The sequence below is a fragment of the Xenopus tropicalis genome, chromosome 8 (genome assembly GCF_000004195.4).
Source record: "Xenopus tropicalis strain Nigerian chromosome 8, UCB_Xtro_10.0, whole genome shotgun sequence".
Lineage (NCBI taxonomy): Eukaryota > Metazoa > Chordata > Amphibia > Anura > Pipidae > Xenopus > Xenopus tropicalis.
In genome coordinates, this window is record NC_030684.2 from 16,758,365 (window position 1) to 16,901,354 (window position 142,990).

The following is a 142,990-nucleotide window of genomic DNA, read 5'->3' on the forward strand; positions in this document are numbered from 1 at the left end:
CTGTAAGGTGCCACAGACAGTCACTATTTATTGGGCTGGGGGGGTGCTGTTTGTTCCTCTGGGTACTGGGAATGCCAGGGGAGCTGTAAGGTGCCACAGACAGTCACTATTTATTGGGCTGGGGGGGTGCTGTTTGTTCCTCTGGGTACTGGGAATGCCAGGGGGGCTGTAAGGTGCCACAGACAGTCACTATTTATTGGGCTGGGGGGGGCTTTTTGTTCCTCTGGGTACTGGGAATGGCAGGGGGGCTTTAAGGTGCCACAGACAGTCACTATTTATTGGGCTGGGGGGGGCGCTGTTTGTTCCTCTGGGTACTGGGAATGCCAGGGGGGCTGTAAGGTGCCACAGACAGTCACTAGTTATTGGGCTGGGGGGGCTGTTTGTGCCTCTGGGTACTGGGAATGCCAGGGGGGCTGTAAGGTGCCACAGACAGTCACTAGTTATTGGGCTGGGGGGGCTGTTTGTGCCTCTGGGTACTGGGAATGCCAGGGGGGCTGTAAGGAGAAGAGAAAAAGACAGACAAACATAGTGACAGTTACACATAACTATAAACCCAGTGAGAATGAGGAATGAATGGATATTCGGGAGTTTTATCAGGAGTCAGAACCAGCAGTGCAGATAGAAAAAATGAATATTTTGTGCCTATTCTCATACACCTTATAGTAGTGCTTGTAGAACTATTTTTATCTGTATTAAAAAAAGATAAAGATGAGAACGGAAGACAAAGAGTTCAGGATGAGAGATGAGATGGATGTGCTTTTTTCCTCTACCTAAGAGGCTTTTTTGGGTACAGGGACCCCCTTATCTCATAATAATGAACCCCCTACTGTTAACGATAAGGATATTAGCAGTCACTGAGGGGTTCTGTGCCCATATAAAGGCACAAGGCTGCAGGCTGAGTTATACAGGGAACTCTGAGTATCACTCATGTATTATAAGGGATAATGTACCCCCTACTGTAAATGATAAGGATATTAGAAGTTACTGAGGGGTTCTATGACCATATAAAGGCACAAGGCTGCAGTCTGAGTTATACAGGGAACACTGAGTATCACTCATGTATTATAAGGGATAATGTACCCCCTACTGTAAATGATAAGGATATTAGCAGTCACTGAGGTATTCTGTGTCCATATAAAGGCACAAGGCTGCAGGCTGAGTTATACAGGGAACTCTGAGTATCACTCATGTATTATAAAGGATATTGTACCCCCTACTGTAAATGATAAGGATATTAGCAGTCACTGAGGGGTTCTGTGCCCATATAAAGGCACAAGGCTGCAGGCTGAGTTATACAGGGAACTCTGAGTATCACTCATGTATTATAAGGGATAATGTACCCCCTACTGTAAATGATAAGGATATTAGAAGTTACTGAGGGGTTCTGTGCCCATATAAAGGCACAAGGCTGCAGGCTGATTAATACAGGGAACTCTGAGTATCACTCATGTATTATAAGGGATAATGTACCCCCTACTGTAAATGATAAGGATATTAGCAGTCACTGAGGGGTTCTGTGCCCATATAAAGGCACAAGGCTGCAGGCTGAGTTATACAGGGAACTCTGAGTATCACTCATGTATTATAAGGGATAATGTACCCCCTACTGTAAATGATAAGGATATTAGAAGTTACTGAGGGGTTCTGTGCCCATATAAAGGCACAAGGCTGCAGGCTGAGTTATACAGGGAACTCTGAGTATCACTCATGTATTATAAGGGATAATGTACCCCCTACTGTAAATGATAAGGATATTAGCAGTCACTGAGGGGTTCTGTGCCCATATAAAGGCACAAGGCTGCAGGCTGAGTTATACAGGGAACTCTGAGTATCACTCATGTATTATAAGGGATAATGTACCCCCTACTGTAAATGATAAGGATATTAGCAGTCACTGAGGGGTTCTGTGCCCATATAAAGGCACAAGGCTGCAGGCTGAGTTATACAGGGAACTCTGAGTATCACTCATGTATTATAAGGGATAATGTACCCCCTACTGTAAATGATAAGGATATTAGCAGTCACTGAGGGGTTCTGTGCCCATATAAAGGCACAAGGCTGCAGGCTGAGTTATACAGGGTGTGGTTTTAAAAGGGGGAATGGTCAAAACTGGCTTCCATTATCGGCCCTCCACCATGTATGTATATCTTTATTTATAAAGCGCTACTTATGTACGCAGCGCTGTACAGTAGAATACATTAATACAAACAGGTTGTTTATAAGATAATAGATAAATACAAAGTATAATAATACATACAGATAAATACAGCAGAAATAAGTTAAGAGTCGAGGACACAAGAGGAAGGAGGTCCCTGACCCGTAGAGCTTACAATCTATATAGGCCAGAAAAATTCCAGTCCTCGGTACCACAGAAGTTGGACAGCACTGAGTTACTGAGAGCTGTGCAGGTAATACAAAATAAGAATACACAGGAAGTGCAACCCCATCCCTCCCATCTTTGCTTCACCACTAACAGCAGTGAGGATTGGATACACTGGGAGCTGAAGTCTGAACTTCCTCCCGGTCCATCCAATCCCCACACGGCTTGTCCGGGACTTAAACTTTGATGAAAAACCCAGCAGGACAGAGAGCTGTGCAGGGGAAAGAAGATGCAGGGATTCCTGTCAGAGGGAACATGTATGTAAGGGGGGAAGGGAGGGGGGAGTGAGGGGCACAGAGAAGGGAAAACAGGAGAGACTGGCACCTTTAGTGGGTACATGGAGGGGCATATGCCATATGTCCCCCCCCCCCACCAAGTAAAAACACCTGCTCCTGCCTTTGTGGCTCCCCAAGTCACCCTGGGGGCAATAGACTGACACAAGCCTGTGAGGGGCAATGCAGCCGCCACGCTGCCAGGCTCTTACTAACGGGGAGGCCATGTTGGGGCTAGTTGCTGGGGGGCAGATAAAGCCCCTCTCCTACTGCTGTTACTGCCAGGGCTCTTACGGAACTCACTGATGCACCAACGCAGGGAACCTATGTGCCCCCCTAACCCTGCCTGTGATCTGCATCCTGTGCCCTCACTACTACTCAGTATGGGGGGGCTTAATGTTATCTCCCCCCCCAACCCCCATCTGCCATTTTACCCATACCCGCACATACTCATACCCCACATACCCCCCAAGGCATGGAGTTACATTGGCTTTAAATTTGGAATGAGATTAAAAAAATAGCAAATAATTCCCCTTTGCCATTTAACATTTTATTCTTGAACCAACAAAAAAGCACCAATAAGGCCTAATAGGAGCTAAGCAGGGTTTCTCCTACTTGGGTGCTATTCTCCTGCCTACCACAAGGTGGGGCTACTGAGAACATTGGGCAGCACGAAAGATTTCTGAGCCCTTTCTGAACTCTATCATGCTGAGATCTTCAGGCAAACCTTAAGGCAGCCTTCAGGAGACCTGATTTTTTGAAGGGTAATAGGATCTGGGGTTTCAAAGATCATTTTCTTTCATTGTATTTAATTAATTTGGCGATAAGGTTCTCGCTGCTTCTCACCGTGTGTATTTAATGTATTTTGTGAGAAGTTAATGAAGTTCTTATTGCCCATTTTCCAGGGATCGTACCGGCAAGTGTGGAGTTAATGGAGCAGTACATCAGGGTAGGGGCCCATTTCTGGCCAGACTATAGGGGTGCGGGCACATACCATGAGCAGGAGAGGAGGAGGATCAGAGAGGAGCTGCAGCAGGTGAGTATGGAGAGGAATTCATCTATATTAACCCTTAGCAGTGTGTTTGCTCCCTGCTGTGTCTCATAAGCCCCCTCTGCCTCTGTCCCCTACCAACTCCCTGGTAAGGGTTATGGCACACTAGGCATTATACATGGTGTTGGCACTGCGTATATACTGGCTGTGTTACCTGTGGGCATTATACATGGTGTTGGCACTGCGTATATACTGGCTGTGTGCCCTGTGGGCATTATACATGGTGTTGGTACTGCGTATATACTGGCTGTGTGCCCTGTGGGCATTATACATGGTTTTTACACTGCGTATATACTGGCTGTGTGCCCTGTGGGCATTATACATGGTGTTGGCACTGCGTATATACTGGCTGTGTGCCCTGTGGGCATTATACATGGTGTTGGCACTGCGTATATACTGGCTATGTACCCTGTGGGCATTATACATGGTGTTGGCATTAGAGTTCAGTAGGAATACTTATATAGCAGGTAGGGTGCCCTCATATCTGTATCTATGGCTCCCTGTATCTTTCAGCCCCATCAGGTACATATTAACCAATTATGTCCCTCAGCAGAACCCACTCAACTCCCTGCAGAGATCTTAACCCATTTAATTTTTCAACTAAAGCTCTCTGTCAGCAACACCGCCCAGTTTTACCCCAACCTGCCATTTTTATCAGCCCCCCCAGCAGTATTAATTACCCCGTTACACAATTGGTCACCTTAAGCAGAATGAGGCATAGGAGACCCCCCAATATTCACCATAGGGATTCAAGAAAAACACAGAGACATGTTTATGGGGAAACCTGTTGGTGGGCACAGGATTTATTTAGATGTAGATAAGTGGGGGTTGGGCATTCCTAAAAGCCAGTGATCCAGAGGAAGGCAAAAAATCCCTGGCACTGGGCCAATTTGTACCGAGGGTAAAAATTCCTTCCTGACCCCTAGAAACGGCAGTCGGGTTTACTCCCTGGATCAGGGCTTTATATGTTATGGCGGGGGCTTTCGTTGAAGGGGCGGGCGGGTGGATTAAATGGAAGGGGCGGGCGGGTGGATTAAATGGAAGGGGCGGGCGGGCGGGTGGATTAAATGGAAGGGGCGGGCGGGCGGGTGGATTAAATGGAAGGGGCGGGCGGGCGGGTGGATTAAATGGAAGGGGCGGGCGGGCGGGTGGATTAAATGGAAGGGGCGGGCGGGCGGGTGGATTAAATGGAAGGGGCGGGCGGATTAAATGGAAGGGGCGGGCGGGCGGGTGGATTAAATGGAAGGGGCGGGCGGGCGGGTGGATTAAATGGAAGGGGCGGGCGGGCGGGTGGATTAAATGGAAGGGGCGGGCGGGCGGGTGGATTTAATGGAAGGGGCGGGCGGGCGGGCGGGTGGATTAAATGGAAGGGGCGGGCGGGCGGGTGGATTTAATTGAAGGGGCGGGCGGGCGGGTGGATTTAATTGAAGGGCGGGCGGGCGGGTGGATTTAATGGAAGGGGCGGGCGGGTGGATTAAATGGAAGGGGCGGGCGGGCGGGTGGATTAAATGGAAGGGGCGCCCGCCCCTTCCACTAAATCCCCCGCCCTCCGCCCCTTCCACTAAATCCCCCGCCCTCCCGCCCCTTCCACTAAATCCCCCGCCCTCCCGCCCCTTCCACTAAATCACCCGCCCTCACGCCACTTCCACTAAATCCCCCGCCCTCCCGCCCCTTCCACTAAATCCCCCGCCCTCCCGCCCCTTCCACTAAATCCCCCGCCCTCCCGCCCCTTCCACTAAATCCCCCGCCCTCCCGCCCCTTCCACTAAATCCCCCGCCCTCCCGCCCCTTCCACTAAATCCCCCGCCCTCCCGCCCCTTCCACTAAATCCCCCGCCTCCCGCCCCTTCCACTAAATCCCCCGCCCTCCGCCCCTTCCACTAAATCCCCCGCCCTCCCGCCCCTTCCACTAAATCCCCCGCCCTCCCGCCCCTTCCACTAAATCCCCCGCCCTCCCGCCCCTTCCACTAAATCCCCCGCCCTCCCGCCCCTTCCACTAAATCCCCCGCCCTCCCGCCCCTTCCACTAAATCCCCCGCCCTCCCGCCCCTTCCACTAAATCCCCCGCCCTCCCGCCCCTTCCACTAAATCCCCCGCCCTCCCGCCCCTTCCACTAAATCCCCCCCCCGCCCGCCCTTCCACTAAATCCCCGCCCTCCGCCCCTTCCACTAAATCCCCCGCCCGCCCGCCCGCCCGCCCCTTCCACTAAATCCCCCGCCCGCCCGCCCCTTCCACTAAATCCCCGCCCGCCCGCCCCTTCCACTAAATCCCCCGCCCGCCCGCCCCTTCCACTAAATCCACCCGCGGGCGGGTGGATTTAATGGAAGGGGCGGGTGGATTTAATGGAAGGGGCGGGCGGGCGGGTGGATTTAATGGAAGGGGCGGGCGGGCGGGTGGATTCAGTGGAAGGGGCGGGCGGGCGGTGGATTTAATGGAAGGGCGGGCGGGCGGGTGGATTTAGTGGAAGGGGCGGGCGGGCGGGTGGATTTAGTGGAAGGGGCGGGCGGGCGGTGGATTCAGTGGAAGGGGCGGGCGGGCGGGTGGATTCAGTGGAAGGGGCGGGCGGGCGGGTGGATTCAGTGGAAGGGGCGGGCGGGCGGGTGGATTCAGTGGAAGGGGCGGGACGGGCGGGTGGATTCAGTGGAAGGGGCGGGCGGGCGGGTGGGATTCAGTGGAAGGGGCGGGCGGGCGGGTGGATTCAGTGGAAGGGGCGGGCGGGCGGGTGGATTCAGTGGAAGGGGCGGGGGGCGGGTGGATTCAGTGGAAGGGGCGGGCGGGGGGTGGATTCAGTGGAAGGGGGCGGGCGGGCGGGTGGATTCAGTGGAAGGGGGCGGGCGGGCGGGTGGATTCAGTGGAAGGGGCGGCGGGCGGGTGGATTCAGTGGAAGGGGCGGCGGCGGGTGGATTCAGTGGAAGGGGCGGGCGGGCGGGTGATTCAGTGGAAGGGCGGCGGGGGTGATTCAGTGGAAGGGGCGGGGGCGGGGGGGTTTAGTGGAAGGGCGGGGGCGGGCGGGGGATTTAGTGGAAGGGCGGGGGGCGGGGGATTCAGTGGAAGGGGCGGGCGGGCGGGGATTTCAGTGGAAGGGGCGGGCGGGCGGGGGATTTAGTGGAAGGGGCGGGCGGGCGGGGGATTTAGTGGAAGGGGCGGGCGGGGGATTTAGCGGAAGTGGTGGTAGAGTGGGGGCCTGGAAGGAAGGGATGGTAGGGCGGGGGCTTGGAACTAAGGGGTTGGAGGGCGGGGCTTGTGTGGAAGGAAGGGGTGGGAGGGAGGGGACTGGTGTCGAGCAGGGCAACGGAAGGTAGATGTTGGCAGGATACTGCCCTGAACAGTCTTCCAGTCGAGCGCTGAAAAAAATAGAGAAACATTTTAGAAATTGTTTAAATAAGATAAAAACTACAGACAAATACTTTAGATATAAAATGCTGGGGCTACAGAATATCCGCTACCTGTAATACCTTTCATTCTTGTATTGCTTACCTGGCGCCAGTTGTTGCCCAGTGGGAAAACCCATTTGGTAAGGGGGATATGTAAGCCAGCGCTACAGCAGCCGTTTGTGCCTCACCCCCCATTGGCCACCAGGGAATCAGCAGTGATATCTGTAGGGCAGATCGTTACTAACAGGAATGTGAAATGGCCACAGAGGCCAGCACATGATACAGTTGGGCTCATTTATCAACACTGGGCAAAACTGCACCTGAGCAGTAACCCATAGCAACCATATAGCTATTACCTTTGTTCAGTCAGATACAGGTAGAACTATGAAAACAAACATCTGATTGGCCACAGTTTATTACCTACCCAGTGCAGAGTGTTGGTAGTTACAACCAAATCTCCTCCTCTTCCACCTCCTCCATGAGGGTGGGGCTTAATTGGAAGAAAGGGGTGGGAGGGAGGGGGCTTGGAACAAAGCGGGGGGCGGGTGGGGGCTTGTGTGGAACGAAGGGGTGGGAGAGTGGGGGCCTGGAACTAAGGGGTGGGAGGGTGGGGCTTGATTGGAAGGAAGGGGTGGGAGGGAGGGGGCTTGGAACAAAGCGGGGGGCGGGTGGGGGCTTGTGTGGAACGAAGGGGTGGGAGAGTGGGGGCCTGGAACTAAGGGGTTGGAGGGTGGGGCTTGATTGGAAGGAAGGGGTGGGAGGGAGGGGGCTTGGAACAAAGCGGGGGGCGGGTGGGGGCTTGTGTGGAACGAAGGGGTGGGAGAGTGGGGGCCTGGAACTAAGGGGTTGGAGGGTGGGACTTGATTGGAAGGAAGGGGTGGGAGGGAGGGGGCTTGGAACAAAGCGGGGGGCGGGTGGGGTCTTGTGTGGAACGAAGGGGTGGGAGAGTGGGGGCCTGGAACTAAGGGGTGGGAGGGTGGGGCTTGAGTCGAATGAAGGGGTGGGAGGGAGGGGACTGGTGTCGAGGAGGGCAAGGGAAGTTAGATCTAGGCAGGATACTGCCCTGATCAATCTTCCGGTCGAGCGCTGAAAAAATAGAGAAACATTTTAGAAATTGTTTAAATAAGATAAAAACTACAGACAAATACTTGTTCTTTAGATATAAAATGCTGGGGCTACAGAATATCCGCAACCTGTGATGGTACCTTTCATTCTTGTATTGGTTACCTGGCGCCAGTGGGAAAACCCATTTGGTAAGGGGGATATGTAAGCCAGCGCTACAGCAGCCGTTTGTGCCTCACCCCCAATTGGCCACCAGGGAATCAGCAGTGATATCTGTAGGGCAGATCGTTACTCACAGGAATGTGAAATGGCCACAGAGGCCAGCACATGATACAGTTGGGCTCATTTATCAACACTGGGCAAAACTGCACCTGGGCAGTAACCCATAGCAACCATATAGCTATTACCTTTGTTCAGTCAGCTACAGGTAGAACCATGAAAGCAAACATCTTATTGGCCACCGTGGATTACTGCCCCAGTGCAGAGTATTGGTAGTTGCCCTTCCCCCCCATAGGAAACATTTAATCAGTGCAGAGAGGTAAATAAACAGCCCCAAACCCAAAATGAAATGAGTCAGGGGCACAAGGAATGTGACACGGGGGCAGTCGTTGGTCTGAGCGCCCACTCGCTCTCTGTTGGAGATTTCAGGCTGGCAGGTGTTAGTGCCAGATTCCTGTCATATCTCCTATTTGTTGTTATATGAACCCAACCCTCGACCTTAAAGTAGAACTGCAACACCCAAATGTATATGTTTGTGCCCATAAATAAGGGGAGACAGCAGAGCTTGGGGGCAGGGTTGATGCTTGTTATGTTTTGCAGTGTCCTTTCTTTTATACCCCTCATTGCTCTGATTGCAGGACTATGTATAGTGAAGCCTTCCTGCATCTTGGCTTTAGTCTGCATGTTCTAGAAGGGCAATGAGAGATGTGGAAGGTCTGAGAGGCTTTAACGGAGGCACAAAGTGGTGACCAACTGCCCCACTGAGCACTTGTGACATTCAGGTAAGGGTGGAATGGGGCCTACATAAGAGTTTCCATGATGTGGTGGGATTGGGGGCTGCTCGGAGGTTTAAAATGGTCTAATGATATATTGAGAGAAAAAATATTAAATTCAGCTCAAACCTCCTCAAGGTCCTCCTCCTCGCTCAGTTGCTCGTCTGAGCTCTCTTCCTGGCCGGTGTCGTGGCCAGTTTGGAATGGTGACTCCTGGGAAATATAAATACAGTTTTGCAACATTAGTAAGTACAGAGCCCCAGTGGCTCCCTGCTCCCTTATTTGCACATTTGATTGGTGGATTCTAGGCCTGTGCATAAACTCAGGCTGAATATCTTCCCCCCTGTACCCCAAAAAGCTTATTGCCGTGCCTGCACCTGGAGCCATTGTGTTGGCTGGAGCTATACTCAGGAGTTTCCCACCAAAATCCACTCTGTTTGCCTGAACCCAAGGCAGCGCAATGGCTCGGGGCGCCGGCACATCAAGAAGCATTTAGGGACATGGGGTCGGATTCCCAGCCCGTGTTTATCCGCAGGCCGAGAATCTACACATGTGGCGGCAGCCTATGAGTTAAATTGTGTGAGTGGATGTAATCATAGCAACCAATCATTTTTTCATTTTCTAATTTATACGAGATAGAAGACCGCTAAGTAACAGATACTGACTGTTAGGTAAATATAATTATTATCCTTTACAGATATTATTCATGAACCCTGTAGCGCCAATAAAAACACATTGGGACCCCTGCAAACTTTTTGCCCCCGTACCTCACAGGTGTTGATGGGAGGATCTCCATGTTCTTCCAAGGGTTCCTGGTTATGAAAGAAAACCTCAGATCAGCAGAGAAGATGATAAAAATAAATATTTTTCATTCATGTGTTATTTTCTGCTTACCTGTGAGTGGCAGGGGCCGGTGTCGGGGCTCTCCTGCCCAATCACTTCTTCATCCTGTTTAAAAAAATTCTCATGGCTCAAAGTAAAGCAAAGTTTGGGAAAGTCTTATTTGATATAAATATATGAGAAATAGAAGGTGTATGTTGCTGTGTAACACAGGGCATAATAAGGAGGTGGGACAGACTCACCAACGCTGAAGTCGTCGGTGCCTAACAAATTGCCTCCCCCAAAGTGAATGTAAAATATCTTTCTTTATTGTGACCCTATTATTTTTCCTTACCTGACAGATCTTCATGTCCAGGATTTCTGGAGTCTCCTGATTAAAGAAAAGGTAAGTGAAAAATGTGCTCGTTGTAATAAAGAAGCTAATATACAGTCTTGTATAAAATATAGGGTGATTTTCATTTGCCCCAACTCTCCTCCCCTCTCTTACGCTTACCCGGCAGTTCTCTATCGCCGGCTTCAAGTCTGGCTCTTTTTTCTCCTCCTAAGAGAAATAAAGTTACCTGATCAGTTTACTATAACTCTGTAGTTTAGTATCTAAAAAAGACCCGGTACAATACAAATTCACTAAACTTCCAAAAACCAAACCATTTCATGTATATTTTTTGCTACTTACTTGGCAGGTGTTTTTGCCAGGGATTTCTGGTGGTTCCTGGTAAAGAGATAAAAGTCAAGTTATCAAATTAACTGAGCTTTTTAAAAAGAAGTTAAAATCAGTTATATTTAATATTCAGGGACTGGTGTTTTATTATTGAATTATTTATTACTCACGTGGCAAACGGCATTGCCAGGTCCAAATGATGGTACCAGCTTAAACCTGGCGCACTTTTTGCCAGTCAAAAAAAGTCATATAAAGTTTTATACGTTTATGGTTTTTAAAAAGAAAATCTCGAATTTTCAGAGAAAGTACTCTAAATTATCTTAAATTTTTCGAGACAAAATAAAAACAAAACGTAAATAATTGCAAGCTTTTCTCAGGAAACCTTAGTACAGGTATTCAACCCCTTATCCGGAAACTCATTATCCAGACATTTCCGAATTACGGAAAGGCCATCTCCCATAGACACCATTTTAATTGAATAATTCACATTTTTAAAAATCATTTCCTTTTTCTCTGTAATAATAAAACAGAACCTTGTACTTGATCCCAACTAAGATATAATTACCCCTTATTGGGGGCAGAACAGCCCTATTGGGTTTATTTAATGGTTAAATGATTCCCTTTTCTCTGTAATAATAAAACAGTACCTCTACTTGATCCCAACTAAGATATAATTACCCCTTATTGGGGCAGAACAGCCCTATTGGGTTTATTTAATGGTTAAATAATTCCCTTTTCTCTGTAATAATAAAAACAGTACCTGTACTTGATCCCAACTAAGATATAATTACCCCTTATTGGGGCAGAACAGCCCTATTGGGTTATTTAATGGTTAAATAATTCCCTTTTCTCTGTAATAATAAAACAGTACCTGTACTTGATCCCAACTAAGATATAATTACCCCTTATTGGGGCAGAACAGCCCTATTGGGTTTATTTAATGGTTAAATAATTCCCTTTCTCTGTAATAATAAAACAGTACCTGTACTTGATCCCAACTAAGATATAATTACCCCTTATTGGGGCAGAACAGCCCTATTGGGTTTATTTAATGGTTAAATGATTCCCTTTTCTCTGTAATAATAAAACAGTACCTGTACTTGATCCCAACTAAGATTATAATTACCCCTTATTGGGGCAGAACAGCCCTATTGGGTTTATTTAAAGCGTTAAATAATTCCCTTTCTCTGTAATAATAAAACAGTACCTGTACTTGGATCCCAACTTAAGATATAATTACCCTTTATTGGAGGCAAAACAATTCTATTGGGTTTAATTACTGTTTAAATAATGTTTTAGCCGACTTTAGGTATGAGATCCGAATTACGGAAAGACCCCTTATCTGGAAAACCCTAGGTCCTGAGCATTCTGGATAATGGGTCCCTAACCTGTAAATGGGTCCCTGTGTACATAGTGTAGCCTCATCAAGGTTATTGTGCATAGACATCTATAGGCAAGGAAATAACACGGCTTTGATAACACAAGTAGGTAGGAAAATGGTGTTTAGGAAATGATGTTGCCCAGTTCTTACCATGGCAGATTCTGGGGTTGGATCATCTGCCCTCTTTCGTTTCCTCTGTAATGAAGAAAAAAAGTTTTATCAGAGAAAATAAAAGCACAAATAGGAAAGCTATAATGCAATAAATGGAGGAGTGAGTATTGAGTGACACATGAAGTTTCCCACAGAATGAAATATGTCCTGTTACAGCAGAAAGAAATGAAGCCCTTACCTTGCCGAAGCAAGAGAAACAGCACTTCAGCCGCTTGAACATGTTGTTTCTATGAAGACAAAATGAAAAACATCACTTTAGCATTTCCCAATACAGGTATGATTTCCTTTTTATCTGTACAGGTATCGGACCCCATATCCGGAATCCCATTATCCATAAAGTTCTGAATTACGGAAAGCTCTTCTCCCATAGACTCTATTTTAGTCAAATAATTCAGAATTTTAAAACTGATTTCCCTTTTCTCTGTAATAATAAAACAGTACCTTTACTTGGTCCCAACTAAGATATAATTACCCCTTATTGGGGCAGAACAGCCCTATTGGGTTTATTTAATGGTTAAATGATTCCCTTTTCTCTGTAATAATAAAACAGTACCTGTACTTGATCCCAACTAAGATATAATTACCCCTTATTGGGGGCAGAACAGCCCTATTGGGTTTATTCAATATTTAAATGATTTTTAGCAGACTTATGGTATGGAGTTCCAAATTACAGAAGGATCCCTTATCCGGACTACCCCATGTCCCGAGCTTTCTGGATAACAGGTCCTATACCTGTACTGTGTTCTATTTACAGTTCATTTTTGATGGGGGGGAGACTTGCTGTAGGAGAAATCATAAACTGGATTTGCTACATTACCTCTCATATGATGCTCCAGAGATGGTAAAAAACAGATGGACCGGGGGGGGCCGGCCGGCCGGCCCAGGGCCGGGGAACCCTAAGGGGCCCCCTCAATAGGTTCTGGCTCTCCTCTAGGCTCGTTCACTAAGGGTGGAAAATGTGAATTGAGGAGAAGCCAGAAAAAAAAAACTATCCAAAAAAACTGGATAAGCACCGAAGCGCAAAGTCGCCAAAGAGTCGCTCACTGCAGCAATCTGTATAGAGACGGGAATAAAAAGGGCAAGTCAGCTTCACGGATAATGCATTTACCCTTTTAAGGTGCAACATTGGGTCAGGGGCCCCATTCAAAGTGTTCCCCCCAAATCTCACGCTTACTGACACTCAGTATTCTGTAATAGGGAAACGTATTGGTATTTATTGCCTTACATTCAGTTACACATTAAGGCTGGTACATAAGGGCAGGGCAGATACCCGGGGGCAGAGGGGCAAAACTCTTAGCAGCCTGTCAGTACTGCCCAACCCTGGGTCTGTGTCTCCCAACCAGCGCTGGGAGTAAAGGCGCCTGCAAAGCCCATTTTAGCGGAAAATTCTCCAAATTCACTAAAATCGTTGACAGGAGCAACATCCCCTAGTCTGGGGGGGGAGTCACCCAACTATTGCCCCTCTTTTTAGCTAAAATAAGGGTTTTTAGGCAAAAAATCTATCAGAGGAGATGCACGCTTACCTCTCACCGCAATGGCAACCAACGGACTGTACCAACTGTCACTTTCCTAGAGTGAAGGCAGCTCCCATCACATTGACATCACATTGACATCACATTGACATCACAATTTCTTTGCTCCACTGTGTAAATAGTGGAGCAAAGGTGATGCACGCTTACCTCTCACTACCATGGCAACCATGGACTGTACCAACTGTCACTTTCATTACAGTAATGATGCATCTTTGTTATTTGATTATGACAAGAAGCTTGAAATTTGATACTTGAACCTTTCCTAGTGGGAAGGCAGCTCTCATCCCAGTGACATCACATGACAGGCGCTGCTGTTAAAGGGGAAGTGTACCCTTTTGACGAGTGAGGTTTATATGGGCTTTGTTTGCCCTTAGATGGGCAGTACATACATAGCTTATTGTGTACCCAGAGCATTGCCTTGTACGTGTGGCCCCTGCCATGTACCCTATTGCCCCCCACAGCCTAGCCTAACTGACTTGCAGGTGTATTGGGTGCATGTGCATGTCTCTTTACATGTGACTGTGGCTCACGAGTAAGAAAGGTTGGGGCTCCTTTCTGATAGTTGTACACCGCTGCTATTTCCTGAACATGTGCGATTCTTTCAGAGATAAATGAATGATCCTTTCCAGTTTTACTCCGCTTCTCCTGTGTGTATTCCCTGATCCCCTCCCTGGTCTCAGTGGGCAGTAGTATTAGGACTGGATCACTGAGGACCTGGAATTAGAGAAATATATATTTTCTGGATGGTTTTATGGCAGCGATGGATTGGACAATGTTTAATGAGTTTTAATTTGTTTTCATTTAAAATCAAATAAAGACTATGGAAGCACCTTCCCAGTATACTAGGGGCACATTATAATGAAATCTGGCCCTGGCTATACAAATCTGCCTTTGGTTTACATACTAACAAATGTACATGTATCTGGCTGTACCAGGCAGAACACCTGCACCTCTGACCTTGTGTCTTATATAAGGTATGGGGTGCGTATCTGCATTTTACATTAGTGTAATATAGCCAATGGCACCCCAGCACATACATTTTAGAGGGTGCAGTGGGAGTCAAATTGCTAGTTTGGAGCACCCAATGTTTTCACCTTATCCCATGGCAGAAGTGCCCCTGTATAAGGAACAGAACCAGTGGCTAAATCAGGGGTGGGCAAACTGCGGCCCGCGGGCCACATCCGTCCCGTTGGTCTTTTTAATGTGGCCCGTTGGTCTTTTTAATCTTGCCTGCCGACTCTCGCGCGAGACTTGGACTAACGCTGGCCCAGCCCGTCTGTCAACCCCCCGGCCCATCTTTTGGCCCCTTAGCCAAAAGTTTGCCCACCCCTGGTCTAAATGTTCTAGGGAGTAGAAATGCTGTGTATTTAGCAGCCAAAGCTAGCCATGTATGGGCTGACATAGGCTGTCAAATTGGCCCCTACATATAAGGTCAAGATCTACTTGGCCTCTTTATGGGGCCAAAGCAAAGGCCTGCCCAGTCAGGAATATATATTGTGGGAATCAGCAAGATATACATCCATGATGGGAAAGGTGCAAATCACTTGGTGCAAAAAAATTAAATAAAAACAAATTCAACAGTAAAGTTATTGCCATCATTCAAACATTAGCTTTGATGATTAGATAAAAAGGAAGATGAAGGAACCTGATTGGTTGCTCATTTTTTTAGTATGGAGTGATTCGGATCCTGTTGGGCTGACCCAGAAATAAAAAATATCAATTCCTGAGACCAGTCATTGCCAGAGTAGCCATTTACAGACTGTATGTAGAGGGAAAGTCTGGTAAATCTTACATCAATAATGATAATAAACAATTATAATACATATATTGCGTGAAGATAAAGTCATTATGACACAATTCGTTTTTGAATCTAACGCAACCTGAGAGAATTGTAGTTTAAACACATGTGGGTAGCGCCGTCAAGCTGTAATAGAAAAAACTACAATTCCCAGAAGACACCTGGCGGGAGGGCCGGCTGACTCAAGTATTGCCCTAGCTGATTGGATGCTTCAATGGTTCTGTATTGACCTGGGTGCGTGATTGGTTAAGCTTGCGGAGGCGGGTTGTTTGGATGGTGCAGTTGAGAGGAAGGCATCTGGCGGTAGGGGACCCGCGTAGTACCTTGTAACAGAGCTCGTAAGGTGGGGTACAGGTACGTACAGTGTGACATCTGGGGGGCAGGGGTTATATACATTTATGCACAGCTATAGCGCCATTGGATAGGTCTGTATGCTAAATAATATGCCATACCCCGCACTTGACCCCCTAACCAATCGTAGCTCTTATTTGGCACCCCCAGAGCTTTTATTGTGCTTTTTTTGTTCCCCACTTTATGTGGCTCATGGATTTAAAGGTTGGGGACCCCTGATATAGAGAGTAATATTCTGAAACAATTTTCAATTGGTCTTCAATTTTTATTAATTATTTAAGTTTCTGTTCAGCAGCTTTCCAGCTTGGAGTTTCAGAAGTTACTTGGTTGCTAGGATCCAAATTACCTTAGCAACCAGGGTGTGGTTTGAATGAAAGACTGATATATGAATAGGAGAGGGGCTGAATGGAAAGATACGTAATATAAAGTATAAATAACAAATAAACTGTAGCCTCACAGAGCAATAGTAGCAGCTGTTGAGAGGCCATTACAAATTATCAAGCAGAAAATGAGGCTGGCCTGTCCTATAAACTGATGCTACAGGTCTGATTATTACATTCTGTTTCTAATTGCACTGGTTTCAGAACTGCAATGTTATGTGAATCCGAATGAATTACTAATCAGCTTTATACTGTTGCATTTATATTCTATATATACAGTATATTGTCCGTTGGTCCCTAAGCTCCGTAACTGAGAGCGGCACAGAGCAAGTGCAGGGAATCGGCAGAAAAGAAAATGGGGGGCAGCTGGGGGCATCTTTGAAGGCACAGATCATACCTGCTAAAGGGCTGTGGTTGCCTTGGGCCGGTACAGAAGCCCAAAACATAACCCTAAAACATTGCTAGCCTATTGCTTTAGTTAAGCTTTAGTTCTCCTTGAGCATCCCATAAGCCATGATAGGTCCCTTATATGTATCCATGGCAAAAAATTTCTATATAGACAATTGTGCCCCACCCCCTGAAGCTGCTGCCCTCAGCACTGGCCCCCAGGGGGTTATACAGAAAATAACCGCTGTATTCACTGATTATCTAGAAAGCTCCGAATTATAGGAAGGCCGTCTCGCATAAATAAGTAAATTAAATTTTCCAAAAAAATAATTACTCTGTATTAATAAAACAGTACCTTGTAATTGGTTCTTTCTAAGATATAATAAATCCTATATAAACAATCCTTTTACGTTTATTTAATGTTTAAATGATTTTTAAATATTATGGAGAACCAGATTACAGAAAGACCCCTAATCTGGAAAACCCCAGGTCCCGAGCATTCTGGATAACAGGTCCCATACCTGTAATAGGCTGCTCTCAATGCAAAATTGTGATCCTAAAGTTGGAGCTGCTTGTATGATTTTATCTATATGGTTTTGTTATTTACAGGTCTCCTTCCCTTCAAGATACCACCATGAGCTCCAGCCACACCCAGAAGAACCGAGGGGACTCCACTCCGCTGCCTCCAATCAACGAGCGCCTGGCTTTCCTGCGGCCGTCCAGAGAGCTGTTAGAGTATTACCGCAAGAAGATCGCTGAGTTTGATGAGGAACACGAGGATCTGGTAAAGCAACTGGAGCAATACAAAGCTACCTTTGAGGAGCAGGTCAGTATGCGCCCTTGCTAAGAGCAATACTGCTGATAACTATTATTATCCTTTATATAGCGCTGGTGTATTCGACTACACTGTACAGAGATCACTAAGTACATTGTTTCATCAGTCCCGGTGGAGCTTACAATTCACATTCACTGTGGTCACTTTTACCAGGAGTTTACAGAACCCTGTATGGTTTTGCAGTGTGGGAGGAACCTGGGGTTCCTAGAGGATACCCACGCAAGCATATAGTGCCCTGGCTGGAATTGAACCTAGGAGCTCAGTTCTGCAAGGCAGCATTGTATGTTTTCCTGCAAATGGTTTGTGTGGTTCTCCAGTTTCTCTTTGCCATATGCCACACATCACCCTAGCTCCGCTAACTGCTCTTCCTGAATCCCCTTGATAGACTTTGTCTATATAGTGTGTATGTGTGTATGTATATATATATATATATATATATATATATATATATATATATATATATATATATATACACACACACACACACACACACACACACACACACACACACACACACATATGACTTTTTTCAATAACACTTATTGCACTAAGCCCCTGTGTGTGTGATACTCCTTCTATACATTTTTACATTTAACCTGCACCCAGGGCATTTGAACTGGTGTAGGGTTTGCTCTTCTCTACTATGTATATATAGAATACAGAGTATTAGTCCACTGGCTGAATTGCCTCTGCTAAAGCACACGTAGCGACAATTATCAAAAAAAAAAAATCTGCATTGTCTATTTTAGTAGCCGTGACTAGTAGCTGCTACTAGTAGCTCAGTGTGTCTTCCCCCTTATTACTGGTCAAGCCAGTGGACTAATACTCTGTATACAATACATACATACATACGTAATATATATATATGTATACATATATAGTTGTGCCTTGATTAATCTCTGTTGTCGCAGGTGCTATCCCACTGGCTAGAATGTAAAGAGCCGGTGGGATGGCATACGCAGCGCCGCAATTTGCCGAAGTCTCCTAAAGTTTCCTCTCAAGGCAACATTGGCGACTTTGACATATCGCTGCACCCCGTATGCCATCCCCCCGGCGATTTACATTCTAGCCAGTGGGATGGCATTGCGGGGAGATTAGTCGCCTGTGACAACGAAGATTAAAAATCTCCCCGTGTGTCACTGCCTTAAAAGTCAGTGGAAGGCAACGGACAGTTTTGGGTGGAAGAAGAAATAAGTGTTATTGAAAAAAGTCATGTATGTGTGTATATATATATATGTGTATGTGTATATATATATATATATATACATACACACATACACACTATATAGACAAAGTCTATCAAGGGGATTCAGGAAGAGCAGTTAGCGGAGCTAGGGTGATGTGTGGCATGTGGCCATCAGCCTTCAAGAGATGGAACATGAAAGCTCAGAGATAAGGTTGTTGAACAGCGACAGACAAACACCCCTTCCTACCTGTATCTTATACTGGGGAATGGCAAGTGCCATACTGAGTGCACATGGAGAGGTGACAGGGGGACAGTGGCATCGACTCAACTTGAAGTCCCTCTACTTCTCAGAAGCTGTGCCCCCCCACTATGGAAAGCAGAGGAACCTCAAGCTGCAGAATCCATCACTTCACAGTGGAACAAGGAAAGGGAGGGGTTGGGCCATATTGTGAGCCTAAGGGGGGGGTAAAGTCCCTGTGAGCAGAAACAGAATATCATGGTTTCCTTTCAGTCTGTGGAATCAGGTATGGCAGTTTAGATGTTTTAATGCAACTTTTTCACATAAGCCCAACTGAATGAACATTAAACATGTAGGATATTTTCCCTTTAAATGAGCCCTCCAGTGTCACAGGCAGTTTGTCACTTTAATGGATTGGGTTACCTGTAAGGAGATAATTCCCGAGTTCTTTGCCATGCATTGGCATTTAGCTCAGTTCATATGTTCTATAGAGCTGTGACTGGGGCACTACTGGCCATACCTTGAAGCTTTTGTTTGGGATTTACTTCTCAGTGGGAGCTGCAGTTGCTTTTAGAACAGAGGTTTTTTTGTTCAGACCACCCTCTTCTCTCTACTCACAGCTTATTGGCCCGTGTAGGGACAGGAACGAGGGGCCTGCCCGACCGATATCTGGCCTGAAATTGGCCAGATATTGATCGGGCAGGTTAAAAGATTTAGTCGGATTGGGGACTGCATCGGCAAGTTGATGTGGTCCCTGAACCAACTGCGCCCATTGCTCCTGTTATAATTCGATCGTTTGGCCCTGGGGGGGAATTAGCCTACATATTCCCAATATCGCCCACCCGATATAAGCAAGACTATAAATAAGCCTTCCCACCTCAAATTGCCTTTTTGTTTGGCTCCAAGGCTGCGGCCCCTCAGTCCCAAGAAAGATAAGGCTAATGTCCCACGGGGAGATGTCTATGCAGTGCTTACTGCTTGTGGGCTGAGCCCCACCCACGGAATTGCCATGCGTAATATAAGTCATTCACATAGGATTCACAATGAGCTGTTAGTCCTGTATCTGCTCCAGTCAGCAAGAGTTTTGTGATGGGAAGGAGTTTTAGGCTAATGTCCCACAGTGACATTTAGGGCTCTGGCACACGGGGAGATTAGTCGCCCGCGACAAAACTCCTTGTTCGCGGGCGACTAATCTCCCCGAGTTGCCTTCCCCTGCCATCCCACCGGCGACACTGCAAGTCGCCGGTGGGATGGAACACGCGGCGGCGCGGTCGCCGAAAAAGACTCGCAAGGCTTTTTCGGCGATTTGCGCAAAATCACACGACTTGCAGTGTTGCCGGTGGGATGGCAGGGGAAGGCAACTCGGGGAGATTAGTCGCCCGCGAACAAGGAGTTTTGTCGCGGGCGACTAATCTCCCCGTGTGCCAGAGCCCATAGTCTCTGCGATGTTTAATAAGAAAGTTCCAGCAACAAGTCACTTGCCTTTTCCTAACAAGCGATTACTAGAGGTTTCAACAACGGAGCGATTTCTATTTCCCACAAATCCAGGTGTCCTATTCCCCGCCCACAATTAGATATTACATTCAGTGCAATGGGGAAATCGCAGCGACTTCCCGCTCAGTGGGTTTTACTGTGTGTAGTAAGGCACGATGGTATGAGGGGTAGGAGCAGTAACTGGCAATACTGTGTGTAGTAAGGCAAGATGGTATGAGGGGTAGGAGCAGTAACTGCAATACTGTGTGTAGTAAGGCACGATGGTATGAGGGGTAGGAGCAGTAACTGGCAATACTGTGTGTAGTAAGGCACGATGGTATGAGGGGTAGGAGCAGTAACTGGCAATACTGTGTGTAGTAAGGCAAGATGGTATGAGGGGTAGGAGCAGTAACTGCAATACTGTGTGTAGTAAGGCAAGATGGTATGAGGGGTAGGAGCAGTAACTGGCAATACTGTGTGTAGTAAGGCACGATGGTATGAGGGGTAGGAGCAGTAACTGGCAATACTGTGTGTAGTAAGGCAAGATGGTATGAGGGGTAGGAGCAGTAACTGGCAATACTGTGTGTAGTAAGGCAAGATGGTATGAGTGGTAGGAGCAGTAACTGGCAATACTGTGTGTAGTAAGGCAAGATGGTATGAGGGGTAGGAGCAGTAATGGCAATACTGTGTTAGAAATCAAGTGTATGAGGGTTAGGACATAACTGGCAATACTGTGTGTGTAAGGAGATGGGTATGAGGGTAGGAGCAGTAACTGGCAATACTGTGTGTAGTAAGGTAAGATGGTATGAGGGGTAGGAGCTGTAACTGGCAATACTGTGTGTAGTAAGGCACAATGGTATGAGGGGTAGGAGCAGTAACTGGCAATACTGTGTGTAGTAAGGCAAGATGGTATGAGGGGTAGGAGCAGTAACTGGCAATACTGTGTGTAGTAAGGCCAAGATGGTATGAGGGGTAGGAGCAGTAACTGGCAATACTGTGTGTAGTAAGGTCAAGATGGTATGAGGGGTAGGAGCAGTAACTGGCAATACTGTGTGTAGTAAGGCAAGATGGTATGAGGGTAGGAGCAGTAACTGGCAATACTGTGTGTAGTAAGGCAAGATGGTATGAGGGGTAGGAGCAGTAACTGGCAATACTGTGTGTAGTAAGGCAAGATGGTATGAGGGGTAGGAGCAGTAACTGCAATACTGTGTGTAGTAAGGCAAGATGGTATGAGGGGTAGGAGCAGTAACTGGCAATACTGTGTGTAGTAAGGCAAGATGGTATGAGGGGTAGGAGCAGTAACTGGCAATACTGTGTGTAGTAAGGCAAGATGGTATGAGGGGTAGGAGCAGTAACTGGCAATACTGTGTGTAGTAAGGCAAGATGGTATGAGGGGTAGGAGCAGTAACTGGCAATACTGTGTGTAGTAAGGCAAGATGGTATGAGGGGTAGGAGCAGTAACTGGCAATACTGTGTGTAGTAAGGCAAGATGGTATGAGGGGTAGGAGCAGTAACTGGCAATACTGTGTGTAGTAAGGCAAGATGGTATGAGGGGTAGGAGCAGTAACTGGCAATACTGTGTGTAGTAAGGCACGATGGTATGAGGGGTAGGAGCAGTAACTGGCAATACTGTGTGTAGTAAGGCAAGATGGTATGAGGGGTAGGAGCAGTAACTGGCAATACTGTGTGTAGTAAGGCAAGATGGTATGAGGGGTAGGAGCAGTAACTGGCAATACTGTGTGTAGTAAGGCAAGATGGTATGAGGGGTAGGAGCAGTAACTGCAATACTGTGTGTAGTAAGGCAAGATGGTATGAGGGGTAGGAGCAGTAACTGGCAATACTGTGTGTAGTAAGGCAAGATGGTATGAGGGGTAGGAGCAGTAACTGGCAATACTGTGTGTAGTAAGGCAAGATGGTATGAGGGGTAGGAGCAGTAACTGGCAATACTGTGTGTAGTAAGGCAAGATGGTATGAGGGGTAGGAGCAGTAACTGGCAATACTGTGTGTAGTAAGGCAAGATGGTATGAGGGGTAGGAGCAGTAACTGGCAATACTGTGTGTAGTAAGGCAAGATGGTATGAGGGGTAGGAGCAGTAACTGGCAATACTGTGTGTAGTAAGGCAAGATGGTATGAGGGGTAGGAGCAGTAACTGGCAATACTGTGTGTAGTAAGGCAGGATGGTATGAGGGGTAGGAGCAGTAACTGCAATACTGTGTGTAGTAAGGCAAGATGGTATGAGGGGTAGGAGCAGTAACTGGCAATACTGTGTGTAGTAAGGCACGATGGTATGAGGGGTAGGAGCAGTAACTGCAATACTGTGTGTAGTAAGGCAAGATGGTATGAGGGGTAGGAGCAGTAACTGGCAATACTGTGTGTAGTAAGGCACAATGGTATGAGGGGTAGGAGCAGTAACTGGCAATACTGTGTGTAGTAAGGCAAGATGGTATGAGGGGTAGGAGCAGTAACTGGCAATACTGTGTGTAGTAAGGCAAGATGGTATGAGGGGTAGGAGCAGTAACTGGCAATACTGTGTGTAGTAAGGCAAGATGGTATGAGGGGTAGGAGCAGTAACTGGCAATACTGTGTGTAGTAAGGCAAGATGGTATGAGGGGTAGGAACAGTAACTGGCAATACTGTGTGTAGTAAGGCAAGATGGTATGAGGGGTAGGAGCAGTAACTGGCAATACTGTGTGTAGTAAGGCAAGATGGTATGAGGGGTAGGAGCAGTAACTGGCAATACTGTGTGTAGTAAGGCAAGATGGTATGAGGGGTAGGAGCAGTAACTGGCAATACTGTGTGTAGTAAGGCAAGATGGTATGAGGGGTAGGAGCAGTAACTGGCAATACTGTGTGTAGTAAGGCAACGATGGTATGAGGGGTAGGAGCAGTAACTGGCAATACTGTGTGTAGTAAGGCACGATGGTATGAGGGGTAGGAGCAGTAACTGGCAATACTGTGTGTAGTAAGGCACGATGGTATGAGGGGTAGGAGCAGTAACTGGCAATACTGTGTGTAGTAAGGCAACGATGGTATGAGGGGTAGGAGCAGTAACTGGCAATACTGTGTGTAGTAAGGCAAGATGGTATGAGGGGTAGGAGCAGTAACTGGCAATACTGTGTGTAGTAAGGCAAGATGGTATGAGGGGTAGGAGCAGTAACTGGCAATACTGTGTGTAGTAAGGCAAGATGGTATGAGGGGTAGGGCAGTAACTGCAATTGTGTAGTAAGAAGATGGTGGGGTAGGAGCAGGTAACTGGCAATACTGTGTGTAGTAAGGCACAGATGGTATGAGGGGTAGGAGCAGTAACTGGCAATACTGTGTGTAGTAAGGCAAGATGGTATGAGGGGTAGGAGAGTAACTGGCAATACTGTGTGTAGTAAGGCACGATGGTATGAGGGTAGGAGCAGTAACTGGCAATACTGTGTGTAGTAAGGCACGATGGTATGAGGGTAGGAGCAGTAACTGGCAATACTGTGTGTAGTAAGGCAAGATGGTATGAGGGGTAGGAAGCAGTAACTGGCAATACTGTGTGTAGTAAGGCAAGATGGTATGAGGGGTAGGAGCAGTAACTGGCAATACTGTGTATAGTAGGCAAGATGGTATGAGGGGTAGGAGCAGTAACTGGCAATACTGTGTGTAGTAAGGCAGATGGTATGAGGGTAGGAGCAGTAACTGGCAATACTGTGTGTAGTAAGGCACGATGGTATGAGGGGTAGGAGCAGTAACTGGCAATACTGTGTGTAGTAAGGCAAGATGGTATGAGGGGTAGGAGCAGTAACTGGCAATACTGTGTGTAGTAAGGCACGATGGTATGAGGGGTAGGAGCAGTAACTGGCAATACTGTGTGTAGTAAGGCAAGATGGTATGAGGGGTAGGAGCAGTAACTGGCAATACTGTGTGTAGTAAGGCAAGATGGTATGAGGGGTAGGAGCAGTAACTGGCAATACTGTGTGTAGTAAGGCAAGATGGTATGAGGGGTAGGAGCAGTAACTGGCAATACTGTGTGTAGTAAGGCAAGATGGTATGAGGGGTAGGAGCAGTAACTGGCCAATACTGTGTGTAGTAAGGCAGATGGTATGAGGGGTAGGAGCAGTAACTGGCAATACTGTGTGTAGTAAGGCAGATGGTATGAGGGGTAGGAGCAGTAACTGGCAATACTGTGTGTAGTAAGGCACGATGGTATGAGGGGTAGGAGCAGTAACTGGCAATACTGTGTGTAGTAAGGCACTATTGGTATGAGGGGTAGGAAGCAGTAAACTGGCAATACTGTGTGTAGTAAGGAAGATGGTATGAGGGGTAGGAAGCAGTAACTGGCAATACTGTGTGTAAGTAAGGCACGATGGTATGAGGGGTAGGAGCAGTAACTGGGCAATACTGTGGTGTTAGTAAGGGCAAGATGGTATGAGGGGTAGGAGCAGTAACTGGCAAATACTGTGTGTAGTAAGGCCGATGGTATGAGGGGTAGGAGCAGTAACTGGCAATATCTGTGTGTAGTAAGGCACGTGGTATGAGGGGTAGGAGCAGTAACGGCAATACTGTGTGTAGTAAGGCACCGATGGTATGAGGGGTAGGGCAGTAAAACTGGCAATACTGTGTGTTAGTAAGGCACGTGGTATGAGGGTAGGAGCAGTAACTGGGCAATCACTATGTGTAGTAAGGCAAGATGGTATGAGGGGTAGGAGCAGTAACTGGCAATACTGTGTTGTAGTAAGGCAAGATGGTATGAGGGGTAGGAGCAGTAACTGGCAATACAGTGTGTAGTAAGGCAAGATGGTATGAGGGGTAGGAGCAGTAACTGGCAATACTGTGTGTAGTAAGGCAAGATGGTATGAGGGGTAGGAGCAGTAACTGGCAATACTGTGTGTAGTAAGGTAGATGGTATGAGGGGTAGGAGCAGTTAACTGGCAATACTGTGGTGTAGTAAGCAAGATGGTATGAGGGGTAGGAGCAGTAACTGTCAATTCTGTGTATAGTAAGGTAAGATGGTATGAGGGGTAGGAGCAGTAACTGGCAATACTGTGTGTAGTAAGGCAAGATGGTATGAGGGGTAGGAGCAGTAACTGGCAATACTGTGTATAGTAAGGCAAGATGGTATGAGGGGTAGGAGCAGTAACTGGTAATACTGTGTGTAGTAAGGCAAGATGGTATGAGGGGCAGGAGCAGTAACTGGCAATACTGTGTATAGTAAGGCACGATGGTATGAGGGGTAGGAGCAGTAACTGGCAATACTGTGTATAGTAAGGCACAATGGTATGAGGGGTAGGAGCAGTAACTGGCAATACTGTGTATAGTAAGGCACGATGGTATGAGGGGTAGGAGCAGTAACTGGCAATACTGTGTATAGTAAGGCACGATCGTGTGAGAAAAGAATGACTACCTCAACTTTCCCATTAGTGCCAAAGGGCAACCATGAAATGTTCCTGCCGAGTATGAGGAAATACCTGTGTTGGAAAAGTTTTACGTTATGTCTGCAAACTCATGCAAACAAGTGCAGTCCAATGTATTCATTGCAGGCTGATTAGTTCTCATATACAGGTATGGGATCCGTTATCTGGAAACCCGATATCCAGAAAGCTCCGAATTACAGAAAGCCCATCTTCCATAGACTCCATTTTAATCAAATAATTCAGATTTTTAAAATTGATTTCCTTTATTCTCTGTAATAATAAAACAGTACCTGTACTTGATCCCAACTAAGATATAATTACCCCTTATTGGGGCAGAACAGCCCTATTGGGTTTATTTAATGGTTAAATGATTCCCTTTTCTCTGTAATAATAAAACAGTACCTGTACTTGATCCCAACTAAGATATAATTAATCCTTACCGGATGCAAAACAGTCTTATTGGGTTTAATTCATGTTTTATTGATTATTTAATAAACCTAAGGTACAAAGACCCAAATTACGGAAAGACCCCTTATCTGGAATACCCTTGGTCCCAAGCATTCTAGATAATGGCTCCTATACCTGTAGTATATTCGAGGATCAGGTTAAAATAAAATGATGTCTTCATACAATGAAGTCCATGGAGCCTTTGAGCAGACTAGGGGCCCTAAAATTCTGGGGGACCACATCTGGCCCACAGGCCTCCAATTGGACAACCGTGATCTAGACTGTTAGATGGTGCTTTGTTTCCATGGGGCAACTGGGAATGGGAAGGTCGATTTCCATGGATCAATAAGAATATAATAAAAGGTTCCAAAGCAACAGTTGATGCCAGTTTGGGAATGGCACACTTTTCCATATCCCCAGGCTGAACCTGGTGCAGCTACAGAAATATATATAAACCTTGTACAAACATAGCCACAGGCAGTCACAGAAACCCTATGAATATACACAATTGATGCATTACTGAGAATATACTCATCCCACAAGTTGCCTGACTCTTAGGTCAGTAGGTAGAAATGCAGGAATCGGGTACACCGGGGCATCTAAAGCTGAGCTTCATACGTATGGGCCGTAGCAAAGAGCTTTCTGAGCGGCTGTCTGGGTCAAAACCAGACCCTAGTTGCACCCACCAGTGATGTAGGCAGAAGTGGTCCATGTACAGGCCCAAAGTGGGCAACAAGGGGCTCAGGCCTTGGGTCTATGTGTACATGACCAGCATGGTGTTTAATCAGTGCTTAAGAAACTGCCAATAAATCACCATAAACCACTGCTTATTGCCTCCCAATACTCCCTGATAGCTGCACCCATTGCCAAAGGCATTGTAGTCCCTAAAATCATGTTGAGTAAAGGACTTTGCCCCAACCTGCTGGGTGGATTACCCAATCTAAAGGGCTTGTAAACCCTGCTGCACTGCATTGCTCAACCCAACTGTATTTAGTTGGTGCCGGACTACAAATCCCAGAATAATGCAATATATAATGAAGGCTGAGGCATGCTGGGAGCTGTAGCCTAGAAACATCGGAGTTGTATTCTTAAAGCAATATTGCTCAATGAAATGTATTGAAAACTTTTCCCCAAATCTCCAGCGACCCCTTCAAAATTAAGAAAAATCCCCCAATGAGAATCCCAGCTGATGTGAGTAAATCCGGCTCCCTGTTCTCTGTTTCCGCAATTGGAGTTGGGAGCAGGGCCGCCATCAGGGGGGCACAGGGGGTACGACCGTCCCAGGCCCGGGCATTTTTAGCTGTAAAGGGGGCCCGGCCGCGCCAGAGTTTCCGGGCCCCCTTTCATCAAGCCCGGCCCGGGCCCAATCTTCAGTTGCGTCTTCCTCTACGTGCCGCGGCTCTCTGCTGCATCCTCGCTTTTATAAGGTTGCGCCCGTGCGTACTGACGTCACACGCACGGAGCACAACCTTATAAAAGCACAGAAGCAGCTGGGAGCCGCGGCACAGAGAGGAGGACATCATGGGAGCAGGACGCTGCTGGGAGGAAATTGAAGGTGCTTGGGGCCCTGGGGGAAGCTGAAGGATGCCCTGGGGGAAGCTGAAGGATGCCCTGGGGGAAGCTGAAGGATGCCCTGGGGGAAGCTGAAGGATGCCCTGGTGGAAGATGAAGGATGCTTGGGGGGGCCGGAGGATGCTGGGGGTGCCCTGCGGTATGAGTAATTTGGGGGAGGACCACTGATGTTTTAGGGGGCCCTGTGCTGGCTAGCAATGATTTAGGGGGTACCTGCCCTGGCACCAATGCAAAACGTAATCCCTGGCTAGCAATGTCTGTATGTCTTTTGTATTGATGGGGGGGGTCACTGGGGGAGGGGCCATTGGGGGTGTGGGAGGAGGGGGGGGCCAGAATTTTTTTTTGTGAGGGGCCCCGTGATTTCTGATGGCGGCCCTGGTTGGGAGCAATAAGCACAGTTTTCCAGCACTGAACAAGTCTGTCCCTTTATCCCCATGTCTGATTCCTGTGCCATATAATGACGGGGAAAATGCCATCATTATCTCTATATGTAAGGTACCAGCAAGATGGCCGACACAGTGCTGGGAATCGGGATTCTTAGTGGTGAATTCTATTGCATTTTGGTCAGTAGAATTCTCATTAGTGAGTTTTATTGCATCTATAATTATGTTTTTGGGCAACTTTTATAGCATAACTAGGTTTATAACCCCCTTAGGGTCCGCAGTGAGGTGTGGAGTCCTTTGTCATTGTTACTTTTTATTACCTATCTTTCTATTCAGACCCACTCCTATACATATCCCAGTTTCTCATTCCAACCACTGCCTGGTTGCTAGGCTAGTTTGGACCCTAGCAACCTTATTGCTCCTAAAAGGCCAAGATGGAGAGTTGCTGAATATAAAGCTAAATAATTCAAAAAACACAAATGTATGTATGTAAGTATATCTTTATTTATAAAGTGCTACTTATGTACACAGCGCTGTACAGTAGAATACATTAATACAAACAGGGGGTTATTAAGATAATAGATAAATACTCAGTATAACAATAAATACAAATAAATACAAGATACAGTTGCAATAAGTTAAGAGTCAAAGACACAAGAGGATGGAGGTCCCTGCCCCGAAGAGCTTACAATCTAGATGGGAGGGTAACTTACGGACACAGTAGGTCACAGTGTCACAAATAATAAAAAAATGAAGACCAATTGCAAATTGTTCAGAATAGCACTCTACAGGGTTGGACTGGGCCGCCGGGACACCGGGAAAAATCCTGGTGGGCCCTGGCCCTAGTGGCCCAGTCCGACCTTTGCCAGCGCTCCCCCTTCTGACTGTTCCACCCCGACGCGTTCAACTCTGTAATAATAAAACAGTACCTGTACTTGATCCCAACTAAGATATAATTACCCCTTATTGGGGCAGAACAGCCCTATTGGGTTTATTTAATGGTTAAATGATTCCCTTTTCTCTGTAATAATAAAACAGTACCTGTACTTGATCCCAACTAAGATATAATTACCCCTTATTGGGGGCAGAACAGCCCTATTGGGTTTATTTAATGGTTAAATGATTCCCTTTTCCCTGTAATAATAAAACAGTACCTGTACTTGATCCCAACTAAAATATGATTAATCCTTATTGGATGCAAAACAATCCTGTGAGGTTTAAATGATCCAAATTACGGAAAGACCCCTTATCCGGAAAGCCCCAGGTCCCGAGCATTCTGGATAACAGGTCCTATACCGGTACCTTTACTAAAAACTGAAACAGAAGGTTTCTCTCTAGAATATTCTAGGTGCATTTCTTTCCATCAGGCTGACGCCAGACTGGAACAGCTCGTAGGGGTAGAGGATTCGGTCATAGTGCAACTTCAGAAGAGAGCCTGTGCCTTTGCCTGGCTGGTATCCCATCCGATTGCCCACCTGAGACCATTTCTTCTCTTTAGTGACAACCTCAAAGCCCCCCTCACTGGAAACCACCTGGAGCTAAAAAGGAAAGAAGGTAACAGTCTACGGATGGCTCTGGGCAATAAGGCCCTTTCTGTTCTTTTAGAAAGGTGTAATTATATAAACTTCCTGCAGTTATTTAATTACAGTAAACCATTTAATCCTGGCGCAGAAGACACTGCAAGATGCTAATGCGTATGTTGTTTATCTGCAGAACCACCTGTCCCTGCACGCCCACCTTGCTCAGTGCATACACATCCAACAGCTTGCCATCCACCACTGGAATTCTGAGCGCGGACCCTTGCAGCTCCCAAAATTTTCCCAGCTGATCCAAGAAGTCGAGTTTGACACGGGTCATTGCCTGGATGAAAGAAAATTCCGACAGTCAGGGTGCAAGCCTGCAGATAACATACTATACTAAAGCAAAGAGTAATTAACTTATAGCCTTACGACTGCTGTGAACTACAACTCCCAGCATTCTTTAGGGCTCTGGCACACGGGGAGATTAGTTGCCCGCGACAAATCTCCCTGTTCGCGGGCGACTAATCTCCCTGAATTGCCATCCCACCGGTGAAAATGTAAGTCGCCGGTGGGATGGCACACGCTACGCAGGAGATTTCGGCAAATCGCCGAAGTTGCCGCAATCGCGCCGCAGTGTGTGCCATCCCACCGGCGACACATTTTTGCCGGTAGAATGGCAATTCGGGGAGATTAGTTGCCCGCGAACAGGGAGATTTGTCGCGGGCGACTAATCTCCCTGTGTGCCAGAGCCCTTATAGGTGGAAAGCTGCTGTAAATTGTCTACCCTAATTCTAACATCAAACCTGAACACTTATTTCTATATTTAAGTTCTACAATACAATCAGTATTACGGCCAAACATATACATAGCCACTTGCAGTTGTCCAGCGATGTAAAGTAACCAACAATATGGTCTATAACACACTGGACTTTTTAACTTCCTTTTCTCTTTTTGGAATTGTAGTTAAAATTCACAGTGTTTTCAATAAAGTCTAAGGGTTACAACCTTAAGGGTGAAGAACACACAAAGCTACTAGTAGCAGCTACTTTTTCATGGCTACTAAATGCCAGAAAATCCCCTGCCATAGACAATACTGAGAATTGCCTCTGCTAAAACACATGTAGAGACAATTATCAGTAAATGATCAGCATTGTCTATTTTAGTAGCCACGACAAGTAGCTGCTACTAGTAGCTCTGTGTGTCTTCCCCCTTAATCTTGCAGAAAATGAAGAATATTCTAGTCTCCTGGGCATCAAGGGGGAAAAGTGTGTATTGGACTATAGCTTAATCCTTTCCTGTTGCAGCCTAGTGGCTTTTAATAAGGTGGCCTACTCACCTCCCAGGGGACATACACATAATTGCTGGAGAGGGAACATAGCATGGGAGGAGGCGCTGCATCACTGTGCAACATAAGCAAGCGGAACTGGCACAACAGGTGTGCAATTGGCTCCATACACTCCCTTCATGGCAGGTAATTAAGAGGAATAAACAAAACATGCAAATGCACAGGATATCTCCAGCCTATATCATAACAAGGGAAACGTCATGTACCTAATCTGTACTGCTGTGTCTTTTTCTGTCTTTTTGTCCTTGCCACATATCCAAGCTCTAATTAATTTAAGAATGGGATACCCAACAGGTGGCCCTCCTGCTATACTTCTTCCCTATTCCCCTGCTGAATCGGAAGCCATGCTAGAACTGCTTTTGTTTAAGCTGCCAGGGAGTTATGATGTTATGCAGTGTGATTCCAGTCTCTATAAATGACTTCTGCCCACATCCGCATTTTAACATGCAAGATCATAAAGCCAATTAAACATACACGTTTGTTTATATAGCAAAGGTTCTATTTAGCTATGACTGGTCTAGAGCAGTTAGAATAATGAAAGTAAATATCGGCTACTGTTCTGGAACAAATACGATACTGCCTAAAGGTCCCCATACATGGGCCGATTGTAGCTGCCGATATGGGTCCCTTAGACGATTCAGCAACTAATCGGCCCGTGTAGGGGCACTAACGACGGGCCTGCCCGACCCATATCTGGCCTGAAATCGGGCAGATATCGACCGGCAGGTTAAAAAATCTAGTCGGATGGGGGACCGTATCGGCTCGTTGATTCGGTCCCCAAACCGACTTTGCCTATACCCGTCGTTATAATTCGATCGTTTGGCCACACGATCAAATTAGCCTGGATTCTCCTGATATCGGGAGAAGATCCGCTCGCTTGGCGACATCGCCAAGCGAGCGGATCTGAAGGTGTATGGCCACCTTAAATCCAAATATCTGTATATAACTAATAGGGATATGGAAAACCAACCCAAGTTGGTCAAGCTTCTAACTAACAATTTTGTTAATGTCCATATCCTCAAGTTCCAACATGTTAATGTAGCTACAAAAACAGCAGTTTGTAATAACCATGATCTGGGTTTATTCCCAGCACAATAATCACAGAAACCTTACCTCTAGTTCGTTGAGGCGCTGTACCCGAGGGGTGAAGCAGAAGCTTTTGACATCGCAGGCAAAGGGCGGCTGCCAGTCCTGAGATAAAGGAACATAAAAGCAATAAAGCTAAGCTGTAACTGTGCCAATAACCAAAACTGGCTCTCTAGGGGGCTAAGAATAAATCTATAAAGCGCACAGGCAAACTAAAGGGAAATTCTAGGTTTTCTTTTCTATAGTACAAATAATATAAACCCTGCCTGTGCTACTAAATCAGCAGGGGAGACACACTAGGGGGTTACTGCTAGCATTAAGCATTTTCATGGTTAAAGTAATAGCTCTGCTAAACGTTTAAACAGTTTAAATACCTACAGGTGTCAGGAAGGTACCTATATAATATAAACCCACACAAATAATATGTATAGGATTTATTTTTAATTAAATAAATAGAATACAAACTTCATAGGAAAAAACTCCCAGTGGGCCCCCTTGCTCACCCAACCATTTGCCTTGTATGCCTACACCATGGCCATTACTCAATTCTATGAGAAGAAACAAAAGAAATAAAGGAAAGGATAGATAATAGTATGTAAAAATAAGTAATTAAGAAATTAAAGAAAGTGAGTGAACTGGGAAGGAATGGTGGTCTGGACAGTGGGCCTAAGGTTTTCTGGTGGGCCCTTGGCACCCCAGTCCGACACTGGTGGCTGTTATCTAGAAGCAGCAAACTGCAGCTTAAAACTAGGGATGCAACAAATCCAGGATTCGGTTCGGAATCCAGGAATCTCGCCCAAACCCCAAAATAGTGGATTCGGTGCATCCCTACTTAAAACCCAGGTATAACCCTAATGTGTACAATAAAGCTGCAGTGTTGGGATTTTAGGAAAAATAGACTACAAAGTAATGGCAGAGAAGATTCATTTCAGTAATTGGACTTCCCTTCCATTTGTAATCATTGGAGCAAAAACCCTGGTCAGTACAGACAGCTTCAGTTCCATGTTGCCCCCGCCTCCCCCATAAGGGGGCATAAAGTAGTAAATAGGTTAAGAGGTGAGAAAAACAGCCAGTTGTAAGATTGGGGTAGAACCTGGAGAATTAACCCCCTGCATTGCAAACGTGGATATCGGCTGTTATAACGCTGATCTCACTACATAAAGGGGCGTATATACATTTTTTTTGTAAGCCAGACCAACACCTTATTGGTGTAAACAGCAGTTTTGTTCAATGACAATTATTTGCGTATGTAAGGCTCTTAAGTTGGAAATACACAGCCAGCTCCACTGTTTTGTCAAGGTCACCCAATGAGTGGATCTGGGCTCGATTTGGACACCCTCCTCCTGGGCCAAATTGGGCCGATACGAATGTGGCCCAGGGGCCCAAGACAGGATTATACAGAAAGGCCCACAGACCAATTGGATGAAGGCAACATCAACGCACCTATTCAGTCCATGTTCAATCTGTCCGAATATCTGACAAACGTACAATACCCTGCTGACTAGGTCCTCCACCTCTTTCAGCAAAAAATAATACAAAAGTTCTTCTTTAACTACTTAAACTTTAATGGTTTGATTATAGTGACCTTTCAGCTTGGACACAACCACCCCACTACTGGCTGACTATTGCCTTCTTTGATTGTTAGAACAATAATATAATATCAAATAATAGAATAAATATTATCCATTGAAACTGCACCATATGTGATAGCCCAAAACAGTAAATGCAGTCGGCCATTAGCCACTCTAAACATGCATAAAGCAAATTTAGATAGAGGACACTTTCCCGATGATGTTTGGCCATATGGCCTGTATACATAAGTAATCCTTACAAATGCAAACAAACACACTTTGGGCATGATAGAATTTTGGGGTACATACCCTCAAGTTATGCCTCACGTGTCATGGGGTACATTTTTTCGCACAACAGGGCATGTAGTCATTATCCTCTGCCTATATAGCACCTACATATTCTGCAGCTCTCTTAGGGCTCTGGCACACGGGGAGATTAGTCACCCGCGGCAAAACTCCCTGTTCGCGGGCGCCTAATCTCCCAGAGTTGCCTTCCCCCTGCCATCCCACCGGCGACGCCATCATGTAAGTCGCCCCGCCGCGTCTGCCATCCCACCGGCGACTTACATGTTCGCCGGTGGGATGGCAGGGGAAGGCTACTCGGGGAGATTAGTCGCCCGCGAACAGGGAGTTTTGCCGCGGGCGACTAATCTCCCCGTGTGCCAGAGCCCTTAGGGTGAAGACACACAGAGCTACTAGTAGCAGCTACTTGTCGTGGCTACTAAAATAGACAATGCTAATCATTTACTGATAATTGTCTCTACGTGTATTGTCTATGGAAGGGATTTTCAGTAGCTTGAAAAAGTAGCTGCTACTAGTAGCCCGGTGTCTTTAGGGCAGTGGTACACAGGGAGATTAGTGATGGGCGACTAATCTCCCCGCAATGCCATCCCACCGGCTAGAGTGTAAATTGCCGGTGGGATGGCATTCGCGTCGCTACGATGTCCCACGGTCGCTCAAAGTTTCCTCCAAAGACAACTTTGTGCGACATCGCAGTGAAGCATCCCACTGGCGATTTAAATGCTAGCCGGTGGGATGGCATTGCGGGGAGATTTGTTGCCCACGACAAAGAAGATTTGTGTACCAAAAGTGCAAGAAAATCCACCTGGGGGGGGGGGGGGGGACATAAAAATTCCCTGAAGATAGTGCCCTGGCTGGAATCAAACTGACCGTAAAGCAGCAATGCCAACCAATGGGTCATTGGTTTCTAAAAAATGTGACCAAGAGCAAAGACTAATCAAACATCTGACATTTGTCATCAGCCTGTGTGAACTTATTATAATCATATATATATATATAATAATAATAAAACTTATATAATGTGACTTGCACACAGTATGTATCAGCTCCCTGTTACAACTGCATCATTTATCCATAAGGAATTATTTCAGGCTCTCAGTGTACTGATAACATCCATCTATCAGACTTACCTTGGGAGGTTGGATTTGCATATCCCTGTCTTTTCAGCAATCGGTCGGATGCGTCCGATGAAACTCAGGGGATCAGAGAATTCCTCCCAGCTGGGCTCGAACACCGGGCATTCCGGAGGGGGCACAAATTCGATGTAGGCGGCCATTCCAAACAAGTGTTTATCCTCAGGTGGGTATAGAACTAGACAAGCGGTATAGTGCGGATAAGCATCCCAGATCTTGCTTGGATAAAGCCAGAGGCTCCTTTCTCTGTCATGAAGTAACGTCCCTCATCGAGTTTTCTCTGTGATCCTTCACTACAGCCACGGATTTACTCCCCGTCTCTCCTGTTCCCTCAGTAACCAGTGCCTGATGTTACCAACACCGGAGGAAGCAAATACAGTCTAACACTTAGGGATTCCCTGAGACTGTTGACAAAAAGATCACTTTATTCCCCTCGCTGGTGGTTGTGACACTGGGCTAACGTTGAGTTTGCACCCCAATATCTACAGGTACTCCCTGTGGCTTCTATTACTGTATCTCCCACAGCCCCCGGGACAGCAGGAACCCCCCTGTGAAGCCCACAGAGTCCCCTAATTCTGCCACAGAGTCAGGCAGATACTTTTGCTGGGACAATCAAGACTCCCAAATATCCAACCCCCAGTTCCATATAATATAACGAGCTCTTTATTTCAGTTATTGGGGTACTCAGGGTGCCAAAGTTCCACTTTTTACTACTAGTTACTTTTGCTGAGACAATCAAGACTCCCAAATATCTGACCCCCAGTTCCATATAATATAACGAGCTCTTTATTTAAGTTATTGGGGTACTCAGGGTGCCAAAGTTCCACTACTTACCTGACTATGACACCCCAAGTCCCAGAGTCACCTTGTAGCAATTCCCTAAGTTAGAATTAATTTCTAATTTCAACAGACACCTCCTACCAGAAAGCCCCCAGTCTGTGCCACTAGGGTCTCTGCAGCCTCGTTTTGAAAGGCCCAATGATGTGCCCCCTCTCAGGCAACTTCCTGTTGCAATTGCCCCCCCTGGGGCTTCCTAGTACCCAGTCCCCTTCCTGAAGCCCAGCAGCTCCTTCAGCACATCCAGTACTTACAGTAAATTCCAGGCTCCAGTCCGTATCATTCCTAGGTCCATAAAGTCCTGATGCAACTTTGTAATGTGAAATTGGGGCCCTAAAGGATTAAAGAGGCTGGTTGTATAATCTCCAGGTATCCCTCCGCGCTAGTTAAAGCTATGTGGATTAATAACAGCCTGTAATGTGAAAAATAGCCGATAGATGGCGCTACATGAACATTCCTTTAGATAAAGGAGATCTTCACCTGGTTTTGCAAACGGTTGTTTCATCCGTGTGTAAAAAGTTTTTACAATTCCAGAACTGGAGTATAATCTATAGAATGGCTGCGAATGGGGGTGGAGTTGGGATAAAAATGGAATTAAGTGTCACAAATGTTCACACGCCTATTTCCTATGTAGAGGAAAAGTTAAATCAAAATCTTTCATTAGCAATGATAATTATAATGCATTAATGAAATTATAATACATATACTGTTATGAAGATAAAGACATGTTGTCATAATTCTCCTTTGCATATCGGGTATTCGTTTTGGAATCTAAACCTGAGGGAATTGTAGTTTAAACACATGTGGATAGCGATAGAATAAACTACAATTCCCAGAAGACACCTGGTGAGCAGGCGGGCCGACTCAAGTATCGCCCTAGCGGATTGGATGCTTCAATGATTCTGGATTGAACTGGGTGCGTGATTGGTTAAGCTTGCGGAGGCGGGCTGTTTGGATCGTAGAGTTAGGGGTGGGGTAACTGGTGGTAGGAGACCTGTGTAGTGGCTTGTACCAGAGCTCGTAAGGTGGGGTACAGGTACAGGTACGTACAGTGTGACATCTGGGGGCAGGGGTTATATACATTTATGCACAGCTATAGCGCCATTGGATAGGCCTGTATGTGCCATACCCCGCACTTGACCCCCTAACCAATCATAGCTCTTATTTGGCACCCCCAGAGCTTTTATTGTGCTTTTTTTGTTCCCTCTATTAGAATAGGCATAAGGGTGGGTAACTAGACATAGGGGAACCTCCAGTAAGTGAATGTAGAAGCGCCTAATACATAGTGGGGCTGCAAGAGTAAAACTTATGGGAAATACTGTAGGGAACTCAATCTAGCGCTGGTAAAGCGATATGTACAATGGAAACAACGCGCGTTGCCATAGCAACCCCTCTCTCTTTAGCGCAAAAGGCCATGGTGTTATGGCATTGTGTCAGATGGAAGAATTTATATTACCCATATATAACCCATCATCCCTCTCCCCAAAGATTGGGAGAGTTGTATGTTTGTTTATTTATTATTTATTTATATACTACTTATCCGCTAATCATAAAGAAATAAAGAGATGTCTCGTTAAAACAGCCCATATCAAGCATATTCCTACTTAAAATGTAGATAAATTAGAAATAAATAAATACCAGGAATCCAATAATTGACCAAAAATAAGCTTAAAATTGAATTTAAAATGCCGCCAAGTCCAAATCTACATTGAGTCCTTCCGGATGCAATGTATTCAATTTAAAAATCCAAACGTTTTCTCGTTGTCTTAATCTAGTAAATCCGTCTCCACCTCTTAACTTGGGAGAAATATGCTCCAGTCCCATAAAGAATATCAAGGCAAACCTTATCTGCGCTTTAAAGATTACAAAACACAACAATATAGATATTAAGGTCTAGAAGGAAAGACTGTAAGAAAGAGAAAAAAAAAATATATATATATTTTTGCAGTGCTAAATTGCCATTAACCAACATTAATAATTAGATGTAGCTGCCCTCCTCCCTACTAATCCTATAGTGCATACACAAATTATCTCCAAAGGAGTTGGCGCTAAAAACACCCAAAGAAGTGTAAAAATAATTGTATATTTATTATAAATAAATCAATGTGTTACATCAAAGTAGAATCAATTTTAAATAATAAAAAAAAAAATCATATACACCACTAATTAAAAATACCAATTAGATTATATATACAAGAGAAAATCACATAGGGCAGAAGACATTAAATATAGTAACAGAAACCATGTATTACTTCCCAATGATTTATTATTGAATTCCCAGTTAATGCATATCATTCCCTCAGGAGAAATCAATTAGAGTGTTTAAAAGAGAATTCATTGCTCTGACCCATATATGAGGAAATCAAGAGGGAAAATCAATAGAAATACACTGAATTAAAAATCCCACAGTATATCCCAATTATTAGAATAAAAAAGTGAGGAGCTTAAAACACCATAAAACAATTAATTGGATCCTTAATTAACTTCTCCAGATATCAGATGCAGTATTACACCGCCTATAGCCAATATATGGCTCTTAGCCCCACTGAGGGATATTTAATAAAGAAGTTACACAAATAAAACCCTTGTTTTCCCTCTTACTCTGTGCAAATACTAAGAATGCAGGCATGCATATAGAGATAAAATTGCACACTATATGGTATTCAATTATCTCATAGCCTCCAAGTAACTACAAGCACACAATAAAACAGAGCCCTAACTGGGCATAAGAACAAATACACAACCCCCCTTGTCCCGGCCGGGAACTTACTAGGGATAAGACAGAGAGAGGCACATTGGCTGAGGGATGCGACTCACACGCTGTTCCTTTCCCTTCGGTGACGTCACCGGTAGGTGCCGAGTCTGTCAATACGGGTCCTCTCTCCAGGCAGTCCGACGCGTTTCGCGCTCTGCGCTTCCTCATGGACTATTGGGTTCCTATGGGCCAACCCCCTCTTTATACCCGCCTGCATACTATTCTATACTACATCTACTTTGATGTAACACATTGATTTATTTATAATAAATATACAATTATTTTTACACTTCCATAAAGAATATCCCTTTGGGATCACTATTATTGTGAAACAGCTTAAAATGTCTCGATACCCCATGGTTCATTCTCCCTGCTTTACTGTTACGGATGTGCTTATTAACCCTACTTCCCACTGATCTTATAGTCCGCCCCACGTAAACTTTGTTACACGGACAAGTGAGAGCATAGACTACATATGTTGTGCGACAATTAATAAAGGTCTTGGAAATTGGAATATCCCTATTGGGTTTATTTCATGGTTAAATTATTCCCTTTTCTCTGTAATAATAAAACAGTACCTGTACTTGATCCCAACTAAGATATAATTACCCCTTATTGGGGCAGAACAGCCCTATTGGGTTTATTTAATGGTTAAATGATTCCCTTTTCTCTGTAATAATAAAACAGTACCTGTACTTGATCCCAACTAAGATATAATTACCCCTTATTGGGGCAGAACAGCCCTATTGGGTTTATTTAATGGTTAAATGATTCCCTTTTCTCTGTAATAATAAAACAGTACCTGTACTTGATCCCAACTAAAATATAATTAATCCTTATTGAAAGAAAAACAATCCTATTGGATTTAATTAATGCTTTATTGATTTTTTTTTAGTAGACTTTAGATGTGGAGATCCAAATTACGGAAAGACCCCTTATCCTGCGCACTCTTGGTCCTGCACATTCTGGATAACAGGTTCTATACCTGTAGTTGCTTCTTTTTGCTCCTCCTATAGACAACTCTGGGACTGGTCCAGCTGGAGGGGGGTTAAAGGGGTTGTTCACCTTTTAATTAAAGTTTAGTATAATGTAGACTGCTGTTCTGAGACAATTTGCAATTGGTCTTCATTTTTTTTATGAATTTACCTTTTGTTCAGCAGCTCTCTAGTTTAAAATTTCAGCAGTCATGTGGTTGCTAGGGTTCAAATTACCTTAACAACCAGGGACTGGTTTGAATAAGAGACTGATATATTTATAGGAGAGGGGGATGGATAGAAAAATGAGTAATAAAAAGGAGCAAATAATGGAAAAACTATTGAAAATAAATAATGAAGCCCAATTGAAACATTACTTAGAATTGGCCATTCTACAACATACTAAAAGTTTAATGTAAAGGGGGAGCCTATGTGAAAAAAACACAAACAATTTGTTTTGTATTGTATAATTCTCCTAAAGTTGTGGCCCCCACCCCACCCTGGTTGCTCTTACCCCAGCCTTTCCGTGCAGCTCCGGGAGATGAGGTTCTGTTGATGTTCCGTGCATAGCTTGGCCCTTGCATCGTGGCCACAAACCTGTGTGCAGAAAGGACACCCCCATTCTTATATATATATATACATTATATACATATATATATATATATATCCCAACCTTATTACCCCTGCCTTTTCAATAGGGACATAAAATCAATCATCCACCCCCCCGACCCATATTGATGCTGGAACCCAGTGGTTTAAAGGGGCAGTTCACCATTAAGTTCAACTTTTAGTATGTTATAGAATGCCCAATTCTAAACAACTTTTCAATTGGTCTTCATTATTTGTTTTTCAGAGTTTTTAAATGATTTGCCTTTTTCTTCTAACTCTGTGCAGCTTTCAAATGGGCCCGGGGCCGGAACTAGGGGTAGGCAGAAGAGGCACCTAGGGGCAACAGTGGGTGGGCGCCAGGCAGGCACCTCTTCTTTCACTTACCCCTATTTCCATGCCCTTTACCCCCACCGTTCACCCACCTCCAGTGACCCCCGCAGCCCCACACATGGGAGGGGGGGATGGGCCAAGCCGGCTGGCTTGCCTTGGGTGCCCGGCTGGCTTGCCTTGGGTGCCCGGCTGGCTTGCCTTGGGTGCCCGGCTGGCTTGCCTAGGGTGCCCGGCTGGCTTGCCTTGGGTGCCCGGCTGGCTTGCCTAGGGTGCCCGGCTGGCTTGCCTTGGGTGCCCGGCTGGCTTGCCTTGGGTGCCCGGCTGACTTGCCTTGAGTGCCCGGGTGGCTTGCCTAGGGTGCCTGGATATCTTGGTCCGGCACTGCCTGAGGAAAAAAACTATTGCTCTGTGAATATAAAGTATTGTTACTTTATATTACTTATTTATATAGTCAGGCCCTCTCCTATTCATTTATCAGTCTTTCATTCAAACCACAACCCTGGTTGCTTAGGTAATTTGGATCCTAGCAACCAAACAGCTGCTGAAACGCCAAGCTGGAGAGCTGCTGGGCAAAGCTGAAATAATTTTAAAAAAACTACAAATAAAAAAAAAATGAAGACCAATTGCAAATTGTCTCAAAGGTAAACAACCCTCAGTTAAAAGGAGCTGTTGGTGGGAGCAGATTCTGCTCATTGGGGTAACACATTTACTCCCATTAGTCTAACTGGCCAATCAGGGCTCATCTCAGTATAAGCAGGTATACAAGTAGTTGCTAGGGGTTGTACCTTGCAGGGTATGAGTAGAGCTTGTTCCTTCCAGCCACCGGGGGTCTCCTCACCCAACTTAGTTGGCTGTATCGTCTCATCACCCTGGGGGGGTGCGTCTCTCCCCCTGTTGCACGGGGAAGTTGGAAATACAGGGTTATCGCTTTCAATGCTCAGGCTGCCCCCCATGAGCCGTCTCTGGATCACACTGTGTGGCTGCTGCAATCAGATTGGACCTTGATTATAATAATAGTAATGTACTGTTACCCTGCACTAGTAACCTAGGTCTATATGTTTCAGAAACCCTACTATAGTTTATATAAATACCCCGCTATGTAGCCCGGGGGCAGCCATTCCTGCACTGGTACAGCTGGGGTGTTTGCTACAGAAACCCTACTATAGTTTATATAAATACAACGCTGTGTAGCCCCGGGGGCAGCCATTCCTGCACTGGTACAGCTGGGGTGTTTGCTACAGAAACCCTACTATAGTTTATATAAATACCCCGCTGTGTAGTCCCGGGGGCAGCCATTCCTGCACTGGTACAGCTGGGGTGTTTGCTACAGAAACCCTACTATAGTTTATATAAATACCCCGCTGTGTAGCCCCGGGGGCAGCCATTCCTGCACCGGTACAGCTGGGGTGTTTGCTACAGAAACCCTACTATAGTTTATATATAAATACCCCGCTGTGTAGCCCCGGGGGCAGCCAAACTATAGTAGGGTTTCTGTAGCAAACACTCCAGCTGTACCAGTGCAGGAATGGCTGCCCCCGGGGCTACACAGCGGGGTATTTATATAAACTATAGTAGGAATTCTTAAGCAAACATGCAACTTTTATCAGAGCAGGGCAACAGGACATTATATTTAAATGCCCCAGCCAGTAGCTCCGGGGCAACATGTTGCTCCCCAACCCCTTGGATGTTGCTCTCAGTGCCCCCAAACCAGGGAGTTATTTTTGAATTCCTGACTTGGGGGCAAGTTTTGAATAAAAACAAGATTCCCTACCAAATAAAGCCCCTGTAAGCTGATAGGGTGCATAGAGGATGCCTAATAGCCAATCACAGCCCTTATTTGGCTCCTCCATGAACTTTTATGGTGCTTGTGTTGCTCCCCAAGTCTTTTTACATTTGACTGTGGCTCCCGAGTAAGAAAGGCTGAGGACCCCTGATGTATATAGTCAACCAAACCGGGATCAGTGCTTTGCAAATGGTGGGGATTGAGGCTTAGGGGCCCCCCTAGGGCACAGCCCAAAGGCCAGTTAGGTTAACATTTAAACCAAGAGTAGCAGCGTTATAGGACAGCCAACCAACATGGCTGCGTAGAAATCATTGCAGTCTGCAGCATGCACCTATAGAAATCCGGGTAGGAAGCAGATCCCTATATGAGGTTCCGGGTAGGAAGCAGATCCCTATATGAGGTTCAGGGTAAGAAGCAGATCCCTATATGAGGTTCCGGGTAGGAAGCAGATCTCTATATGAGGTTCAGGGCAATAAGCAGATCCCTATATGAGGTTCAGGGCAATAAGCAGATCCCTATATGAGGTTCCGGGTAAGAAGCAGATCTCTATATGAGGTTCCGGGTAAGAAGCAGATCTCTATATGAGGTTCAGAGTAAGAAGCTGATCTCTATATGAGGTTCAGGGTAGGAAGCAGATCTCTATATGAGGTTCAGGGCAATAAGCAGATCCCTATATGAGGTTCAGGGCAATAAGCAGATCCCTATATGAGGTTCCGGGTAAGAAGCAGATCTCTATATGAGGTTCCAGGTAAGAAGCAGATCTCTATATGAGGTTCAGAGTAAGAAGCTGATCTCTATATGAGGTTCAGGGTAGGAAGTAGATCTCTATATGAGGTTCAGGGTAAGAAGCAGATCCCTATATGAGGTTCAGAGTAAGAAGCAGATCTCTATATGAGGTTCAGGGTAAGAAGCAGATCTCTATATGAGGTTCAGAGTAAGAAGCAGATCTCTATATGAGGTTCAGGGTAGGAAGCAGATCCCTAAATGAGGTTCAGGGCTGTTTGTGCCTCTGGGTACTGGGAATGCCAGGGGGGCTGTAAGGTGCCACAGACAGTCACTATTTATTGGGCTGGGGGGGGGCTGTTTATTCCTCTGGGTACTGGGAATGCCAGGGGGGCTGTAAGGTGCCACAGACAGTCACTATTTATTGGGCTGGGGGGGGGGGTCTGTTTGTGCCTCTGGGTACTGGGAATGCCAGGGGGGCTGTAAGGTGCCACAGACAGTCACTATTTATTGGGCTGAGGGGGGCTGTTTGTGCCTCTGGGTACTGGGAATGCCAGGGGGCTGTAAGGTGCCACAGACAGTCACTATTTATTGGGCTGGGGGGGGGGCTGTTTGTGCTTCTGGGTACTGGGAATGCCAGGGGGCTGTAAGGTGCCACAGACAGTCACTATTTATTGGGCTGGGGGGGCTATTTGTTCCTCTGGGTACTGGGAATGCCAGGGGGGCTGTAAGGTGCCACAGACAGTCACTATTTATTGGGCTGGGGGGGCTGTTTGTGCCTCTGGGTACTTGGAATGCCAGGGGGCTGTAAGGTGCCACAGACAGTCACTATTTATTGGGCTGAGGGGGCTGTTTGTGCCTCTGGGTACTGGGAATGCCAGGGGGGCTTTAAGTTGCTACAGACAGTCACTATTTATTGGGCTGGGGGGGGGGCTGTTTGTGCCTCTGGGTACTGGGAATGCCAGGGGGGCTTTAAGTTGCTACAGACAGTCACTTTTTATTGGGCTGGGGGGGCTGTTTGTGCCTCTGGGTACTGGGAATGCCAGGGGGGCTGTAAGGTGCCACAGACAGTCACTATTTATTGGGCTGGGGGGGTGCTGTTTATTCCTCTGGGTACTGGGAATGCCAGGGGGGCTGTAAGGTGCCACAGACAGTCACTTTTTATTGGGCTGGGGGGGGCTGTTTGTGCCTCTGGGTACTGGGAATGCCAGGGGGGCTGTAAGGTGCCACAGACAGTCACTATTTATTGGGCTGGGGGGGTGCTGTTTGTGCCTCTGGGTACTGGGAATGCCAGGGGGGCTTTAAGTTGCTACAGACAGTCACTTTTTATTGGGCTGGGGGGGCTGTTTGTGCCTCTGGGTACTGGGAATGCCAGGGGGGCTGTAAGGTGCCACAGACAGTCACTATTTATTGGGCTGGGGGGGGCTGTTTGTGCCTCTTGGTACTGGTAATGCCAGGGGGGCTGTAAGGTGCCACAGACAGTCACTATTTATTGTGCTGGGGGGGGGGCTGTTTGTGCCTCTAGGTACTTGGAATGCCAGGGGGGCTGTAAGGTGCCACAGACAGTCAGTATATATTGGGCTGGGGGGGCTGTTTGTTCCTCTGGGTACTGGGAATGCCAGGGGGGCTGTAAGGTGCCACAGACAGTCACTATTTATTGGGCTGAGGGGGCTGTTTGTGCCTCTGGGTACTGGGAATGCCAGGGGGGCTGTAAGGTGCCACAGACAGTCACTATTTATTGGGCTGGGGGGGCTGTTTTTTCCTCTGGGTACTGGGAATGCCAGGGGGGCTGTAAGGTGCCATAGACAGTCACTATTTATTGGGCTGGGGGGGCTGTTTGTGCCTCTGGGTACTGGGAATGCCAGGGGGGCTGTAAGGTGCCACAGACAGTCACTATTTTTTGGGCTGGGGGGGGGGCTGTTTGTTCCTCTGGGTACTTGGAATGCCAGGGGGGCTGTAAGGTGCCACAGACAGTCACTATTTATTGGGCTGGGGGGGCTGTTTGTGCCTCTGGGTACTGGGAATGCCAGGGGGGCTGTAAGGTGCCACAGACAGTCACTATTTATTGGGCTGGGGGGGGGGCTGTTTTTGCCTCTGGGTACTTGGAATGCCAGGGAGGCTGTAAGGTGCCACAGACAGTCACTATTTATTGGGCTGAGGGGGCTGTTTGTGCCTCTGGGTACTGGGAATGCCAGGGGGACTGTAAGGTGCCACATACAGTCACTATTTATTGGGCTGGGGGGGCTGTTTGTGCCTCTGGGTACTGGGAATGCCAGGGGGCTGTAAGGTGCCACAGACAGTCACTATTTTTTGGGCTGGGGGGGCTGTTTGTTCCTCTGGGTACTTGGAATGCCAGGGGGGCTGTAAGGTGCCACAGACAGTCACTATTTATTGGGCTGGGGGGGCTGTTTGTGCCTCTGGGTACTGGGAATGCCAGGGGGGCTGTAAGGTGCCACAGACAGTCACTATTTATTGGGCTGGGGGGGGGGCTGTTTGTGCCTTTAGGTACTTGGAATGCCAGGGGGGCTGTAAGGTGCCACAGACAGTCACTATTTATTGGGCTGGGGGGGCTGTTTGTGCCTCTGGGTACTGGGAATGGCAGGGGGGCTTTAAGTTGCTACAGACAGTCACTATTTATTGGGCTGGGGGGGGCTGTTTATTCCTCTGGGTACTGGGAATGCCAGGGGGGGCTGTATGGTGCCACAGACAGTCACTATTTATTGGGCTGGGGGGGCTTTTTGTGCCTCTGGGTACTGGGAATGCCAGGGGGGCTGTAAGGTGCCACAGACAGTCACTATTTATTGGGCTGGGGGGGCTGTTTGTGCCTCTGGGTACTGGGAATGCCAGGGGCGCTTTAAGTTGCTACAGACAGTCACTTTTTATTGGGCTGGGGGGGGCTGTTTGTGCCTCTGGGTACTGGGAATGCCAGGGGGGCTTTAAGTTGCTACAGACAGTCACTATTTATTGGGCTGGGGGGGGGCTGTTTGTGCCTCTGGGTACTGGGAATGCCAGGGGGGCTTGAAGTTGCTACAGACAGTCACTTTTTATTGGGCTGGGGGGGCTGTTTGTGCCTCTGGGTACTGGGAATGCCAGGGGGGCTGTAAGGTGCCACAGACAGTCACTATTTATTGGGCTGGGGGGGGCTGTTTATTCCTCTGGGTACTGGGAATGCCAGGGGGGCTGTAAGGTGCCACAGACAGTCACTATTTATTGGGCTGGGGGGGGGCTGTTTATTCCTCTGGGTACTGGGAATGCCAGGGGGGCTGTAAGGTGCCACAGACAGTCACTATTTATTGGGCTGGGGGGGTGCTGTTTATGCCTCTGGGTACTGGGAATGCCAGGGGGGCTTTAAGTTGCTACAGACAGTCACTATTTATTGGGCTGGGGGGGGGCTGTTTGTGCCTCTGGGTACTGGGAATGCCAGGGGGGCTTTAAGTTGCTACAGACAGTCACTTTTTATTGGGCTGGGGGGGCTGTTTGTGCCTCTGGGTACTGGGAATGCCAGGGGGGCTGTAAGGTGCCACAGACAGTCACTATTTATTGGGCTGGGGGGTGCTTTTTATTCCTCTGGGTACTGGGAATGCCAGGGGGGCTGTAAGGTTCCACATACAGTCACTATTTATTGGGCTGGGGGGGCTGTTTGTGCCTCTGGGTACTGGGAATGCCAGGGGGGCTGTAAGGTGCCACAGACAGTCACTATTTATTGGGCTGGGGGGGCTGTTTATTCCTCTGGGTACTGGGAATGCCAGGGGGGCTGTAAGGTGCCACAGACAGTCACTATTTATTGGGCTGGGGGGGGGGCTTTTTGTGCCTCTTGGTAATGGTAATGCCGGGGGGGGCTGTAAGGTGCCACAGACAGTCACTTTTTATTGGGCTGGGGGGGCTGTTTGTGCCTCTGGGTACTGGGAATGCCAGGGGGGCTGTAAGGTGCCACAGACAGTCACTATTTATTGGGCTGGGGGGCTGTTTGTGCCTCTGGGTACTGGGAATGCCAGGGGGGCTTTAAGTTGCTACAGACAGTCACTTTTTATTGGGCTGGGGGGGCTGTTTGTTCCTCTGGGTACTGGGAATGCCAGGGGTGCTTTAAAGTGCCACAGACAGTCACTATTTATTGGGCTGGGGGGGCTGTTTGTGCCTCTGGGTACTGGGAGTGCCAGGGGGCTGTAAGGTGCCACAGACAGTCACTATTTATTGGGCTGGGGGGGGGGCTGTTTGTGCCTCTAGGTACTTGGAATGCCAGGGGGGCTGTAAGGTGCCACAGACAGTCAGTATTTATTGGGCTGGGGGGGCTGTTTGTTCCTCTGGGTACTGGGAATGCCAGGGGGGCTGTAAGGTGCCACAGACAGTCAGTATTTATTGGGCTGAGGGGGCTGTTTGTGCCTCTGGGTACTGGGAATGCCAGGGGGGCTGTAAGGTGCCACAGACAGTCACTATTTATTGGGCTGGGGGGGCTGTTTGTGCCTCTGGGTACTGGGAATGCCAGGGGGGCTGTAAGGTGCCACATACAGTCACTATTTATTGGGCTGGGGGGGCTGTTTGTGCCTCTGGGTACTGGGAATGCCAGGGGGGCTGTAAGGTGCCACATACAGTCACTATTTATTGGGCTGGGGGGGCTGTTTGTGCCTCTGGGTACTGGGAATGCCAGGGGGGCTGTAAGGTGCCACATACAGTCACTATTTATTGGGTTTGGGGGGGCTGTTTGTGCCTCTGGGTATTGGGAATGCCAGGGGGGCTTTAAGGTGCCACAGACAGTCACTATTTATTGGGTTTGGGGGGGCTGTTTGTGCCTCTGGGTATTGGGAATGCCAGGGGGGCTGTAAGGTGCCACAGACAGTCACTATTTATTGGGCTGGGGGGGGCTGTTTGTGCCTCTGGGTACTGGGAATGCCAGGGGGGCTGTAAGGTGCCACAGACAGTCACTTTTTATTGGGCTGGGGGGGCTGTTTGTGCCTCTGGGTACTGGGAATGCCAGGGGGGCTTTAAGTTGCTACAGACATTCACTATTTATTGGGCTGGGGGGGCTGTTTGTGCCTCTGGGTACTGGGAATGCCAGGGGTGCTTTAAAGTGCCACAGACAGTCACTTTTTATTGGGCTGGGGGGGCTGTTTGTGCCTCTGGGTACTTGGAATGCCAGGGGGGCTGTAAGGTGCCACAGACAGTCACTATTTATTGGGCTGGGGGGGCTGTTTGTGCCTCTGGGTACTGGGAATGCCAGGGGGGCTGTAAGGTTCCACATACAGTCACTATTTATTGGGCTGGGGGGGCTGTTTGTGCCTCTGGGTACTGGGAGTGCCAGGGGGCTGTAAGGTGCCACAGACAGTCACTATTTATTGGGCTGGGGGGGGGGGCTGTTTGTGCCTCTGGGTACTGGGAATGCCAGGGGGGCTTTAAGTTGCTACAGACAGTCACTATTTATTGGGCTGGGGGGGGGCTGTTTGTGCCTCTGGGTACTGGGAATGCCAGGGGGGCTTTAAGTTGCTACAGACACTCACTTTTTATTGGGCTGGGGGGGGAGGCTGTTTGTGCCTCTGGGTACTGGGAATGCCAGGGGGGCTGTAAGGTGCCAGAGACAGTCACTATTTATTGGGCTGGGGGGGGGCTGTTTATTCCTCTGGGTACTGGGAATGCCAGGGGGGCTGTAAGGTGCCACAGACAGTCACTATTTATTGGGCTGGGGGGGTGCTGTTTATGCCTCTGGGTACTGGGAATGCCAGGGGGGCTGTAAGGTGCCACAGACAGTCACTTTTTATTGGGCTGGGGGGGGCTGTTTGTGCCTCTGGGTACTGGGAATGCCAGGGGGGCTTTAAGTTGCTACAGACAGTCACTATTTATTGGGCTGGGGGGGGGCTGTTTGTGCCTCTGGGTACTGGGAATGCCAGGGGGGCTTTAAGTTGCTACAGACAGTCGCTATTTATTGGGCTGGGGGGGTGCTGTTTATTCCTCTGGGTACTGGGAATGCCAGGGGGGCTGTAAGGTGCCACAGACAGTCACTATTTATTGGGCTGGGGGGGCTGTTTGTTCCTCTGGGTACTGGGAATGCCAGGGGGGCTTTAAGGTGCCACAGACAGTCACTATTTATTGGGCTGGGGGGGGGGCTGTTTTGTGCCTCTGGGTACTGGGAATGCCAGGGGGGCTGTAAGGTGCCACAGACAGTCACTTTTATTGGGCTGGGGGGGCTGTTTGTGCCTCTGGGTACTGGAATGCCAGGGGGGCTGTAAGGTGCCACAGACAGTCACTATTTATTGGGCTGGGGGGGCTGTTTGTTCCTCTGGGTACTGGGAATGCCAGGGGGGCTGTAAGGTTCCACATACAGTCACTATTTATTGGGCTGGGGGGGCTGTTTGTGCCTCTGGGTACTGGGAGTGCCAGGGGGCTGTAAGGTGCCACAGACAGTCACTATTTATTGGGCTGGGGGGGGGCTGTTTGTGCCTCTAGGTACTTGGAATGCCAGGGGGGCTGTAAGGTGCCACAGACAGTCAGTATTTATTGGGCTGGGGGGGGCTGTTTGTTCCTCTGGGTACTGGGAATGCCAGGGGGGCTTTAAGTTGCTACAGACAGTCACTATTTATTGGGCTGGGGGGGTGCTGTTTGTTCCTCTGGGTACTGGGAATGCCAGGGGGGCTTTAAGTTGCCACAGACAGTCACTATTTATTGGGCTGGGGGGGCTGTTTGTGCCTCTGGGTACTGGGAATGCCAGGGGGGCTGTAAGGTGCCACAGACAGTCACTATTTATTGGGCTGGGGGGGCTGTTTGTGCCTCTGGGTACTGGGAATGCCAGGGGGGCTGTAAGGTGCCACAGACAGTCACTATTTATTGGGCTGGGGGGGCTGTTTGTGCCTCTGGGTACTGGGAATGCCAGGGGGCTGTAAGGTGCCACAGACAGTCACTATTTATTGGGCTGGGGGGGCTGTTTGTGCCTCTGGGTACTGGGAATGCCAGGGGGGCTGTAAGGTGCCACAGACAGTCACTATTTATTGGGCTGAGGGGGCTGTTTGTGCCTCTGGGTACTGGGAATGCCAGGGGGGCTGTAAGGTGCCACAGACAGTCACTATTTATTGGGCTGGGGGGGGCTGTTTGTGCCTCTGGGTACTGGGAATGCCAGGGGGGCTGTAAGGTGCCACAGACAGTCACTTTTTATTGGGCTGGGGGGGCTGTTTGTGCCTCTGGGTACTGGGAATGCCAGGGGGGCTGTAAGGTGCCACAGACAGTCACTATTTATTGGGCTGGGGGGGCTGTTTGTGCCTCTGGGTACTGGGAATGCCAGGGGGGCTGTAAGGTGCCACAGACAGTCACTATTTATTGGGCTGGGGGGGGGGCTGTTTGTGCCTCTGGGTACTGGGAATGCCAGGGGGGCTGTAAGGTGCCACAGACAGTCACTATTTATTGGGCTGGGGGGGCTGTTTGTGCCTCTGGGTACTGGGAATGCCAGGGGGGCTGTAAGGTGCCACAGACAGTCACTATTTATTGGGCTGGGGGGGCTGTTTGTGCCTCTGGGTACTGGGAATGCCAGGGGGGCTGTAAGGTGCCACAGACAGTCACTTTTTATTGGGCTGGGGGGGGCTGTTTGTTCCTCTGGGTACTGGGAATGCCAGGGGGGCTGTAAGGTGCCACAGACAGTCACTATTTATTGGGCTGGGGGGGGCTGTTTGTGCCTCTGGGTACTGGGAATGCCAGGGGGGCTGTAAGGTGCCACAGACAGTCACTATTTATTGGGCTGGGGGGGGGGCTGTTTGTGCCTCTGGGTACTGGGAATGCCAGGGGGCTGTAAGGTGCCACAGACAGTCACTATTTATTGGGCTGGGGGGGGCTGTTTGTGCCTCTGGGTACTGGAATGCCAGGGGGGCTGTAAGGTGCCACAGACAGTCACTATTTATTGGGCTGGGGGGGCTGTTTGTGCCTCTGGGTACTGGGAATGCCAGGGGGGCTGTAAGGTGCCACAGACAGTCACTATTTATTGGGCTGGGGGGGCTGTTTGTGCCTCTGGGTACTGGGAATGCCAGGGGGGCTGTAAGGTGCCACAGACAGTCACTATTTATTGGGCTGGGGGGGCTGTTTGTGCCTCTGGGTACTGGGAATGCCAGGGGGGCTGTAAGGTGCCACAGACAGTCACTATTTATTGGGCTGGGGGGGGCTGTTTGTGCCTCTGGGTACTGGGAATGCCAGGGGGGCTGTAAGGTGCCACAGACAGTCACTATTTATTGGGCTGGGGGGGGCTGTTTGTGCCTCTGGGTACTGGGAATGCCAGGGGGGCTGTAAGGTGCCACAGACAGTCACTATTTATTGGGCTGGGGGGGCTGTTTGTGCCTCTGGGTACTGGGAATGCCAGGGGGGCTGTAAGGTGCCACAGACAGTCACTATTTATTGGGCTGGGGGGGCTGTTTGTGCCTCTGGGTACTGGGAATGCCAGGGGGGCTGTAAGGTGCCACAGACAGTCACTATTTATTGGGCTGGGGGGGGCTGTTTGTGCCTCTGGGTACTGGGAATGCCAGGGGGGCTGTAAGGTGCCACAGACAGTCACTATTTATTGGGCTGGGGGGGGCTGTTTGTGCCTCTGGGTACTGGGAATGCCAGGGGGGCTGTAAGGTGCCACAGACAGTCACTATTTATTGGGCTGGGGGGGGCTGTTTGTGCCTCTGGGTACTGGGAATGCCAGGGGGCTGTAAGGTGCCACAGACAGTCACTATTTATTGGGCTGGGGGGGGCTGTTTGTGCCTCTGGGTACTGGGAATGCCAGGGGGGCTGTAAGGTGCCACAGACAGTCACTATTTATTGGGCTGGGGGGGCTGTTTGTGCCTCTGGGTACTGGGAATGCCAGGGGGGCTGTAAGGTGCCACAGACAGTCACTATTTATTGGGCTGGGGGGGGCTGTTTGTGCCTCTGGGTACTGGGAATGCCAGGGGGGCTGTAAGGTGCCACAGACAGTCACTATTTATTGGGCTGGGGGGGCTGTTTGTGCCTCTGGGTACTGGGAATGCCAGGGGGGCTGTAAGGTGCCACAGACAGTCACTATTTATTGGGCTGGGGGGGGCTGTTTGTGCCTCTGGGTACTGGGAATGCCAGGGGGGCTGTAAGGTGCCACAGACAGTCACTATTTATTGGGCTGGGGGGGGCTGTTTGTGCCTCTGGGTACTGGGAATGCCAGGGGGGCTGTAAGGTGCCACAGACAGTCACTATTTATTGGGCTGGGGGGGGCTGTTTGTGCCTCTGGGTACTGGGAATGCCAGGGGGGCTGTAAGGTGCCACAGACAGTCACTATTTATTGGGCTGGGGGGGGCTGTTTGTGCCTCTGGGTACTGGGAATGCCAGGGGGGCTGTAAGGTGCCACAGACAGTCACTATTTATTGGGCTGGGGGGGCTGTTTGTGCCTCTGGGTACTGGGAATGCCAGGGGGGCTGTAAGGTGCCACAGACAGTCACTATTTATTGGGCTGGGGGGGGCTGTTTGTGCCTCTGGGTACTGGGAATGCCAGGGGGGCTGTAAGGTGCCACAGACAGTCACTATTTATTGGGCTGGGGGGGCTGTTTGTGCCTCTGGGTACTGGGAATGCCAGGGGGGCTGTAAGGTGCCACAGACAGTCACTATTTATTGGGCTGGGGGGGGCTGTTTGTGCCTCTGGGTACTGGGAATGCCAGGGGGGCTGTAAGGTGCCACAGACAGTCACTATTTATTGGGCTGGGGGGGCTGTTTGTGCCTCTGGGTACTGGAATGCCAGGGGGGCTGTAAGGTGCCACAGACAGTCACTATTTATTGGGCTGGGGGGGGCTGTTTGTGCCTCTGGGTACTGGGAATGCCAGGGGGGCTGTAAGGTGCCACAGACAGTCACTATTTATTGGGCTGGGGGGGCTGTTTGTGCCTCTGGGTACTGGGAATGCCAGGGGGGCTGTAAGGTGCCACAGACAGTCACTATTTATTGGGCTGGGGGGGGCTGTTTGTGCCTCTGGGTACTGGGAATGCCAGGGGGGCTGTAAGGTGCCACAGACAGTCACTATTTATTGGGCTGGGGGGGGCTGTTTGTGCCTCTGGGTACTGGGAATGCCAGGGGGGCTGTAAGGTGCCACAGACAGTCACTATTTATTGGGCTGGGGGGGCTGTTTGTGCCTCTGGGTACTGGGAATGCCAGGGGGGCTGTAAGGTGCCACAGACAGTCACTATTTATTGGGCTGGGGGGGCTGTTTGTGCCTCTGGGTACTGGGAATGCCAGGGGGGCTGTAAGGTGCCACAGACAGTCACTATTTATTGGGCTGGGGGGGCTGTTTGTGCCTCTGGGTACTGGGAATGCCAGGGGGGCTGTAAGGTGCCACAGACAGTCACTATTTATTGGGCTGGGGGGGGCTGTTTGTGCCTCTGGGTACTGGGAATGCCAGGGGGGCTGTAAGGTGCCACAGACAGTCACTATTTATTGGGCTGGGGGGGCTGTTTGTGCCTCTGGGTACTGGGAATGCCAGGGGGGCTGTAAGGTGCCACAGACAGTCACTATTTATTGGGCTGGGGGGGCTGTTTGTGCCTCTGGGTACTGGGAATGCCAGGGGGGCTGTAAGGTGCCACAGACAGTCACTATTTATTGGGCTGGGGGGGCTGTTTGTGCCTCTGGGTACTGGAATGCCAGGGGGGCTGTAAGGTGCCACAGACAGTCACTATTTATTGGGCTGGGGGGGCTGTTTGTGCCTCTGGGTACTGGGAATGCCAGGGGGGCTGTAAGGTGCCACAGACAGTCACTATTTATTGGGCTGGGGGGGCTGTTTGTGCCTCTGGGTACTGGGAATGCCAGGGGGGCTGTAAGGTGCCACAGACAGTCACTATTTATTGGGCTGGGGGGGGCTGTTTGTGCCTCTGGGTACTGGGAATGCCAGGGGGCTGTAAGGTGCCACAGACAGTCACTATTTATTGGGCTGGGGGGGCTGTTTGTGCCTCTGGGTACTGGGAATGCCAGGGGGGCTGTAAGGTGCCACAGACAGTCACTATTTATTGGGCTGGGGGGGCTGTTTGTGCCTCTGGGTACTGGGAATGCCAGGGGGGCTGTAAGGTGCCACAGACAGTCACTATTTATTGGGCTGGGGGGGCTGTTTGTGCCTCTGGGTACTGGGAATGCCAGGGGGGCTGTAAGGTGCCACAGACAGTCACTATTTATTGGGCTGGGGGGGGCTGTTTGTGCCTCTGGGTACTGGGAATGCCAGGGGGGCTGTAAGGTGCCACAGACAGTCACTATTTATTGGGCTGGGGGGGGCTGTTTGTGCCTCTGGGTACTGGGAATGCCAGGGGGGCTGTAAGGTGCCACAGACAGTCACTATTTATTGGGCTGGGGGGGGCTGTTTGTGCCTCTGGGTACTGGGAATGCCAGGGGGGCTGTAAGGTGCCACAGACAGTCACTATTTATTGGGCTGGGGGGGCTGTTTGTGCCTCTGGGTACTGGGAATGCCAGGGGGGCTGTAAGGTGCCACAGACAGTCACTATTTATTGGGCTGGGGGGGCTGTTTGTGCCTCTGGGTACTGGGAATGCCAGGGGGGCTGTAAGGTGCCACAGACAGTCACTATTTATTGGGCTGGGGGGGGCTGTTTGTGCCTCTGGGTACTGGGAATGCCAGGGGGGCTGTAAGGTGCCACAGACAGTCACTATTTATTGGGCTGGGGGGGCTGTTTGTGCCTCTGGGTACTGGGAATGCCAGGGGGGCTGTAAGGTGCCACAGACAGTCACTATTTATTGGGCTGGGGGGGCTGTTTGTGCCTCTGGGTACTGGGAATGCCAGGGGGGCTGTAAGGTGCCACAGACAGTCACTATTTATTGGGCTGGGGGGGCTGTTTGTGCCTCTGGGTACTGGGAATGCCAGGGGGGCTGTAAGGTGCCACAGACAGTCACTATTTATTGGGCTGGGGGGGCTGTTTGTGCCTCTGGGTACTGGGAATGCCAGGGGGGCTGTAAGGTGCCACAGACAGTCACTATTTATTGGGCTGGGGGGGGCTGTTTGTGCCTCTGGGTACTGGGAATGCCAGGGGGGCTGTAAGGTGCCACAGACAGTCACTATTTATTGGGCTGGGGGGGCTGTTTGTGCCTCTGGGTACTGGGAATGCCAGGGGGGCTGTAAGGTGCCACAGACAGTCACTATTTATTGGGCTGGGGGGGCTGTTTGTGCCTCTGGGTACTGGGAATGCCAGGGGGGCTGTAAGGTGCCACAGACAGTCACTATTTATTGGGCTGGGGGGGCTGTTTGTGCCTCTGGGTACTGGGAATGCCAGGGGGGCTGTAAGGTGCCACAGACAGTCACTATTTATTGGGCTGGGGGGGCTGTTTGTGCCTCTGGGTACTGGGAATGCCAGGGGGGCTGTAAGGTGCCACAGACAGTCACTATTTATTGGGCTGGGGGGGGCTGTTTGTGCCTCTGGGTACTGGGAATGCCAGGGGGGCTGTAAGGTGCCACAGACAGTCACTATTTATTGGGCTGGGGGGGGCTGTTTGTGCCTCTGGGTACTGGGAATGCCAGGGGGGCTGTAAGGTGCCACAGACAGTCACTATTTATTGGGCTGGGGGGGGCTGTTTGTGCCTCTGGGTACTGGGAATGCCAGGGGGGCTGTAAGGTGCCACAGACAGTCACTATTTATTGGGCTGGGGGGGCTGTTTGTGCCTCTGGGTACTGGGAATGCCAGGGGGGCTGTAAGGTGCCACAGACAGTCACTATTTATTGGGCTGGGGGGGCTGTTTGTGCCTCTGGGTACTGGGAATGCCAGGGGGGCTGTAAGGTGCCACAGACAGTCACTATTTATTGGGCTGGGGGGGCTGTTTGTGCCTCTGGGTACTGGGAATGCCAGGGGGGCTGTAAGGTGCCACAGACAGTCACTATTTATTGGGCTGGGGGGGCTGTTTGTGCCTCTGGGTACTGGGAATGCCAGGGGGGCTGTAAGGTGCCACAGACAGTCACTATTTATTGGGCTGGGGGGGGCTGTTTGTGCCTCTGGGTACTGGGAATGCCAGGGGGGCTGTAAGGTGCCACAGACAGTCACTATTTATTGGGCTGGGGGGGGCTGTTTGTGCCTCTGGGTACTGGGAATGCCAGGGGGGCTGTAAGGTGCCACAGACAGTCACTATTTATTGGGCTGGGGGGGGGCTGTTTGTGCCTCTGGGTACTGGGAATGCCAGGGGGGCTGTAAGGTGCCACAGACAGTCACTATTTATTGGGCTGGGGGGGCTGTTTGTGCCTCTGGGTACTGGGAATGCCAGGGGGGCTGTAAGGTGCCACAGACAGTCACTATTTATTGGGCTGGGGGGGCTGTTTGTGCCTCTGGGTACTGGGAATGCCAGGGGGGCTGTAAGGTGCCACAGACAGTCACTATTTATTGGGCTGGGGGGGGCTGTTTGTGCCTCTGGGTACTGGGAATGCCAGGGGGGCTGTAAGGTGCCACAGACAGTCACTATTTATTGGGCTGGGGGGGGCTGTTTGTGCCTCTGGGTACTGGGAATGCCAGGGGGGCTGTAAGGTGCCACAGACAGTCACTATTTATTGGGCTGGGGGGGGCTGTTTGTGCCTCTGGGTACTGGGAATGCCAGGGGGGCTGTAAGGTGCCACAGACAGTCACTATTTATTGGGCTGGGGGGGGCTGTTTGTGCCTCTGGGTACTGGGAATGCCAGGGGGGCTGTAAGGTGCCACAGACAGTCACTATTTATTGGGCTGGGGGGGGCTGTTTGTGCCTCTGGGTACTGGGAATGCCAGGGGGGCTGTAAGGTGCCACAGACAGTCACTATTTATTGGGCTGGGGGGGGCTGTTTGTGCCTCTGGGTACTGGGAATGCCAGGGGGGCTGTAAGGTGCCACAGACAGTCACTATTTATTGGGCTGGGGGGGGCTGTTTGTGCCTCTGGGTACTGGGAATGCCAGGGGGGCTGTAAGGTGCCACAGACAGTCACTATTTATTGGGCTGGGGGGGGCTGTTTGTGCCTCTGGGTACTGGGAATGCCAGGGGGGCTGTAAGGTGCCACAGACAGTCACTATTTATTGGGCTGGGGGGGCTGTTTGTGCCTCTGGGTACTGGGAATGCCAGGGGGGCTGTAAGGTGCCACAGACAGTCACTATTTATTGGGCTGGGGGGGGCTGTTTGTGCCTCTGGGTACTGGGAATGCCAGGGGGGCTGTAAGGTGCCACAGACAGTCACTATTTATTGGGCTGGGGGGGCTGTTTGTGCCTCTGGGTACTGGGAATGCCAGGGGGGCTGTAAGGTGCCACAGACAGTCACTATTTATTGGGCTGGGGGGGGCTGTTTGTGCCTCTGGGTACTGGGAATGCCAGGGGGGCTGTAAGGTGCCACAGACAGTCACTATTTATTGGGCTGGGGGGGGCTGTTTGTGCCTCTGGGTACTGGGAATGCCAGGGGGGCTGTAAGGTGCCACAGACAGTCACTATTTATTGGGCTGGGGGGGCTGTTTGTGCCTCTGGGTACTGGGAATGCCAGGGGGGCTGTAAGGTGCCACAGACAGTCACTATTTATTGGGCTGGGGGGGGCTGTTTGTGCCTCTGGGTACTGGGAATGCCAGGGGGGCTGTAAGGTGCCACAGACAGTCACTATTTATTGGGCTGGGGGGGGCTGTTTGTGCCTCTGGGTACTGGGAATGCCAGGGGGGCTGTAAGGTGCCACAGACAGTCACTATTTATTGGGCTGGGGGGGGCTGTTTGTGCCTCTGGGTACTGGGAATGCCAGGGGGGCTGTAAGGTGCCACAGACAGTCACTATTTATTGGGCTGGGGGGGCTGTTTGTGCCTCTGGGTACTGGGAATGCCAGGGGGGCTGTAAGGTGCCACAGACAGTCACTATTTATTGGGCTGGGGGGGGCTGTTTGTGCCTCTGGGTACTGGGAATGCCAGGGGGCTGTAAGGTGCCACAGACAGTCACTATTTATTGGGCTGGGGGGGGGCTGTTTGTGCCTCTGGGTACTGGGAATGCCAGGGGGGCTGTAAGGTGCCACAGACAGTCACTATTTATTGGGCTGGGGGGGCTGTTTGTGCCTCTGGGTACTGGGAATGCCAGGGGGGCTGTAAGGTGCCACAGACAGTCACTATTTATTGGGCTGGGGGGGGCTGTTTGTGCCTCTGGGTACTGGGAATGCCAGGGGGGCTGTAAGGTGCCACAGACAGTCACTATTTATTGGGCTGGGGGGGCTGTTTGTGCCTCTGGGTACTGGGAATGCCAGGGGGGCTGTAAGGTGCCACAGACAGTCACTATTTATTGGGCTGGGGGGGCTGTTTGTGCCTCTGGGTACTGGGAATGCCAGGGGGGCTGTAAGGTGCCACAGACAGTCACTATTTATTGGGCTGGGGGGGCTGTTTGTGCCTCTGGGTACTGGGAATGCCAGGGGGGCTGTAAGGTGCCACAGACAGTCACTATTTATTGGGCTGGGGGGGGCTGTTTGTGCCTCTGGGTACTGGGAATGCCAGGGGGGCTGTAAGGTGCCACAGACAGTCACTATTTATTGGGCTGGGGGGGGCTGTTTGTGCCTCTGGGTACTGGGAATGCCAGGGGGGCTGTAAGGTGCCACAGACAGTCACTATTTATTGGGCTGGGGGGGCTGTTTGTGCCTCTGGGTACTGGGAATGCCAGGGGGGCTGTAAGGTGCCACAGACAGTCACTATTTATTGGGCTGGGGGGGGCTGTTTGTGCCTCTGGGTACTGGGAATGCCAGGGGGGCTGTAAGGTGCCACAGACAGTCACTATTTATTGGGCTGGGGGGGGCTGTTTGTGCCTCTGGGTACTGGGAATGCCAGGGGGGCTGTAAGGTGCCACAGACAGTCACTATTTATTGGGCTGGGGGGGCTGTTTGTGCCTCTGGGTACTGGGAATGCCAGGGGGGCTGTAAGGTGCCACAGACAGTCACTATTTATTGGGCTGGGGGGGGCTGTTTGTGCCTCTGGGTACTGGGAATGCCAGGGGGGCTGTAAGGTGCCACAGACAGTCACTATTTATTGGGCTGGGGGGGCTGTTTGTGCCTCTGGGTACTGGGAATGCCAGGGGGCTGTAAGGTGCCACAGACAGTCACTATTTATTGGGCTGGGGGGGCTGTTTGTGCCTCTGGGTACTGGGAATGCCAGGGGGGCTGTAAGGTGCCACAGACAGTCACTATTTATTGGGCTGGGGGGGGCTGTTTGTGCCTCTGGGTACTGGGAATGCCAGGGGGGCTGTAAGGTGCCACAGACAGTCACTATTTATTGGGCTGGGGGGGGGCTGTTTGTGCCTCTGGGTACTGGGAATGCCAGGGGGGCTGTAAGGTGCCACAGACAGTCACTATTTATTGGGCTGGGGGGGGCTGTTTGTGCCTCTGGGTACTGGGAATGCCAGGGGGGCTGTAAGGTGCCACAGACAGTCACTATTTATTGGGCTGGGGGGGCTGTTTGTGCCTCTGGGTACTGGGAATGCCAGGGGGGCTGTAAGGTGCCACAGACAGTCACTATTTATTGGGCTGGGGGGGGCTGTTTGTGCCTCTGGGTACTGGGAATGCCAGGGGGGCTGTAAGGTGCCACAGACAGTCACTATTTATTGGGCTGGGGGGGGCTGTTTGTGCCTCTGGGTACTGGGAATGCCAGGGGGGCTGTAAGGTGCCACAGACAGTCACTATTTATTGGGCTGGGGGGGCTGTTTGTGCCTCTGGGTACTGGGAATGCCAGGGGGGCTGTAAGGTGCCACAGACAGTCACTATTTATTGGGCTGGGGGGGCTGTTTGTGCCTCTGGGTACTGGGAATGCCAGGGGGGCTGTAAGGTGCCACAGACAGTCACTATTTATTGGGCTGGGGGGGCTGTTTGTGCCTCTGGGTACTGGGAATGCCAGGGGGGCTGTAAGGTGCCACAGACAGTCACTATTTATTGGGCTGGGGGGGCTGTTTGTGCCTCTGGGTACTGGGAATGCCAGGGGGGCTGTAAGGTGCCACAGACAGTCACTATTTATTGGGCTGGGGGGGGCTGTTTGTGCCTCTGGGTACTGGGAATGCCAGGGGGGCTGTAAGGTGCCACAGACAGTCACTATTTATTGGGCTGGGGGGGCTGTTTGTGCCTCTGGGTACTGGGAATGCCAGGGGGGCTGTAAGGTGCCACAGACAGTCACTATTTATTGGGCTGGGGGGGGCTGTTTGTGCCTCTGGGTACTGGGAATGCCAGGGGGGCTGTAAGGTGCCACAGACAGTCACTATTTATTGGGCTGGGGGGGGCTGTTTGTGCCTCTGGGTACTGGGAATGCCAGGGGGGCTGTAAGGTGCCACAGACAGTCACTATTTATTGGGCTGGGGGGGGCTGTTTGTGCCTCTGGGTACTGGGAATGCCAGGGGGGCTGTAAGGTGCCACAGACAGTCACTATTTATTGGGCTGGGGGGGCTGTTTGTGCCTCTGGGTACTGGGAATGCCAGGGGGGCTGTAAGGTGCCACAGACAGTCACTATTTATTGGGCTGGGGGGGGCTGTTTGTGCCTCTGGGTACTGGGAATGCCAGGGGGGCTGTAAGGTGCCACAGACAGTCACTATTTATTGGGCTGGGGGGGGCTGTTTGTGCCTCTGGGTACTGGGAATGCCAGGGGGGCTGTAAGGTGCCACAGACAGTCACTATTTATTGGGCTGGGGGGGGCTGTTTGTGCCTCTGGGTACTGGGAATGCCAGGGGGGCTGTAAGGTGCCACAGACAGTCACTATTTATTGGGCTGGGGGGGGCTGTTTGTGCCTCTGGGTACTGGGAATGCCAGGGGGGCTGTAAGGTGCCACAGACAGTCACTATTTATTGGGCTGGGGGGGCTGTTTGTGCCTCTGGGTACTGGGAATGCCAGGGGGGCTGTAAGGTGCCACAGACAGTCACTATTTATTGGGCTGGGGGGGCTGTTTGTGCCTCTGGGTACTGGGAATGCCAGGGGGGCTGTAAGGTGCCACAGACAGTCACTATTTATTGGGCTGGGGGGGGCTGTTTGTGCCTCTGGGTACTGGGAATGCCAGGGGGGCTGTAAGGTGCCACAGACAGTCACTATTTATTGGGCTGGGGGGGCTGTTTGTGCCTCTGGGTACTGGGAATGCCAGGGGGGCTGTAAGGTGCCACAGACAGTCACTATTTATTGGGCTGGGGGGGGCTGTTTGTGCCTCTGGGTACTGGGAATGCCAGGGGGGCTGTAAGGTGCCACAGACAGTCACTATTTATTGGGCTGGGGGGGGCTGTTTGTGCCTCTGGGTACTGGGAATGCCAGGGGGGCTGTAAGGTGCCACAGACAGTCACTATTTATTGGGCTGGGGGGGCTGTTTGTGCCTCTGGGTACTGGGAATGCCAGGGGGGCTGTAAGGTGCCACAGACAGTCACTATTTATTGGGCTGGGGGGGCTGTTTGTGCCTCTGGGTACTGGGAATGCCAGGGGGGCTGTAAGGTGCCACAGACAGTCACTATTTATTGGGCTGGGGGGGCTGTTTGTGCCTCTGGGTACTGGGAATGCCAGGGGGCTGTAAGGTGCCACAGACAGTCACTATTTATTGGGCTGGGGGGGGCTGTTTGTGCCTCTGGGTACTGGGAATGCCAGGGGGGCTGTAAGGTGCCACAGACAGTCACTATTTATTGGGCTGGGGGGGGCTGTTTGTGCCTCTGGGTACTGGGAATGCCAGGGGGGCTGTAAGGTGCCACAGACAGTCACTATTTATTGGGCTGGGGGGGCTGTTTGTGCCTCTGGGTACTGGGAATGCCAGGGGGGCTGTAAGGTGCCACAGACAGTCACTATTTATTGGGCTGGGGGGGGCTGTTTGTGCCTCTGGGTACTGGGAATGCCAGGGGGGCTGTAAGGTGCCACAGACAGTCACTATTTATTGGGCTGGGGGGGGCTGTTTGTGCCTCTGGGTACTGGGAATGCCAGGGGGGCTGTAAGGTGCCACAGACAGTCACTATTTATTGGGCTGGGGGGGCTGTTTGTGCCTCTGGGTACTGGGAATGCCAGGGGGGCTGTAAGGTGCCACAGACAGTCACTATTTATTGGGCTGGGGGGGGCTGTTTGTGCCTCTGGGTACTGGGAATGCCAGGGGGGCTGTAAGGTGCCACAGACAGTCACTATTTATTGGGCTGGGGGGGGCTGTTTGTGCCTCTGGGTACTGGGAATGCCAGGGGGGCTGTAAGGTGCCACAGACAGTCACTATTTATTGGGCTGGGGGGGGCTGTTTGTGCCTCTGGGTACTGGGAATGCCAGGGGGGCTGTAAGGTGCCACAGACAGTCACTATTTATTGGGCTGGGGGGGGCTGTTTGTGCCTCTGGGTACTGGGAATGCCAGGGGGGCTGTAAGGTGCCACAGACAGTCACTATTTATTGGGCTGGGGGGGCTGTTTGTGCCTCTGGGTACTGGGAATGCCAGGGGGGCTGTAAGGTGCCACAGACAGTCACTATTTATTGGGCTGGGGGGGGCTGTTTGTGCCTCTGGGTACTGGGAATGCCAGGGGGGCTGTAAGGTGCCACAGACAGTCACTATTTATTGGGCTGGGGGGGGGCTGTTTGTGCCTCTGGGTACTGGGAATGCCAGGGGGCTGTAAGGTGCCACAGACAGTCACTATTTATTGGGCTGGGGGGGCTGTTTGTGCCTCTGGGTACTGGGAATGCCAGGGGGGCTGTAAGGTGCCACAGACAGTCACTATTTATTGGGCTGGGGGGGCTGTTTGTGCCTCTGGGTACTGGGAATGCCAGGGGGGCTGTAAGGTGCCACAGACAGTCACTATTTATTGGGCTGGGGGGGGCTGTTTGTGCCTCTGGGTACTGGGAATGCCAGGGGGGCTGTAAGGTGCCACAGACAGTCACTATTTATTGGGCTGGGGGGGGCTGTTTGTGCCTCTGGGTACTGGGAATGCCAGGGGGGCTGTAAGGTGCCACAGACAGTCACTATTTATTGGGCTGGGGGGGGCTGTTTGTGCCTCTGGGTACTGGGAATGCCAGGGGGGCTGTAAGGTGCCACAGACAGTCACTATTTATTGGGCTGGGGGGGGCTGTTTGTGCCTCTGGGTACTGGGAATGCCAGGGGGGCTGTAAGGTGCCACAGACAGTCACTATTTATTGGGCTGGGGGGGGCTGTTTGTGCCTCTGGGTACTGGGAATGCCAGGGGGGCTGTAAGGTGCCACAGACAGTCACTATTTATTGGGCTGGGGGGGGGCTGTTTGTGCCTCTGGGTACTGGGAATGCCAGGGGGGCTGTAAGGTGCCACAGACAGTCACTATTTATTGGGCTGGGGGGGGGCTGTTTGTGCCTCTGGGTACTGGGAATGCCAGGGGGGCTGTAAGGTGCCACAGACAGTCACTATTTATTGGGCTGGGGGGGGGCTGTTTGTGCCTCTGGGTACTGGGAATGCCAGGGGGGCTGTAAGGTGCCACAGACAGTCACTATTTATTGGGCTGGGGGGGGCTGTTTGTGCCTCTGGGTACTGGGAATGCCAGGGGGGCTGTAAGGTGCCACAGACAGTCACTATTTATTGGGCTGGGGGGGGCTGTTTGTGCCTCTGGGTACTGGGAATGCCAGGGGGGCTGTAAGGTGCCACAGACAGTCACTATTTATTGGGCTGGGGGGGGCTGTTTGTGCCTCTGGGTACTGGGAATGCCAGGGGGGCTGTAAGGTGCCACAGACAGTCACTATTTATTGGGCTGGGGGGGGCTGTTTGTGCCTCTGGGTACTGGGAATGCCAGGGGGCTGTAAGGTGCCACAGACAGTCACTATTTATTGGGCTGGGGGGGGCTGTTTGTGCCTCTGGGTACTGGGAATGCCAGGGGGGCTGTAAGGTGCCACAGACAGTCACTATTTATTGGGCTGGGGGGGCTGTTTGTGCCTCTGGGTACTGGGAATGCCAGGGGGCTGTAAGGTGCCACAGACAGTCACTATTTATTGGGCTGGGGGGGGCTGTTTGTGCCTCTGGGTACTGGGAATGCCAGGGGGGCTGTAAGGTGCCACAGACAGTCACTATTTATTGGGCTGGGGGGGCTGTTTGTGCCTCTGGGTACTGGGAATGCCAGGGGGGCTGTAAGGTGCCACAGACAGTCACTATTTATTGGGCTGGGGGGGGCTGTGCCAGGGGGGCTGTAAGGTGCCACAGACATCTATTTTTTGGCTGGGGCTGTTGTTCCTCTGGTACTGGGAATGCCAGGGGGGACTGTAAGGTGCCACAGACAGTCACTATTTATTGGGCTGGGGGGCTGTTTGTGCCTCTGGGTACTGGGAATGCCAGGGGGGCTGTAAGGTGCCACAGACAGTCACTATTTTTTTGGGCTGGGGGGGCTGTTTGTGCCTCTGGGTACTGGGAATGCCAGGGGGGCTGTAAGGTGCCACAGACAGTCACTATTTATTGGGCTGGGGGGGGCTGTTTGTTCCTCTGGGTACTGGGAATGCCAGGGGGGCTGTAAGGTGCCACAGACAGTCACTATTTTTTGGGCTGGGGGGGCTGTTTGTGCCTCTGGGTACTGGGAATGCCAGGGGGGCTGTAAGGTGCCACAGACAGGTCACTATTTATTGGGCTGGGGGGCTGTTTGTGCCTCTGGGGTACTGGGAATGCCAGGGGGGCTGTAAGGTGCCACAGACAGTCACTATTTTTTTGGGCTGGGGGGGCTGTTTGTTCCTCTGGGTACTGGGAATGCCAGGGGGGCTGTAAGGTGCCACAGACAGTCACTATTTATTGGGCTGGGGGGGCTGTTTGTGCCTCTGGGTACTGGGAATGCCAGGGGGGCTGTAAGGTGCCACAGACAGTCACTATTTATTGGGCTGGGGGGGCTGTTTGTGCCTCTGGGTACTGGGAATGCCAGGGGGGCTGTAAGGTGCCACAGACAGTCACTATTTATTGGGCTGGGGGGGGCTGTTTGTGCCTCTGGGTACTGGGAATGCCAGGGGGGCTGTAAGGTGCCACAGACAGTCACTATTTATTGGGCTGGGGGGGGCTGTTTGTGCCTCTGGGTACTGGGAATGCCAGGGGGGCTGTAAGGTGCCACAGACAGTCACTATTTATTGGGCTGGGGGGGGCTGTTTGTGCCTCTGGGTACTGGGAATGCCAGGGGGGCTGTAAGGTGCCACAGACAGTCACTATTTATTGGGCTGGGGGGGGCTGTTTGTGCCTCTGGGTACTGGGAATGCCAGGGGGGCTGTAAGGTGCCACAGACAGTCACTATTTATTGGGCTGGGGGGGCTGTTTGTGCCTCTGGGTACTGGGAATGCCAGGGGGGCTGTAAGGTGCCACAGACAGTCACTATTTATTGGGCTGGGGGGGGCTGTTTGTGCCTCTGGGTACTGGGAATGCCAGGGGGGCTGTAAGGTGCCACAGACAGTCACTATTTATTGGGCTGGGGGGGCTGTTTGTGCCTCTGGGTACTGGGAATGCCAGGGGGGCTGTAAGGTGCCACAGACAGTCACTATTTATTGGGCTGGGGGGGCTGTTTGTGCCTCTGGGTACTGGGAATGCCAGGGGGGCTGTAAGGTGCCACAGACAGTCACTATTTATTGGGCTGGGGGGGCTGTTTGTGCCTCTGGGTACTGGGAATGCCAGGGGGGCTGTAAGGTGCCACAGACAGTCACTATTTATTGGGCTGGGGGGGCTGTTTGTGCCTCTGGGTACTGGGAATGCCAGGGGGGCTGTAAGGTGCCACAGACAGTCACTATTTATTGGGCTGGGGGGGCTGTTTGTGCCTCTGGGTACTGGGAATGCCAGGGGGGCTGTAAGGTGCCACAGACAGTCACTATTTATTGGGCTGGGGGGGCTGTTTGTGCCTCTGGGTACTGGGAATGCCAGGGGGGCTGTAAGGTGCCACAGACAGTCACTATTTATTGGGCTGGGGGGGGCTGTTTGTGCCTCTGGGTACTGGGAATGCCAGGGGGGCTGTAAGGTGCCACAGACAGTCACTATTTATTGGGCTGGGGGGGGCTGTTTGTGCCTCTGGGTACTGGGAATGCCAGGGGGGCTGTAAGGTGCCACAGACAGTCACTATTTATTGGGCTGGGGGGGCTGTTTGTGCCTCTGGGTACTGGGAATGCCAGGGGGGCTGTAAGGTGCCACAGACAGTCACTATTTATTGGGCTGGGGGGGGCTGTTTGTGCCTCTGGGTACTGGGAATGCCAGGGGGGCTGTAAGGTGCCACAGACAGTCACTATTTATTGGGCTGGGGGGGGCTGTTTGTGCCTCTGGGTACTGGGAATGCCAGGGGGGCTGTAAGGTGCCACAGACAGTCACTATTTATTGGGCTGGGGGGGCTGTTTGTGCCTCTGGGTACTGGGAATGCCAGGGGGGCTGTAAGGTGCCACAGACAGTCACTATTTATTGGGCTGGGGGGGGCTGTTTGTGCCTCTGGGTACTGGGAATGCCAGGGGGGCTGTAAGGTGCCACAGACAGTCACTATTTATTGGGCTGGGGGGGCTGTTTGTGCCTCTGGGTACTGGGAATGCCAGGGGGGCTGTAAGGTGCCACAGACAGTCACTATTTATTGGGCTGGGGGGGCTGTTTGTGCCTCTGGGTACTGGGAATGCCAGGGGGGCTGTAAGGTGCCACAGACAGTCACTATTTATTGGGCTGGGGGGGGCTGTTTGTGCCTCTGGGTACTGGGAATGCCAGGGGGGCTGTAAGGTGCCACAGACAGTCACTATTTATTGGGCTGGGGGGGGCTGTTTGTGCCTCTGGGTACTGGGAATGCCAGGGGGGCTGTAAGGTGCCACAGACAGTCACTATTTATTGGGCTGGGGGGGGCTGTTTGTGCCTCTGGGTACTGGGAATGCCAGGGGGGCTGTAAGGTGCCACAGACAGTCACTATTTATTGGGCTGGGGGGGGCTGTTTGTGCCTCTGGGTACTGGGAATGCCAGGGGGGCTGTAAGGTGCCACAGACAGTCACTATTTATTGGGCTGGGGGGGGCTGTTTGTGCCTCTGGGTACTGGGAATGCCAGGGGGGCTGTAAGGTGCCACAGACAGTCACTATTTATTGGGCTGGGGGGGCTGTTTGTGCCTCTGGGTACTGGGAATGCCAGGGGGGCTGTAAGGTGCCACAGACAGTCACTATTTATTGGGCTGGGGGGGGCTGTTTGTGCCTCTGGGTACTGGGAATGCCAGGGGGGCTGTAAGGTGCCACAGACAGTCACTATTTATTGGGCTGGGGGGGGCTGTTTGTGCCTCTGGGTACTGGGAATGCCAGGGGGGCTGTAAGGTGCCACAGACAGTCACTATTTATTGGGCTGGGGGGGGCTGTTTGTGCCTCTGGGTACTGGGAATGCCAGGGGGGCTGTAAGGTGCCACAGACAGTCACTATTTATTGGGCTGGGGGGGCTGTTTGTGCCTCTGGGTACTGGGAATGCCAGGGGGGCTGTAAGGTGCCACAGACAGTCACTATTTATTGGGCTGGGGGGGCTGTTTGTGCCTCTGGGTACTGGGAATGCCAGGGGGGCTGTAAGGTGCCACAGACAGTCACTATTTATTGGGCTGGGGGGGCTGTTTGTGCCTCTGGGTACTGGGAATGCCAGGGGGGCTGTAAGGTGCCACAGACAGTCACTATTTATTGGGCTGGGGGGGCTGTTTGTGCCTCTGGGTACTGGGAATGCCAGGGGGGCTGTAAGGTGCCACAGACAGTCACTATTTATTGGGCTGGGGGGGGCTGTTTGTGCCTCTGGGTACTGGGAATGCCAGGGGGGCTGTAAGGTGCCACAGACAGTCACTATTTATTGGGCTGGGGGGGGCTGTTTGTGCCTCTGGGTACTGGGAATGCCAGGGGGGCTGTAAGGTGCCACAGACAGTCACTATTTATTGGGCTGGGGGGGGGCTGTTTGTGCCTCTGGGTACTGGGAATGCCAGGGGGGCTGTAAGGTGCCACAGACAGTCACTATTTATTGGGCTGGGGGGGGCTGTTTGTGCCTCTGGGTACTGGGAATGCCAGGGGGGCTGTAAGGTGCCACAGACAGTCACTATTTATTGGGCTGGGGGGGGCTGTTTGTGCCTCTGGGTACTGGGAATGCCAGGGGGGCTGTAAGGTGCCACAGACAGTCACTATTTATTGGGCTGGGGGGGGCTGTTTGTGCCTCTGGGTACTGGGAATGCCAGGGGGGCTGTAAGGTGCCACAGACAGTCACTATTTATTGGGCTGGGGGGGCTGTTTGTGCCTCTGGGTACTGGGAATGCCAGGGGGGCTGTAAGGTGCCACAGACAGTCACTATTTATTGGGCTGGGGGGGGCTGTTTGTGCCTCTGGGTACTGGGAATGCCAGGGGGGCTGTAAGGTGCCACAGACAGTCACTATTTATTGGGCTGGGGGGGGCTGTTTGTGCCTCTGGGTACTGGGAATGCCAGGGGGGCTGTAAGGTGCCACAGACAGTCACTATTTATTGGGCTGGGGGGGGCTGTTTGTGCCTCTGGGTACTGGGAATGCCAGGGGGGCTGTAAGGTGCCACAGACAGTCACTATTTATTGGGCTGGGGGGGGCTGTTTGTGCCTCTGGGTACTGGGAATGCCAGGGGGGCTGTAAGGTGCCACAGACAGTCACTATTTATTGGGCTGGGGGGGGCTGTTTGTGCCTCTGGGTACTGGGAATGCCAGGGGGGCTGTAAGGTGCCACAGACAGTCACTATTTATTGGGCTGGGGGGGCTGTTTGTGCCTCTGGGTACTGGGAATGCCAGGGGGGCTGTAAGGTGCCACAGACAGTCACTATTTATTGGGCTGGGGGGGGCTGTTTGTGCCTCTGGGTACTGGGAATGCCAGGGGGGCTGTAAGGTGCCACAGACAGTCACTATTTATTGGGCTGGGGGGGGCTGTTTGTGCCTCTGGGTACTGGGAATGCCAGGGGGGCTGTAAGGTGCCACAGACAGTCACTATTTATTGGGCTGGGGGGGGCTGTTTGTGCCTCTGGGTACTGGGAATGCCAGGGGGGCTGTAAGGTGCCACAGACAGTCACTATTTATTGGGCTGGGGGGGGCTGTTTGTGCCTCTGGGTACTGGGAATGCCAGGGGGGCTGTAAGGTGCCACAGACAGTCACTATTTATTGGGCTGGGGGGGCTGTTTGTGCCTCTGGGTACTGGGAATGCCAGGGGGGCTGTAAGGTGCCACAGACAGTCACTATTTATTGGGCTGGGGGGGGCTGTTTGTGCCTCTGGGTACTGGGAATGCCAGGGGGGCTGTAAGGTGCCACAGACAGTCACTATTTATTGGGCTGGGGGGGCTGTTTGTGCCTCTGGGTACTGGGAATGCCAGGGGGGCTGTAAGGTGCCACAGACAGTCACTATTTATTGGGCTGGGGGGGGCTGTTTGTGCCTCTGGGTACTGGGAATGCCAGGGGGGCTGTAAGGTGCCACAGACAGTCACTATTTATTGGGCTGGGGGGGGCTGTTTGTGCCTCTGGGTACTGGGAATGCCAGGGGGCTGTAAGGTGCCACAGACAGTCACTATTTATTGGGCTGGGGGGGGCTGTTTGTGCCTCTGGGTACTGGGAATGCCAGGGGGGCTGTAAGGTGCCACAGACAGTCACTATTTATTGGGCTGGGGGGGGCTGTTTGTGCCTCTGGGTACTGGGAATGCCAGGGGGGCTGTAAGGTGCCACAGACAGTCACTATTTATTGGGCTGGGGGGGGCTGTTTGTGCCTCTGGGTACTGGGAATGCCAGGGGGGCTGTAAGGTGCCACAGACAGTCACTATTTATTGGGCTGGGGGGGCTGTTTGTGCCTCTGGGTACTGGGAATGCCAGGGGGGCTGTAAGGTGCCACAGACAGTCACTATTTATTGGGCTGGGGGGGCTGTTTGTGCCTCTGGGTACTGGGAATGCCAGGGGGGCTGTAAGGTGCCACAGACAGTCACTATTTATTGGGCTGGGGGGGCTGTTTGTGCCTCTGGGTACTGGGAATGCCAGGGGGGCTGTAAGGTGCCACAGACAGTCACTATTTATTGGGCTGGGGGGGCTGTTTGTGCCTCTGGGTACTGGGAATGCCAGGGGGGCTGTAAGGTGCCACAGACAGTCACTATTTATTGGGCTGGGGGGGGCTGTTTGTGCCTCTGGGTACTGGAATGCCAGGGGGGCTGTAAGGTGCCACAGACAGTCACTATTTATTTGGGCTGGGGGGGGCTGTTTGTGCCTCTGGGTACTGGGAATGCCAGGGGGGCTGTAAGGTGCCACAGACAGTCACTATTTATTGGGCTGGGGGGGGCTGTTTGTGCCTCTGGGTACTGGGAATGCCAGGGGGGCTGTAAGGTGCCACAGACAGTCACTATTTATTGGGCTGGGGGGGGCTGTTTGTGCCTCTGGGTACTGGGAATGCCAGGGGGGCTGTAAGGTGCCACAGACAGTCACTATTTATTGGGCTGGGGGGGCTGTTTGTGCCTCTGGGTACTGGGAATGCCAGGGGGGCTGTAAGGTGCCACAGACAGTCACTATTTATTGGGCTGGGGGGGGCTGTTTGTGCCTCTGGGTACTGGGAATGCCAGGGGGGCTGTAAGGTGCCACAGACAGTCACTATTTATTGGGCTGGGGGGGGCTGTTTGTGCCTCTGGGTACTGGGAATGCCAGGGGGGCTGTAAGGTGCCACAGACAGTCACTATTTATTGGGCTGGGGGGGCTGTTTGTGCCTCTGGGTACTGGGAATGCCAGGGGGGCTGTAAGGTGCCACAGACAGTCACTATTTATTGGGCTGGGGGGGCTGTTTGTGCCTCTGGGTACTGGGAATGCCAGGGGGGCTGTAAGGTGCCACAGACAGTCACTATTTATTGGGCTGGGGGGGCTGTTTGTGCCTCTGGGTACTGGGAATGCCAGGGGGGCTGTAAGGTGCCACAGACAGTCACTATTTATTGGGCTGGGGGGGGCTGTTTGTGCCTCTGGGTACTGGGAATGCCAGGGGGGCTGTAAGGTGCCACAGACAGTCACTATTTATTGGGCTGGGGGGGGCTGTTTGTGCCTCTGGGTACTGGGAATGCCAGGGGGGCTGTAAGGTGCCACAGACAGTCACTATTTATTGGGCTGGGGGGGGCTGTTTGTGCCTCTGGGTACTGGGAATGCCAGGGGGGCTGTAAGGTGCCACAGACAGTCACTATTTATTGGGCTGGGGGGGGCTGTTTGTGCCTCTGGGTACTGGGAATGCCAGGGGGGCTGTAAGGTGCCACAGACAGTCACTATTTATTGGGCTGGGGGGGGCTGTTTGTGCCTCTGGGTACTGGGAATGCCAGGGGGGCTGTAAGGTGCCACAGACAGTCACTATTTATTGGGCTGGGGGGGCTGTTTGTTCCTCTGGGTACTGGGAATGCCAGGGGGGCTGTAAGGTGCCACAGACAGTCACTATTTATTGGGCTGGGGGGGGCTGTTTGTTCCTCTGGGTACTGGGAATGCCAGGGGGGCTGTAAGGTGCCACAGACAGTCACTATTTATTGGGCTGGGGGGGCTGTTTGTTCCTCTGGGTACTGGGAATGCCAGGGGGGCTGTAAGGTGCCACAGACAGTCACTATTTATTGGGCTGGGGGGGGCTGTTTGTGCCTCTGGGTACTGGGAATGCCAGGGGGGCTGTAAGGTGCCACAGACAGTCACTATTTATTGGGCTGGGGGGGGGCTGTTTGTGCCTCTGGGTACTGGGAATGCCAGGGGGGCTGTAAGGTGCCACAGACAGTCACTATTTATTGGGCTGGGGGGGCTGTTTGTGCCTCTGGGTACTGGGAATGCCAGGGGGGCTGTAAGGTGCCACAGACAGTCACTATTTATTGGGCTGGGGGGGCTGTTTGTGCCTCTGGGTACTGGGAATGCCAGGGGGGCTGTAAGGTGCCACAGACAGTCACTATTTATTGGGCTGGGGGGGGGCTGTTTGTGCCTCTGGGTACTGGGAATGCCAGGGGGGCTGTAAGGTGCCACAGACAGTCACTATTTATTGGGCTGGGGGGGCTGTTTGTGCCTCTGGGTACTGGGAATGCCAGGGGGCTGTAAGGTGCCACAGACAGTCACTATTTATTGGGCTGGGGGGGGCTGTTTGTGCCTCTGGGTACTGGGAATGCCAGGGGGGCTGTAAGGTGCCACAGACAGTCACTATTTATTGGGCTGGGGGGGGCTGTTTGTGCCTCTGGGTACTGGGAATGCCAGGGGGGCTGTAAGGTGCCACAGACAGTCACTATTTATTGGGCTGGGGGGGGCTGTTTGTTCCTCTGGGTACTGGGAATGCCAGGGGGGCTGTAAGGTGCCACAGACAGTCACTATTTATTGGGCTGGGGGGGGCTGTTTGTGCCTCTGGGTACTGGGAATGCCAGGGGGGCTGTAAGGTGCCACAGACAGTCACTATTTATTGGGCTGGGGGGGGGCTGTTTGTTCCTCTGGGTACTGGAATGCCAGGGGGGCTGTAAGGTGCCACAGACAGTCACTATTTATTGGGCTGGGGGGGGGCTGTTTGTTCCTCTGGGTACTGGGAATGCCAGGGGGCTGTAAGGTGCCACAGACAGTCACTATTTATTGGGCTGGGGGGGGCTGTTTGTGCCTCTGGGTACTGGGAATGCCAGGGGGCTGTAAGGTGCCACAGACAGTCACTATTTATTGGGCTGGGGGGGGCTGTTTGTACCTCTGGGTACTGGGAATGCCAGGGGGGCTGTAAGGTGCCACAGACAGTCACTATTTATTGGGCTGGGGGGGCTGTTTGTACCTCTGGGTACTGGGAATGCCAGGGGGGCTGTAAGGTGCCACAGACAGTCACTATTTATTGGGCTGGGGGGGGGCTGTTTGTTCCTCTGGGTACTGGGAATGCCAGGGGGGCTGTAAGGTGCCACAGACAGTCACTATTTATTGGGCTGGGGGGGCTGTTTGTACCTCTGGGTACTGGGAATGCCAGGGGGGCTGTAAGGTGCCACAGACAGTCACTATTTATTGGGCTGGGGGGGGGGCTGTTTGTTCCTCTGGGTACTGGGAATGCCAGGGGGGCTGTAAGGTGCCACAGACAGTCACTATTTATTGGGCTGGGGGGCTGATCTGCAAACTTAGGAAAGCTTTACAGCTTTGTACTTTGGAGCAAAAAGAAATGTTTACCCATTATAGAATCGGGGGGATGTGTATTTTCCAAAAATATATGGCTTTCTGGGGTGAGTGTACTTTTTTTGTAGCATTATCCGACATAAAGGATGTAAATGTGTTGATTTTGCAGGAGCTGAAATGACAGAAATGACAGTACATATGGGGGTATGTTCCCATTGGGGCCCCTACATGCCACATACTTAGCTAAACCTATACATATTGGGCATCAAACTGTTCAGGGGACCCCTGGGGTTCATATTTAGGGTGTTTTATTTGGTTACTTTATGACCTGTAGGAGATAAGATACTATAGACTGGAAGCTTTAAAGCAATTTTTTAAAAAAAATCACAAATTTTGATAAAAACCAATAACTTTAGGAAAGCATTGCGACTTGATAGTTTGGAGTAGACAGACAGTTGTGCCTATTCTGGATTCCCCAGAATCTGTTCTTTCCAAAAATGTACAATTTTCTGGGATAAACCTTCTGTTAGTGGAAATTTTGTTCTTTAAATCTAAAGTATGCAGCTTTCTGGAGCAGTGCTTTGGGAATTTGGTAATGTACTGCTGGGAGTTTGTGACCTATACAAGTGAGAAATCTCCATAAAACTATATATATTTGGTATTGGCACGTTCAGGAGACATGGGACTTTCCAAATCAGTTGTATATTCGGGCATAAAATAATTTTTGTTTCTAGTATGTGTGTTTATATTATGGAAAATGTGATTTTTTTTATTTTTACACATTTAGAAGCCTATATCTTGTTACAGAATTGGAATTACACAAAAATTCTACCATATTTTGAAAGCTTAGGTTGTTCTGAAAAAATCGATATATTGTTTTCCTGGGTAAACTAAAAGTCCCCCCGAGGAAAGGCCCCTAAAGTGAAACAGTGCAAAATGTTCAAAAACTGTCTGGCAATACAAGTTCCGCTTTGACCAAAACAGCTGGCAGTAAAAGGGTTAATGCTATTCAGGAGAATTCAGTTCATGATCAAATGCAGACATTGATAAAATGGACCGAAAATGTCCCCACGGTCCCTGTGTCCCCCTAGACATGGGAGAAAAGGAGATTTATGTGTTACTGTTAAATCCTTTTCTCTCCAGTCGTAAGGGGGACACAGGGCTTCCCTCCCCCAACTCTTGTTCAAAATTGCCCTTAGTCTTGTTGAGAGTTGTTAGTAGGTTTATGTTCTAGAGCTTATTTCTCTTTATTACAAGCTGGCTCCCTTCCGGAATGGTGGGATAAAGGGAGAGGAGGAGGGTCCTCAACTGTCATCAGTGTCCTGTCTCCTGATGTCCTCTTTGTTTAGGAACCCATTGGTGCTTAATTAACAACACTGGGCTGATTTGCCCCTGGGCAGTAACCCATAACAGTAACCCATTTTTCAGCCGCATAACAAGAATATCCATGTGAGCTTCTCGGTTTTTTCTTAGATCTGCCTGGCCATGTAACAAGCAATAGGGAGAATCTGAGCTTCCTAACGACATAAGTATTGGGGGGGCACTGATGGGTTTCCAAATTCCAGGGGAGGTTGCTAATAAAAATAAAAAATCAGCCCAGGTTTTATCTTAAATTAACTTTCCCTTTAATTCGTCTGCAATTGCAGGTCACCATTCCCCAACGTGCTGTTCAGTCTGGGGATCCATACGCCCGGAAACTGCAACGTTCAGGCCAGGCAGGTTAGTGACTTGTGTGCTTTCAAATCTTATTTCCTAAAATGTGTTTAAACTTGGCTTTTGTTTTAATATCTTTTTCTTTTATATAAAGGAGCCATGGCTGTAAGTTTCCCTAAGTTTGACTCTTTCATATATGTCAGTCGGTGACCCGCTGCTTTCCACTTACAGGTACCAAACAAGCACCCCTGAAAGCACCGGGGAAGCAAGACAGAAGCAAAGAGGGCAAGAAAGAAGATCCCCAGATTCTTTTGCTTCAGGTGAAGCTGCGTTTGAATATTTAATTATTCCTTGGGTCATTCTGTTCATGTAATGTGTGAAACAGATATTGGGGTCATAGGTGGGCGAAGCCCTAGGCAACCCGGTCGGCCACTTGCGATGGGACATTGCACCCGGGGGCAATGACAAAGGATCGCGGACTAGGGGTAGGCAGGAAAGGCGCCTTTTGCCCCCCAATAATTGCACCCTAGGCAGCTGCCTCTTCTGCCTACCCATAGTTCCGACCCTGATTGGGGTTCCTGCTGTTGGATTACAAGACTTCCTTCTTTAAAGTCAACTGAATGCAAGTTGTTACCTTTTCCTCTGACCAGGTGGAGGCGCTGCAGGCCCAGCTGGAAGAGCAGACACGACTATCCAAAGAGCAGATAGAGACTCTAGAGGACAGGAAGGTCCGCGTGGAAGAAACCCAGGTGCAGCACCAAAGAGACCAGGACAAAATGAAATCTATGACAGATAAGTGAGTGTGTGAGAAAAGTGGAGAAATCCATAGGCCTCCTACACCTAGGGTTAGGGAAATCAGCCCCCTGTTGTACATCACTGGCTTCTGGAACCATCACCATCAATCTTTCCCAGGCTGAATAAGACCCAGAAATTGCTGTACGAGAGCACCAGGGATTTCCTGCAACTGAAATTTGAGTGCCGAGCCAATGAGAAATCTTGGATGGCCGAGAAGGATCGGCTGCTCCGAGAGCTAGACCGGTGCCGAGAGCAGTTGGCTTTAAGTAGTGACCCAGAGCAAGAGCGGGAACACGAGCGAGAGATCCTGCGTTTGTCATTGGTCGAGAAAGCAAGTCGGCACTCGCACAGTGAGGAAGTGAAGGGTAATTCCCATGAATGTGTGAATAAAGGATATTATGGTATTAGTGCTGCTTGCTGGTTCTTATGCCTCTTCTTATACAGTCTCTTACAGAGCAGCTGGCACAAGCACATCGCCTCGCTGAAATGTACCGGGAGCAGTGTGTGACACTGGAGGATGAGCTGGGAAAGATACGAGAGGAGGGAGACGTGGGCAGGGAAATCTTCAAGGTGAGTTCTTAATACCTTGTAAAGGGGGGTTCACATTTGAGTTACCATTTACTACAGGGGTCCTCAAACTTTTTAAACATGGGGCCAGTTCATGGTCCCTCAGACTGCTTGGGGGCCGGACTGTAGTCCTCAAACTAGGCCCCCGCATCCTCAAACTATGGCCCACTGTCTGTTCCCCTGCTCCCTGCTGCATCCTCTTGCTCCCTGCTTTGTCCTCCGACTCCCTGCTCCCCCGCTCCATCCTCCGGCTCCCTGCTCCCCTGCTTTGTCCTTCGACTCCCTGCTCCCCCGCTCCATCCTCCGGCTCCCTGCTCCCCTGCTTCATCCTCCGACTCCCTGCTCCCCCGCTCCCAGCTGTGTCCTCCGGCTCCCCCACTTCCTGCTGCGTCCTCCAGCTCCCTTCTCCCCCGCTCCGTCCTCCGCCTTCCTGCTCCCCTGCTTCATTCTCCGACTCCCTGCTCCCCCACTCCCTGCTGCATCCTCTACTCCCTGCTCCCCCACTCCCTGCTGCATCCTCTAGCTCCCTGCTCCCCCATTCCCTGCTGCATCCTCTAGCTCCCTGCTCCCCCATTCCCTGCTGCATCCTCTAGCTCCCCGCTCCCCCATTCCCTGCTGCATCCTCTAGCTCCCCGCTCCCCCATTCCCTGCTGCGTCTGCAGGTCTACAGGTAGTAGCCAGGGGTGAGGAGGCAGCCGGGGCCAGGTTAATTACCTTGGGGGGCTAAATCCGGCCTTTGGGCCATGGTTTGAAGATCCCTGATTTAGTATGATGTAGAAAGTAATATTCTAATACAGTTTGCAATTGGTCTTTATTTTTTTGTGTTTGTTAAATGTATTTTACTTTTTGTTCAGCCACTCCCGAGTCATCTGGTTGCTAGGGTTTACATTACCCTATTAGCAACCAGAAAGTGGTTTGAGTGAGAGACTGGTATATGAATAGGAGAGGGCCTGAATAGAGAAATAACAATAACAACTAGAAATGGAAGGTTGAGAACAAACTTTATGTTGGGTTAAAAAACGTGAAGTCACTAAAGGAAATTTGATCTGTTGGCTCCGCCCACTTTCTCTAACCTTGGACCACAGTTCTATAGTAAAAACCACTGTGCAAAGTTTGGGGACCCTGGTTTTAATACTGTCTGAATGGCAGCAATTTAAATTTCCCCACTGAAAGTCAACAAGAGACATCTGATTGGCGGTTGGTGGCTCCGCCCACTTTTTCTAACCTGGAATTGTACTTACCCAGTGACTAACTCTGCAAACTTTGCATTAACTCTGCAAAGTTTGGGGACCCCGGTGTTATTACTGTGAGAATGGCAGCAGGGTAAAATCTGATTGGCTGTTCACAGTTCCGCCCACTTTTGGGCATCCAACAATCATCATATTTTCATTCAGGCTGACCCCATGACTATGTGATTCAAGTTTGGGGACTGTAGCCTCAGAGCTGTAAGATTGGCAGCAGTTTAAATTTTCCCATTAAAGTCAATGGGTTATATTTGATTGGCTGTTGTTGGCCCCTCCCCCTTTGGGATCCAGCAATTGTCGCTGTTTCATTCTTCATTTCATTCTTCCCTGTCAAAGTCAATGGAAAATTGGGGTGTTCGGAGCAGCGCCACAAAAAGACGGGGGGAATCGCTTAGAAAAGCACAAGCAACCTGCTCCGCTATAGGGCGAAGAAGTGTGGGGAGTCTGGGTGTTGTACCCCTAAAGCTGTAGGTGGAGTAGCGTTTAGAAAATGGGGGGCGCTAAAAATAAGAAGAAAAAGCGGAAGAATAAGCTGAAGTCGAAGAACAGTATGATGGGTTTTTCAAATCAACACAATTAAAAGTAGCCTCGCGGAGCAATAGTTTCTTGGCTGCCGGGGTCAGTGACCCCCATTTGACTGTGGAAAGAGTCAGAAGAAGAAAGCAAATAATTAAAAACCGCTTTGTTCGCTTTTATAAAAATGTGACTGGTTATCTCCCCTAGTCCTCCTGTAGTGTTACAGTTACCCAACATCTGTTTGTGAGATTAATATCCAATGTTATTCTTATACCAGGAACGTTCAGATAAGGTGGCCAAGCGGCTGCAATTGATGGCGCAGAGATACGAGGCTCTGGAGAAAAGGCGCAACATGGAGGTAGAGGGCTATAAGACTGACATCAAGCTGCTGAGACAGCGGTTAAAGGATGTAGAGAAGCAACTATTCAAGGTGAGTCTGGGATAGACCGACGGCAAGATTTTCTGTTGCACGCATCTCATTGCCTTATACGAAAGCATATCTATATACAGAAACAAGATGGCAGAGAATAAATATTAAGTGTCACCTTAACCAAACAGGGGAAAACACACAGGCTGGTATTTTCTAGTACAATCTAGTAGAAGAGATGGCTATTCTGAGACAATTTGCAATTGGTCTTTTTTTTTTTATTTGTGGATTTTACTTAGCTTTTGTTCAGTAGCTTTCCAATTCGAAATTTCAGCAGCTGTCTGGTTGCTTGGGTTCAAATTAGTCTAGCAACCAGTCAGCGCTTTGAATAAGAGACTTGAACATGAGTAGGAGAGCACCTGAATAGAACGATAAGTAATAAAAAAGGACAATAAAACTGTAGCCTCACAGAGCAGTAGTTTATGGGCTGCCGGGGTCAGTGACCCCCATTTAGAGCCAGACGAAGAATGCAAATGATTAAAAAAAAAAAACTATAAAAAAATGAAGACAAATTAAAAATTGACCATTCTATAACATACTTGAAGGTAAAAACCCATTATCCAGAATGCTCGGAACCAAGGGTATTCTGGGTATGGGGTCTTTCCGTAATTTGGACCTCCATACCTTAAGTCTACTAAAAAATCATTTAACCATTAAATAAACCCAATAGGGCTGTTCTGCCCCCAATAAGGGGTAATTATATCTTAGTTGGGATCAAGTACAGGTACTGTTTTATTATTACAGAGAAAAGGGAATCATTTAACCATTAAATAAACCCAATAGGGCTGTTCTGCCCCCAATAAGGGGTAATTATATCTTAGTTGGGATCAAGTACAGGTCCTGTTTTATTATTACAGAGAAAAGGGAATCATTTAACCATTAAATAAACCCAATAGGGCTGTTCTGCCCCCAATAAGGGGTAATTATATCTTAGTTGGGATCAATTACAAGGTACTGTTTTATTATTACAGATAAAAAGAAAATCAGGTTTAAAATGGAGTCTATGGGAGACGGCATTCTGTAATTCAGAGCTTTCTGGATAACGGGTTTCCGGATAAGTGATCCCATACCTGTACTATGATATTTGGAGCAGCAGTTACATTTTCTAGCCAGTAGGGGGAGCTTAAACTTCATAACACTGCTATTGCTGTACTAGAGGATTAAACACACGCAGTGAGACGGCTCATAACCAAACTAAGAAGGAACCCCTATGGGTAAGGGCCCTGTGGGGGTGAGAGGAGATGTGAATTAATCTTGCTCTCCTCTTTTTGCTCTCCTCTCAGGTGACGCTGAACATCGGGCCAGACCAAGATCTTGCTATTCTGGATGCAGTGCGGCAGGGCAACAAAAAGACACAAAAAATTCAAGGGGAACTGCGCAACTTAAAGGCCAAAATCTGTGGCCTGGGGAATGAACTGAGAATCGGATAGAGCACAAGGGAGACTGACGGAGCTGCCACACTAAACAAGGAGCCACAGGTAAAGGTCTACCCTGGCTCTACCTCTGGGATTATATAGTGTGTTCGGCCCAGGAAGGAAGAATATTGGCGGCCATACACGTTGCCAAGCGAGCTGATCTTCTCCCGGTATCCCCACCTACGGGTGGGTTATATCGGGCGAATTCAGGCTTATTAGAACAAGGGATATTAGAACAACGAATCAAGTACAGTACCTGTACTTGATCCCAACTAAGATATAATTACCCCTTATTGGGGGCAGAACAGCCCTATTGGGTTTATTTAATGGTTGAATGATTCCCTTTTCTCTGTAATAATAAAACAGTACCTGTACTTGATCCCAACTAAGATATAATTACCCCTTATTGGGGCAGAACAGCCCTATTGGGTTTATTTAATGGTTGAATGATTCCCTTTTCTCTGTAATAATAAAACAGTACCTGTACTTGATCCCAACTAAGATATAATTACCCCTTATTGGGGCAGAACAGCCCTATTGGGTTTATTTAATGGTTAAATGATTCCCTTTTCTCTGTAATAATAAAACAGTACCTGTACTTGATCCCAACTAAGATATAAATAATCCTTATTGGATGCAAAACAATCCTATTGGGTTTAATTAATGTTTTATTGATTTTTTAGTAGACTTAAGGGATGGAGATCCAAATTACGGAAAGACCCCTTATCCGTAATACCCTTTGTACCGAGCATTCTGGATAACCGGCCCTATACCTGTATGTCCTTAGGCCTTTAATGGCACTTTGCCAGGGTGCCCCGAGGTGTCATCCAACTATGTTATTTACATAATCAGATAAATTAGGTTTAAAAGGACACACGTGGATCACGTTCAGCCATAATGCCTGTATATAACCTGCCTAACTGCTAGTTGACCCAGAGGAAGGATAAACCCCTTCTGAGGCCTCTCTATTTGCTGCAGGGGGGGGGGATTCCTTCCTGACTGGACCAACTGGTACCACGATCTCCCATAACCCTGTATTCAGCCGTCCAACCCATTCTAATCAGTCAGTACAGTACAACCAATCAGTGTTTTTACATATTTCTGGTTTGAGTTCTTGAGCCCAGTTGTATTTGGGGGTACAGTTCCCCTTATTATGGGGGGGCATTTCTTGCTGGGGGGGCAGTCCCAGTAGGGCCCTACTTTCCCCAATAGGCAGGTGTCGTGTAGATGTGCTTTTTGGCGAGGAGATCCTTATGGTTTGGGGCATTACAGAGAGGGGGGGTTGCCAGGCTATGATAGTATGGATGGTACAGGCCGAGGGCTCGGGGTACAGGGCTTGTTGCTGGTTACCAGATGGGTAACTGGTTTAGCCTTCAGTGTAATGGTGAGTACATGGCGTGAGTTGTTGCCTTATATATCAGCGCCCCCTGAGCCCCCACAGTACTGTAATCTTCTTTGCAGCTACAACTCTGTGTGTTTTGCCTTTTTATTGCCTCTGGCTATAATACCTTGAGCCTTAAGCTGCCCATACGCGCACCAATGATATCGTAGGAAACCTTGTTCGGTGCGTTTGGGGAATCCATGGGAACCGGTATCTCAGGCTGCGGATATGGGTCGTCTCATCACTCAGCCGGGATAAAAGATTTTTATCAGTAACCCACAAACACTAACCCACTGCTGTCCCGCAATACCCTAACCCACATCCCACTGTAACCCACAAACACTAACCCACTGCTGTCCCGCAATACCCTAACCCACATCCCACTGTAACCCACAAACACTAACCCACTGCTGTCCCGCAATACCCTAACCCACATCCCACTGTAACCCACAAACACTAACCCACTGCTATCCCGCAATACCCTAACCCACATCCCACTGTAACCCACAAACACTAACCCACTGCTGTCCCGCAATACCATAACCCACATCCCACTGTAACCCACAAACACTAACCCACTGCTGTCCCGCAATACCCTAACCCACATCCCACTGTAACCCACAAACACTAACCCACTCCTGTCCCGCAATACCCTAACCCACATCCCACTGTAACCCACAAACACTAACCCACTCCTGTCCCGCAATACCCTAACCCACATCCCACTGTAACCCACAAACACTAACCCACTGCTGTCCCGCAATACCCTAACCCACATCCCACTGTAACCCACAAACACTAACCCACTGCTGTCCCGCAATACCATAACCCACATCCCACTGTAACCCACAAACACTAACCCACTGCTGTCCCGCAATACCCTAACCCACATCCCACTGTAACCCACAAACACTAACCCACTGCTGTCCCGCAATACCATAACCCACATCCCACTGTAACCCACAAACACTAACCCACTGCTGTCCCGCAATACCCTAACCCACAAACACTAACCCACTGCTGTCCCGTAATACCCTAACCCACATCCCACTGTAACCCACAAACACTAACCCACTCCTGTCCCACAATACCCTAACCCACCTCCCACTGTAACCCACAAACACTAACCCACTTCTGACCCGCAATACCCTAACCCACGTCCCACTGTAACCCACAAACACTAATCCACTCCTGACCCGCAATACCATAACCCACATCCCACCCTAACCCACATGACATTAACCCACTCCTGACCCATAATACCCTAACCCACATCCCACTGTAACCCACAAACACTAACCCACTCCTGTCCCGCAATACCATAACCCACATCCCACTGTAACCCACAAACACTAACCCACTCCTGTCCCGCAATACCATATCCCACATCCCACTGTAACCCACAAACATTAACCCATTTCTTACCCACAATACCATAACCCACATCCCACTGTAACCCACAAACATTAATCCACTCCTGACCCGCAATACCATATCCCACTGTAACCCACTCCTGATCCACAATACCCTAACTCACATCCCACTGTAACCCACAAACACTAACCCACTCCTGTCCCGCAATACCCTAACCCACATCCCACTGTAACCCACAAATATTAACCCACTCCTTTCCCGCAATACCATAACCCACATCCCACTGTAACCCACAAACACTAATCCACTCCTGTCCCGCAATACCATAACCCACATCCCACCCTCACCCACAAAATATTAACCCACTCCTGACCCGCAATACTATAACCCACATCCCACCCTCACCCACAAAACATTAACCCACTCAATGGCCCTAGAGTAGCAGCATGGGAATCCATGATCAACAAAGCTATACCCCTATACAAGCTAACGTACATAAGGAGAGGGTGCCCTCAAAAATTTGATAAAATATGGTCACCATGGATAGACGCAGAACCCCCCTAAGATATGCAGGTCAGGGAGGTACCCCCCATATCCCCCCCTTGAATAACCTACACACCCAGACACAAGGTAACAGTGTAACCCCAATATCTCACTAAGGCCCTGAAGGGCAGGCTAGTAACCAGAAACACAGCTTGAATGGCAAATAGCATCGGTATCTGCAAAGAAGGCACTGCAATGTTATTATTGTTATGTTGTTATTTACTTTATTTACTTTCTGTACAACAAGTAAATGACAATGGAAACAATATACTGCAAACTATGTACATTTACACTCAATAAAAGAATTGTTATAAAAAAATATATATATATATTAACCCACTCCTGATCCCACAATACCATAACCCACATCCCACCCTAACCCACAAACACTAACCCACTCCTGACCCGCAATACCATAACCCACATCCCACCCTAACCCACATGACATTAACCCACTCCTGACCCATAATACCCTAACACACATCCCACTGTAACCCACAAACACTAACCCACTCCTGTCCCGCAATACCCTAACCCACATCCCACTGTAACCCACAAACACTAACCCACTTCTGTCCCGCAAACCCCCCCCTAACCCACATCCCACTGTAACCCACAAACACTAATCCACTCCTGACCCGCAATACCATAACCCACATCCCACCCTAACCCACATGACATTAACCCACTCCTGACCCATAATACCCTAACCCACATCCCACTGTAACCCACAAACACTAACCCACTCCTGTCCCGCAATACCATAACCCACATCCCACTGTAACCCACAAACACTAACCCACTCCTGTCCCGCAATACCATATCCCACATCCCACTGTAACCCACAAACATTAACCCATTTCTTACCCACAATACCATAACCCACATCCCACTGTAACCCACAAACATTAATCCACTCCTGACCCGCAATACCATATCCCACATCCCACTGTAACCCACTCCTGACCCGCAATACCCTGACCCACGTCCCACTGTAACCCACAAACACTAATCCACTCCTGACCCGCAATACCATAACCCACATCCCACCCTAACCCACATGACATTAACCCACTCCTGACCCATAATACCCTAACCCACATCCCACTGTAACCCACAAACACTAACCCACTCCTGTCCCGCAATACCATAACCCACATCCCACTGTAACCCACAAACACTAACCCACTCCTGTCCCGCAATACCATATCCCACATCCCACTGTAACCCACAAACATTAACCCATTTCTTACCCACAATACCATAACCCACATCCCACTGTAACCCACAAACATTAATCCACTCCTGACCCGCAATACCATATCCCACATCCCACTGTAACCCACTCCTGATCCACAATACCCTAACTCACATCCCACTGTAACCCACAAACACTAACCCACTCCTGTCCCGCAATACCCTAACCCACATCCCACTGTAACCCACAAATATCAACCCACTCCTTTCCCGCAATACCATAACCCACATCCCACCCTCACCCACAAACACTAATCCACTCCTGTCCCGCAATACTATAACCCACATCCCACCCTCACCCACAAAATATTAACCCACTCAATGGCCCTAGAGTAGCAGCATGGGAATCCATGATCAACAAAGCTATACCCCTATACAAGCTAACGTACATAAGGAGAGGGTGCCCTCAAAAATTTGATAAAATATGGTCACCATGGATAGACGCAGAACCCCCCTAAGATATGCAGGTCAGGGAGGTACCCCCCATATCCCCCCCTTGAATAACCTACACACCCAGACACAAGGTAACAGTGTAACCCCAATATCTCACTAAGGCCCTGAAGGGCAGGCTAGTAACCAGAAACACAGCTTGAATGGCAAATAGCATCGGTATCTGCAAAGAAGGCACTGCAATGTTATTATTGTTATGTTGTTATTTACTTTATTTACTTTCTGTACAACAAGTAAATGACAATGGAAACAATATACTGCAAACTATGTACATTTACACTCAATAAAAGAATTGTTATAAAAAAATATATATATATATATTAACCCACTCCTGATCCCACAATACCATAACCCACATCCCACCCTAACCCACATGACATTAACCCACTCCTGACCCATAATACCCTAACACACATCCCACTGTAACCCACAAACACTAACCCACTCCTGTCCCGCAATACCCTAACCCACATCCCACTGTAACCCACAAACACTAACCCACTCCTGTCCCGCAATACCATAACCCACATCCCACTGTAACCCACAAACACTAACCCACTCCTGTCCCGCAATACCATAACCAACATCCCACTGTAACCCACAAGACATTAACCCACTCCTGTCCCGCAATACCATAACCCACATCCCACTGTAACCCACAAACACTAACCCACTCCTGTCCCGCAATACCCTAACCCACATCCCACTGTAACCCACAAACATTAACCCACTCCTGTCCCGCAATACCATAACCCACATCCCACTGTAACCCACAAACATTAACCCACTCCTGACCCCAAATATTATAACCCACATCCCACCCTAACCCACAAGACATTAACCCACTCCTGCAGTTGTTAGAAGATTCTGATATCCATGATGAAGAGAACATGGAGGGCTGCCATCGGGACCACAATGTTTAAGATGTTTTGTGGGGGCCCAAGGATGGTAATTAGGCCCCCTATTTATGCCCCCGACCCTCCCCCGATGGCTGCCTCGTTGTTGATGTTTCAGTGCTTCGTTCCTAAGGAGAGATTGTTCAGTGTTATCCATGGAGTAGGTGAGTATATAATAATTCTGCAATTTGTTCCTTTACTGTGACCATGACCCGCAATTCCATAACCCACATCCCACTGTAACCCCCAAACACTAACCCACTCCTGTCCCACAATACCCTAACCCACATCCCACTGTAACCCACAAACACTAACCCACTCCTGTCCCGCAATACCATAACCCACATCCCACTGTAACCCACAAACACAAACCCACTCCTTACCCGCAATACCATAACCCACATCCCACCCTAACCCACAAACATTAACCCACTCCTGACCCGCAATACCATAACCCACATCCCACCCTAACCCACAAACATTAACCCACTCCTGACCCGCAATACCATAACCCACATCCCACTATAACCCACAAACACTAACCCACTGCTATCCCGCAATACCCTAACCCACATCCCACTGTAACCCACAAACACTAACCCACTGCTGTCCCGCAATACCATAACCCACATCCCACTGTAACCCACAAGACATTAACCCACTCCTGTCCCGCAATACCATAACCCACATCCCACTGTAACCCACAAACATTAACCCACTCCTGTCCCGCAATACCATAACCCACATCCCACTGTAACCCACAAACATTAACCCACTCCTGACCCCAAATATTATAACCCACATCCCACCCTAACCCACAAGACATTAACCCACTCCTGCAGTTGTTAGAAGATTCTGATATCCATGATGAAGAGAACATGGAGGGCTGCCATCGGGACCACGATGTTAAAGATGTTTGTGGGGGCCCAAGGATGGTAATTAGGCCCCCTATTTATGCCCCCGACCCTCCCCCGATGGCTGCCTCGTTGTTGATGTTTCAGTGCTTCGTTCCTAAGGAGAGATTGTTCAGTGTTATCCATGGAGTAGGTGAGTATATAATAATTCTGCAATTTGTTCCTTTACTGTGACCATGACCCGCAATTCCATAACCCACATCCCACTGTAACCCCCAAACACTAACCCACTCCTGTCCCACAATACCCTAACCCACATCCCACTGTAACCCACAAACACAAACCCACTCCTGTCCCGCAATACCATAACCCACATCCCACTGTAACCCACAAACACAAACCCACTCCTTACCCGCAATACCATAACCCACATCCCACCCTAACCCACAAACATTAACCCACTCCTGTCCCGCAATACCCTAACCCACATCCCACTGTAACCCACAAACACAAACCCACTCCTGTCCCGCAATACCATAACCCACATCCCACTGTAACCCACAAACACAAACCCACTCCTGTCCCGCAATACCCTAACCCACATCCCACTGTAACCCACAAACACAAACCCACTCCTTTCCCACAATACCCTAACCCACATCCCACTGTAACCCACAAACACTAACCCACTCCTGTCCCGCAATACCATAACCCACATCCCACTGTAACCCACAAACACAAACCCACTCCTTACCCGCAATACCATAACCCACATCCCACCCTAACCCACAAACATTAACCCACTCCTGACCCGCAATACCATAACCCACATCCCACCCTAACCCACAAACATTAACCCACTCTTGACCCGCAATACCATAACCCACATCCCACTATAACCCACAAACACTAACCCACTCCTGACCCGCAATACCATAACCCACATCCCACCCTCACCCACAAACACTAGCCCACTCCTGACCCGCAATACCATTACCCACATCCCACCCTCACCCACAAACACTAACCCACTCCTTACCCGCAATACTATAACCCACATCCCACCCTAACCCACAAACATTAACCCACTCCTTACTCGCAATACCATAACCCACATCCCACTGTAACCCACAAACACTAACCCACTGCTGTCCCGCAATACCCTAACCTACATCCCACTGTAACCCACAAACACTAACCCACTGCTGTCCCGCAATACCATAACCCACATCCCACTGTAACCCACAAACACTAACCCACTGCTGTCCCGCAATACCCTAACCCACAAACACTAACCCACTGCTGTCCCGTAATACCCTAACCCACATCCCACTGTAACCCACAAACACTAACCCACTCCTGTCCCGCAATACCCTAACCCACCTCCCACTGTAACCCACAAACACTAACCCACTTCTGACCCGCAATACCCTAACCCACGTCCCACTGTAACCCACAAACACTAATCCACTCCTGACCCGCAATACCATAACCCACATCCCACCCTAACCCACATGACATTAACCCACTCCTGACCCATAATACCCTAACCCACATCCCACTGTAACCCACAAACACTAACCCACTCCTGTCCCGCAATACCATAACCCACATCCCACTGTAACCCACAAACACTAACCCACTCCTGTCCCGCAATACCATATCCCACATCCCACTGTAACCCACAAACATTAACCCATTTCTTACCCACAATACCATAACCCACATCCCACTGTAACCCACAAACATTAATCCACTCCTGACCCGCAATACCATATCCCACATCCCACTGTAACCCACTCCTGATCCACAATACCCTAACTCACATCCCACTGTAACCCACAAACACTAACCCACTCCTGTCCCGCAATACCCTAACCCACATCCCACTGTAACCCACAAATATTAACCCACTCCTTTCCCGCAATACCATAACCCACATCCCACTGTAACCCACAAACACTAATCCACTCCTGTCCCGCAATACCATAACCCACATCCCACCCTCACCCACAAAATATTAACCCACTCCTGACCCGCAATACCCTAACCCACATCCCACTGTAACCCACAAATATTAACCCACTCCTTTCCCGCAATACCATAACCCACATCCCACTGTAACCCACAAACACTAATCCACTCCTGTCCCGCAATACCATAACCCACATCCCACCCTCACCCACAAAATATTAACCCACTCCTGACCCGCAATACTATAACCCACATCCCACCCTCACCCACAAAATATTAACCCACTCAATGGCCCTAGAGTAGCAGCATGGGAATCCATGATCAACAAAGCCATACCCCTATACAAGCTAACGTACATAAGGAGAGGGTGCCCTCAAAAATTTGATAAAATATGGTCACCATGGATAGACGCAGAACCCCCCTAAGATATGCAGGTCAGGGAGGTACCCCCCATATCCCCCCCTTGAATAACCTACACACCCAGACACAAGGTAACAGTGTAACCCCAATATCTCACTAAGGCCCTGAAGGGCAGGCTAGTAACCAGAAACACAGCTTGAATGGCAAATAGCATCGGTATCTGCAAAGAAGGCACTGCAATGTTATTATTGTTATGTTGTTATTTACTTTATTTACTTTCTGTACAACAAGTAAATGACAATGGAAACAATATACTGCAAACTATGTACATTTACACTCAATAAAAGAATTGTTATAAAAAAATATATATATATATTAACCCACTCCTGATCCCACAATACCATAACCCACATCCCACCCTAACCCACAAACACTAACCCACTCCTGACCCGCAATACCATAACCCACATCCCACCCTAACCCACATGACATTAACCCACTCCTGACCCATAATACCCTAACCCACATCCCACTGTAACCCACAAACACTAACCCACTCCTGTCCCGCAATACCCTAACCCACATCCCACTGTAACCCACAAACACTAACCCACTCCTGTCCCGCAATACCATAACCCACATCCCACTGTAACCCACAAACACTAACCCACTCCTGTCCCGCAATACCCTAACCCACATCCCACTGTAACCCACAAACATTAACCCACTCCTGTCCCGCAATACCATTACCCACATCCCACTGTAACCCACAAACATTAACCCACTCCTGACCCCAAATATTATAACCCACATCCCACCCTGACCCACAAGACATTAACCCACTCCTGCAGTTGTTAGAAGATTCTGATATCCATGATGAAGAGAACATGGAGGGCTGCCATCGGGACCACGATGTTAAAGATGTTTGTGGGGGCCCAAGGATGGTAATTAGGCCCCCTATTTATGCCCCCGACCCTCCCCCGATGGCTGCCTCGTTGTTGATGTTTCAGTGCTTCGTTCCTAAGGAGAGATTGTTCAGTGTTATCCATGGAGTAGGTGAGTATATAATAATTCTGCAATTTGTTCCTTTACTGTGACCATGACCCGCAATTCCATAACCCACATCCCACTGTAACCCACAAACACTAACCCACTCCTGTCCCGCAATACCATAACCCACATCCCACTGTAACCCACAAACACAAACCCACTCCTTACCCGCAATACCATAACCCACATCCCACCCTAACCCACAAACATTAACCCACTCCTGACCCGCAATACCATAACCCACATCCCACCCTAACCCACAAACATTAACCCACTCCTGACCCGCAATACCATAACCCACATCCCACTATAACCCACAAACACTAACCCACTCCTGACCCGCAATACCATAACCCACATCCCACCCTCACCCACAAACACTAGCCCACTCCTGACCCGCAATACCATTACCCACATCCCACCCTCACCCACAAACACTAACCCACTCCTTACCCGCAATACCATAACCCACATCCCACCCTAACCCACAAACATTAACCCACTCCTTACTCGCAATACCATAACCCACATCCCACCCTAACCCACAAGACGATAACTTACATGTGCAGTTGTTAGAAGATGCTGTCTATGAAGATTCTCATTCATCCAGGTCATGATATACAGTATCTAGTAGAATTAAGTCTAAAACAACTGGACTTTTCTGAGTTTTTCTTGAAAACGTTTCACCACTCATCCGAGTGGCTTCTTCAGTTCAAATGACTGGTAGGGAATTCCCCGGTATTTAAACTCTTGATGGTAGTAGAGTCACAGACATCCAATCACAATGGTTCCATTGAACTTGTTCAGTTAGGTGTTAGCTGAAACGGACAGGTGTAAGAAGGTATGATCCAATCACAATGGTACCAAGATTCTCATTGATGAAGGTGTTAATCCTTCAAAGTACATGACTGGAAGTGTGAACTGTTGTGAAACTGCCGGGGTAAGGATGTCAACGCGCCATTGTATGTTGGTGACAAGCGGTGTCTCAGGCCCCCTCCTCTGTTCAGGGATGGTTTTTCCAGGTTGGCATAAATGGCCTCTTTCACACCTCTTTCAAACCATCTGTCCTCTCGGTCCAAAATATGCACGTTACTGTCCTCAAAAGAGTGACCTTTTTCTTTGAGGTGTAGATAGACCGCTGAGTCTTGTCCTGAGGAGTTTGCCCGCCTATGTTGGGCCATTCTCTTACAGAGAGGTTGTTTTGTCTCCCCAATGTATAAGTCTGAGCACTCTTCACTACACTGGACAGCATAGACCACATTACTTTTCATGTGCTTGGGTGTTGGGTCTTTCGGGTGCACCAGCTTCTGTCTCAGGGTGTTGCTGGGTTTGAAAAACACAGGAATGCGATGTTTGTTGAAAATTCTCCTAAGTTTTTCTGATGTTCCAGCAACATATGGAATGACTATGTTGTTTCGCCTGCTGTGTTCCTCCCTTCTGTTTGTAGGTCTGGTCTTTCTGTTGGTCTTTGATTTGGTTTTGATGAAGGCCCAGTCTGGGTACCCACAAGTTTTCAGAGCTCCTTTTAGATGTTTATATTCTTTCTCCTTGGCCTCTGCATTGGATGCCACAGTTTCAGCCCGATGATGTAGAGTCCTAATTACACCCAGTTTATGTTCCAAAGGGTGGTGGGAATCACCACCCACACAGACCAGTACTTGCTGTTTGATTCCCACCACCCTTTGGAACATAAACTGGGTGTAATTAGGACTTTACATCATCGGGCTGAAACTGTGGCATCCAATGCAGAGGCCAAGGAGAAAGAATATAAACATCTAAAAGGAGCTCTGAAAACTTGTGGGTACCCAGACTGGGCCTTCATCAAAACCAAATCAAAGACCAACAGAAAGACCAGACCTACAAACAGAAGGGAGGAACACAGCAGGCGAAACAACATAGTCATTCCATATGTTGCTGGAACATCAGAAAAACTTAGGAGAATTTTCAACAAACATCGCATTCCTGTGTTTTTCAAACCCAGCAACACCCTGAGACAGAAGCTGGTGCACCCGAAAGACCCAACACCCAAGCACATGAAAAGTAATGTGGTCTATGCTGTCCAGTGTAGTGAAGAGTGCTCAGACTTATACATTGGGGAGACAAAACAACCTCTCTGTAAGAGAATGGCCCAACATAGGCGGGCAAACTCCTCAGGACAAGACTCAGCGGTCTATCTACACCTCAAAGAAAAAGGTCACTCTTTTGAGGACAGTAACGTGCATATTTTGGACCGAGAGGACAGATGGTTTGAAAGAGGTGTGAAAGAGGCCATTTATGCCAACCTGGAAAAACCATCCCTGAACAGAGGAGGGGGCCTGAGACACCGCTTGTCACCAACATACAATGGCGCGTTGACATCCTTACCCCGGCAGTTTCACAACAGTTCACACTTCCAGTCATGTACTTTGAAGGATTAACACCTTCATCAATGAGAATCTTGGTACCATTGTGATTGGATCATACCTTCTTACACCTGTCAGTTTCAGCTAACACCTAACTGAACAAGTTCAATGGAAGCATTGTGATTGGATGTCTGTGACTCTACTACCATCAAGAGTTTAAATACCGGGGAATTCCCTACCAGTCATTTGAACTGAAGAAGCCACTCGGATGAGTGGTGAAACGTTTTCAAGAAAAACTCAGAAAAGTCCAGTTGTTTTAGACTTAATTCTACTAGATATTAGAAGATGCTGTTTCCCTGATGAAGAGAACATGGAGGGCTGCCATCGGGACCACGATGTTAAAGATGTTTGTGGGGGCCCAAGGATGGTAATTAGGCCCCCTATTTATGCCCCCGACCCTCCCCCGATGGCTGCCTCGTTGTTTTCGTTTCAGTGCCTCGTTCCTAAGGAGAGATTGTTCAGTGTTATCCATGGAGTAGGTGAGTATATAATAATTCTGCAATTTGTTCCTTGTTACTCTTTGCATTTATATGCATGTTTTATATCACGTTCCCTTTTGCTGCTAATTTAAAGGCCAACTACAACTGTCTAATAATAACATGTTCTCCCCTCTCAGATGTTTGTCTCTCCTGTAGATTTAGCCCAGTTTAGTGAGCTCTGCCCTAATCCAATCTTAGTCTTTATTCTTGGTGGCTTTAGTTATAGAATGATATTGTATATAGGAAAGCAGGAGAATATTGTAGGAATGGGAACAGTAAATGATTACAGTCTGTGCATCACATGAACTATAATGAGAATGAGCAGTTCCCCTACCTCTGTGCAGGTGTTGGGCGATATTCCTCTGCACCCCCCTTTCACCCCGGAGCTCGGCAATGAAAGGGTGCGTGAGGAGCTGCCTTGCAGATGGTCTCCTGCCTGGGTCTCTCTGCAGGCACTCGCTGATAAAGAAGCGGAACTCGTCACTCCTGGAAAAAAAAACGGTGGTAAAATGATAATTGTTTGTGTTACATTTCCCAGAGTTCACAGTGTGACGACTCCCTGATCCTGCCGCTCTGTACCCAACCCAATCACAGCACAGGCAGCAATAGGGGGTGAGCCCCTTCCCTTCTAAGGGTTCCACTGCTCTGCCTGAAATGGGGGGCTATTGCACTTACTTATGAACCCTCAATTATAAGGGTACATTTACCTGTGACCAAATTACTGTCTCTCTGGTTTTGCCTATATCTTAGCCCGGCTTGTATTGGCTGCCAGATACCGGCCCCAAGAGCTCAAGCTCAGCACGAGAGTCTGCGTTTGCGCATAGAGCTACACATATTACGCATCACCTTCACCCTTATTTCAGCCCGGACTGGGATACAAAATAGGCCCTGGCATTTCATATCCACAGAGGCCAAAACAGCCCCCCAGCCCAATAAATAGCCACTGCCTATGGCATCTCACAGCATTTACCTGCCCTCACTTATTTCCCATTTATCCCTTCCCCATCCTTACTTTATGTCATATCCCAATGTCCCCCTCACCATAAAGTCTACCTTGCCCATTTCCCCACCTTTCCTGACTCATTCACACACCTTCTTACACGCTTTCCATTTCCCCACCCTCCCCACCTAACTGCCTATTCCATTTCCCCACCCTCCCCACCTAACTGGCTATTCCATTTCCCCACCCTCCCCACCTAACTGCCTATTCCATTTCCCCACCCTCCCCACCTAACTGCCTATTCCATTTCCCCACCCTCCCCACCTAACTGCCTATTCTACCCTCTTGCTGCCTTTTGCTATTCTAGTGAAAGGGACTCACCAATTGCCCCTTGATGATAATGATGGAATGGGACCGGTTGTTATTCTCTGGATCAGCTTCTGCTTGGGAAGTCTTCTGAATGCTGGGATGGAAAGATACAACACATAAACATGATGACTGATGAATACAACATTTGGGGGCGATTTGCTTAAATTGGCATATTTAAGCTTTTTTGAATCCTGTAAATTCTCTAACTCAATTGTGTGTGTATTTTTTTTTCTCAACCGGCATGTTTGCAAAATTGAATTGGGAATCGGGAAATAAGTTATTACCAAACCTTGCATATTTAAATAGCTTAAAAATGGGAAATATTATTTCCTCATTGACCTACAAATGTACTTGCCAGGTTTTAGTTACCAGTTCTTTAAATTTCTGTTTTAAACTCTTATTAAATGGGTACATTTTCAGGTTTGAAAAGTCAAATTCCAGTTTCTTTGCCTCAAAAAATTGTGTATTATTGAAACACAGGAAATTCAAATGTTAGTTAATCGGCCCCTTTGTTTTTAATATTTACTCTATAATAGTAATATTTATGTTACAGCGTGACACATAAATGCCCCCTGCCCATTCTACTAACAGTTCTACATGCAGTACAGTACACACACACACACACACACACTCTAGGGTTTACTTACGGAGATGTCCTTCCGCCATTTGAATGGCTGCAATCCCTAGTGACCAGATGTCAGCCTGGATATTACAATATGGGGGAAAAGACGAGTATTAGAGAAGATTATACACAGAGTACATGAAAATAATTGCAGTTGCAGATGATTTGGATACTTCTGATACCTATCCACCCACACCCTGATAGTGATTCTATTTGGCTTGCACAATAACAAATCCATTAGAAGCCTATAATCCAGTAGTGAATTGCTGTGACTTTTATGTCTAGAAAATGTCCCCAAATACCCCAAACTGAGAGTCTTGAGTGTTACATGGAGTGTGACATCCCCATAAAGCATAAGCAGTCTAATGGAGTTGGTTTCTATTATTCTTGTGTCCTGCACTTAAAATGCATTTCACTCTCTCATTTCAGATTCTCGTATCACAGAAACCACATTACGGCTCTGGATTCTCTGTTATGAGAGGGGTAAGTAAAGCGAGTGGAACATTTACATGCAGTTCACCCTGTGTAAGTGACATAGTTTAAAGCTTAATATATAAAACTCGCCCACGTTCTATTCCTTTCTATGGGATTTTTAGAAGTGTATTTATCAAATGGTGAGTTCTAACTTTCATTCATTGATAAATTGGCTTCTAAAAATCCCATAGGAATGAATAGAAAGTGAGTTTTTCTGTGTAATCTCACATTTTGCTAAATATGCCCCTAACTCTAAGCTAAAAAGAGAGAGAAGACATGACAATACCTTATGGTCATATTCGCCGCTGTTTTGGGCAAAATGAGCCAGTACTTCCGGAGCCATGTATGCCATGGTCCCCGAAGTGCTGGCGCTCCTTCCTCCGATGGTCGCAAAGCAAAACTCGCCTAAAATTGTATGACAAAAGCAGGAATGTTAATGTTTAGTTAGAAATACAAGCCAGCCCCTACCCTGCCCACCATTACAGCCTGGAAGAATTTAGTGAATGTGGTTGCCCCTCTGTATAAACTCACGTACGAAATTAGGGGCGCACCTGACAAATTTGACAAAGTCTGGGGCCCTTGGTGTGATCTAGAGGGTAACTGAACAACCCTGTTCCCAGTTACATAATAAGCCCCCCAACGTCCTCCCAACCTGTTCTCCCATACCCTGAGTACAGAAGCTCAGTAGGGGGATGGATCCAAGATGTGGGAATTACTACCAGTTACACACTCTGTAATGCTATACCTACCCACTCTGTATTGGTAACAAATCCTAAAGGTAGACCTGGAAAAGAAAGACTAATGCGTCTTCCTCATTGCATTGTTAAATGTGATATTTTGTCTTTTGTTTGTATGAAAAGTTAATAAAATACACCTTTGAAAAAAAAAGAAATACAAGCCAGCAGTAAACACCACAGAGAAAAAAATATCCTTGTGTCGCTTACCGATCTTCACCTCTCCGGATGAGGAGATGACAATGTGTTCGGGCTTGATGTCGTGATGGATTATATTTTTCTCTTCCAGATGGTTAAGGCCCTGAGAAATCAAGAAAGCAAAAGTAAGTATATAAATATTTTGTACTCTTTGATTAATTAGAAATATGAGAATAGCAGGAAGGAGTTTAACAGGTGACCTACCGTTATCACATTCTTGCAAATATAGGCGATCCATCTTTCGCCTAAGGTCCTTTTGGTGGCAATTAGCTCTTCTACAGTCGCACCGGTACAAAGCTCTGTAGCAATCTAGAAGATAAAGAAAGAATATTTGGCCAACTATTTTAGTTACCTACAATTTTATTGGGAACCCGAGGAAAAGGCTTTGTGGCTTTAAGTCTTGGGGGGACTGCAGTATCAGCTAAACCTGACTCTTTCTTACCAAACTGGATCATGTATGGATCCAAAATGCTAGCTTGTGTATTAGATCAGTTACAATTGGCATGTTTGCTGCATAAATGTGTAACCTCTCTGAATCAAAACTTCCTTACCCATAGTCCTCCATGTTTCGATGAGGCCTTATGATAAAAGGCCCCATAGAAGTCGACGATGTTCCGGTGGCCAGATACGATTTGAAGGATTCCGACTTCTTTTTCGATCTCCTGTTGCTTCTAGTTTCAAACAAAAGAAACAAGGTAAATAAAATGGATACAATAACAGTTTCAAACACCCCAACCTAACTTGTCGTTATGAAAAATGACAGCTTTGTAATATCCCTACGTGAGTATTGTATAATATGACCGAGACCCCTTGTGTTCTTTTATATCAAACTGCATTTGTTATTTTACTGTTACATAGTTATTAGGGGCCAGGGTATTTCACTGACTGTATTTGGTTAGCAAGTTCTCTTTCTACTGATAACCATAATGTAGGTATAACAAAAGACTAATTAGTATCTAATTAGAGTAATCATGAAGACACATTACCTTCTGATGTTGAATTATAATTATGGCCACTTCCGATTGTTTTCTTTGGTGCCATCCCTGTTACAAAAGTAGGGAAAGAAGCTCAGTGATCATTACTAACGGAACGCTATGGGAAAGCAAAAAGCTATACAGTAGCATGTAAATATGGAAAGAACAAAGCTGTAGAGAGCACAACCAATGGACAGAATTACCCAAAAGCATGACACAAATTGACTCATTTTAACACTGAATAAAATATCTTACAATGTAGACGACTCCGTTGGGGTCCTGCCCGATTGGCTCCCCTAGCTTCAAATACCTCCCGGGCTCCTGAAAAATAACATTGTATTTAATAATGTGATAATCAAACTAATATTATTCAGCTGGACAAATAACCTTTGTAACATGTGAGAAGCACAGAAGGTATAGGAGGAACTTGGGTGAAACAGAGGCTGGAAGGCTTTGGGCTGGAAAATGGAAGCCAAACTGTGAATGTTGTGGCAAAATACAGCTTTACAGCTACTTACTGGGTATTTCTCCGAGAGTGGGGTGATGTTATCCTCCTGAGGAAGAGAAAAAAGGGTTTAATCAGAGCAACTCATTTTGCGGAACTGCTAACATTATATTTTGTAGAACAAGGAAAGGATTCATTCATTCTTAAAATAAATCCCCAGCTAACGGAGAAAAAATCCTCTGATTGCAGGACTATGTATAGTGAAGCCTGGATCTTGGCTTTAGTCTGCATGTTCTAGAAGGGCAATGAGAGATGTGGAAGGTCTGAGAGGCTGTAACGGAGGCAAAAAGTGGTGACCAACTGCCCCACTGAGCACTTGTGCATTTGACATTCAGGTAAGAGTGGAATGGGACTTACATAAGAGTTTGTATGATGTGGTGGGATAGGGGGCCTGCACGGGGCCCGAATAGGTTTAAAATGAAAAAATATTAAATTCAGCTCAAACCTCCTCAATCTCCTTCACCTCCTCCTCGCTCAGTTTCGTTGCTGAGCTCTCTGTTTGGCCGGTGTCGGGGCCAGTTTCCATCGGTGACTCCTGGGAAATATAAATACAGTTTTACAACATTAGTAAGAACAGAGCCCCAGTGGCTCCCTGCTCCCTTACTTGTGCATTTGATTGGTGGCTGCAAACTCTGCAGAACCTAACCCCCCCAATGTTAGTGTTAGTCAGAGGGGGCTTAAATTGCCATTTAAATTGCTATTTAATTCATTGCTGCTTACCTCAGTGGTCGCTAGCTGAGGTTCCTCACAGCTTTCCAAGGGTTCCTAGTTAAAGAAGAAAACATCATTGTATAAGATCAACTCACTTCAGTAGAGAATATGATCAAATAAATCTGTTCAATTAATTTAATTATATAATGAATTATGATCAGTGTCTTTTTTCTCTCATTGGTTATTACCTTGTAGCTGCTCGCCTCAGCTTGTTCTTCACAATCCTGGTTAAAAGACAGAAAAATGCAAGAATATTTAATAAATGGTATCAGTTTGTGCATTAACTGCACCATTTTTTGCTCAACCACAACTTGAGGCTGTAAATGAGCCCGACACAGTGGTGCTTATTTACTTGTATAGGGGGAATGGCAGATGTGGTGGATTCTCGGCCTGAGCTTAAACTCAGGCTGAATATCTTCCCCCTGTACCCTAAAAAGCTTATTGCCGTGCCTGCACCTGGAGCCATTGTGTTGGCTGGAGCTATACTCAGGAGTTTCCCAACAAAATCCACTCTGTTTGCCTAAACCCAAGGCAGCGCAATGGCTCGGGGCGCCGGCACATCAAGTATTTAGGGACATGGGGTCGGATTCCCAGCCTGTGTTAACAAATTGCCCCCCCAAAGTGAATCTAAAATGTCTATCTCTATTGTGACCCTATTATTTTTTCTTACCTGGCAGATGTCCGGTTCCAGGATTTCTGGAGTCTCCTTAATAAAGAAAAGGTAAGAGAAAGATGTTCCACGTTGTAATAAAGAAGCTAATATACAGTCTTGTATAAAATATAGGGTGATTTTTATTTGCCCCTACTCTCCCCTCCCCGGCAGTAGCCTATGAGTTACATTGTAGGAGTGGATGCAATCATAGGAGCCAATCATATTCTTTTCATTTTCTAATTTATACAAGATAGAAGACCGCTAAGTAACAGATGCTGACTGGTTGGTATGGGCAACTGCATTTGGGCAAGTTAGCCTCAGTTTACACTATGTTAGTAGATAAGGTTCCCTGTTAGGTAAATATGATTATTATCCTTTACAGATTTTGTTCATGAACCCTGTAGCTCAAATTAAAACACATTGGGACCCCTGCAAACTTTTTGGCCCCCGTACCCCACAGGTGTTGATTGGAGGGTCTCCACTCTCTTCCAAGGGTTCCTGGTTAAGAAGGAAAACCTCAGATCAGCAGAGAAGATGATAAAAATGCATTTTTTTATTCATGTGTTGTTTTCTGCTTACCTGTGAGTGGCAGGGGCCGGTGTCGGGGCTCTCCTGCCCAGTCACGTCTTCCTCCTGTTTAAAACAGAAAAATATTGTAAAACAAATTTTTATGGCTAAAAGTAAAGCAAAGTGTGTAAAAGTGTTATTTGATATAAATATATGAGAAATAGAAGCTGTATGTTGCTGTGTAACACAGGGCATAATAAGGAGGTGGGACAGACTCACCAACGCTGAAGTCAACAAATTGCCTCCCCAAAGTGAATTTGCATTTGATATTCTTTTAAAATATCTTTTGCTATTGTTAATATATGTTAATAAATGAACTGTACCCACAATTAGAGAAGAAATGCAACACCCAAACATCTACATTTGCATTACCCATAAATCAGAGCTACGTAGTGGGGTGGATGGTTGTTACATTTGACTCTGGCCTTTCTGTTAAGAAACAACTAACATTTAGGCATGGGTGGAATGGGGCCTATATAGGAGTTTGGGAGATGTTGGGGCCCAAATAGGTTTAAAAAGCTATAATATTATATTGAGGGCAAAATGATCATTCAAAATACAATTCATTGCTGCTTACCTCAAACGTCTCTAGCTGAGGTTCCTCACAGCTTTCCAAGGGTTCCTAGTTAAAGAAGAAAACATCATTGTATAAGATCAACTCAATTCAGTAGAGAATATGATCAAATACATCTGTTTAATTACTTTAATTATATAATGAATTATGATCAGTGTCTTTTTTCTCTCATTGGTTATTACCTTGTAGCTGCTCGCCTCAGCTGGTTCTTCACAATCCTGGTTAAAAGACAGTAAAATGCAAGTACATTTAATAAATGGTATCAGTTTGTGCATTATAGCTTTTCCCAAGCAAAAGTTTGGGAAGTCGTCGGTGCCTAACAAATTGCCCCCCCAAAGTAAATCTAAAATGTTTTTCTCTATTGTGACCCTATTATTTTTCCTTACCTGACAGATGTCCCTGTCCAGGATTTCTGGAGTCTCCTGATTAAAAAAAGGTAAGAGAAAGATGTTGCAGATTGTAATAAAGAAGCTAAGATACAGTCTTACATAAAATATAAGGTGATTTTTATTTGCCCCTATTGTTCAAGAACCCTTTAGCTTAAATTAAAACACATTGGGACCCCAGCAAACTTTTTGGCCCCCGTACCTCGCAGGTGTTGATTGGAGGGTCCTCCTGCTCTTCCAAGGGTTCCTGGTTAAGAAAGAAAACCTCAGATCAGCAGAGAAGATGATAAAAATGCATCTTGTTCATTCATGTGTTATTTTCTGCTTACCTGTGAGTGGCAGGGGCTGGTGTCGGGGCTCTCCTGCCCAATCACTTCTTCATCCTGTTTAAGACAGAAAAAAAGTCTGTAAAACAAATTCTCATGGCTGAAAGTAAAGCAGAGTTTGGGAAAGTGTTATTTGATATAAATATATGAGAAATAGAAGGTGTATGTTGCTGTGTAACACAGGGCATAATAAGGAGGTGGGACAGACTCACCAACGCTGAAGTCGTCGGTACCTAACAAATTGCCCCCCCAAAGTGAATCTAAAATGTCTTTCTCTATTGTGACCCCTTTTTTTTTTCCTTACCTGGCAGATGTCCCTGACCAGGATTTCTGGAGTCTCCTGATTAAAAAAGGTAAGAGAAAGATGTTGCACACTGTTATTTCTGTTTTAAAGAAGCTAATATACAGTCTTGCATAAAATATAGGGTGATTTTTATTTGCCCCTACTCTCCCCTCCCTGGCAATAGCCTATGAGTTACATTGTATGAGTGGATGTAATCATAGCAGCCAATCATGTTTTTTTCATTTTCTAATTTATACAAGATAGAAGACCGCTAAGTAACAGATGCTGACTGGTTGGTATGGGCAACTGCATTTGGGCAAGTTAGCCTCAGTTACACTATGTTAGTAGATAAGGTTCCCTGTTAGGCAAATGTGATTATTATCCTTTACAGATATTATTCATGAACCCTGTAGCTCAAATAAAAACACATTGGGACCCCTGCAAATATTTAGGCCCCCGTACCTCGCAGGTGTTGATGGGAGGGTCCTCCTGCTCTTCCAAGGGTTCCTGGTTAAGAAAAAAAACCTCAGATCAGCAGAGAAGATGATAAAAATGCATCTTGTTCATTCATGTGTTATTTTCTGCTTACCTGTGAGTAGCAGGGGCCGGTGTCGGGGCTCTCCTGCCCAATCACTTCTTCATCCTGTTTAAGACAGAAAAAAAAGATTGTAAAACAAATTCTCATGGCTGAAAGTAAAGCAAAGTTTGGGAAAGTCTTATTTGATATAAATATATGAGAAATAGAAGGTGTATGTTGCTGTGTAACACAGGGCATAATAAGGAGGTGGGACAGACTCACCAACGCTGAAGTCGTCGGTGCCTAATAAATTGCCCCCCCAAAGTGAATCGAAAATGCCTTTCTCTATTGTGACCCTATTATTTATCCTTACCTGACAGATGTTCATGTTCAGGATTTCTGGAGTCTCCTGATTAAAAAAAAGGTAAGAGAAAGATGTTGCAGATTGTAATAAAGAAGCAAATATACAGTCTTACATAAAATATAAGGTGATTTTTATTTGCCCCTATTGTTCATGAACCCTTTAGCTTAAATAAAAACACATTGGGACCCCTGCAAACTTTTGGCCCCCGTACCTCGCAGGTGTTGATTGGAGGGTCTCCACATTCATTCAAGCGTTCCTGGTTATGAAAGAAAACCTCAGATCAGCAGAGAAGATGATAAAAATGCATCTTGTTCATTCATGTGTTATTTTCTGCTTACCTGTGAGTGGCAGGGGCCGGTGTCGGGGCTCTCCTGCTCAATCACTTCTTCATCCTGTTTAAGACAGAAAAAAAGATTGTAGAAATTATTCTCATGGCTGAAAGTAAAGCAAAGTTTGGGAAAGTGTTATTTGATATAAATATATAAGAAATAGAAGGAGTATGTTGCTGTGTAACACAGGGCATAATAAGGAGGTGGGACAGACTCACCAACGCTGAAGTCGTCGGTACCTAACAAATTGCCCCCCCAAAGTGAATTTAAAATGTCTTTCTCTATTGTGACCCTATTATTTTTCCTTACCTGACAGATCTTCATGTCCAGGATTTCTGGAGTCTCCTGATTAAAGAAAAGGTAAGTGAAAAATGTGCTCGTTGTAATAAAGAAGCTAATATACAGTCTTGTATAAAATATAGGGAGATTTTCATTTGCCCCTACTCTCCTCCCCTCTCTTACGCTTACCCGGCAGTTCTCTATGGCCGGCTTCAAGTCTGGCTCTTTTTTCTCCTCCTAAGAGAAATAACGTTACCTGATCAGTTTACTATAACTCTGTAGTTTAGTATCTAAAAAAGACCCGGTACAATACAAATTCACTAAACTTCCAAAAACCAAACCATTTCATGTATATTTTTTACTACTTACTTGGCAGGTGTTTTTGCCAGGGATTTCTGGTTGTTCCTGGTAAAGAGATAAAAGTCAAGTTATCAAATTAACTGAGCTTTTTAGAAAGAAGTTAAAATCAGTTATATGTAATATTCAGGGACTGGTGTTTTATTATTGAATTATTTATTACTCACGTGGCAAACGGCATTGCCAGGTCCAAATGATGGTACCAGCTTAAACCTGGCGCACTTTTTGCCAGTCAAAAAAAGTCATATAAAGTTTTATACGTTTATGGTTTTTAAAAAGAAAATCTCGAATTTTCAGAGAAAGTACTCTAAATTATCTTAAATTTTTCGAGACAAAATAAAAACAAAACGTAAATAATTGCAAGCTTTTCTCAGGAAACCTTAGTACAGGTATTCAACCCCTTATCCGGAAACTTATTATCCAGACATTTCCGAATTACGGAAAGGCCATCTCCCATAGACACCATTTTAATTGAATAATTCACATTTTTAAAAATCATTTCCTTTTTCTCTGTAATAATAAAACAGTACCTGTACTTGATCCCAACTAAGATATAATTACCCCTTATTGGGGGCAGAACAGCCCTATTGGGTTTATTTAATGGTTAAATGATTCCCTTTTCTCTGTAATAATAAAACAGTACCTCTACTTGATCCCAACTAAGATATAATTACCCCTTATTGGGGCAGAACAGCCCTATTGGGTTTATTTAATGGTTAAATAATTCCCTTTTCTCTGTAATAATAAAACAGTACCTGTACTTGATCCCAACTAAGATATAATTACCCTTTATTGGAGGCAAAACAATTCTATTGGGTTTAATTACTGTTTAAATAATGTTTTAGCCGACTTTAGGTATGAGATCCGAATTACGGAAAGACCCCTTATCTGGAAAACCCTAGGTCCTGAGCATTCTGGATAATGGGTCCCTAACCTGTAAATGGGTCCCTGTGTACATAGTGTAGCCTCATCAAGGTTATTGTGCATAGAAATCTATAGGCAAGGAAATAACACGGCTTTGATAACACAAGTAGGTAGGAAAATGGTGTTTAGGAAATGATGTTGCCCAGTTCTTACCATGGCAGATTCTGGGGTTGGATCATCTGCCCGCTTTCGTTTCCTCTGTAATGAAGAAAAAAAGTTTTATCAGAGAAAATAAAAGCACAAATAGGAAAACTATAATGCAATAAATGGAGGAGTGAGTATTCAGTGACACATGAAGTTTCCCACAGAATGAAATATGTCCTGTTACAGCAGAAAGAGATGAAGCCCTTACCTTGCCGAAGCAAGAGAAACAGCACTTCAGCCGCTTGAACATGTTGTTTCTATGAAGACAAAATGAAAAACATCACTTTAGCATTTCCCAATACAGGTATGATTTCCTTTTTATCTGTACAGGTATCGGACCCCATATCCGGAATCCCATTATCCATAAAGCTCTGAATTACGGAAAGCCCTTCTCCCATAGACTCTATTTTAGTCAAATAATTCAGAATTTTAAAACTGATTTCCCTTTTCTCTGTAATAATAAAACAGTACCTTTACTTGGTCCCAACTAAGATATAATTACCCCTTATTGGGGCAGAACAGCCCTATTGGGTTTATTTAATGGTTAAATGATTCCCTTTTCTCTGTAATAATAAAACAGTACCTGTACTTGATCCCAACTAAGATATAATTACCCCTTATTGGGGCAGAACAGCCCTATTGGGTTTATTTAATGGTTAAATGATTCCCTTTTCTCTGTAATAATAAAACAGTACCTGTACTTGATCCCAACTAAGATATAATTACCCCTTATTGGGGCAGAACAGCCCTATTGGGTTTATTCAATATTTAAATGATTTTTAGCAGACTTATGGTATGGAGATCCAAATTACAGAAGGATCCCTTATCCGGACTACCTCATGTCCCGAGCATTCTGGATAACAGGTCCTATACCTGTACTGTGTTCTATTTACAGTTCATTTTTGATGGGGGGGAGACTTGCTGTAGGAGAAATCATAAACTGGATTTGCTACATTACCTCTCATATGATGCTCCAGAGATGGTAAAAAACAGATGGAACGGGGGGGCCGGCCGGCCCAGGGCCGGGGAACCCTAAGGGGCCCCCTCAATAGGTTCTGGCTCTCCTCTAGGCTCGTTCACTAAGGGTGGAAGGGAGGAGAAGCCAGAAAAAAAAAACTATCCAAAAAAACTGGATAAGCACCGTCGCAGAGTCGCTCACTGCAGCAATCTGTATAGAGACGGGAATAAAAAGGGCAAGTCAGCTTCACGGATAATGCATTTACCCTTTTAAGGTGCAACATTGGGTCAGGGGCCCCATTCAAAGTGTTCCCCCCAAATCTCACGCTTACTGACACTCAGTATTCTGTAATAGGGAAACGTATTGGTATTTATTGCCTTACATTCAGTTACACATTAAGGCTGGTACATAAGGGCAGGGCAGATACCCGGGGGCAGAGGGGCAAAACTCTTAGCAGCCTGTCAGTACTGCCCAACCCTGGGTCTGTGTCTCCCAACCAGCGCTGGGAGTAAAGGCGCCTGCAAAGCCCATTTTAGGGGAAAATTCTCCAAATTCACTAAAATCGTTGACAGGAGCAACATCCCGTAGTCTGGGGGGGGGAGTCACCCAACTATTGCCCCTCTTTTTAGCTAAAATAAGGGTTTTTAGGCAAAAAATCTATCAGAGGAGATGCACGCTTACCTCTCACCGCAATGGCAACCAACGGACTGTACCAACTGTCACTTTCCTAGAGTGAAGGCAGCTCCCATGACATTGACATCACATTGACATCACATTGACATCACAATTTCTTTGCTCCACTGTGTAAATAGTGGAGCAAAGGTGATGCACGCTTACCTCTCACTACCATGGCAACCATGGACTGTACCAACTGTCACTTTCATTACAATAATGATGCATCTTTGTTATTTGATTATGACAAGAAGCTTGAAATTTGATACTTGAACCTTTCCTAGTGGGAAGGCAGCTCTCATCCCAGTGACATCACATGACAGGCGCTGCTGTTAAAGGGGAAGTGTACCCTTTTGACGAGTGAGGTTTATATGGGCTTTGTTTGCCCTTAGATGGGCAGTACATACATAGCTTATTGTGTACCCAGAGCATTGCCTTGTACGTGTGGCCCCTGCCATGTACCCTATTGCCCCCCACAGCCTAGCCTAACTGACTTGCAGGTGTATTGGGTGCATGTGCATGTCTCTTTACATGTGACTGTGGCTCACGAGTAAGAAAGGTTGGGGCTCCTTTCTGATAGTTGTACACCGCTGCTATTTCCTGAACATGTGCGATTCTTTCAGAGATAAATGAATGATCCTTTCCAGTTTTACTCCGCTTCTCCTGTGTGTATTCCCTGATCCCCTCCCTGGTCTCAGTGGGCAGTAGTATTAGGACTGGATCACTGAGGACCTGGAATTAGAGAAATATATATTTTCTGGATGGTTTTATGGCAGCGATGGATTGGACAATGTTTAATGAGTTTTAATTTGTTTTCATTTAAAATCAAATAAAGACTATGGAAGCACCTTCCCAGTATACTAGAGGCACATTATAATGAAATCTGGCCCTGGCTATACAAATCTGCCTTTGGTTTACATACTAACAAATGTACATGTATCTGGCTGTACCAGGCAGAACACCTGCACCTCTGACCTTGTGTCTTATATAAGGTATGGGGTGCGTATCTGCATTTTACATTAGTGTAATATAGCCAATGGCACCCCAGCACATACATTTTAGAGGGTGCAGTGGGAGTCAAATTGCTAGTTTGGAGCACCCAATGTTTTCACCTTATCCCATGGCAGAAGTGCCCCTGTATAAGGAACAGAACCAGTGGCTAAATCAGGGGTGGGCAAACTGCGGCCCGCGGGCCACATCCGTCCCCTTGGTCTTTTTAATGTGGCCCGTTGGTCTTTTTAATCTTGCCTGCCGACTCTCGCGCGAGACTTGGACTAACGCTGGCCCAGCCCGTCTGTCAACCCCCCGGCCCATCTTTTGGCCCCTTAGCCAAAAAGTTTGCCCACCCCTGGTCTAAATGTTCTAGGGAGTAGAAATGCTGTGTATTTAGCAGCCAAAGCTAGCCATGTATGGGCTGACATAGGCTGTCAAATTGGCCCCTACATATAAGGTCAAGATCTACTTGGCCTCTTTATGGGGCCAAAGCAAAGGCCTGCCCAGTCAGGAATATATATTGTGGGAATCAGCAAGATATACATCCATGATGGGAAAGGTGCAAATCACTTGGTGCAAAAAAATTAAATAAAAACAAATTCAACAGTAAAGTTATTGCCATCATTCAAACATTAGCTTTGATGATTAGATAAAAGGAAGATGAAGGAACCTGATTGGTTGCTCATTTTTTTAGTATGGAGTGATTCGGATCCTGTTGGGCTGACCCAGAAATAAAAAATATCAATTCCTGAGACCAGTCATTGCCAGAGTAGCCATTTACAGACTGTATGTAGAGGGAAAGTCTGGTAAATCTTACATCAATAATGATAATAAACAATTATAATACATATATTGCGTGAAGATAAAGTCATTATGACACAATTCGTTTTTGAATCTAACGCAACCTGAGAGAATTGTAGTTTAAACACATGTGGGTAGCGCCGTCAAGCTGTAATAGAAAAAACTACAATTCCCAGAAGACACCTGGCGGGAGGGCCGGCTGACTCAAGTATTGCCCTAGCTGATTGGATGCTTCAATGGTTCTGTATTGACCTGGGTGCGTGATTGGTTAAGCTTGCGGAGGCGGGTTGTTTGGATGGTGCAGTTGAGAGGAAGGCATCTGGCGGTAGGGGACCCGCGTAGTACCTTGTAACAGAGCTCGTAAGGTGGGGTACAGGTACGTACAGTGTGACATCTGGGGGGCAGGGGCTATATACATTTATGCACAGCTATAGCGCCATTGGATAGGTCTGTATGCTAAATAATATGCCATACCCCGCACTTGACCCCCTAACCAATCGTAGCTCTTATTTGGCACCCCCAGAGCTTTTATTGTGCTTTTTTTGTTCCCCACTTTATGTGGCTCATGGATTTAAAGGTTGGGGACCCCTGATATAGAGAGTAATATTCTGAAACAATTTTCAATTGGTCTTCAATTTTTATTAATTATTTAAGTTTCTGTTCAGCAGCTTTCCAGCTTGGAGTTTCAGAAGTTACTTGGTTGCTAGGATCCAAATTACCTTAGCAACCAGGGTGTGGTTTGAATGAAAGACTGATATATGAATAGGAGAGGGGCTGAATGGAAAGATACGTAATATAAAGTATAAATAACAAATAAACTGTAGCCTCACAGAGCAATAGTAGCAGCTGTTGAGAGGCCATTACAAATTATCAAGCAGAAAATGAGGCTGGCCTGTCCTATAAACTGATGCTACAGGTCTGATTATTACATTCTGTTTCTAATTGCACTGGTTTCAGAACTGCAATGTTATGTGAATCCGAATGAATTACTAATCAGCTTTATACTGTTGCATTTATATTCTATATATACAGTATATTGTCCGTTGGTCCCTAAGCTCCGTAACTGAGAGCGGCACAGAGCAAGTGCAGGGAATCGGCAGAAAAGAAAATGGGGGGCAGCTGGGGGCATCTTTGAAGGCACAGATCATACCTGCTAAAGGGCTGTGGTTGCCTTGGGCCGGTACAGAAGCCCAAAACATAACCCTAAAACATTGCTAGCCTATTGCTTTAGTTAAGCTTTAGTTCTCCTTGAGCATCCCATAAGCCATGATAGGTCCCTTATATGTATCCATGGCAAAAAATTTCTATATAGACAATTGTGCCCCACCCCCTGAAGCTGCTGCCCTCAGCACTGGCCCCCAGGGGGTTATACAGAAAATAACCGCTGTATTCACTGATTATCCAGAAAGCTCCGAATTATAGGAAGGCCGTCTCGCATAAATAAGTAAATTAAATTTTCCAAAAAAATAATTACTCTGTATTAATAAAACAGTACCTTGTAATTGGTTCTTACTAAGATATAATAAATCCTATATAAACAATCCTTTTACGTTTATTTAATGTTTAAATGATTTTTAAATATTATGGAGAACCAGATTACAGAAAGACCCCTAATCTGGAAAACCCCAGGTCCCGAGCATTCTGGATAACAGATTCCATCCCTGTAATAGGCTGCTCTCAATGCAAAATTGTGATCCTAAAGTTGGAGCTGCTTGTATGATTTTATCTATATGGTTTTGTTATTTACAGGTCTCCTTCCCTTCAAGATACCACCATGAGCTCCAGCCACACCCAGAAGAACCGAGGGGACTCCACTCCGCTGCCTCCAATCAACGAGCGCCTGGCTTTCCTGCGGCCGTCCAGAGAGCTGTTAGAGTATTACCGCAAGAAGATCGCTGAGTTTGATGAGGAACACGAGGATCTGGTAAAGCAACTGGAGCAATACAAAGCTACCTTTGAGGAGCAGGTCAGTATGCGCCCTTGCTAAGAGCAATACTGCTGATAACTATTATTATCCTTTATATAGCGCTGGTGTATTCGACTACACTGTACAGAGATCACTAAGTACATTGTTTCATCAGTCCCGGTGGAGCTTACAATTCACATTCACTGTGGTCACTTTTACCAGGAGTTTACAGAACCCTGTATGGTTTTGCAGTGTGGGAGGAACCTGGGGTTCCTAGAGGATACCCACGCAAGCATATAGTGCCCTGGCTGGAATTGAACCTAGGAGCTCAGTTCTGCAAGGCAGCATTGTATGTTTTCCTGCAAATGGTTTGTGTGGTTCTCCAGTTTCTCTTTGCCATATGCCACACATCACCCTAGCTCCGCTAACTGCTCTTCCTGAATCCCCTTGATAGACTTTGTCTATATAGTGTGTATGTGTGTATGTATATATATATATATATATATATATATATATATATATATATATACATATACATACACACACACACACACACACACACACACACATACACATACATGACTTTTTTCAATAACACTTATTGCACTAAGCCCCTGTGTGTGTGATACTCCTTCTATACATTTTTACATTTAACCTGCACCCAGGGCATTTGAACTGGTGTAGGGTTTGCTCCTCTCTACTATGTATATATAGAATACAGAGTATAAAGGTGGCCATACACGGGCCGACTATAGCTGCCGATATCGGTCCCTTGGACCGATTCGGCAGCTAATCGGCCCGTGTATGGGGAGAGCAGAGCGGCCTGGCCGACCGATATCTGGCCTGAAATTGGCCAGATCTCGATCGGCCAGGTTAGAAAATCTGGTCGGATCGGGGACCGCATCGGCTCGTTGATGCAGTCCCCGATCCGACTGCCCCATTGCCGCCCACATAATCCGATCGTCTGGCCCCAGGGCCAAACGATCGGATTATTATTTTTTTTACCTAAATGGTCCCCGATATCGCCCACCCGTAGGTGGGGATATCGGGGGAAGATCCGCTCGCTTGGCGACATCGCCAAGCGAGCGGATCTGCTCGTGTATGGCCACCTTTAGTCCACTGGCTGAATTGCCTCTGCTAAAGCACACGTAGAGACAATTATCAAAAAAAAAAAAATCTGCATTGTCTATTTTAGTAGCCGTGACTAGTAGCTGCTACTAGTAGCTCAGTGTGTCTTCCCCCTTATTACTGGTCAAGCCAGCGGACTAATACTCTGTATACAATACATACATACATACGTAATAAATATATATGTATACATATATAGTTTTGCCTCGATTAATCTCCGTTGTCGTAGGCGACTAATCTCCCCGCTATGCTATCCCACTGGCTAGAATGTAAAGAGCCGGTGGGATGGCATACGCAGCGCCGCAATTTGCTGAAGTCTCCTAAAGTTTCCTCTCAAGGCAACATTGGCGACTTTGACATATCGCTGCACCCCGTATGCCCCCCGGATTATTCTAGCCAGTGGGATGGCATTGCGGGGAGATTAGTCGCCTGTGACAACGAAGATTAAAAATCTCCCCGTGTGTCACTGCCTTAAAAGTCAGTGGAAGGCAACGGACAGTTTTGGGTGGAAGAAGAAATAAGTGTTATTGAAAAAAGTCATGTAGGTTTGTATATATATATATATATATATATGTATATATATATATATATATATACATACACACATACACACTATATAGACAAAGTCTATCAAGGGGATTCAGGAAGAGCAGTTAGCGGAGCTAGGGTGATGTGTGGCATGTGGCCATCAGCCTTCAAGAGATGGAACATGAAAGCTCAGAGATAAGGTTGTTGAACAGCGACAGACAAACACCCCTTCCTACCTGTATCTTATACTGGGGAATGGCAAGTGCCATACTGAGTGCACATGGAGAGGTGACAGGGGGACAGTGGCATCGACTCAACTTGAAGTCCCTCTACTTCTCAGAAGCTGTGCCCCCCCACTATGGAAAGCAGAGGAACCTCAAGCTGCAGAATCCATCACTTCACAGTGGAACAAGGAAAGGGAGGGGTTGGGCCATATTGTGAGCCTAAGGGGGGGGTAAAGTCCCTGTGAGCAGAAACAGAATATCATGGTTTCCTTTCAGTCTGTGGAATCAGGTATGGCAGTTTAGATGTTTTAATGCACCTTTTTCACATAAGCCCAACTGAATGAACATCAAACATGTAGGATATTTTCCCTTTAAATGAGCCCTCCAGTGTCACAGGCAGTTTGTCACTTTAATGGATTGGGTTACCTGTAAGGAGATAATTCCCGAGTTCTTTGCCATGCATTGGCATTTAGCTCAGTTCATATGTTCTATAGAGCTGTGACTGGGGCACTACTGGCCATACCTTGAAGCTTTTGTTTGGGATTTACTTCTCAGTGGGAGCTGCAGTTGCTTTTAGAACAGAGGTTTTTTTGTTCAGACCACCCTCTTCTCTCTACTCACAGCTTATTGGCCCGTGTAGGGACAGGAACGAGGGGCCTGCCCGACCGATATCTGGCCTGAAATTGGCCAGATATTGATCGGGCAGGTTAAAAGATTTAGTTGGATTGGGGACTGCATCGGCAAGTTGATGCGGTCCCTGAACCAACTGCGCCCATTGCTCCTGTTATAATTCGATCGTTTGGCCCTGGGGGGGAATTAGCCTACATATTCCCAATATCGCCCACCCGATATAAGCAAGACTATAAATAAGCCTTCCCACCTCAAATTGCCTTTTTGTTTGGCTCCAAGGCTGCGGCCCCTCAGTCCCAAGAAAGATAAGGCTAATGTCCCACGGGGAGATGTCTATGCAGTGCTTACTGCTTGTGGGCTGAGCCCCACCCACGGAATTGCCATGCGTAATATAAGTCATTCACATAGGATTCACAATGAGCTGTTAGTCCTGTATCTGCTCCAGTCAGCAAGAGTTTTGTGATGGGAAGGAGTTTTAGGCTAATGTCCCACAGTGACATTTAGGGCTCTGGCACACGGGGAGATTAGTTGCCCGCGACAAAACTCCTTGTTCGCGGGCGACTAATCTCCCCGAGTTGCCTTCCCCTGCCATCCCACCGGCGACACTGCAAGTCGCCGGTGGGATGGAACACGCGGCGGCGCGGTCGCCGAAAAAGACTCGCAAGGCTTTTTCGGCGATTTGAGCAAATCACGCTGCCGCATGTGCCATCCACCGGCGACTTGCAGTGTTGCCGGTGGGATGGCAGGGGAAGGCAACTCGGGGAGATTAGTCGCCCGCGAACAAGGAGTTTTGTCGCGGGCGACTAATCTCCCCGTGTGCCAGAGCCCATAGTCTCTGCGATGTTTAATAAGAGAGTTCCAGCAACAAGTCACTTGCCTTTTCCTAACAAGCGATTACTAGAGGTTTCAACAACGGAGCGATTTCTATTTCCCACAAATCCAGGTGTCCTATTCCCCGCCCACAATTAGATATTACATTCAGTGCAATGGGGAAATCACAGCGACTTCCCGCTCAGTGGGTTTTACTGTGTGTAGTAAGGCACGATGGTATGAGGGGTAGGAGCAGTAACTGGCAATACTGTGTGTAGTAAGGCAAGATGGTATGAGGGGTAGGAGCAGTAACTGGCAATACTGTGTGTAGTAAGGCACGATGGTATGAGGGGTAGGAGCAGTAACTGCAATACTGTGTGTAGTAAGGCACGATGGTATGAGGGGTAGGAGCAGTAACTGGCAATACTGTGTGTAGTAAGGCACGATGGTATGAGGGGTAGGAGCAGTAACTGGCAATACTGTGTGTAGTAAGGCAAGATGGTATGAGGGGTAGGAGCAGTAACTGGCAATACTGTGTGTAGTAAGGCAAGATGGTATGAGGGGTAGGAGCAGTAACTGGCAATACTGTGTGTAGTAAGGCAAGATGGTATGAGGGGTAGGAGCAGTAACTGGCAATACTGTGTGTAGTAAGGCAAGATGGTATGAGGGGTAGGAGCAGTAACTGGCAATACTGTGTGTAGTAAGGCAAGATGGTATGAGGGGTAGGAGCAGTAACTGGCAATACTGTGTGTAGTAAGGCACGATGGTATGAGGGGTAGGAGCAGTAACTGGCAATACTGTGTGTAGTAAGGCACGATGGTATGAGGGGTAGGAGCAGTAACTGGCAATACTGTGTGTAGTAAGGCAAGATGGTATGAGGGGTAGGAGCAGTAACTGGCAATACTGTGTGTAGTAAGGCACGATGGTATGAGGGGTAGGAGCAGTAACTGGCAATACTGTGTGTAGTAAGGCACGATGGTATGAGGGGTAGGAGCAGTAACTGGCAATACTGTGTGTAGTAAGGCACGATGGTATGAGGGGTAGGAGCAGTAACTGGCAATACTGTGTGTAGTAAGGCACGATGGTATGAGGGGTAGGAGCAGTAACTGGCAATACTGTGTGTAGTAAGGCAAGATGGTATGAGGGGTAGGAGCAGTAACTGGCAATACTGTGTGTAGTAAGGCAAGATGGTATGAGGGGTAGGAGCAGTAACTGGCAATACTGTGTGTAGTAAGGCAAGATGGTATGAGGGGTAGGAGCAGTAACTGGCAATACTGTGTGTAGTAAGGCAAGATGGTATGAGGGGTAGGAGCAGTAACTGGCAATACTGTGTGTAGTAAGGCAAGATGGTATGAGGGGTAGGAGCAGTAACTGGCAATACTGTGTGTAGTAAGGCACGATGGTATGAGGGGTAGGAGCAGTAACTGGCAATACTGTGTGTAGTAAGGCAACGATGGTATGAGGGGTAGGAGCAGTAACTGGCAATACTGTGTGTAGTAAGGCAAGATGGTATGAGGGGTAGGAGCAGTAACTGGCAATACTGTGTGTAGTAAGGCAAGATGGTATGAGGGGTAGGAGCAGTAACTGGCAATACTGTGTGTAGTAAGGCAAGATGGTATGAGGGGTAGGAGCAGTAACTGGCAATACTAAGGCACGATGGTATGAGGGGTAGGAGCAGTAACTGGCAATACTGTGTGTAGTAAGGCAAGATGGTATGAGGGGTAGGAGCAGTAACTGGCAATACTGTGTGTAGTAAGGCAAGATGGTATGAGGGGTAGGAGCAGTAACTGGCAATACTGTGTGTAGTAAGGCAAGATGGTATGAGGGGTAGGAGCAGTAACTGGCAATACTGTGTGTAGTAAGGCAAGATGGTATGAGGGGTAGGAGCAGTAACTGGCAATACTGTGTGTAGTAAGGCACGATGGTATGAGGGGTAGGAGCAGTAACTGGCAATACTGTGTGTAGTAAGGCAAGATGGTATGAGGGGTAGGAGCAGTAACTGGCAATACTGTGTGTAGTAAGGCAAGATGGTATGAGGGGTAGGAGCAGTAACTGGCAATACTGTGTGTAGTAAGGCAAGATGGTATGAGGGGTAGGAGCAGTAACTGGCAATACTGTGTGTAGTAAGGCAAGATGGTATGAGGGGTAGGAGCAGTAACTGGCAATACTGTGTGTAGTAAGGCAAGATGGTATGAGGGGTAGGAGCAGTAACTGGCAATACTGTGTGTAGTAAGGCAAGATGGTATGAGGGGTAGGAGCAGTAACTGGCAATACTGTGTGTAGTAAGGCAAGATGGTATGAGGGGTAGGAGCAGTAACTGCAATACTGTGTGTAGTAAGGCACGATGGTATGAGGGGTAGGAGCAGTAACTGGCAATACTGTGTGTAGTAAGGCAAGATGGTATGAGGGGTAGGAGCAGTACTGGCAATACTGTGTGTAGTAAGGCAGATGGTTGAGGGTAGGAGCAGTAACTGCAATCTGTGTGTAGTAAGGCAGATGGTATGAGGGTAGGAGCAGTAACTGGCATACTGTGTGTAGTAAGGCACGATGGTATGAGGGGTAGGAGCAGTAACTGGCAATACTGTGTGTAGTAAGGCAAGATGGTATGAGGGGTAGAGCAGTAACTGGCAATACTGTGTGTAGTAAGGCAAGATGGTATGAGGGGTAGGAGCAGTAACTGGCAATACTGTGTGTAGTAAGGCAAGATGGTATGAGGGGTAGGAGCAGTAACTGGCAATACTGTGTGTAGTAAGGCAAGATGGTATGAGGGGTAGGAGCAGTAACTGGCAATACTGTGTGTAGTAAGGCAGATGGTATGAGGGGTAGGAGCAGTAACTGGCAATACTGTGTGTAGTAAGGCAAGATGGTATGAGGGGTAGGAGCAGTAACTGGCAATACTGTGTGTAGTAAGGCAAGATGGTATGAGGGGTAGGAGCAGTAACTGGCAATACTGTGTGTAGTAAGGCAAGATGGTATGAGGGGTAGGAGCAGTAACTGGCAATACTGTGTGTAGTAAGGCAAGATGGTATGAGGGGTAGGAGCAGTAACTGGCAATACTGTGTGTAGTAAGGCACGATGGTATGAGGGGTAGGAGCAGTAACTGGCAATACTGTGTGTAGTAAGGCACGATGGTATGAGGGGTAGGAGCAGTAACTGGCAATACTGTGTGTAGTAAGGCAAGATGGTATGAGGGGTAGGAGCAGTAACTGGCAATACTGTGTGTAGTAAGGCAAGATGGTATGAGGGGTAGGAGCAGTAACTGGCAATACTGTGTGTAGTAAGGCAAGATGGTATGAGGGGTAGGAGCAGTAACTGGCAATACTGTGTGTAGTAAGGCAAGATGGTATGAGGGGTAGGAGCAGTAACTGGCAATACTGTGTGTAGTAAGGCAAGATGGTATGAGGGGTAGGAGCAGTAACTGGCAATACTGTGTGTAGTAAGGCAAGATGGTATGAGGGGTAGGAGCAGTAACTGGCAATACTGTGTGTAGTAAGGCAAGATGGTATGAGGGGTAGGAGCAGTAACTGGCAATACTGTGTGTAGTAAGGCACGATGGTATGAGGGGTAGGAGCAGTAACTGGCAATACTGTGTGTAGTAAGGCAAGATGGTATGAGGGGTAGGAGCAGTAACTGGCAATACTGTGTGTAGTAAGGCACGATGGTATGAGGGGTAGGAGCAGTAACTGGCAATACTGTGTGTAGTAAGGCACGATGGTATGAGGGGTAGGAGCAGTAACTGGCAATACTGTGTGTAGTAAGGCAAGATGGTATGAGGGGTAGGAGCAGTAACTGGCAATACTGTGTGTAGTAAGGCAAGATGGTATGAGGGTAGGAGCAGTAACTGGCAATACTGTGTGTAGTAAGGCACGATGGTATGAGGGGTAGGAGCAGTAACTGGCAATACTGTGTGTAGTAAGGCAAGATGGTATGAGGGGTAGGAGCAGTAACTGGCAATACTGTGTGTAGTAAGGCAAGATGGTATGAGGGGTAGGAGCAGTAACTGGCAATACTGTGTGTAGTAAGGCAAGATGGTATGAGGGGTAGGAGCAGTAACTGGCAATACTGTGTGTAGTAAGGCAAGATGGTATGAGGGGTAGGAGCAGTAACTGGCAATACTGTGTGTAGTAAGGCAAGATGGTATGAGGGGTAGGAGCAGTAACTGGCAATACTGTGTGTAGTAAGGCAAGATGGTATGAGGGGTAGGAGCAGTAACTGGCAATACTGTGTGTAGTAAGGCAAGATGGTATGAGGGGTAGGAGCAGTAACTGGCAATACTGTGTGTAGTAAGGCACGATGGTATGAGGGGTAGGAGCAGTAACTGGCAATACTGTGTGTAGTAAGGCAAGATGGTATGAGGGGTAGGAGCAGTAACTGGCAATACTGTGTGTAGTAAGGCAAGATGGTATGAGGGGTAGGAGCAGTAACTGGCAATACTGTGTGTAGTAAGGCAAGATGGTATGAGGGGTAGGAGCAGTAACTGGCAATACTGTGTGTAGTAAGGCAAGATGGTATGAGGGGTAGGAGCAGTAACTGGCAATACTGTGTGTAGTAAGGCAAGATGGTATGAGGGGTAGGAGCAGTAACTGGCAATACTGTGTGTAGTAAGGCAAGATGGTATGAGGGGTAGGAGCAGTAACTGGCAATACTGTGTGTAGTAAGGCAAGATGGTATGAGGGGTAGGAGCAGTAACTGGCAATACTGTGTGTAGTAAGGCAAGATGGTATGAGGGGTAGGAGCAGTAACTGGCAATACTGTGTGTAGTAAGGCAAGATGGTATGAGGGGTAGGAGCAGTAACTGGCAATACTGTGTGTAGTAAGGCACGATGGTATGAGGGGTAGGAGCAGTAACTGGCAATACTGTGTGTAGTAAGGCAAGATGGTATGAGGGGTAGGAGCAGTAACTGGCAATACTGTGTGTAGTAAGGCACGATGGTATGAGGGGTAGGAGCAGTAACTGGCAATACTGTGTGTAGTAAGGCAAGATGGTATGAGGGGTAGGAGCAGTAACTGGCAATACTGTGTGTAGTAAGGCAAGATGGTATGAGGGGTAGGAGCAGTAACTGGCAATACTGTGTGTAGTAAGGCAAGATGGTATGAGGGGTAGGAGCAGTAACTGGCAATACTGTGTGTAGTAAGGCAAGATGGTATGAGGGGTAGGAGCAGTAACTGGCAATACTGTGTGTAGTAAGGCAAGATGGTATGAGGGGTAGGAGCAGTAACTGGCAATACTGTGTGTAGTAAGGCAAGATGGTATGAGGGGTAGGAGCAGTAACTGGCAATACTGTGTGTAGTAAGGCACGATGGTATGAGGGGTAGGAGCAGTAACTGGCAATACTGTGTGTAGTAAGGCAAGATGGTATGAGGGGTAGGAGCAGTAACTGGCAATACTGTGTGTAGTAAGGCAAGATGGTATGAGGGGTAGGAGCAGTAACTGGCAATACTGTGTGTAGTAAGGCAAGATGGTATGAGGGGTAGGAGCAGTAACTGGCAATACTGTGTGTAGTAAGGCAAGATGGTATGAGGGGTAGGAGCAGTAACTGGCAATACTGTGTGTAGTAAGGCACGATGGTATGAGGGGTAGGAGCAGTAACTGGCAATACTGTGTGTAGTAAGGCAAGATGGTATGAGGGGTAGGAGCAGTAACTGGCAATACTGTGTGTAGTAAGGCACGATGGTATGAGGGGTAGGAGCAGTAACTGGCAATACTGTGTGTAGTAAGGCAAGATGGTATGAGGGGTAGGAGCAGTAACTGGCAATACTGTGTGTAGTAAGGCAAGATGGTATGAGGGGTAGGAGCAGTAACTGGCAATACTGTGTGTAGTAAGGCAAGATGGTATGAGGGGTAGGAGCAGTAACTGGCAATACTGTGTGTAGTAAGGCAAGATGGTATGAGGGGTAGGAGCAGTAACTGGCAATACTGTGTGTAGTAAGGCAAGATGGTATGAGGGGTAGGAGCAGTAACTGGCAATACTGTGTGTAGTAAGGCAAGATGGTATGAGGGGTAGGAGCAGTAACTGGCAATACTGTGTGTAGTAAGGCAAGATGGTATGAGGGGTAGGAGCAGTAACTGGCAATACTGTGTGTAGTAAGGCACGATGGTATGAGGGGTAGGAGCAGTAACTGGCAATACTGTGTGTAGTAAGGCAAGATGGTATGAGGGGTAGGAGCAGTAACTGGCAATACTGTGTGTAGTAAGGCAAGATGGTATGAGGGGTAGGAGCAGTAACTGGCAATACTGTGTGTAGTAAGGCACGATGGTATGAGGGGTAGGAGCAGTAACTGGCAATACTGTGTGTAGTAAGGCACGATGGTATGAGGGGTAGGAGCAGTAACTGGCAATACTGTGTGTAGTAAGGCAAGATGGTATGAGGGGTAGGAGCAGTAACTGGCAATACTGTGTGTAGTAAGGCAAGATGGTATGAGGGGTAGGAGCAGTAACTGGCAATACTGTGTGTAGTAAGGCAAGATGGTATGAGGGGTAGGAGCAGTAACTGGCAATACTGTGTGTAGTAAGGCACGATGGTATGAGGGGTAGGAGCAGTAACTGGCAATACTGTGTGTAGTAAGGCAAGATGGTATGAGGGGTAGGAGCAGTAACTGGCAATACTGTGTGTAGTAAGGCAAGATGGTATGAGGGGTAGGAGCAGTAACTGGCAATACTGTGTGTAGTAAGGCAAGATGGTATGAGGGGTAGGAGCAGTAACTGGCAATACTGTGTGTAGTAAGGCAAGATGGTATGAGGGGTAGGAGCAGTAACTGGCAATACTGTGTGTAGTAAGGCACGATGGTATGAGGGGTAGGAGCAGTAACTGGCAATACTGTGTGTAGTAAGGCAAGATGGTATGAGGGGTAGGAGCAGTAACTGGCAATACTGTGTGTAGTAAGGCAAGATGGTATGAGGGGTAGGAGCAGTAACTGGCAATACTGTGTGTAGTAAGGCAAGATGGTATGAGGGGTAGGAGCAGTAACTGGCAATACTGTGTGTAGTAAGGCACGATGGTATGAGGGGTAGGAGCAGTAACTGGCAATACTGTGTGTAGTAAGGCAAGATGGTATGAGGGGTAGGAGCAGTAACTGGCAATACTGTGTGTAGTAAGGCAAGATGGTATGAGGGGTAGGAGCAGTAACTGGCAATACTGTGTGTAGTAAGGCACGATGGTATGAGGGGTAGGAGCAGTAACTGGCAATACTGTGTGTAGTAAGGCACGATGGTATGAGGGGTAGGAGCAGTAACTGGCAATACTGTGTGTAGTAAGGCACGATGGTATGAGGGGTAGGAGCAGTAACTGGCAATACTGTGTGTAGTAAGGCAAGATGGTATGAGGGGTAGGAGCAGTAACTGGCAATACTGTGTGTAGTAAGGCAAGATGGTATGAGGGGTAGGAGCAGTAACTGGCAATACTGTGTGTAGTAAGGCACGATGGTATGAGGGGTAGGAGCAGTAACTGGCAATACTGTGTGTAGTAAGGCAAGATGGTATGAGGGGTAGGAGCAGTAACTGGCAATACTGTGTGTAGTAAGGCAAGATGGTATGAGGGGTAGGAGCAGTAACTGGCAATACTGTGTGTAGTAAGGCAAGATGGTATGAGGGGTAGGAGCAGTAACTGGCAATACTGTGTGTAGTAAGGCACGATGGTATGAGGGGTAGGAGCAGTAACTGGCAATACTGTGTGTAGTAAGGCAAGATGGTATGAGGGGTAGGAGCAGTAACTGGCAATACTGTGTGTAGTAAGGCAAGATGGTATGAGGGGTAGGAGCAGTAACTGGCAATACTGTGTGTAGTAAGGCAAGATGGTATGAGGGGTAGGAGCAGTAACTGGCAATACTGTGTGTAGTAAGGCAAGATGGTATGAGGGGTAGGAGCAGTAACTGGCAATACTGTGTGTAGTAAGGCAAGATGGTATGAGGGGTAGGAGCAGTAACTGGCAATACTGTGTGTAGTAAGGCAAGATGGTATGAGGGGTAGGAGCAGTAACTGGCAATACTGTGTGTAGTAAGGCAAGATGGTATGAGGGGTAGGAGCAGTAACTGGCAATACTGTGTGTAGTAAGGCACGATGGTATGAGGGGTAGGAGCAGTAACTGGCAATACTGTGTGTAGTAAGGCAAGATGGTATGAGGGGTAGGAGCAGTAACTGGCAATACTGTGTGTAGTAAGGCACGATGGTATGAGGGGTAGGAGCAGTAACTGGCAATACTGTGTGTAGTAAGGCAAGATGGTATGAGGGGTAGGAGCAGTAACTGGCAATACTGTGTGTAGTAAGGCAAGATGGTATGAGGGGTAGGAGCAGTAACTGGCAATACTGTGTGTAGTAAGGCAAGATGGTATGAGGGGTAGGAGCAGTAACTGGCAATACTGTGTGTAGTAAGGCAAGATGGTATGAGGGGTAGGAGCAGTAACTGGCAATACTGTGTGTAGTAAGGCAAGATGGTATGAGGGGTAGGAGCAGTAACTGGCAATACTGTGTGTAGTAAGGCAAGATGGTATGAGGGGTAGGAGCAGTAACTGGCAATACTGTGTGTAGTAAGGCAAGATGGTATGAGGGGTAGGAGCAGTAACTGGCAATACTGTGTGTAGTAAGGCAAGATGGTATGAGGGGTAGGAGCAGTAACTGGCAATACTGTGTGTAGTAAGGCAAGATGGTATGAGGGGTAGGAGCAGTAACTGGCAATACTGTGTGTAGTAAGGCAAGATGGTATGAGGGGTAGGAGCAGTAACTGGCAATACTGTGTGTAGTAAGGCACGATGGTATGAGGGGTAGGAGCAGTAACTGGCAATACTGTGTGTAGTAAGGCACGATGGTATGAGGGGTAGGAGCAGTAACTGGCAATACTGTGTGTAGTAAGCAGATGGTAGGGGTAGGCAGTAACTGCAAACTGTGTGTAGTAAGGCAAGATGGTATGAGGGGTAGGAGCAGTAACTGGCAATACTGTGTGTAGTAAGGCAAGATGGTATGAGGGGTAGGAGCAGTAACTGGCAATACTGTGTGTAGTAAGGCAAGATGGTATGAGGGGTAGGAGCAGTAACTGGCAATACTGTGTGTAGTAAGGCAAGATGGTATGAGGGGTAGGAGCAGTAACTGGCAATACTGTGTGTAGTAAGGCAAGATGGTATGAGGGGTAGGAGCAGTAACTGGCAATACTGTGTGTAGTAAGGCAAGATGGTATGAGGGGTAGGAGCAGTAACTGGCAATACTGTGTGTAGTAAGGCACGATGGTATGAGGGGTAGGAGCAGTAACTGGCAATACTGTGTGTAGTAAGGCAAGATGGTATGAGGGGTAGGAGCAGTAACTGGCAATACTGTGTGTAGGATGGTAGGGTAGGCAACTGCAATTGGTAAGCATGGTATGAGGGGTAGGAGCAGTAACTGGCAATACTGTGTGTAGTAAGGCAAGATGGTATGAGGGGTAGGAGCAGTAACTGGCAATACTGTGTGTAGTAAGGCAAGATGGTATGAGGGGTAGGAGCAGTAACTGGCAATACTGTGTGTAGTAAGGCACGATGGTATGAGGGGTAGGAGCAGTAACTGGCAATACTGTGTGTAGTAAGGCAAGATGGTATGAGGGGTAGGAGCAGTAACTGGCAATACTGTGTGTAGTAAGGCAAGATGGTATGAGGGGTAGGAGCAGTAACTGGCAATACTGTGTGTAGTAAGGCAAGATGGTATGAGGGGTAGGAGCAGTAACTGGCAATACTGTGTGTAGTAAGGCAAGATGGTATGAGGGGTAGGAGCAGTAACTGGCAATACTGTGTGTAGTAAGGCACGATGGTATGAGGGGTAGGAGCAGTAACTGGCAATACTGTGTGTAGTAAGGCAAGATGGTATGAGGGGTAGGAGCAGTAACTGGCAATACTGTGTGTAGTAAGGCAAGATGGTATGAGGGGTAGGAGCAGTAACTGGCAATACTGTGTGTAGTAAGGCAAGATGGTATGAGGGGTAGGAGCAGTAACTGGCAATACTGTGTGTAGTAAGGCACGATGGTATGAGGGGTAGGAGCAGTAACTGGCAATACTGTGTGTAGTAAGGCACGATGGTATGAGGGGTAGGAGCAGTAACTGGCAATACTGTGTGTAGTAAGGCAAGATGGTATGAGGGGTAGGAGCAGTAACTGGCAATACTGTGTGTAGTAAGGCAAGATGGTATGAGGGGTAGGAGCAGTAACTGGCAATACTGTGTGTAGTAAGGCAAGATGGTATGAGGGGTAGGAGCAGTAACTGGCAATACTGTGTGTAGTAAGGCAAGATGGTATGAGGGGTAGGAGCAGTAACTGGCAATACTGTGTGTAGTAAGGCAAGATGGTATGAGGGGTAGGAGCAGTAACTGGCAATACTGTGTGTAGTAAGGCACGATGGTATGAGGGGTAGGAGCAGTAACTGGCAATACTGTGTGTAGTAAGGCAAGATGGTATGAGGGGTAGGAGCAGTAACTGGCAATACTGTGTGTAGTAAGGCAAGATGGTATGAGGGGTAGGAGCAGTAACTGGCAATACTGTGTGTAGTAAGGCAAGATGGTATGAGGGGTAGGAGCAGTAACTGGCAATACTGTGTGTAGTAAGGCAAGATGGTATGAGGGGTAGGAGCAGTAACTGGCAATACTGTGTGTAGTAAGGCAAGATGGTATGAGGGGTAGGAGCAGTAACTGGCAATACTGTGTGTAGTAAGGCAAGATGGTATGAGGGGTAGGAGCAGTAACTGGCAATACTGTGTGTAGTAAGGCAAGATGGTATGAGGGGTAGGAGCAGTAACTGGCAATACTGTGTGTAGTAAGGCAAGATGGTATGAGGGGTAGGAGCAGTAACTGGCAATACTGTGTGTAGTAAGGCACGATGGTATGAGGGGTAGGAGCAGTAACTGGCAATACTGTGTGTAGTAAGGCAAGATGGTATGAGGGGTAGGAGCAGTAACTGGCAATACTGTGTGTAGTAAGGCAAGATGGTATGAGGGGTAGGAGCAGTAACTGGCAATACTGTGTGTAGTAAGGCAAGATGGTATGAGGGGTAGGAGCAGTAACTGGCAATACTGTGTGTAGTAAGGCACGATGGTATGAGGGGTAGGAGCAGTAACTGGCAATACTGTGTGTAGTAAGGCAAGATGGTATGAGGGGTAGGAGCAGTAACTGGCAATACTGTGTGTAGTAAGGCAAGATGGTATGAGGGGTAGGAGCAGTAACTGGCAATACTGTGTGTAGTAAGGCAAGATGGTATGAGGGTAGGAGCAGTAACTGCAATACTGTGTTGTAGTAAGGCACGATGGTATGAGGGGTAGGAGCAGTAACTGGCAATACTGGTGTAGTAAGGCACGATGGTATGAGGGTAGGAGCAGTAACTGGCAATACTGTGTGTAAGTAAGGGCAAGATGGTATGAGGGGTAGGAGAAGTAACTGCAATACTATATGTAGTAAAAGGCACGAGGTATGAGGGGTAGGAGCAGTAACTGGCACTCAACTTTCCATTAGTGCAAGGGCAACCATGAAATGTTCCTGCGAGTATGAGGAAATACCTTGGTGTTGGAACTGTTTTAGCAAGTTGAATGTCCGACTGTAGTGTTTGGCAAGTTAAAGCTGAGCTTGACTGTAAACTCATGCAAACAAGTGCAGTCCAATGTATTCATTGCAGGCTGATTAGTTCTCATATACAGGTATGGGATCCGTTATCTGGAAACCCGATATCCAGAAAGCTCCGAATTACAGAAAGCCCATCTTCCATAGACTCCATTTTAATCAAATAATTCAGATTTTTAAAATTGATTTCCTTTATTCTCTGTAATAATAAAACAGTACCTGTACTTGATCCCAACTAAGATATAATTACCCCTTATTGGGGCAGAACAGCCCTATTGGGTTTATTTAATGGTTAAATGATTCCCTTTTCTCTGTAATAATAAAACAGTACCTGTACTTGATCCCAACTAAGATATAATTACCCCTTATTGGGGCAGAACAGCCCTATTGGGTTTATTTAATGGTTAAATGATTCCCTTTTCTCTGTAATAATAAAACAGTACCTGTACTTGATCCCAACTAAGATATAATTAATCCTTACCGGATGCAAAACAGTCTTATTGGGTTTAATTCATGTTTTATTGATTATTTAATAAACCTAAGGTACAAAGACCCAAATTACGGAAAGACCCCTTATCTGGAATACCCTTGGTCCCAAGCATTCTAGATAATGGCTCCTATACCTGTAGTATATTCGAGGATCAGGTTAAAATAAAATGATGTCTTCATACAATGAAGTCATGGAGCCTTTGAGCAGACTAGGGGCCCTAAAATTCTGGGGGACCACATCTGGCCCACAGGCCTCCAATTGGACAACCGTGATCTAGACTGTTAGATGGTGCTTTGTTTCCATGGGGCAACTGGGAATGGGAAGGTCGATTTCCATGGATCAATAAGAATATAATAAAAGGTTCCAAAGCAACAGTTGATGCCAGTTTGGGAATGGCACACTTTTCCATATCCCCAGGCTGAACCTGGTGCAGCTACAGAAATATATATAAACCTTGTACAAACATAGCCACAGGCAGTCACAGAAACCCTATGAATATACACAATTGATGCATTACTGAGAATATACTCATCCCACAAGTTGCCTGACTCTTAGGTCAGTAGGTAGAAATGCAGGAATCGGGTACACCGGGGCATCTAAAGCTGAGCTTCATACGTATGGGCCGTAGCAAAGAGCTTTCTGAGCGGCTGTCTGGGTCAAAACCAGACCCTAGTTGCACCCACCAGTGATGTAGGCAGAAGTGGTCCATGTACAGGCCCAAAGTGGGCAACAAGGGGCTCAGGCCTTGGGTCTATGTGTACATGACCAGCATGGTGTTTAATCAGTGCTTAAGAAACTGCCAATAAATCACCATAAACCACTGCTTATTGCCTCCCAATACTCCCTGATAGCTGCACCCATTGCCAAAGGCATTGTAGTCCCTAAAATCATGTTGAGTAAAGGACTTTGCCCCAACCTGCTGGGTGGATTACCCAATCTAAAGGGCTTGTAAACCCTGCTGCACTGCCATTGCTCAACCCAACTGTATTTAGTTGGTGCCGGACTACAAATCCCAGAATAATGCAATATATAATGAAGGCTGAGGCATGCTGGGAGCTGTAGCCTAGAAACATCGGAGTTGTATTCTTAAAGCAATATTGCTCAATGAAATGTATTGAAAACTTTTCCCCAAATCTCCAGCGACCCCTTCAAAATTAAGAAAAATCCCCCAATGAGAATCCCAGCTGATGTGAGTAAATCCGGCTCCCTGTTCTCTGTTTCCGCAATTGGAGTTGGGAGCAGGGCCGCCATCAGGGGGGCACAGGGGGTACGACCGTCCCAGGCCCGGGCATTTTTAGCTGTAAAGGGGGCCCGGCCGCGCCAGAGTTTCCGGGCCCCCTTTCATCAAGCCCGGCCCGGGCCCAATCTTCAGTTGCGTCTTCCTCTACGTGCCGCGGCTCTCTGCTGCATCCTCGCTTTTATAAGGTTGCGCCCGTGCGTACTGACGTCACACGCACGGAGCACAACCTTATAAAAGCACAGAAGCAGCTGGGAGCCGCGGCACAGAGAGGAGGACATCATGGGAGCAGGACGCTGCTGGGAGGAAATTGAAGGTGCTTGGGGCCCTGGGGGAAGCTGAAGGATGCCCTGGGGGAAGCTGAAGGATGCCCTGGGGGAAGCTGAAGGATGCCCTGGGGGAAGCTGAAGGATGCCCTGGGGGAAGCTGAAGGATGCCCTGGTGGAAGATGAAGGATGCTTGGGGGGGCCGGAGGATGCTGGGGGTGCCCTGCGGTATGAGTAATTTGGGGGAGGACCACTGATGTTTTAGGGGGCCCTGTGCTGGCTAGCAATGATTTAGGGGGTACCTGCCCTGGCACCAATGCAAAACGTAATCCCTGGCTAGCAATGTCTGTATGTCTTTTGTATTGATGGGGGGGTCACTGGGGGAGGGGCCATTGGGGGTGTGGGAGGAGGGGGGGGCCAGAATTTTTTTTTGTGAGGGGCCCGTGATTTCTGATGGCGGCCCTGGTTGGGAGCAATAAGCACAGTTTTCCAGCACTGAACAAGTCTGTCCCTTTATCCCCATGTCTGATTCCTGTGCCATATAATGACGGGGAAAATGCCATCATTATCTCTATATGTAAGGTACCAGCAAGATGGCCGACACAGTGCTGGGAATCGGGATTCTTAGTGGTGAATTCTATTGCATTTTGGTCAGTAGAATTCTCATTAGTGAGTTTATTGCATCTATAATTATGTTTTTGGGCAACTTTTATAGCAATAACTAGGTTTATAACCCCCTTAGGGTCCGCAGTGAGGTGTGGAGTCCTTTGTCATTGTTACTTTTTATTACCTATCTTTCTATTCAGACCCACTCCTATACATATCCCAGTTTCTCATTCCAACCACTGCCTGGTTGCTAGGCTAGTTTGGACCCTAGCAACCTTATTGCTCCTAAAAGGCCAAGATGGAGAGTTGCTTGAATATAAAGCTAAATAATTCAAAAAACACAAATGTATGTATGTAAGTATATCTTTATTTATAAAGTGCTACTTATGTACACAGCGCTGTACAGTAGAATACATTAATACAAACAGGGGGGTTATTAAGATATAAGATAAATACTCAGTATAACAAATAAATACAAATAAATACAAGATACAGTTGCAATAAGTTAAGAGTCAAAGACACAAGAGGATGGAGGTCCCTGCCCCGAAGAGCTTACAATCTAGATGGAGGGTAACTTACGGACACAGTAGGTCACAGTGTCACAAATAATAAAAAAAATGAAGACCAATTGCAAATTGTTCAGAATAGCACTCTACAGGGTTGGACTGGGCCGCCGGGACACCGGGAAAAATCCTGGTGGGCCCTGGCCCTAGTGGCCCAGTCCGACCTTTGGCCAGCGCTCCCCTTCTGACTGTTCCACCCCGACGCGTTCAACTCTGTAATAATAAAACAGTACCTGTACTTGATCCCGAACTAAGATATAAATTACCCCTTATTGGGCAGAACAGCCCTATTGGGGTTTATTTAATGGTTAAATGATTCCCTTTCTCTGTAATTAATAAAACAGTACTGTTACTTGATCCCAACTAAAATATGATTAATCCTTATTGGATGCCAAAACAATCCTGTGAGGTTTAAATGATCCAAATTACGGAAAGACCCCTTATCCGGAAAGCCCCAGGTCCCGAGCATTCTGGATAACAGGTCCTATACGGTACCTTTACTAAAAACTGAAACAGAAGGTTTCTCCTCTAGAATATTCTAGGTTGCATTTCTTTCCATCAGGCTGACGCCAGACTGGAAACAGCTCGTAGGGTAGAGGATTCGGTCATAGTGCAACTTCAGAAGAGAGCCTGTGCCTTTGCCTGGCTGGTATCCCATCCGATTGCCCACCTGAGACCATTTCTTCTCTTTAGTGACAACCTCAAAGCCCCCCTCACTGGAACCACCTGGAGCTAAAAGGAAAGAAGGTAACAGTCTACGGATGGCTTCTGGGCCAATAAGGCCCTTTTCTGTTCTTTTAGAAAGGTGTAATTATATAAACTTCCTGCAGTTATTTTAATTACAGTAAACCATTTAATCCTGGCGCAGAAGACACTGCAAGATGCTAATGCGTATGTTGTTTATCTGCAGAACCACCTGTCCCTGCACGCCCACCTTGCTCAGTGCAATACACATCCAACAGCTTGCCATCCACCACTGGAATTCTGAGCGCGGACCCTTGCAGCTCCCAAAATTTCCCAGCTGATCCAAGAAGTCGAGTTTGACACGGGTCATTGCCTGGATGAAAGAAAATTCCGACAGTCAGGTGCAAGCCTGCAGATAACATACTATACTAAAGCAAAGAGTAATTAACTTATAGCCTTACGACTGCTGTGAACTACAACTCCCAGCATTCTTTAGGGCTCTGGCACACGGGAGATTAGTTGCCCGCGACAAATCTCCCTGTTCGCGGGCGACTAATCTCCCTGAATTGCCATCCCACCGGTGAAAATGTAAGTCGCCGGTGGGATGGCACACGCTACGGCAGGAGATTTCGGCAAATCGCCGAAGTTGCCGCAATCGCGCCGCAGTGTGTGCCATCCCACCGGCGACACATTTTTGCCGGTAGAATGGCAATTCGGGGAGATTAGTTGCCCGCGAACAGGGGAGATTTGTCGCGGGCGACTAATCTCCCTGTGTGCCAGAGCCCTTATAGGTGGAAAGCTGCTGTAAATTGTCTACCCTAATTCTAACATCAAACCTGAACACTTATTTCTATATTTAAGTTCTACAATACAATCAGTATTACGGCCAAACATATACATAGCCACTTGCAGTTGTCCAGCGATGTAAAGTAACCAACAATATGGTCTATAACACACTGGACTTTTTAACTTCCTTTTCTCTTTTTGGAATTGTAGTTAAAATTCACAGTGTTTTCAATAAAGTCTAAGGGTTACAACCTTAAGGGTGAAGAACACACAAAGCTACTAGTAGCAGCTACTTTTTCATGGCTACTAAATGCCAGAAAATCCCCTGCCATAGACAATACTGAGAATTGCCTCTGCTAAAACACATGTAGAGACAATTATCAGTAAATGATCAGCATTGTCTATTTTAGTAGCCACGACAAGTAGCTGCTACTAGTAGCTCTGTGTGTCTTCCCCCTTAATCTTGCAGAAAATGAAGAATATTCTAGTCTCCTGGGCATCAAGGGGGAAAAGTGTGTATTGGACTATAGCTTAATCCTTTCCTGTTGCAGCCTAGTGGCTTTTAATAAGGTGGCCTACTCACCTCCCAGGGGACATACACATAATTGCTGGAGAGGGAACATAGCATGGGAGGAGGCGCTGCATCACTGTGCAACATAAGCAAGCGGAACTGGCACAACAGGTGTGCAATTGGCTCCATACACTCCCTTCATGGCAGGTAATTAAGAGGAATAAACAAAACATGCAAATGCACAGGATATCTCCAGCCTATATCATAACAAGGGAAACGTCATGTACCTAATCTGTACTGCTGTGTCTTTTTCTGTCTTTTTGTCCTTGCCACATATCCAAGCTCTAATTAATTTAAGAATGGGATACCCAACAGGTGGCCCTCCTGCTATACTTCTTCCCTATTCCCCTGCTGAATCGGAAGCCATGCTAGAACTGCTTTTGTTTAAGCTGCCAGGGAGTTATGATGTTATGCAGTGTGATTCCAGTCTCTATAAATGACTTCTGCCCACATCCGCATTTTAACATGCAAGATCATAAAGCCAATTAAACATACACGTTTGTTTATATAGCAAAGGTTCTATTTAGCTATGACTGGTCTAGAGCAGTTAGAATAATGAAAGTAAATATCGGCTACTGTTCTGGAACAAATACGATACTGCCTAAAGGTCCCCATACATGGGCCGATTGTAGCTGCCGATATGGGTCCCTTAGACGATTCAGCAACTAATCGGCCCGTGTAGGGGCACTAACGACGGGCCTGCCCGACCCATATCTGGCCTGAAATCGGGCAGATATCGACCGGCAGGTTAAAAAATCTAGTCGGATGGGGGACCGTATCGGCTCGTTGATTCGGTCCCCAAACCGACTTTGCCTATACCCGTCGTTATAATTCGATCGTTTGGCCACACGATCAAATTAGCCTGGATTCTCCTGATATCGGGAGAAGATCCGCTCGCTTGGCGACATCGCCAAGCGAGCGGATCTGAAGGTGTATGGCCACCTTAAATCCAAATATCTGTATATAACTAATAGGGATATGGAAAACCAACCCAAGTTGGTCAAGCTTCTAACTAACAATTTTGTTAATGTCCATATCCTCAAGTTCCAACATGTTAATGTAGCTACAAAAACAGCAGTTTGTAATAACCATGATCTGGGTTTATTCCCAGCACAATAATCACAGAAACCTTACCTCTAGTTCGTTGAGGCGCTGTACCCGAGGGGTGAAGCAGAAGCTTTTGACATCGCAGGCAAAGGGCGGCTGCCAGTCCTGAGATAAAGGAACATAAAAGCAATAAAGCTAAGCTGTAACTGTGCCAATAACCAAAACTGGCTCTCTAGGGGGCTAAGAATAAATCTATAAAGCGCACAGGCAAACTAAAGGGAAATTCTAGGTTTTCTTTCTATAGTACAAATAATATAAACCCTGCCTGTGCTACTAAATCAGCAGGGGAGACACACTAGGGGGTTACTGCTAGCATTAAGCATTTTCATGGTTAAAGTAATAGCTCTGCTAAACGTTTAAACAGTTTAAATACCTACAGGTGTCAGGAAGGTACCTATATAATATAAACCCACACAAATAATATGTATAGGATTTATTTTTAATTAAATAAATAGAATACAAACTTCATAGGAAAAAAACTCCCAGTGGGCCCCCTTGCTCACCCAACCATTTGCCTTGTATGCCTACACCATGGCCATTACTCAATTCTATGAGAAGAAACAAAAGAAATAAAGGAAAGGATAGATAATAGTATGTAAAAATAAGTAATTAAGAAATTAAAGAAAGTGAGTGAACTGGGAAGGAATGGTGGTCTGGACAGTGGGCCTAAGGTTTTCTGGTGGGCCCTTGGCACCCCAGTCCAACACTGGTGGCTGTTATCTAGAAGCAGCAAACTGCAGCTTAAAACTAGGGATGCAACAAATCCAGGATTCGGTTCGGAATCCAGGAATCTCGCCCAAACCCCAAAATAGTGGATTCGGTGCATCCCTACTTAAAACCCAGGTATAACCCTAATGTGTACAATAAAGCTGCAGTGTTGGGATTTTAGGAAAAATAGACTACAAAGTAATGGCAGAGAAGATTCATTTCAGTAATTGGACTTCCCTTCCATTTGTAATCATTGGAGCAAAAACCCTGGTCAGTACAGACAGCTTCAGTTCCATGTTGCCCCCGCCTCCCCATAAGGGGGCATAAAGTAGTAAATAGGTTAAGAGGTGAGAAAAACAGCCAGTTGTAAGATTGGGGTAGAACCTGGAGAATTAACCCCCTGCATTGCAAACGTGGATATCGGCTGTTATAACGCTGATCTCACTACATAAAGGGGCGTATATACATTTTTTTGTAAGCCAGACCAACACCTTATTGGTGTAAACAGCAGTTTTGTTCAATGACAATTATTTGCGTATGTAAGGCTCTTAAGTTGGAAATACACAGCCAGCTCCACTGTTTTGTCAAGGTCACCCAATGAGTGGATCTGGGCTCGATTTGGACACCCTCCTCCTGGGCCAAATTGGGCCGATACGAATGTGGCCCAGGGGCCCAAGACAGGATTATACAGAAAGGCCCACAGACCAATTGGATGAAGGCAACATCAACGCACCTATTCAGTCCATGTTCAATCTGTCCGAATATCTGACAAACGTACAATACCCTGCTGACTAGGTCCTCCACCTCTTTCAGCAAAAAAATAATACAAAAGTTCTTCTTTAACTACTTAAACTTTAATGGTTTGATTATAGTGACCTTTCAGCTTGGACACAACCACCCCACTACTGGCTGACTATTGCCTTCTTTGATTGTTAGAACAATAATATAATATCAAATAATAGAATAAATATTATCCATTGAAACTGCACCATATGTGATAGCCCAAAACAGTAAATGCAGTCGGCCATTAGCCCACTCTAAAACATGCATAAAAGCAAATTTAGATAGAGGACACTTTCCCGATGATGTTTGGCCATATGGCCTGTATACATAAGTAATCCTTACAAATGCAAACAAACACACTTTGGGCATGATAGAATTTTGGGGTACATACCCTCAAGTTATGCCTCACGTGTCATGGGGTACATTTTTTCGCACAACAGGGCATGTAGTCATTATCCTCTGCCTATATAGCAACCTACATATTCTGCAGCTCTCTTAGGGCTCTGGCACACGGGGAGATTAGTCACCCGCGGCAAAACTCCCTGTTCGCGGGCGCCTAATCTCCCAGAGTTGCCTTCCCCCTGCCATCCCACCGGCGACGCCATCATGTAAGTCGCCCCCGCGCGTCTGCCCATCCCACGGCGACTTACATGTTCGCCGGTGGGATGGCAGGGGAAGGCTACTCGGGAGATTAGTCGCCCGCGAACAGGGAGTTTTGCCGCGGGCGACTAATCTCCCCGTGTGCCAGAGCCCTTAGGGTGAAGACACACAGAGCTACTAGTAGCAGCTACTTGTCGTGGCTACTAAAATAGACAATGCTAATCATTTACTGATAATTGTCTCTACGTGTATTGTCTATGGAAGGGATTTTCAGTAGCTTGAAAAAGTAGCTGCTACTAGTAGCCCGGTGTCTTTAGGGCAGTGGTACACAGGGAGATTAGTGATGGGCGACTAATCTCCCCGCAATGCCATCCCACCGGCTAGAGTGTAAATTGCCGGTGGGATGGCATTCGCGTCGCTACGATGTCCCACGGTCGCTCAAAGTTTCCTCCAAAGACAACTTTGTGCGACATCGCAGTGAAGCATCCCACTGGCGATTTAAATGCTAGCCGGTGGGATGGCATTGCGGGGAGATTGTTGCCCACGACAAAGAAGATTTGTGTACCAAAAGTGCAAGAAAATCCACCTGGGGGGGGGGGACATAAAAATTCCCTGAAGATAGTGCCCTGGCTGGAATCAAACTGACCGTAAAGCAGCAATGCCAACCAATGGGTCATTGGTTTCTAAAAATGTGACCAAGAGCAAAGACTAATCAAACATCTGACATTTGTCATCAGCCTGTGTGAACTTATTATAATCATATATATATATATATATAATAATAAAACTTATATAATGTGACTTGCACACAGTATGTATCAGCTCCCTGTTACAACTGCATCATTATCCATAAGGAATTATTTCAGGCTCTCAGTGTACTGATAACATCCATCTATCAGACTTACCTTGGGAGGTTGGATTTGCATATCCCTGTCTTTTCAGCAATCGTCGGATGCGTCCGATGAAACTCAGGGGATCAGAGAATTCCTCCCAGCTGGGCTCGAACACCGGGCATTCCGGAGGGGGCACAAATTCGATGTAGGCGGCCATTCCAAACAAGTGTTTATCCTCAGGTGGGTATAGAACTAGACAAGCGGTATAGTGCGGATAAGCATCCCAGATCTTGCTTGGATAAAGCAGAGGCTCCTTTCTCTGTCATGAAGTAACGTCCCTCATCGAGTTTTCTCTGTGATCCTTCACTACAGCCACGGATTTACTCCCCGTCTCTCCTGTTCCTCAGTAAACCAGTGCCTGATGTTACCAACACCGGAGGAAGCAAATACAGTCTAACACTTAGGGATTCCCTGAGACTGTTGACAAAAAGATCACTTTATTCCCCTCGCTGGTGGTTGTGACACTGGCTAACGTTGAGTTTGCACCCCAATATCTACAGGTACTCCTGTGGCTTCTATTACTGTATCTCCCACAGCCCCCGGGACAGCAGGAACCCCCCTGTGAAGCCCCACAGAGTCCCCTAATTCTGCCACAGAGTCAGGCAGAATACTTTTGCTGGGACAATCAAGACTCCCAAATATCCAACCCCCAGTTCCATATAATATAACGCGCTCTTTATTTCAGTTATTGGGGTACTCAGGGTGCCAAAGTTCCACTTTTTACTACTAGTTACTTTTGCTGAGACAATCAAGACTCCCAAATATCTGACCCCCAGTTCCATATAATATAACGAGCTCTTTATTTAAGTTATTGGGGTACTCAGGGTGCCAAAGTTCCACTACTTACCTGACTATGACACCCCAAGTCCCAGAGTCACCTTGTAGCAATTCCCTAAGTTAGAATTAATTTCTAATTTCAACAGACACCTCCTACCAGAAAGCCCCCAGTCTGTGCCACTAGGGTCTCTGCAGCCTCGTTTTGAAAGGCCAATGATGTGCCCCTCTCAGGCAACTTCCTGTTGCAATTGCCCCCCCTGGGGCTTCCTAGTACCCAGTCCCCTTCCTGAAGCCCAGCAGCTCCTTCAGCACATCCAGTACTTACAGTAAATTCCAGGCTCCAGTCCGTATCATTCCTAGGTCCATAAAGTCCTGATGCAACTTTGTAATGTGAAATTGGGGCCCTAAAGGATTAAAGAGGCTGGTTGTATAATCTCCAGGTATCCCTCCGCGCTAGTTAAAGCTATGTGGATTAATAACAGCCTGTAATGTGAAAAATAGCCGATAGATGGCGCTACATGACATTCCTTTAGATAAAGGAGATCTTCACCTGGTTTGCAAACGGTTGTTTCATCCGTGTGTAAAAAGTTTTTACAATTCCAGAACTGGAGTATAATCTATAGAATGGCTGCGAATGGGGGTGGAGTTGGGATAAAATGGAATTAAGTGTCACAAATGTTCACACGCGCCTATTTCCTATGTAGAGGAAAAGTTTAAATCAAAATCTTTCATTAGCAATGATAATTATATGTATTAATGAAATTATAATACATATACTGTTATGAAGATAAAGACATGTTGTCATAATTCTCCTTTGCATATCGGGTATTCGTTTTGGAATCTAAACCTGAGGGAATTGTAGTTTAAACACATGTGGATAGCGATAGAATAAACTACAATTCCCAGAAGACACCTGGTGAGCAGGCGGGCCGACTCAAGTATCGCCCTAGCGGATTGGATGCTTCAATGATTCTGGATTGAACTGGGTGCGTGATTGGTTAAGCTTGCGGAGGCGGGCTGTTTGGATCGTAGAGTTAGGGGTGGGGTAACTGGTGGTAGGAGAACCTGTGTAGTGGGCTTGTACCAGAGCTCGTAAGGTGGGGTACAGGTACGTAACAGTGTGACATCTGGGGGCAGGGGTTATATACATTTATGCCACAGCTATAGGCGCCATTGGATAGGCCTGTATGCTAAATAATGTGCCCATACCCCGCACTTGACCCCCTAACCAATCATAGCTCTTATTTGGCACCCCCAGAGCTTTTATTGTGCTTTTTTTGTTCCCTCTATTAGAATAGGCATAAGGGTGGGTAACTAGACCATAGGGGAACCTCCAGTAAGTGAATGTAGAAGCCGCCTAATACATAGTGGGGCTGCAAGAGTAAAACTTATGGGAAATACTGTAGGGAACTCAATCTAGCGCTGGTAAAGCGATATGTACAATGGAAACAACGCGCGTTGCCATAGCAACCCCTCTCTCTTTAGCGCAAAAGGCCATGGTGTTATGGCATTGTGTCAGATGGAAGAATTTATATTACCCATATATAACCCATCCATCCCTCTCCCCAAAGATTGGGAAGTTGTATGTTTGTTTATTTATTATTTATTTATATACTACTTATCCGCTAATCATAAGAAATAAGAGATGTCTCGTTAAAACAGCCCATATCAAGCATATTCCTACTTAAAATGTAGATAAATTAGAAATAAATAAATACCAGGAATCCAATAATTGACCAAAATAAGCTTAAAATTGAATTTAAAATGCCGCCAAGTCCAAATCTACATTGAGTCCTTCCGGATGCAATGTATTCAATTTAAAATCCAAACGTTTTTCTCCTTGTTCTTAATCTAGTAAATCCGTCTCCACCTCTTAACTTGGGAGAAATATGCTCCAGTCCCATAAAGAATATCAAGGCAAACCTTATCTGCGCTTTAAAGATTACAAAACACAACAATATAGATATTAAGGTCTAGAAGGAAAGGACTGTAAGAAAGAGAAAAAAAAAAATATATATATATTTTTGCAGTGCTAAATTGCCATTAACCAAACATTAATAATTAGATGTAGCCTGCCCTCCTCCTACTAATCCTATAGTGCATACACAAATTATCTCCAAAGGAGTTGGCGCTAAAAACACCCAAAGAAGTGTAAAAATAATTGTATATTTATTATAAATAAATCAATGTGTTACATCAAAGTAGAATCAATTTTAAATAATAAAAAAAAAAATCATATACACCACTAATTAAAAATACCAATTAGATTATATATACAAGAGAAAATCACATAGGGCAGAAGACATTAAATATAGTAACAGAAACCATGTATTACTTCCCAATGATTTATTATTGAATTCCCAGTTAATGCATATTCATTCCTCAGGAGAAATCAATTAGAGTGTTTAAAAGAGAATTCATTGCTCTGACCCATATATGAGGAAATCAAGAGGGAAAATCAATAGAAATACACTGAATTAAAAATCCCACAGTATATCCCAATTATTAGAATAAAAAGTGAGGAGCTTAAAACACCATAAAACAATTAATTGGATCCTTAATTAACTTCTCCAGATATCAGATGCAGTATTAACACCGCCTATAGCCAATATATGGCTCTTAGCCCCACTGAGGGATATTTAATAAAGAAGTTACACAAATAAAACCCTTGTTTTCCCTCTTACTCTGTGCAAATACTAAGAATGCAGGCGTGCATATAGAGATAAATTGCACACTATATGGTATTCAATTATCTCATAGCCTCCAAGTAACTACAAGCACACAATAAAACAGAGCCCTAACTGGGCATAAGAACAAATACACAACCCCCCTTGTCCCGGCCGGGAACTTACTAGGGATAAGACAGAGAGAGGCACATTGGCTGAGGGATGCGACTCACACGCTGTTCCTTTCCCTTCGGTGACGTCACCGGTAGGTGCCGAGTCTGTCAATACGGGTCCTCTCTCCAGGCAGTCCGACGCGTTTCGCGCTCTGCGCTTCCTCATGGACTATTGGGTTCCTATGGGCCAACCCCCTCTTTATACCCGCCTGCATACTATTCTATACTACATCTACTTTGATGTAACACATTGATTTATTTATAATAAATATACAATTATTTTTACACTTCCATAAAGAATATCCCTTTGGGATCACTATTATTGTGAAACAGCTTAAAATGTCTCGATACCCCATGGTTCATTCTCCCTGCTTTACTGTTACGGATGTGCTTATTAACCCTACTTCCCACTGATCTTATAGTCCGCCCCACATAAACTTTGTTACACGGACAAGTGAGAGCATAGACTACATATGTTGTGCGACAATTAATAAAGGTCTTGGAAATTGGAATATCCCTATTGGGTTTATTTCATGGTTAAATTATTCCCTTTTCTCTGTAATAATAAAACAGTACCTGTACTTGATCCCAACTAAGATATAATTACCCCTTATTGGGGCAGAACAGCCCTATTGGGTTTATTTAATGGTTAAATGATTCCCTTTTCTCTGTAATAATAAAACAGTACCTGTACTTGATCCCAACTAAGATATAATTACCCCTTATTGGGGGCAGAACAGCCCTATTGGGTTTATTTAATGGTTAAATGATTCCCTTTTCTCTGTAATAATAAAACAGTACCTGTACTTGATCCCAACTAAAATATAATTAATCCTTATTGAAAGAAAAACAATCCTATTGGATTTAATTAATGCTTTATTGATTTTTTTTTTAGTAGACTTTAGATGTGGAGATCCAAATTACGGAAAGACCCCTTATCCTGCGCACTCTTGGTCCTGCACATTCTGGATAACAGGTTCTATACCTGTAGTTGCTTCTTTTTGCTCCTCCTATAGACAACTCTGGGACTGGTCCAGCTGGAGGGGGGTTAAAGGGGTTGTTCACCTTTTAATTAAAGTTTAGTATAATGTAGACTGCTGTTCTGAGACAATTTGCAATTGGTCTTCATTTTTTTATGAATTTACCTTTTGTTCAGCAGCTCTCTAGTTTAAAATTTCAGCAGTCATGTGGTTGCTAGGGTTCAAATTACCTTAACAACCAGGGACTGGTTTGAATAAGAGACTGATATATTTATAGGAGAGGGGGATGGATAGAAAAATGAGTAATAAAAAGGAGCAAATAATGGAAAAACTATTGAAAATAAATAATGAAGCCCAATTGAAACATTACTTAGAATTGGCCATTCTACAACATACTAAAAGTTTAATGTAAAGGGGGAGCCTATGTGAAAAAAACACAAACAATTTGTTTTGTATTGTATAATTCTCCTAAAGTTGTGGCCCCCACCCCACCCTGGTTGCTCTTACCCCAGCCTTTCCGTGCAGCTCCGGGAGATGAGGTTCTGTTGATGTTCCGTGCATAGCTTGGCCCTTGCATCGTGGCCACAAACCTGTGTGCAGAAAGGACACCCCCATTCTTATATATATATATACATTATATACATATATATATATCCCAACCTTATTACCCCTGCCTTTTCAATAGGGACATAAAATCAATCATCCACCCCCCCGACCCATATTGATGCTGGAACCCAGTGGTTCAACTTTTAGTATGTTATAGAATGCCCAATTCTAAACAACTTTTCAATTGGTCTTCATTATTTGTTTTTCAGAGTTTTTAAATGATTTGCCTTTTTCTTCTAACTCTGTGCAGCTTTCAAATGGGCCCGGGGCCGGAACTAGGGGTAGGCAGAAGAGGCACCTAGGGGCAACAGTGGGTGGGCGCCAGGCAGGCACCTCTTCTTTCACTTACCCCTATTTCCATGCCCTTTACCCCCACCGTTCACCCACCTCCAGTGACCCCCGCAGCCCCACACATGGGGGGGGGGATGGGCCAAGCCGGCTGGCTTGCCTAGGGTGCCCGGCTGGCTTGCCTTGGGTGCTCGGCTGGCTTGCCTTGGGTGCCCGGCTGGCTTGCCTTGGGTGCCCGGCTGGCTTGCCTAGGGTGCCCGGCTGGCTTGCCTAGGGTGCCCGGCTGGCTTGCCTTGGGTGCCCGGCTGGCTTGCCTTGGGTGCCCGGCTGGCTTGCCTTGGGTGCCCGGCTGACTTGCCTTGGGTGCCCGGCTGACTTGCCTTGAGTGCCCGGGTGGCTTGCCTAGGGTGCCTGGATGGCTTGGTCCGGCACTGCCTGAGGAAAAAAACTATTGCTCTGTGAATATAAAGTATTGTTACTTTATATTACTTATTTATATAGTCAGGCCCTCTCCTATTCATTTATCAGTCTTTCATTCAAACCACAACCCTGGTTGCTTAGGTAATTTGGATCCTAGCAACCAAACAGCTGCTGAAACGCCAAGCTGGAGAGCTGCTGGGCAAAGCTGAAATAATTTTAAAAAAACTACAAATAAAAAAAAAATGAAGACCAATTGCAAATTGTCTCAAAGGTAAACAACCCTCAGTTAAAAGGAGCTGTTGGTGGGAGCAGATTCTGCTCATTGGGGTAACACATTTACTCCCATTAGTCTAACTGGCCAATCAGGGCTCATCTCAGTATAAGCAGGTATACAAGTAGTTGCTAGGGGTTGTACCTTGCAGGGTATGAGTAGAGCTTGTTCCTTCCAGCCACCGGGGGTCTCCTCACCCAACTTAGTTGGCTGTATCGTCTCATCACCCTGGGGGGTGCGTCTCTCCCCTGTTGCACGGGGAAGTTGGAAATACAGGGTTATCGCTTTCAATGCTCAGGCTGCCCCCCATGAGCCGTCTCTGGATCACACTGTGTGGCTGCTGCAATCAGATTGGACCTTGATTATAATAATAGTAATGTACTGTTACCCTGCACTAGTAACCTAGGTCTATATGTTTCAGAAACCCTACTATAGTTTATATAAATACCCCGCTATGTAGCCCGGGGGCAGCCATTCCTGCACTGGTACAGCTGGGGTGTTTGCTACAGAAACCCTACTATAGTTTATATAAATACCCCGCTGTGTAGCCCCGGGGGCAGCCATTCCTGCACTGGTACAGCTGGGGTGTTTGCTACAGAAACCCTACTATAGTTTATATAAATACCCCGCTGTGTAGCCCGGGGGCAGCCATTCCTGCACTGGTACAGCTGGGGTGTTTGCTACAGAAACCCTACTATAGTTTATATAAATACCCCGCTGTGTAGCCCCGGGGGCAGCCATTCCTGCACTGGTACAGCTGGGGTGTTTGCTACAGAAACCCTACTATAGTTTATATAAATACCCCGCTGTGTAGCCGGGGCAGCCATTCCTGCACCGGTACAGCTGGGGTGTTTGCTACAGAAACCCTACTATAGTTTATATAAATACCCCGCTGTGTAGTCCCGGGGGCAGCCATTCCTGCACTGGTACAGCTGGGGTGTTTGCTACAGAAACCCTACTATAGTTTATATAAATACCCTGCTGTGTAGCCCCGGGGGCAGCCATTCCTGCACTGGTACAGCTGGGGTGTTTGCTACAGAAACCCTACTATAGTTTATATAAATACCCCGCTGTGTAGCCCCGGGGCAGCCATTCCTGCACTGGTACAGCTGGGGTGTTTGCTACAGAAACCCTACTATAGTTTATATAAATACCCTGCTGTGTAGCCCCGGGGGCAGCCATTCCTGCACCGGTACAGCTGGGGTGTTTGCTACAGAAACCCGGGGCTACACAGCGGGGTATTTATATAAACTATAGTAGGAATTCTTAAGCAAACATGCAACTTTTATCAGAGCAGGGCAACAGGACATTATATTTAAATGCCCCAGCCAGTAGCTCCGGGGCAACATGTTGCTCCCCAACCCCTTGGATGTTGCTCTCAGTGCCCCAAACCAGGGAGTTATTTTTGAATTCCTGACTTGGGGGCAAGTTTTGAATAAAAACAAGATTCCCTACCAAATAAAGCTGATAGGGTGCATAGAGGATGCCTAATAGCCAATCACAGCCCTTATTTGGCTCCTCCATGAACTTTTATGGTGCTTGTGTTGCTCCCCAAGTCTTTTTACATTAGGTCAGTTAGGGTAGGACTGGCCAGAAGGGATGACTTTGACGTAGTTGGCCAGCTTGAAGTATATTGCAATGTACGGACAAACAATCCCTCTTTTTGAGGTGGGGAGGGAAGGCATTTCTTAGTAGTGAAATGCCCTAGTGTCCAATTTCTACATATTGATAATGGGTGAGTGCAGAGGATTTTTTGCGGTTGTTTATATGTATTTTATGGTCACAGCCTCATTGCACCCCCGCTTAATGGTTTACAATTTAGTGGTTGAGCACAACTTTCCCTTTTTGTGTTATTGTTTATACAGGAGCAGTGGCCAGCTCCATGTTGTAGCCCCCACTATTCCCAGCTACAGTCAGGTGATCCCAATGGAGCTAATAAAAGGGCAACCATATGGGAGTTTTAACCTTATACGCAAGCATGTTGCAGGTAAAACTTAGTCCCTTTGCTCAGTACTAATCTTAAATTACTTATATAGGTCAGTTAGGGTAGGACTGGCCAGAAGGGATGACTTTGACGTAGTTGGCCAGCTTGAAGTATATTGCAATGTACGGACAAACAATCCCTCTTTTTGAGGTGGGGAGGGAAGGCATTTCTTAGTAGTGAAATGCCCTAGTGTCCAATTTCTACATATTGATAATGGGTGAGTGCAGAGGATTTTTTGCGGTTGTTTATATGTATTTTATGGTCACAGCCTCATTGCACCCCCGCTTAATGGTTTACAATTTAGTGGTTGAGCACAACTTTCCCTTTTTGTGTTATTGCATAGAGGATGCCTAATAGCCAATCACAGCCCTTATTTGGCTCCTCCATGAACTTTTATGGTGCTTGTGTTGCTCCCCAAGTCTTTTTACATTTGACTGTGGCTCCCGAGTAAGAAAGGCTGAGGACCCCTGATGTATATAGTCAACCAAACCGGGATCAGTGCTTTGCAAATGGTGGGGATTGAGGCTAGGGGCCCCCCTAGGGCACAGCCCAAAGGCCAGTTAGGTTAACATTTAAACCAAGAGTAGCAGCGTTATAGGACAGCCAACCAACATGGCTGCGTAGAAATCATTGCAGTCTGCAGCATGCACCTATAGAAATCCCTGCAAGACATGAAAGCAGTCCCACATTTTGGCCCTGTAACTTGGTTCAGAGCTGCAAACATTAGTCTCACTGAGCAAGCGGGTCCCCCCCTCCCACACTCACCAGGTCTTTACTGGTCCCCAGTCTCCGCAGCTGGTCCAGTGGCAGAAGATCCGCAGAGTCTTTGTGCACAAACTGCGTGGCTTGTTTGAGGCGTCTCTGCTGGTGCAGTATTGCTGAGCCCCTCAGATCCTTCTCCCTCTTTGGGGAGTCCCTGTTCTGTGTGTCTCTCCCAAGTCCCTGCATAGTGCAGGTTCAGGGTAATAAGCAGATCCCTATATGAGGTTCCGGGTAGGAAGCAGATCCCTATATGAGGTTCCGGGTAGGAAGCAGATCCCTATATGAGGTTCAGGGTAAGAAGCAGATCTCTATATGAGGTTCCGGGTAGGAAGCAGATCTCTATATGAGGTTCAGGGTAAGAAGCAGATCTCTATATGAGGTTCAGGGCAATAAGCAGATCTTTATATGAGGTTCAGGGTAAGAAGCAGATCTCTATATGAGGTTCAGGGCAATAAGCAGATCCCTATATGAGGTTCCGGGTAAGAAGCAGATCTCTATATGAGGTTCAGGGCAATAAGCAGATCCCTATATGAGGTTCCGGGTAAGAAGCAGATCTCTATATGAGGTTCAGGTAAGAAGCAGATCTCTATATGAGGTTCAGAGTAAGAAGCAGATCTCTATATGAGGTTCAGGGTAGGAAGCAGATCTCTATATGAGGTTCAGGGCAATAAGCAGATCCCTATATGAGG

At 47.8% G+C, this 142,990-nt stretch overlaps 5 protein-coding genes and 3 long non-coding RNA genes across 14 annotated transcripts; 3 read left to right on the plus strand and 5 right to left on the minus strand.

Moving 5' to 3' along the window:
* Window positions 1–8,056: 8,056 nt before the first annotated feature.
* On the minus strand, window positions 8,057–9,935 carry LOC116407035. The gene is made up of 3 exons (XR_004220009.1): window positions 9,896–9,935; window positions 9,258–9,341; window positions 8,057–8,160 (listed from the first exon to the last, which is right to left on the minus strand). It is a non-coding gene; the product is annotated as an uncharacterized LOC116407035 (long non-coding RNA).
* Window positions 9,936–12,412: 2,477 nt separating this feature from the next.
* LOC101732242 (coiled-coil domain-containing protein 77) lies at window positions 12,413–79,744 on the plus strand. The gene is made up of 9 exons (XM_031892185.1): window positions 12,413–12,452; window positions 17,236–17,452; window positions 74,651–74,723; window positions 74,889–74,977; window positions 75,308–75,453; window positions 75,570–75,828; window positions 75,897–76,022; window positions 78,057–78,209; window positions 79,490–79,744. The coding sequence occupies exons 2-9, from the start codon at window positions 17,261–17,263 to the stop codon at window positions 79,634–79,636; spliced, it is 1,185 nt and encodes a 394-aa protein (XP_031748045.1). The 5' UTR covers window positions 12,413–12,452; window positions 17,236–17,260; the 3' UTR covers window positions 79,637–79,744.
* Window positions 29,367–41,684, minus strand: LOC116406982 (lysine-specific demethylase 5A-like). 6 transcript variants are annotated; one of them, XM_031892290.1, is made up of 7 exons: window positions 41,392–41,666; window positions 40,182–40,264; window positions 36,193–36,271; window positions 35,099–35,505; window positions 32,125–32,202; window positions 29,884–30,006; window positions 29,367–29,684 (listed from the first exon to the last, which is right to left on the minus strand). In XM_031892290.1, exons 4-7 carry the CDS (start codon window positions 35,117–35,119, stop codon window positions 29,481–29,483), a joined length of 426 nt encoding a protein of 141 aa, XP_031748150.1. In that variant the 5' UTR covers window positions 35,120–35,505; window positions 36,193–36,271; window positions 40,182–40,264; window positions 41,392–41,666; the 3' UTR covers window positions 29,367–29,480. The 6 variants fall into 6 exon arrangements, with proteins under 6 accessions (XP_031748150.1, XP_031748149.1, XP_031748154.1 ...); XM_031892289.1 differs by having other exon boundaries at window positions 35,099–36,271; XM_031892294.1 differs by having other exon boundaries at window positions 29,367–29,678; window positions 35,099–36,271; window positions 41,392–41,665.
* Window positions 79,745–92,513: 12,769 nt separating the features above from the next.
* LOC116406972 (serine/threonine-protein kinase dst4-like) lies at window positions 92,514–96,723 on the minus strand. Of its 2 annotated transcripts, XM_031892200.1 has the most exons (7): window positions 96,530–96,723; window positions 95,991–96,287; window positions 95,333–95,451; window positions 94,598–94,652; window positions 93,963–94,044; window positions 92,976–93,127; window positions 92,514–92,605 (listed from the first exon to the last, which is right to left on the minus strand). In XM_031892200.1, exons 1-7 carry the CDS (start codon window positions 96,531–96,533, stop codon window positions 92,592–92,594), a joined length of 723 nt encoding a protein of 240 aa, XP_031748060.1. In that variant the 5' UTR covers window positions 96,534–96,723; the 3' UTR covers window positions 92,514–92,591. The 2 variants fall into 2 exon arrangements, with proteins under 2 accessions (XP_031748060.1, XP_031748059.1); XM_031892199.1 differs by lacking the exon at window positions 92,514–92,605 and having other exon boundaries at window positions 92,638–93,127; window positions 96,530–96,721.
* LOC116406995 lies at window positions 92,550–93,697 on the plus strand. The gene is made up of 2 exons (XR_004219955.1): window positions 92,550–92,641; window positions 92,986–93,697. It is a non-coding gene; the product is annotated as an uncharacterized LOC116406995 (long non-coding RNA).
* Window positions 96,724–102,605: 5,882 nt separating the features above from the next.
* Window positions 102,606–103,944, minus strand: LOC116406693. Its single transcript, XR_004219753.1, has 3 exons — window positions 103,880–103,944; window positions 102,815–102,850; window positions 102,606–102,682 (listed from the first exon to the last, which is right to left on the minus strand). It is a non-coding gene; the product is annotated as an uncharacterized LOC116406693 (long non-coding RNA).
* Window positions 103,945–104,134: 190 nt separating this feature from the next.
* Window positions 104,135–111,751, plus strand: LOC116406691 (coiled-coil domain-containing protein 77-like). The gene is made up of 3 exons (XM_031891346.1): window positions 104,135–104,174; window positions 109,044–109,260; window positions 111,197–111,751. Exons 2-3 carry the CDS (start codon window positions 109,069–109,071, stop codon window positions 111,323–111,325), a joined length of 321 nt encoding a protein of 106 aa, XP_031747206.1. The 5' UTR covers window positions 104,135–104,174; window positions 109,044–109,068; the 3' UTR covers window positions 111,326–111,751.
* Window positions 111,752–128,036: 16,285 nt separating this feature from the next.
* LOC116406692 (lysine-specific demethylase 5A-like) lies at window positions 128,037–133,429 on the minus strand. The gene is made up of 3 exons (XM_031891347.1): window positions 133,387–133,429; window positions 130,418–130,495; window positions 128,037–128,299 (listed from the first exon to the last, which is right to left on the minus strand). The coding sequence occupies exons 1-3, from the start codon at window positions 133,405–133,407 to the stop codon at window positions 128,096–128,098; spliced, it is 303 nt and encodes a 100-aa protein (XP_031747207.1). The 5' UTR covers window positions 133,408–133,429; the 3' UTR covers window positions 128,037–128,095.
* Between the last annotated feature and the right edge of the window lie 9,561 nt (window positions 133,430–142,990).

Excerpts from the sequence above, each read along its gene's own strand:
- LOC116406982 (XM_031892288.1), bottom strand. The coding sequence starts at position 41,559 with ATGGGGGGCAGCCTGAGCATTGAAAGCGATAACCCTGTATTTCCAACT. Across the intron at positions 40,265-41,391 it reads CTCTACTCATACCCTGCAAG|GTTTGTGGCCACGATGCAAG; the intron begins GTACAACCCCTA and ends TTCTGCACACAG. Across the intron at positions 36,272-40,181 it reads AGCTGCACGGAAAGGCTGGG|GGCCCCAATTTCACATTACA; the intron begins GTAAGAGCAACC and ends TTAATCCTTTAG.
- LOC116406972 (XM_031892199.1), bottom strand. Across the intron at positions 94,653-95,332 it reads GCGGCGAATATGACCATAAG|GCTGACATCTGGTCACTAGG; the intron begins GTATTGTCATGT and ends TGTAATATCCAG. Across the intron at positions 94,045-94,597 it reads AATGGCGGAAGGACATCTCC|CATTCAGAAGACTTCCCAAG; the intron begins GTAAGTAAACCC and ends TTTCCATCCCAG.
- LOC101732242 (XM_031892185.1), top strand. The coding sequence starts at position 17,261 with ATGAGCTCCAGCCACACCCAGAAGAACCGAGGGGACTCCACTCCGCTG. Across the intron at positions 74,724-74,888 it reads GCAACGTTCAGGCCAGGCAG|GTACCAAACAAGCACCCCTG; the intron begins GTTAGTGACTTG and ends TTCCACTTACAG. Across the intron at positions 75,829-75,896 it reads AAGTGAAGGGTAATTCCCAT|TCTCTTACAGAGCAGCTGGC; the intron begins GAATGTGTGAAT and ends CTTCTTATACAG.
- LOC116406692 (XM_031891347.1), bottom strand. The coding sequence starts at position 133,407 with ATGCAAATCCAACCTCCCAAG. Across the intron at positions 130,496-133,386 it reads TGCAAATCCAACCTCCCAAG|GACTGGCAGCCGCCCTTTGC; the intron begins GTAAGTCTGATA and ends CCTTTATCTCAG. Across the intron at positions 128,300-130,417 it reads AGCGCCTCAACGAACTAGAG|GCAATGACCCGTGTCAAACT; the intron begins GTAAGGTTTCTG and ends TCTTTCATCCAG.
- LOC116406691 (XM_031891346.1), top strand. The coding sequence starts at position 109,069 with ATGAGCTCCAGCCACACCCAGAAGAACCGAGGGGACTCCACTCCGCTG. Across the intron at positions 109,261-111,196 it reads AAGCTACCTTTGAGGAGCAG|AAGCTGTGCCCCCCCACTAT; the intron begins GTCAGTATGCGC and ends TCTACTTCTCAG.